Source organism: Anguilla anguilla, chromosome 3, assembly GCF_013347855.1.
Source record: "Anguilla anguilla isolate fAngAng1 chromosome 3, fAngAng1.pri, whole genome shotgun sequence".
Lineage (NCBI taxonomy): Eukaryota > Metazoa > Chordata > Actinopteri > Anguilliformes > Anguillidae > Anguilla > Anguilla anguilla.
The window spans coordinates 54,583,008-54,699,720 of NC_049203.1; the positions used below are offsets into that span (position 1 = coordinate 54,583,008).

The window sequence follows — 116,713 nt, forward strand, 5'->3', positions numbered from 1 at the left end:
GTCTGGAAGCACTTAGTTCCATTAGAACCTTAGGTCTGCTGGAGCCTGGTCATTTGGTTTTTTAGGAGCAAAATGAGAGCAGCTTCTCTACATATAGACCACATACTGGACTAATGTTATCCCTACATAATAGTGTTCCTGGAATCTCTGAACAATTTTGTTAGAGGACAAATGTTAGAGGACAGTAAAGCTTATGGCTGTAGAGCTGTACCCAGATAAAGTGCACCTTGTTCAGCATTAACACTCAAGTGTAAATAGGCTTGGATATACACGCACACACGCACACACAGACACATAATGCAATCTAGATTTTTTGGGAAAAGTGTTCTCTTTTAGTGTCTGCAAGCCATTCAGTCATCCATTACATTTCAGCATTTAGCATAATCTATCTTTCCCGAGTCACTTGCAAACATTACATTAAAAATATTTATGATCCATTTATACAGCAGTTTATTTACTGAAGCAATTCTGGCTAACTTCCTCCCTCAATGGTTCACTGGCAGCATCACAGCTGGGAACAAAGCCCACAACCTTTTGGCTACAACCCCAGTTTCCCTGACCATTATACTACATTGCCACCACTACAATGTCCATCATCTCTGACTGGGGCACTTCTTGTACCACTGTTAAGGGTATTTATTATGTTAATTTGTTGATAATTAATTGGTATGCATTTGCAGATCAGATTCTGAATATTTACAAGGAGAAACTATTTGCCATGTGAGATATTTTATTGTGTATCCTCAGGATAGAGTGTGCGGTTGAGTTATGTGAAGCACGTCGTTCGGAAGAGCAGAGGTGTTTTAAAGCTGTCAGTCAGGCCAGCCCTGCCATCTGAGGAGTGCCACGGCTTTCTCTCTTTCTCACCCGTCTAACGGCAGCGAAGCCGCGTGGCGGGTGAGAATAAACCCGTGTTTCTGGCTGCGTGGTCAGCACTACAAAGGAGATGCAGTGCGTGGGTACATCTGCACTTAGGCATCAGCTCAATATCACCAGCTCAGCTAACAGTTTCACAGAGCAGAGATGGTTTCTACCATTTAGAAACTAATGTTTCAGGTCAGTTTATTTTACACAGATTATTGCTCGCAGTGGTGCAATTTTATGGCAGCAACTGGCTAGAATTTCACTTTTATATGAGTGTGCTTAGCTGCAGCTGTATGGAATTGGACATGTCAAAACAATGGCATGAACATCTGTCTTTGTGGCTGTGAAATTCATCATTGAAATGCATTCGCTGGACCTATGCCTTGCTATCACTTTCTGGAATATATATATAAGGCAGAAATGGCATCACAGGTATTTTTGATAAGTCAGAGAGAGCTTTATAGCATTTTTGATTGCCTTTGGAGTCTGTTATTGGCATTTGTCAACATGAGGACCAGAGCTGTGCCAATGAGCATCAAGGAAGCCATTATGAGGCTGACCCATAAGAAAAACTATCGGAGACAACAGCCCAAAAATACTTGCCATTTTCCTAAAATAAATACCTACTGCTCTGATTAGCAACAGGCTAGATAGTATCTAACGCCGTATCAAGCCTGGTCCTCAGAGTTTCTGCCTCTACTGCATGATCTGGTAGGCTATTCCAAACATTGATTGCTCTCTGCGTGAAAAAATGCTTCCTAATGTCTGTGCGGAATTTAACTTTTCATAATTTCCATTTATGGCCCCTTGTTCTACTAACAGAACTCAACCTGAACAATCTCTTGTTAATCACTTTGCTTGAAGAGAAAGTGATTTTTTTTTTTTTTCTCATAGCTTTTATCTTTCATATCAGGAATCAATATGGTTGTCTATCTTTGAACCTTTTCCAGATCTTTCTTGCACTACACACAATGCTCCAAGTGTGGTTTAACAAATGTATTGTATAAGATAAATACAACTTCCTTGGATTTATACTCAATACTTTTGGCTTTATATCCCAGCATCCTGTTGGAATTTTTTATTGCTACAGCACAGTTCCTATAACCTGAAAGGTTTTAGTCAACCATTGTTCCCTAGTCTTTTTCAAATTGAGAACATTCCAATTTTGTTTCTCCCATAAAGTAATCCTTCCTTATGTTTTTATTTCCTATGTGTTTTGTAAATGGGTTATTGCAAATATTGTTTATGTTCCAACAAGAAACATTGACAAGTATCTATGTATGTTGCAAAAAGTAACCAATTGCCCATGAAACTTGTGAAATACTTGTCAGACCTATTGAGACTTGTCAGACTTGTCAGCAAATCTTTGACTTAAATTACTGGGTGGGTGTGGAATCATCCTTAGAGAAATCAGGCAGATTTGGGAGTTTCTGGAGCCTGGCAATTTATCTCAAAATAGATACTGAGGAGTGTAGATAATGGTTTGTGCTGAGAAATAATTTTTGTTGTGCTTGCGACTCCCAACAGGATTCTGAGGAAGCCAGCCGAGGTGTCTGACAGCCAATATCAGGGTCCTCTACACATCCCTTAAATGAGTCAGGTGACAGGGATAGGAAAGGGCTATGGCCTCTGTTGGTCCAACAGTGGGGAGACAATAGTCATGGGTTCCTGTATATAAAGTGCGCCTATACCACAGTCCTTTACTGTAGGTGCTTCCTGGGCCAAATTCCACTGTTCGCTTGAATCCTCTTCAGATGGATTTTATTAAATCCAAAGAAGCATGGAAATTCCGACAAGATTGCACACAAGAAAGAAAGAGAGAAAGAAACACATTATTACAAGGCCCACTCAGTCAAAATAGTATCCTTTGATATTAAAAATTTGAACACAATGAAAACTGTATACATTCTCTGTGTGGAAAACCCAGTTATTTAGTTCCTTAAAATCATCACCAGATGTATGAATAACATTTACAACTCTCATAGTTAAAATAAACATATTATAACATTTTATGTTTTTGATGAAGTTCTCACAGCAAACATTGTGGCACATAAAAATGGACAATAATTGTTCCATAATTGTCGAGAAATATGTATCTGGTGTTATCGCATATGCAACTTTTCTAGGTCAAGCACACAGGATATGAGTTGGGAGCTGGGAACTGGGAGCTTTTTTATCTTTGCTGAGCACATGTCCTACAGATGTTCACTAGCATTAAAGTCACTGCGCATTTCAGTGCGCAGACAACCTCTGTAACACACATAGCCACCCATTCAGGCCATCATGTGACTTTTTATGGTGTCATGGCCAACACTAAATATGCCTCACACAACCATGTCACATGACAATACTAACCTATCATCATAATGAGCTAACCTAGCTCAGCCATGACTTTAGATTTTTTCATATTTAGACAGAACCATAACAAGTTTTATATTTGAAAAGGTTTCATCAGGGTTGTACCTTTTTCAAGATTAAATTTATTTTATGAAAACATAATGGACAGTATACTTTTTTCAAATTGTATGCTTCATTTCTTTGTGTTAATTTTTAAAGGAGTAATGGCTTACAAAATACCATTCTTCTACTGGAATGAGTTTTCAATCTATGTATTTTAAAGTAATAACAAGTAAGCAAAACAGTGTGCCATTTTTTACAAAACTGTCAACTACATTCGTAAAAAAAAAAAAACTGTTGCACCCTTAAGAGCAGTACTTAACCTAAATTACTTCATTACTTAAAATATTCAGGTCCTTTAATTCAGAAAAATGCACAAAAATAGCAAATGATTCTTCATAAGACCATTTGCTTAACACAAAGGAATGCATTTCTCGTTTTTCTGGGCTAAATCACAAGAAATTCTAAAAACAAGGCAAAATTCAAATATTGTTGACACCGGGGGAAATTTACATGGGGAGCACAATTTACATTGCACGGATTTTAGAGAAAGGTTGAGTGACCTTGTTTGCCCACTTGTTTTGTATATTTAGTCGACAATATGGCCAGAAACGCTTGAGCACAAACACATTCCCTGAATTACAACCTTAACAGTTTACAGAGTACCAGTAAGCTCTGGAATGTAATTTCTATGTAGAACAACAGGTGAAGTTGAGACTTGTACAATTATGACAATAAAGAGTCACAACATGAAAAGGAAAAACAGGAATGTTTTATCTCTGAAGGGAATGATGTGATTCTAGAAAAATGTGGTCTCTGGAGAGTCTCTGCATCTGTGGCGAGTGCTTCAACATGCAGGGGCAAGGAGAGAAGGGACTGAATGTAGTTCATTCAAAATAATAAGCAGCATACTGAAAGCACAGAGAGGCCAGAGTCATGCTTATTAAGCATTCAGTTTTCATGGTGCCATTCATAGTGATCAGGAAAATTGCATATTATTATTATTATTATTATTATTATTATTATTTTATTATTATTATGTTTATTATTATTATTGCACTTAATTAACTTTTTAATTAATAATTCCTCAACTGAATTGTTTGGGAAAAAGGACAATATAAGGCAATTAAAGCTGTCAAAAGTCACTTGACAGACCATTCACCATTCATTCAAGTTTTAACCGTGGAGTGGGTCAGGTCATAGATAAAGATTGTGGGGTCATACCACCTTAGACTCGGACTAATGTCCATAAAGCTATGCTGTATGTTCAATAATCAATTCATTTGAGGTCTCTCACCACCATTTTGTCCTGAAAAAGTATGAAATAATTTGGTCTACAAACATTTTGCCTCAAATATCATGGTGCTGTTGCATTTTTGAAAGAACCAGGAAAATATTATAAATCAGCAAGCTATCCTTTCACTGCCGCTATAACGTGTGAAATGACCAAATCCAAATGCTGCATTTGTAACAGAAAAGTATTCTTTTAAATATGAATATTTTATAAGTACAAAGATAAGAAGTACTGGGTGATGTCATAGAGGCCCTGTTTCTCTGTCTCTTCTCTCTCCTGTTTCCATATTGTATTTATTGTAATATCTGTAAGGAAGACGACTATCTGTTATTCATCCAGTCTATTCACATTTCCTCAGCTGGAGTGGAATTGGAAAATTATGGTGGAAAAGTAAATATGCAGTCAGGGGGCTAAACCATCATAGACAGGCAATGACTGAATGCTGTACTGAAGGGTCAGATTTACAGTGTTTGCGATCCTATTGGCATAACAGTTAGACTCATGTTATTATGCATGAATAAATAAATTATAATGGATAAAACTGGTATAGAAATATACATGTTTAAAGAATTGATGTTCTTTCAGTCCTGAACCTTGTGACAGAATTTGCTTCTGTGTGTAATATTAACCCAATTTAACACAAGCACCATTGGGTTTAAGTTAATCTTTTTAAAGCGCTGCAGTAGGGGGTCAATGGTAAGCTGCTTAAATACAATTATAAGTAAATATATTTTTAAGTAGAAGTGATTCAGTTTTACCACCTTGAGTCCATTGCATTCTGTATGGTTTCTGCACTGGCTTTAATGTATTTTGTAACATTTAATTTAACTGTTAATTTAGGTAATTAAATAGATCTGCCCCCTTCATCCAATCTGATCTGCTCACTCAAGGCCACAAAAGTTTCTTTTTTATTATTGCTTAAACTTTATATATCCTCTACACGCCTTGGCCAAAACTACGGTTCTGGAACATGTTGCTACTGCAAAACATTTTGTTAGGAGTATTTCAAATGATAACAGATTGGGCACCACAGTATGCGCATGAGATGATGTGGCCATGTCCCAAAGTAATCCTGAACCATTAAAGCATTTTGGATTGCATAGAAATCAATCACAGAGCAGCAGCATCACACAAAAAAGCAGGGCCTCCATTGATCACAATGGGACATCATATGGTTCAGTGAACTTTCCCTGCCTGCGTAATCGATCTGGGTGAAGACAAAGATGTATGCCCTCTCGTTTGATCAATAGCATGAATATGTCATTAATGGGATTATACAGGGTACCTTAACTCTGCCAATGAAAAAAAACATCCGTGCTCACTGTTGCTTACATAAATCGACATTGATCAACATCAAAATTTTGTTAAATCAAGCTGAGTTCCCCAGTGCAAAGGAGACGGAATCGAAGAATCAGGATTAAACGGCTTAGAATGAGTCTTGACTTGATCAGAGAAAAGGTATGTCTTATGTCTGGTCAAGTGACTGTAATTGAACAAGATAATAAAGTGCCATAACAGCATGCAAATAAACATGTTTTAGTATGAGTCGCTGGTACGAAGGAACTAGGGCTACGCTCAGATTACAGGCTGAAGTGGGTCTGTGGTCATGCGTACTGTCAGATCTGAATTCATGTGGTTTCTTTCAATTTCACTGCGCAGGTTCCAGTCACTATTGTCATCACTCCTTTGACCTTCCTCTGCTTTCTTGCCCTTATCCTCAACAGGACCATGTGTGGAACAGCTTACTTGCCTACTATTGAGCATACAAGTTCTATGCAAGTTGTATGCTCAATAGTAAGCACATAAGCTGTTTCGGACATGGCCCAACTGATGAAACGTCATCCAACCTCCACAGAAAATAATCTTGATAAATCCTTGAACCACTATTTGTTTGGTTCCATGATGAACTGTCTCACAAATATTACGATTTTTGTGCATGCATGAAAGTTGTTTCAGGGAATAGATCTGTTCACACATACATCCGATTTAGGTCACTCACCAACATGAATGTAAATGAAAAAGATTGGATTCAAGCAAAAAATCTGAACTGAGTGTAATGTGAACTTATCCCAAGTTTAATTTGGTATTGTTGAATAATTTTTGACTTGATTACGTGTCATACTAACTGACTAGGTACACTGTAAGGTACTTCAGGTGGTTGGATGCAGAAAAGCAGATAAAGCATGCATTATACATGCATGTTCTCTCATGTTCTGTAGGCTCCCATTGTTTCACCTTATCCTCAGATGAAGCATTGTGTGAGAGATGTTTACTGTGCACGAGGTACCTATTGTACATGCATTATGAGATGTTTAATTTATGTCCCACATTGTCTCACTTTTGATACTTGCAACAGGGCATACCAATTTCCATCCTTTCCTTTTTTTCTCCTCTTCTGTCTCTCTCTCTCTCCCACCATTTCCCAAATAGGCTCATAGTGTGGTGAAATCATCAGAGCTGTAAAACAACATGCTCTAATGGAATTCACAGTGAACTGGCGCAACATCGGGTGAGCTGCACTAACCCACCACTCATGTAACTGAAAGCTATTATAGCCGCGCCCTATTTTCCAAGATCGACCTCCTGAGGAAGGGGCCTGTTTTGTCTACTGCCCAAAACATTTATCTCTAAGGGCTACACAAGTCACCCTGGATTATGAGCATCTGCTAAACAAATAAGAAATGCAATGGGTTTTTCAGCCTGCCCCTCTCTCTTCCCACTAAAAATAAAAGCATCGATGAAAAGATAACTCTATAGCTATTTGTTTATATTCTGTCAATTTATCTGTAATAAAAGTTGTTTTTTGCCATTTTGAAATTAGATGTCAAATGAAAGTCAGCAAAACCGACAGAAACTACATTCATGTGAGTGATTACAATTCTTACAAGTTTAAAACGGTCATGTTTGATGTGGGGCCATAATGCTGTTGCATCTAGAGCAGGTTTAAACAGCATCCTCAGAGGGAGGTCAAAGGCCAAAGGTCAGCTCTTGTCTGACTGCAGTAGCAGCATGAACATAGCAAATAGGCATAGCGAGATGCATGTCACATGGCAACATGACTACACATGACAACATTGTCTTGAGAAACACAGACGTGTTATTTATTTCTTTGCATTTTAAAAAGTAGCCCGCCCTCAAATGCCTTAGCTCAATGTACAACAGGAGTCTGTCTCTTCCTGAGATTAACAGCTGTGCCCTCATGACTAGGGAAGTCCCTTAGGTTTTAAAATGCTGATCAAAGAGACATCTACCCAGTAGCACCAATGTGTTAGCGAATTTGGTGAATCGCTTATTGCTAGTCTGGATCACACTCCTAAATGTCTTCACAAGCTCAATTGTATGTTATTTAGACTTAAAAGCTCTGAATTAATCCTCATAATCTTACTATTAGTTCCAGTAATTTGCACAGTGATATGAGAATTAACAAGTGAAAAGAAGAGAAAGAAGAGAAAGACGTGTTAAAAAGATTTACTCATAAGAAAGGGTTGGATAATGTACGTTAAATCTAAGGTGTATATTTTAATACAGCTCCTTCTACAGTATTTGGCAGAATGCCTAATAAGTTCCTTAAATAGTAACCCTAAGTGATTCAAGAAGATGATGTGATTTTCATGCTGAATATGATCTTGAATGAAAGAAACTGTTGTTACACACAGATCCTGAAAGAATGATGACATTGAATAATTATTTTAACAAATGTTGGTCAAAGGCAGACAGCTGGGTTCTCTGTCGTGAACTTGTGATTGTGATGGGCGTGGTTGTCAGATGTTTGCAGTTGTTTTGACTTGGATTTACAAGACATTGTTTTTATGATTTTGTGGATACAACTATAGGTTTTTGAGCTCTGATACTTAAATACATATAATATTGTTTCTTTGGTTTCAGGAGGATTGAATCATGTCCTGAATCTCTGATCTATGTGCACACATCAAGCAATGACCGGTGGCTGTGGCTTTACTTATCATACATTGTTATCACAGCTATGCTCCCATGTACTAATTGTGCAACCACAAAATATGTTCACAGCTGGCTTTTGAATATCACCCACACCATTTAAAACAGCTTTTGACATTCTAATCAACAGTTACTGTGATAACTAACACCCAGTATGAAACAAAATTCACCATCCAGTCAAAACCAAATGAGATGATATAGCTGTCTCGCTGACACAGAGGGAACTGCCAGATCTTTCTGGAATTGACTGTCTAATGAATACACATTGCTGCCATTTTGCATCAGGTTTATTAGATTTGTGATTTGTGTCTTTCTGTTACACTAGGCAGTAAATGCGTACCTGCAGAAAATTCTTTTGGTTGGCTGGCGTACAGTTGTCCCAAACCCTTCCCCAAGATCAAGGCAATGAATTGGGTGATTGTAAAAAAAAAAACAGATGTAATTGTCATCTAATTTCTAGCAACACAATGTAACTTCTGCAGTCTCAATAAAATAAGTCATACTGAAGCAGCTCCGTAGACATGCTGAGCTTATATTGTGGCTAAATCTCTGACTTGAGGACATTATGAGAAATGATCCAGTTAAAACAGAGGGATATCAATGAAGGGAAGGGTAGGGTAAAAGAGAAGCCTTTATACTGAGTCCCCTCTCCTCCCTGCCTCCCTCTCCAGACCTGTTTGCTATCCCACACCTTGGAATTTCCTCCAATTTTAAGGAAGGAAATACCACGACTATTATAGCGAGCCTGTGTGTTGACAGGAGCACGTAGTGACTGCAAGAACACATTGCGTCATTGCACTCCCCCCTCCCAAAATGAAAGTTGAGGTTTGGAGTGGCTGAGCTACTGAAGAACCATTTTCACAAATAGCACATTACGCTGCCAACTAGGATTCTCTTCCTGTTCCTCATCAGCTGCTAGCAGTCAGCCTCCTTGCCTGTCCCATCCTGTCCTTACTTTTGAACCAAACAAGCCATCTTTTTAGCCATGTAATCCTAAATGTAGTATATTGCAGAAAGGCATGTGCTATCCTCCCTAGTACAACCCCCCAGGCATTGCTTCTTTTCACTCCACCAGCTGAGCTGCAAAGCCATTGTATCTGATGCCCCTCCCATAGACACACACACACACACACACCCACCCACACCCATACACATACAAACTGTAGGACGGCTAGCTGCAATGGCTACTGGTATTCCACAATCAAAATTGTATACCAGACCATGTTGTGGATCACATACAGATACCAAGAGTTTTAGCATCAGCTCATCCACTACTAGCTTGAACATATTCTTCAAAGGAAAGAAATTCTCAGGTGCTCTCTGTCCATAATGGATCCAGTGTCCAACAGATTAGTATTGGTGGGTCAGCCCCTTTCTCTCTTTTATGCCTACAGTAGTGCCCCACAGCTTTCTCTGTTGGGAGCAATGCGCAGACTCTCTCCATGAATGAAATCAAAGACTAACTTCACATTACAAAGCATCTGCACTGGTATCTTAAACCTGTATCTCTGCCCCTGACTAAAGAATGCAGTTTCTTAAAGAAACCCAAATGCTTTGTTTGCTGGAAGCAATTACCCAGCCCCAAATGACAGCACAATTAGGTGATCCTTATCTCAACGACCTACTTTCAGGTCAGCAGACATCTTTAAACCTGTCCCACGGCGTGTGTCTTCAGTACCTGAAAGATTGATGCATATTTCTTTGTCAGGTATTTGGTTGCAAGACACTATGTAACGAGGGCTAAAGAATGTAAATTAAAAAAGCAATGGAAACATATGCATTTGTTGCATTGCATCCTGAAAAAAATTGAAATTAAAAGCAAAATGCTTCAGGTAAATTCAAATATCCCTATTGTAATTCAAACAAAATCAAACAAATGAACAACACAAATGAGCAGTCTGTCAGGGACAGGGACAGAAAGCATCACTTCTTGGTATGTGGCCACCTTCCATGGCCTGCAACAATATGTGCCATAAACATATGTGGGGGAAAAAAAACATTTTATTATTAAAATTGAAATTATTAGTATTATTATTTACCAGTCATAGTTATTGTTGATGTTATTATTATTGTTCTTTTAATCATTGCTAATATTCCACCATTTATGAGTTATCATTGTCATGGTGGTCTTTTTTGCGAGACACTTAAGTGTTTTAGCAAGGCTTTACAATGTTTCCTTTTGAGAGAGAGAAAGGGGGTGTGAGACTAGCATGGGCAGTCTCTGGAGAATTCAGGAATTCTGAGGTAGTGCTCACACTGGAACATTTCTCAGTGTCCATCAAAGCCTCAGCATCGTAGGCTACTGAACGCAGCGCCTTATGAAGTTTAGTGTCTTCAAGTAACATCACGGCTGCACATTTTTCTGAGCGTTTGGACGACCGCAGTCTCAGCAGGACATTCACTTTTCCACTGTTCTCCCCCATCCTGTTATTCCCCGGCATGATGACTCAATCCACTAATTTGCTGGCAGTAACTTTTTTTTTTGTCTTATTTCTATTTGTTGAAATATTTTCACTGGTGGGACACGGCACCATCTGTTCACATCTGTGCGGTGCTCATCAGGCCCACAGACTGAAATGTGCATTTTCTCCATAACTCTTTGCCCAAGACAGCCAGGCGTTTTTCCTGGCTTCACTCGAGAGATAGGCTTGTCCTCTTCAATACATGTTTAAATCTGGCCAACATACCTTTACCTTACTGTTAACTTTCTTTCTTACCTACACAGTAATGCTTGCCTTATATCTTTTGTACTAGCATGATTCAGCTAAAAATTATGTTAGACAATTAAATGAATAGTTCACTTTCTGAATTTTTTAAAACATTATTTCAGGCTTACTGTTTCTGGCTGGCCCAAACTGTTTTTTGTGCAATGAAAAGGTTGTTTTGGATACAGTGGCATTAATGGCTGGTATAGGGGCATTCAGTGGTTCACGAAGTTCTGGGAAATCTCATAAAGTCCAAGAGAATACACTTGCTGTTGTCACAAGATTACACATATCTCTTAGGCTGGTGCGACTGACCTTGTTTGCCCTGGTTTTATACAAGCAGGAGTGAATTTTCAACCCATATATAATCATATTATAGAAAATAACCATCTCTAAAGCATGTTTATAATCTCTCAATTCCACATTTTAAATATAACAAGAGTATCATGCCGGAAAACCAAATCCAAAGAATATAAAACTCAGCTATCGTATTATCTCTCCTCTGGAACTATGTGCAAAAGCGCTGCTGTTGAAAGAGGAAGCTCTATTTCTGACTGTTTTCCCAAAAGCACACATTCCCGATGAGTCGACAGTGCGCTGTCCAATCATATTGTGGCAGTATTAGTACCTTTGTGGGGCTTTGACCAGTTAGAGTCGGGGTGGGCGGTAGTTCAACATTCCAATTTTTTAATCTTGTGTAGGCTATGCAGGAGGAGCAAGGAAAAAGCTGATGAGAAACGAGCTGTACGTTAACTGGATTTGGCAAAAGGGGGCTGAAAAAGTAAGTCGCACGTTTTCTTTATTTACACAGGAGTTAACTGGGTAGAATGCATTATTTGTACACACCATATGGTGTGAAGATGCATCGGAAATCCACAAGATCTGGCAACAGCCAACTTGAGAATTTCCCAGCTCGCGAGCACTACTAGCCAACTCTTTGTTTACTGGCGTTGCTAATTTACACATGTAGCCTACTAAACTGCGTTCATCGCCGGTCTGATTTTATGAAAGTGGTTACGGTATAAGTAATGTGAAACTTTCCAGTCTTTATTTTTTCACAAGGTTGAGAGTGTACGGACCATCATAGTTTTTATGCAAGTTAGTTAAGTGTTGCCAGTTCCCGTAACTTTTTGTGACGTGATCAACGAATTTTAAACATAGTTACACGTTCTTTTTAAAACAGGTTGGCGTACATGCTAGGTACACGTTTTAGTATGCAATCCAGCATCATTTGGCTACTGTTGAATGTAACCTAATCTACAATCAAAATACAGTTTTCTGAATGTTGTGTCACCAATTGCCTGATGCGCAGTTTCCAAGGTAAATACGAAGCACAGGGTTTACGGGTTTAAATGAGGGAGTGCCGCTGAGTTTCCACATGCACTGTCATTCTAGCGAGTCTGAAAATATTGCGCTGTCCATCCTCCGCCTCAGAGGGTATAGCTACTCAGCAACTTTGCGATCTTAGCAAAGAGGGGAAGCCCAAGACAATTTAATGCAGTGCAGCGTCATCGACACCACACAAACCTAGCTTTGTGGGTTCTGGAGAATGTAAGAAACGTTTGTGAATATTATGACCATATGTTTATGATATAGTCTGAGTTCTAATCTTGCGCTGTCATATTGCACTGCATTACAAACGTGTTCAGGACCGTAGTTTTCTCTGAGAAAAAGAGAAGGCAACGTCGGCTACATCTACATTCCTGGTGGCAACGTGCTTTTTAAGTGATGTAAATTAAATATTACTCGACATTATGCCTTATGCCAACATATTTTGATGGAGTGCTTAAAGAAACGCGAGTTAACAATAAGTCTATTTATTTTAAGCATTCCGGTCATAAAGTCATTTCTGATGACGTGTTCAATTAAATAGGAATGAATTCTATACAAGCGTTCCCTTTTAATGACTCCTCAATCGTTAGACTGACCACATGATTTATTCAATTGGATGGCTCTTTACAATTTAAAGGCCAGTGATATAATGCTGCGCTACATTTACAATTTAATATTTTGTAACATTTGTTAAGTGCACACATCAGAACTAATTTTAAAGCTGCAGTCTGTTTCATTTTGTTGTTGAATTTAGTCTAGCTAATCACTTGAAGATGTCCTGTTTGAAGCAAGTGCTCATGCCCTATCAAAAATTATACCAGATTATTCGTTAGCACGTAGGCTACTGTAGGATTTATTTTATTACCCACACACAAACATCGCATTTTACATTGCTCAACTTTTTTACTGAATGTCCGCAGGTTGCTATCAGCCATACAATATAACAGTCATCCAGACCATTATACGTAATTACGTGGTCTTAAGGTTGCCTGCTATTTCAGTGTCATTTCCCGAAGGAGCTGACGCACTGCTTGCTCAGGAAGTGGCTGGAGGAGTGGTCTCTTGTTGTTGAGAGAATTGTGGTCGCATATCACAGTCAGAGTTCAACCGTAGACATACACACTGTAAGTTATTTCTGAAAGGAGTATAGTATAGTATATACTAGTATAAGGTGTGTTTTCACTGTTATAAAGATCAAAAGAAACGTGTTTCTCAGTTGATTTAAATTACATGATTCTTAGGTGAGAAATACATGCTAAGCATGATGGGATATGATTGATTAATCTGATCATTCGGATTGGAGCCTAGGGCAATGCTAATAAATTTATCTTTAAAGTCTGCTGTCCTGAATTGGTTGAAGTGGTGAATATTGACAAGTAGTAAATGTTTAATGTTAAATTTACAAATATCACATGCAAAAATAATGGTAAAGATTGGATTAATTGAGCCCAGCTGGAACTAACACCAGGATTGATTGGATTAACTTGATTGATTGGATGTGTACCTGTGTCCTCAGTTTATTTAAACTTATTCACACTCTGCGCTTACACATTGAAAGCTCAAGTGAAAGGGTTATTATAATGCGTGCACTCGCCTAACCAGTTCATCTGGTTAAACTTCCCGCGGACCACACAACCTTACGATCGCAGATTTCCATCTCCTCTTCTCGCCCATCACCCACTCTGCAGCCCTAGCCCCCACCCTCCTTTGTGTAGATGGGCTGGGTACCAGAGGGAGGGGGGGGGGGGCTTTTATATTGACCTTTGTGTACATCTGGCTAACTGATTATGGTTTTCAACTTACTGTCCTGATCAAACCGGACAACAGACATTTTCACTACCTGAAATTGAAAGTAAATGCCATATTCAGTGATTGTCTGGCTTCATTTCTGTCCTTGGTGCAGTATTGCCTTGATGAAGTTGATGAGGTCAGTATGCCCAGTTTTAGGCTGGTACAGTCATGCACAATGAATCATTTGGCACAAAGATCTGGATGGGGGGAATAACACAGACATCAGCTGCTTATGACTGCAAACCTATTAGTTTGTCATGTTTCGTCAGCTGGGACTGACTGTTGCCCTGCAGCCGTGGTTGTTTTAGCTGATTTCACCTATGTGTAAAAAAGCAAGCCATCCACATGCCTGACAGTGGTTGTGCAGAGGCATTTGCATGATTGAACGACCTCCTTCCTGCACACTGCAGTATTTATTAATCTCATTTAACCAAATATTTAAGGATTTGGTCACTGGGTCAGAGAACTGGGTGTACATACACTCCATAGAACCTTGTAATGTGCAGAAGGAGATAAGACGCACACGTGCACAATAAAGTGAGAACATACAGAGCACTGCAGCTGAGAGAAAGCATTGATTTGCCTGGTTCCACGTGTTTACATATTGTTTTGGTGCATTATGCAAAGTTCAGTGGAGTGAAAGCTGAGCATCAAAAGCACACCGTCTACTGTCTACACAGGGCTACATTCTTGTCTAAACCAGTTTACTTTTTAACGGTCACTACAGAAAAAGCTGACAACAGACCACTAGAAAATTCACCGTGGCTACCATAGAGAGATTCTAGAAGGGGCGTGTCCGCCCCGCCGCATCATGTTTTGTAAAACGATGGCCATTAGTTCCAGATAATTGCCCGACCTGACTGTTTGTTTGATGCCTGTCAGCTGGAGGAAATGAAGTGTAATGTGCTCAGCTGGTTTTTCCACAGATTTCTGAGAAAAGTGGCTGCTGTCTTAAGGAGCTCTATATGGCTACTGAAGTTTCTCTGGCCCACTGGTGGTGTACTGCATTTGGCTTAACCTTCGCTTATACAGCATGTGGGGCAGAGGCACATGTTTCCAAAAAACAGAAAGGCTTTGGGTTCTTAGCTGTGGTCAGACAGGAATGACTTAGCTGGCAGTCGTAGTCATGGTGGAAACCAAGCCATAAAAGGCATGGCGTCTCTTTGACTTTCCCTCTGACTTTACTGACTAAAACTAAGGAACGTAGGGCATGAATTCCTGGTGCGGTTTTGAAAAGTACTCCTGGGCCTGGCACTGCAACAAAACTGACAGGTGTGTAGATTCGGGCTTTTTGAGGGCGTGGCATCCCTGCTGCTCCTAACGCGGCGGTGCCTGGAAGGCTTCCCTGTTCCCTCACGCGCTGCAGCGGAACCACGCGGGCGTGGTCAGAGCCTCGCTCTCCTCCAGCCTGTCTCTGACTGCAGGGCTTTCGCAGTGATTGATGGGGAGGCTCGGGAGGGGTGGGGCGCTTCCGCTGCTGCCGGTGTCGTGCAGCGCGCATGCTAAGCACTGCACCTACTAAAGCAGCGTGCGCGTCTGGGAGTTGACCGCCAATGTTTTTCCGCCCCCGCCCGTCTCTCTGCCCTCCTTGTACACTCGCCTGTTGTGTTTGTCCCGTTGTTCTGTACGCGTAAAATGGCCTCTGACGCACATGTAGTCTGTACGCCTAGCCTTGGGGTGTGGCTACCCATGCAGGAAATGAAATTAATTACCTCTTTCGTTGAATGGGGCTTTTGAAATGCGTTTAACCATGATCAAATATAAGCAATTTCACTGTGCGCCATTTATTTTTAGACTGCGCATGCTATTAATTTTAATTTAGATTTTAGTTCATTTGAACTGAATTTTGTCCAAATTATATTTGGTGTAGAGATCATAAACAAATTGCACACAATGTGGCACTCTGCTTGTAGAACCTCTGGGTTCATTCACTTCATGGGTGGCAGGTAGTTATCAGTGAAATATCTTTGAGTGTGATAATGTCAATGATGAGGGACAGGAGCCTGTTGTCATTTCAGTGCCTGCTCTGTGGCTAGAGCCTTGTGTCTTTACTTTGTGGACCAGGGCGTTTGAGTGGCAGTGAGGGTGTAGTTGTTTCTCAGTGACCCATGGTGCTCGCACATGATTTAAAGATAACTGGGGCTGTTCCCCAGGCCAGACTAAAGCAAAGACTGAGGATGTCTCGAGTGGCAGCTCCAGATTTAAGAAGCAGAATAACTGTGAGAGTGTCTTTAGTTTGCAGTTGAAGGGCGGGTAGGAGTAAAAGTGACCACGCCCTGGGACACGTGCTTAACTGTGCATGTGCTTCCTCTGACAGGCCTGAAATGTTATCAGGTGAGTCTTGGTTTACCCTGAGAGTGAAGGCTCAGCTACCTGTGTGAGCAATATCTTTGATTTAATGATTGTTTGCTTACTTTCTTGGTACCGACAAGTACAGACATTATAATGATAGAGGACTGGACTTGCCCTGCAACAACTGTTAACTGGACATTTTATTTTTAGCCAAATTGAGCTGAAGTATCTGGATAGCTATACTTTGTTGTGGGATGAATTGGTTGGGTCTGCCAATGAGTCTATCTTAGTAACACATAGGCTAGTTCTTTTTTTGGTTATTTTGAGGTCTAATTGGTTTAGGCACATCACTTAGGCTATTGTATGTGTTTGTGTTTTTCTTTTAAAGAATAATTTGGTGTGCTAGTTAGACTAGCCCATGTTTAACCTTCAATTTTAAAACAGACGTCTAAAAACTAGCTTTTTCATGTCGTTTCATGAGATCATGAAAATAACCACAGTTCTAATATTCTAAGAATCATTGCAAGCAATACATGTTCAAAACCAGTGTTAGAACATATAAATTAAGCTTAGCCTAATTTTAAGTTATCCTAAGCTTGTTTTGCCATGAAGTCATTGTAACAGATAGTGACAAGGACGTGCTTGTAAAATGCAGTTATGCTACACTTGTTTAGATGTTCTCTACAGTGTGTGCTTTAGCTACGTATGCTGCCTGTTTTCTGCATTCGTCATTGAATCTCAGCATGTGCCACGTGTGTGTCTCCCTGTTTGGCCGGAGTATATGGTGTAGGTCTGCCTCCTTAAATTTCATGAATCTGTATGTCTCTCAGCACAGAGCTTGTGTATTGGTGAAATCTTTTTCTGTGAATGGGCAGCATGTTATTTATGTCGTGCTAAATGTCTTTTCTCACTGTTGGCTGCTCTGGGGAAGGAACGCCAGAGGTGACCACAGAACTACCCAGTACCACTTTCCTGCTGCTTGCTTCATGACTGTCTTGTTCCAGACAGAATCATCTTTCTTTCACATTACATTCTTCCCAGCAGCTTCTGTTAGCTCTCAAAAAATTACCTTCTGCTCGTGTTTGTGTTGTGCAAACCTTCCTTGCTGCATAGTAGAAGCTAACATCTATCATATTCATTAAACAAATTGCCGATTAAAAAAACTTAAAAACCTGTGCCACACCTTTGTGCTAGAGTGTGTTGTACAGATTTAAGCGACTCTGAGCTTGTGATATCGGTGTAAAACAGAACTTGTGCTTGAGCGCTGACGCGAGTTTGTTTACTGTTCTCATCTGTTACATTGTCAAATAGAGGATCGTTCATTATCAAGGCTGAGAAGGTCAAATTCCACAATGTGTTCATTAGAAAATAAATCCCCAAAACAATGTGTCCTTCGTGTGGAGAACAGACAATTTCTTACTGCATGAAGAAAGAATGAATCATCGGTTTAGTGGAATGACTTGAGCATGACTTTGTTGGGGCTACTCTCACCTATTTATAATCTCCCGTTAAAGACCATATCTAGTGAAAGGAGGACCTGAATTATATATTTTTCCTTCCAGTCACTGCAAAATGTATTTCTGTTGGAAGGGATCCTCGGGGCTCCTGTTCCCCCACTCTCAGCAGTACTGCGTGCTAACGCCGGCGGACGAGACGGCTGACAGATGCCCTCACAGCAGGGTCGGTTCTGGCGGCCTGGAACACAGCAGGCCGGTTTTGTATCTCCTGCAGATTTAAAAAGTTTAAAAAACACAAAATGAAATGACACCAAGCCAGAGAAAGGAAGCAAGGCCCAGTTTTTTTTTAGACAGTCAAGTTCTTGCTCCCTCATTTAAGTAGCTTAAGCAAGCGGTTACAGTGGAATTACATTACATTACATTTATTTAACAGACGCTTTTATCCAAAATGACATACAGAAGTGCATATCATGGTCATTGGAACAACTACAAAACACACTTGCAATTTGTGCTGTATGGATGTGCCTTATAAAAATAAAAAAATGTAGGCCTATGTTTGCAGCAGAAGTGAGACGGCTATGGCAATCAGAGCTGAAGACTGTTGAGTGCGGCCGTTGGTGTCATTGACCTGACTCTGCAGGGCTACATTACAAAAACAAGGACTCTCAGACTTGTGACTGATTATTAAATTAAGTCTGCCCCCCTCACTTTATGAAAGACACCACTGTGCCTCATGCTGAGGAGTTGGCATATTTGTGGTGGGAGGTTTTTTTGTTCAGTGAACAGAATGGAACTAGAGTTCAGTTATCAGACTTTTGCAACAGGTTTACACAAAGGTTTTCAGTTTAATGTAAAGCGAAACACCAGCACACAGAGAAACCATGGCGAATTTTGCCAGGAAGAGGAATAAAATGAGTGTATTGGGATGAGACGGTATCTCATCCCAATTTGAGAGTCAAATCACCATGCAAGCGATGCACTTCTAAATTTGAATTGCCGTAGTGCAACATGGTAGAATTTCCATTTTTTGTCTTTCTACAAAGGAATCGAAATAAAATGCAACTGAACTGTAAATGACTATGCTCTGAATTCTGCAGCCAGAAAGCCTGTGTGCTATTCCCAGCCTCAGCTTGCTGCTAGTTTTTTATGCCTCTGCGATGGCACAGCCGTGGCTGGAGGCATTATATTCTCGTGAACACGATATCTCAGGAACGCCTTGAGAGAATTTCTTTAAATTTGGCACAAACATCCACTTGGACTCAGGGATGAACTGATTAGATTTTGGTGGTCAAAGGTCAAAGGTCACAGGTCACTGTGACCTCACAAAACACATTTTTGGCCATAACTCAAGAATTCATACGCTAATTATGACAAAGTTTCACACAAATGTCTTAATAGTCTAAAATGATGAAGTGATGACTTGGTTTATGTTACATTTTCTTAATGAATCAGATACTTGTACTCAAATGTGAACCAGCTACTGACTTGCTAGCTCCAGACTCCCAGGCTTGAATTGGTAAGGAGAGCCAAAGCTTGGGTGCTCCTTATTTCACTTTTTTTGCATCTAAAATGGCCCCCTCAGATTGACAAATGCTTGTTCCTTCCATCTATTTTGACAGGAACACGAATAATATTCCTGGTGCTTTTCTTTTTATTTGGATAGTGGGATAGTGGGATCCATTATATTTCATATAATGACGGTAAGGGCCTTTGTCTCTGAATGACCGCGTTGTAGCTGTGTTTGATCAGTAAAATGAGTGCTGTTATTTGTTATACAGATAGTTCTCCGCTTGAATACTGACTGTTTACTTTTTTATTTTACTTTCTTGTTCTTGCTTGTCCTAACACTTAAATTAATATTTCATGCACATACTAAATCCCTAATTCATCAACAGTATTTTGCTAAGTTGCATTAATGGGAACAAAGAACAATAGCCATTACACTGCAGACTGCATCCCCCTAAAATTCAGTATGAACTCAGGCACAGTAATCTCTTTTTAAACAACAGGAAGCTAGTCTAAATTTAACTAAGCAGGAAATTGTTGCTGTTGGCACATTTGTATCACAGAGGGTCTGTGATATTAAAGTGTGGTTTTGGAGAAGTCGTTCTTAAGTGTACTAAAAGGGTCTTATTTTTTGTCTGTTTCTGGTTTAAGGTTTGTTGAAGTACTCAAGCTGGCTAAACTGACATAAAAAAGTTTCAAAACACACCATCTGTGAAGGCATTATGCCTTTAAACAAAATAGCATACACATAAAGTGAGTGTGGTAGATTTCGTATGACTATGCAAAACATAGGCTTGTAGAAATAACTTGTTCCATACCATAATTAGCTCCCAAGCAAACTATTGCAAAGAAGTGTGTATGGGGGAGAAAAAAAGGTCTCCCTTTCAGTTGGCTCAAAAAGGTATAATTTGCTGCAAATATCATCAAAAGCTCAAAAAGAGTGTTTAAAAAAAGCAAAGCTCTAAATTTGCATCTGAAATCCTAATCGCAGCAACAGGAACATTTTTTTTTGGATGACATCATCTTGTCTCGTGGAAGTCGGTGGTGTGGTGTGTGTGGTTGACAAGCAGGAAGGGCCAGAAAGTGCTCTCATAAGCAGAGCTGGATTATACGCCAGGCAACGTCATATCTGCCGGCGTAACCATGGAGTCAAGGCAGGGACAATGCCGCTGTATCCGGGAGAAGGAGATGTTTGTCCGGCAGCAAAGAGAGATATCTCCTCCCATCTCCCCTTGTTCGGTGCAGGATGCTCTCGTCCCAAAGCTTGAAGGGTTGGCACAAGTTGTGCATGAGCCACATGTTGGCTGCAGTAGACAGGAGAGAGCATGAGGTCTCATGAAATGTACACATGACTTTAGCTGGGTAGGGCTGGCGAGTGCACTGCTCTCTGCTTTCAGAAAAAGAAAAAAAAAACATTTGTCTAGTGCTTAAACTGACAAATTCAGAGAGACTTAAGCAAAATACTACCTTTTGGACTACTAGACAATGTAGCTAGTGCAAATAAAGACAACTAGAGGACAAACTACATTCAAAAACTGCTTGGGTGTGAAACTATGTCACCCCTTGTGTTAGCTAAACCAAGCAATTCATGTTTGTTTACCAGTAGCGCCTAGGCTAATGCACCCATGTGCTGAAAGTTGCCCATATGCTGCCCTTGTGTTTCTTAAGAATGATATTTAACCAGTGTTTTGTACTAGGCTATTCTTAGTGAACATGAATTGCGTTCTTACTCTACACACTTATCCTGTCAGTGATTTTTCTTTATTGCTGTTAAGACCTGTTTCTTGCCGTTGAATAAAGTCAAAAGTGGCTTTTGTGCATTATGTGTATCTGTGCATACTTCTGTTTCTTATAGCCTACATTTACAGGTTAGGGATTCTATTCATGGAATTGATGGATCTAATCTTGTGGACAGTATTTTTATTAAATTATTTTACTAGAAATCTAATCTTTCCCTTGTTTGTCTGGTAATCTCAGTGCGTTAGCAGTGATGTGGTGCTGTGGTTGACCTCGGCTGTAATTTGTTTAATCCCTAATGTTATTTTTTCTACGTCTGAGAACTCAAATGGCATACTCCAGAGCTCATCACGATATTTCAAGAAAATGCTTTACAGAACAGGGACAGAGCAACAGCCTCTGAGAGCACCAAAATATTTCCTTCTAATGTTGTGGCATAATACTCATAATGTGCTGTTGTACTTGCGAAGAGGGAATATGGCCGAGATCAAAAGAGTGGTGTTTTTAAAAGGCCACTGTGCTTTTCTAAAGATGTAATTGATCTCTTCAGCATTGGTCTTAATTGCAGTAAGTTAGAAATTCCATAAATGGTGTGGAAACAGAAGCCAGGTACATTTTGTCTCAAAGCACATGTGTGTAATTGCTCGGAGGGTTACAGCTGTGGTCTGCTTTTACGGGTGGAGTGAAGTTTTTGGTTAGATAAATGGAATGAATTGTGAACTACGCTGACTAAAAAATCATTTTCATTGTTCCTGTTTGAAAAAACAAATAAAAACATTCATTGAAACAGAAGACAGATTGTATAGTATGGTCTAACAGTTCAGCGCCCTCTCATTATAACGCGGTGGACAAATGTTCTTGATCGTGTATTGGTGTGGATTTAAAACTGTGACAGCCACACCTTGTTTCTGTTTGTAAAACAACTCGTACTAGGCTGTGAATTGAAGGGTTTGACCCTCTGATTGTTGATGGTATAATTATTAGTCATGGGAGAGGGGTGTTAGTCTGTTGTGTTGTCACCTGTTTGCCAGATCTGTGCTTTAGCTGTTTTTGCTACAGCAATTGAGCTGAACAAGCCTGGCCTTCATGTGGAATCTTCTGCCATTTTCCCACCAATCACTGGCCTCTGTGATGGGTGAGGTCACACTCCTTTCTGTTTCTAAGGTGGTTGGTACTAGTGACAAAAATGACATGCTGCTACTGGAAGCAGCTTCATTGTGTGTGACATAGCAACCTGTTAATCCTGAGCGTTAAATAGGTTTTGTAGCATCAGGCTAGTTCCCTGTGGTGGTATAGTTAGAGAGTAGGCCTGGGGGAAAAGAGCTGTAGACATGGCTCAGAATGTTCTGAGCGGTTTCTGTTTTGCGCAGTGCGAAAGGCATTTTTTAGGCCAGCGTGGTGGAAAATGTCCGCTGTTTTCCTTTTCATCCTGTCGTTAAATGTTCACAGTAAGGAAAAAATGATTTACTCCCGCCATTTCCAGACAGACCGTGAAGATGGCGGTATTGCAGAATCCCCCGGTGCTGCACAAACGAGCTGTGGAACGGGCGTGTCGTAGATAAGGGGGAAGGTAACGATGAAATCCCAAGTTCCACTGCCCGTGACCATTATGAAACGCACGCGAGAGCAGCAAAGCCCCAAAGTTCACACGTCTCCCGACCTCCAGAGAGAAGGAATCGGCTGCGCTCCGTTTGATCCGGGAACCGCCAACTTTATGACGGCTGGCCTTTGCAGTGACCTTAGCGTGGGCTCTGTAGGCACAGCAAGGTTGCAAATTCCACTTTCCACTTGGTGCTGCAGGGGTCAGTCAGCCCCCACCCCCCCCCCCCTTCCCCCCACCAAAAGAAAGCACAGGTTTCTAGAGCCCTCTGAATAAGATATCAAGTTAGGACAGGTTTTCTGAGCAGCTTGGTTGTGTAGTGATGTAACATGAGCTCAAAGGAATGTGGAAATCTCAAAGGCCGACTCCTTCAGAATTTTCTAGCAAGTGATGAATCGACCAGTTCTGATTGACTGTGTTTCGGAAATCATCGTGAAGAAATTGCTCTTGGAAATGTAGTTTTGCTCTAATTTATTGACTGGCTGAGTGACTGCTGTTATGTTTTACCGCTGGTGGAATTAGTGTAGCAGAATAATTCTGCCTGTACATACAACCTTTACACAAAGGGAACCTTTTCAGTGTTGACATCCTACCTCACTCCACACCCCTGTGCTTCTTTTTGGAGATTGAGACTTCTCTGTTTTGTTAACAGCTAGGGGGCACTTAAGAAGCAGAAACTGGGGGAGTCTGGGCCACTTTAAGCTCAGTTATAGTCAGGTAATGACAGCTCGCATTGGGCTCGTATTGGACAGTGCCTGCATTGAAAAGCTCAGCCTACACTCTGATGTCTTTGCAGGCTGGGCCACTCAGAGCACAACCTGTGTTTTAAGATACAGCCTGTGTGTTGCAGTGTGTGGAGTTTGCAAAAGCTGCAATTTAATCGATTTCAGCTAAAACAATTAAATAATCTGCCTCGTCCATCTGTACCAGGTGTGTCACAACTAATTTCTCAGGGGGTCACTGTGTCTGGGTTTTCGTGATTTCCTTTCAGTCAACTGCCATTCAAAGCCTTGAGCACAAGGAGTGTCAATTCTCTAGCCAATCAATGACTTAAATGAACCACTGTTGCCAAGAACAGCCCAAATCCCAGTGGTTTGACCCCTTTGATCTTTACAAAGGCAGAACCCCAGATGAATCATAGGCTGTGCTTTGTGCTGGAATGTCATTTCTTCACAGTTTGCGTGTCTGAATTTCATAAGCCATTGCTCACTTTTGTCTGTAGGCCTATGTCCACTTTGAGGTCTGTCTTACATGGGTTTGTCCCCCTCCTTTTTTACCTCATAAACGCTTCACTTGGACTGAATTGAAGGCTCTGTTTTGGGTAGAGGTTGGGCAGTATTGCTTAAATTGTAAATTGCGGTGGCTCGTGAGTTCGCTTAAACGCGTGGCTCCACATGCCACATCATGCGTTAATGCAATACTGCTTTAAATGCTTGCGAAAGCAGGACGCCCAGCTTTCAGCTCCAGATATGGCAATAGCTGGGCTGAGTCCTTCAGTTCAGTGGAGAACGAAGCAGTTTCAACACTGAAAATAACTCAGTGAACCACTGCCCCGTGTTCCTCCCTCAAACCCCAGACAGGAGCCTCCCGTTGGCGGCCAAAGCCCAGCACCAGGCCCACGCTCACGTCAGATATGCATGCCCACATCAGACCCCCACGCCCGCTGGCACATGCCCCGCAAACACAGCCTGTAAAACTGCACTCCTCCCTTCATCGAGCAGGCGGAGTTCTCCTGGCAGGGACATCTCTGTAGGGTTCTGCCCACTTTGTCCATTAATATAATTTTTAATGATTTATTTTATCCTTATTTTAAAATTCCTCATGCTTTCTCAGAGGGGACCTCCCAGGATGCGCTGGGTGGTGGTGGTGCACTTTTGGGCAGGGGGGTGGAGAGTGAAAGAGCCTTAGTTTCGTTGCAACCCGGGAGAATCGCAGGGAGGAACTGTTGGACACCTCAAATAAGACCTATGAAAAATGGTTTGGCAGGGACGATTGGTGGATTTTTGCTACACCACCGAGTCAAAGGTAGCAAATGTTTGGTTGTAGTATGTGTACAGCAAGACAAGGCAAGTTTGTTTAAATACCACATTTCATATCCAGTGACAATTCAATGTGCTCTATAAAGAACATAAAACAGATAACATTTTATTTAAAAAAGGGAAAAAATAACAAGATGCAATGAAAAAATAAGAAGATACAATAAAGATAAGGTAAAAATCAGAATAAAAAAAAGTATATTTGCCATCTTTTATAAGAAATATATAGTTTATAAGAAATAAAAGTATAAAAAAGTTAAGAGTATTTGCTAATCATACAAGCTGCTTATTGGAATCCTAGAATTGCTCTGCATCTGAATGACATTACCTCAGCATTACTGTCATTCTTGTGCATTTAAATGAAAAATAAATAGCCTGTCACGTAAAATTTTTAGAGCCAAACATGAATGTCATTTGTTTCCTGCAGAAGAAAAAGCGATTAGCCAAGGTATGCCTGAGGCTTTAATGTGGTTATATCAGCAGTAGACATTGAAAGAATGTACAAAGAAGTACGAATGCCTTCATTGTGTTTGTTTACTGTGTAAAGCCGCAGTAAAACCACTGAGTACCTGTTTAAACTGATTTCCAGACCTGTGTAAATTTGTCATCTTCCAGAGTTTATAGACAGTTTATAGATCTGCTGCAAGCAATTGTATGTTGTGGGTTTATCGTAAATACCATAGAGTATCTGCTATAGTCATTGCTGAGGACAGGGAGGGACTAAGCGTTTCTCTCTTCCTCTCTCTGTGTGTGTGTGTGTGTGTGTGTGTTAGTGTGGGCGTGCACACGCATTTTTCGCACCATGTGGGAATAGAGATGGTGAAATAAACACTCACACACATGCACACACACACACACGCACACACACAATGGAGCAGGAAGTGTTGCGACTTGCCGCCCCAAGTCTTTGTGAGCGAGGCAGGAATGCTGGAGTTCCAGATTATCTCTGAAGGGTGTTGAGAGAGCACGCTGCCTGCCGTTCTCCGTTCTCCACTCACCGCTCACCGCCCGCCGCTCACCATCGCTCAAGGAGCCTCTAAAGGTGCGGTCCGCTTCTTCAGAACCGGCACCGGCCCGCTCCGTTCGGGCCGGCTCGGACGGGGCGCCGCGAGCGCTGCGGTTTAGCGTGAGCCGCGCTGCTGCCGCATCCGGCCCGGGGTCTGCAGCTGCAGGGACGCGAGGGGCCAGGCAGGCTGGGGCGTGGGGAGGTCAACGGGGAGACCAGCGCCTCTTTCCCTCCTCCCCCTGTGCTGATGCACGCTGGCCGGCGTGGACCCAGCGCCCCTTCTGTTTCGGGACAGCCCTCCCAGGGAGCAGAGGGTCTCAGTTTTTCCGCTTCTTTGATGTGTGTTTTCGTCGGTGGACGAATTGAGGCGAAGGGGGGAAAGTTTTTTTCTCTGTTAGTTCTGTTCGTCTGGTTTGTTTTATAAAGCAGGACGGGCCTGGATTAAGGTAAAGGGGAGCATAACTCCCCCCCGAAGCATTGGCTTTCATCTTATCCTTGTGTCTCGTCCTTTGTGTTGCCGTCCTAAGTGATGGGGGTTGAGGTAAGGTAAGTGTGTGAGTTCTGTGTCTGCAGCCTGGAGTGAGCTTGTCGATCTGTGTGTGCATGTGTGGGTGTGTGTTTGTGTGCACACTGCTGTCAGAAGCTGGCAGGGTTTGGGCGTGTAGCTGAGCAGTGCGTAGGGTGAAGGGAACGTACCTGCTGAGGCAATTCATGGCCCCAGGTAAAGGCGTGGCAGCTGCCCAGTCCCCGCGGAACCCCTTTTCCATGTGTTGCTTGGGACCGGGTCTGCGTCCTGCGTGCGGAGCCGTAGCTACATGCTGTGGTGTGGCAGTCGAAGGGGTGAGACCAAAAAGTCGCACCTGACCTGACAGGAAAATAGTTTAGCATGCTGATCTTGTGGAGACTGAAGGAGTGGGAGAGGGCTTGCCTTGTTCTGCAAGCTCTCCACTGAACGCCAGACTCTGAGCTAACCTGCTGTAAAAAGAAGAGTTGCTAAAGAAGCTGACTCGAGCATTAGGCCTGGTTGAAGAGCTAAGTTAATGCAGAGTGGGATGACGAGGGTGGTTAACCTCAGTTGCTTCAGGGAATGTAAAGCTCTGTAGATGATTCATATGTAACATGCATTTGCGGTGGCCTCCATTAAGCAAATGCATTCATGTGCAGATCTGAGGGAAATCTGAAATGACGAAAGAATGGAATTCTTTCATTGATCGTTCACCGATGTTCTGTTTGCAAAAATTCAATGTCTACTGCCAAATGTTAAATGGCAAAGGCTGTGTACAGGTCTCATATCTGACACAGGTGACTGACAGAGGAAGAAAAGGTTGGGGGGGGGGGTGTGTCAGTGAGCGAATTGGGTCACCTTCATCTTCATCACTGGGCTGGACTAACTGTTACTCCCCCCGCCCTAGTTTCCTGTGACAAAACATCATCAGTCTATCTGTTCTGCAGTCAAATGTCCATAAAAACTCAGTCTGATACAGGGGGTTGCAGACCTTTCCATCGTGCCTGCCGGGACCTGTTTACTAGTGCGACAGGCTGAAGCTCGTGCAGATATGTCCTGCAGTCTTTCGTTCATTGACGGAGAAGGCAGAGCAAGGGTTGCGCAACAGAGGGGTGGCTGGGTCTGGCAGCAGGATTTCCACAGCTCCCAAAGTCTGAGAATGTAGTGCAGGCCCCATATGGGTCCCAGACCCGAGGACTATATGTACTGAACATTTCACACAAGTTGACAGTAGGCCAGCTCTGGACAGCATGACTGAGCAGCTGTTTTAGTTTATCACCAGCTAAGGAGTCTTCACTTTTGCATATTTTAGACTGCTTCATTGTTGATAGATACCGATAGAAGTTTGACACTCTTTTTTTTGACACATTGTAACTATTAAAATTAAACCATATGTCCAAAAAAGGAATTCTGAAGAATAAAAAAATACAAATTTTTATCACATTATTGTCACATGGGTTTTGTTTTTTAGGTGATAAACTATGATTCATTTACAATATATAGTGCCTGACATTTCAGTATGTGTAAAAAAAATAAAAAAATAATAATAATAAAATGAAAAAAATGGACATACAACTTTGATGGATGGGATTGGCAATATTTCGCCTAAATGTGTGTGCACATGCTCAGCTTTTTTAGTCCCTCTCACTCTGACTTTACAGTAAGGAGTGTCCACGCTTGATGGTTAAAAAATAAAAAAAGCAAAAACAATGTAAATGCTGCGGGCAGGTCAGGCAGCGGTCATTACCCATCATGCTTTGGGTCCTGACCAGCAGCGCTGATATGTCCAGAGTCCAGGAGCCTGTTTTGGTAATGGCGTCATCTGCGCCGACTCTGAAGGGGGAGTGAGTGCCCGCCTTGATGTGCGGGTTTACAAAACACTACCTTGAGTGGCTGGAATGGGCATAATTACCTGCAATTACCACAGTGTTTTTGCTTTCCGAGCCCAAATCACATGGACCGTTTCCTTGTTCGCCGTCAAGTTGAAAGCCGCAAATAGCCAATAAGGGGCTTGAGAGCTTCCCTGAAATTGCTCAAAATGGTCCTGTAGTTTAAAATAAGATTTCCAGGTTGGCTATTGTGATGAATGATGTACTACATATGTGTGAGAGGAGCTGGTGAATACGGTCACAGATACTATGGAGCTGGGTATACTTGTGGGGGAAAAAATGTCTGCATGGGTAATAAAGGATGCTTAAGTGATATTCATGCGTGATACAGGCCTACATTATTGCTATGCACTAAGTGAGGGATGAGGGATGTGCTTTAGAAATGTACATGATAGATTTGCTTTATAGATGGGTGTGATAGATGCTGTGGTGATAGATGTGGGTGATAGATGTGCTTTATAGGTGGGTGACTGATGTCCTTCATACACGTGCGTGATAGATGTGGGTGATGCATGTGGGAGCCCAGGAGTTGCTTTTGCTAGCTTGCCTCTAGCACTGAAAGAAATTTCCTTTGGTGATGTCCAGTCAGGCCTCAAGGTGGCACTCCTTTCGCAGGTGGTGGCTTTTCTGTGCATCAAGAAAGAGATTACTGTACTGAGAGAATTCGGAGTCAGACTTGCTCAGAGAGCTTTGCATGTGTTGTATATAGGATGCTGTTTTTTGCATCAGAAAGCAAATTAATTGTGAGCTTGCCAGTCTGTGGTTTTTTAAACGAGTGCAGAGAATGCGGAGCGGCAACGATTAGCCTGGCTAGTGTAGAGACGGCTGATGGAACAGGTCCCAAAATCATTCATACTGGTGAAGCTAGTGTTGAGCTCTGGGGAAGCACTATGATGGTAACATTGTCTTCCAGTGTCTTTTAGTCAGTTCTGTCTTAGTTCTGTCCTTTCTCGGTTTACTGCTCTGTTGCTATTTGCTGAGCGTGTGTAGCCCCCACACTTATCGCTGACTCCGCCCACTCCTCTCCCTCTCCGCAGGATCACTGACACTCTCGGACTAGCAGCTGCAGGTTGTCTCCAAGGAGATGGCGGGAAAGATCTCAAAAGACGAGCTGGAGGAGCTGCGTGAGGCCTTCGACAAAGTGGGTGAGTGTTTTTGCCCGTTACGAGAGGGAGGCCCATGCATCACAACCTCCCCCCCCCCCCCCAAGTTTCTAGAGCAGTTAAAAATTTATTTAAAATGACCTGTGTTCCACCAGGCTAAGCTTCCTTTGTAAGTGTCTGATGAGCTGAGAAGACTCAAATTCACCTGAGGCTAATGGTCTAATTTGAAAACAACCCAGATCTAATTTATATCTTCACCGCAAAATTTAAGGTTTTTGTTTTCCTCCTTGTGACCATGAATCAATTGAGAGCACACACTCCAGCACAATCATGCTACCTCTGAAATAGTGCTGCTTTTCAGCATGCTTTTATAGCTCTCTGTTTAATGGGTAGAAGTTTTGTGTGTCGAAAAAAGTGTCTGTTTGTTCATGGGCGTTGCTTTTGTGCTGATGCTATACTGGTATTACATGACTGTTCCAATCCAATCAGTTGTGCCCAATATAGACGAGTTGTTTGCACAGCGCCTGTGTTGCTGCCTCTTCCCTGCATCGCTGTGTTGTTCTTGATGGAAATGAGATCGCCTCAGTGGAGCCATGCTAGACCACACCCACTTGCACTGTCACTCATCCCTGAGTCAGGAGAGCTGGCAATCAGCAGCCAGACTGCCGACATCTGTCTCACAGCCGCAGGCATTCACTTCTTGTTAAATTTGGTGGGAAAAGACTGCACAAAGGAACGCCCCACATGTAAAACCCTTCAGTTGTGCTTACGGCTTTAACCACTGAGAATAAAGTGTAATAATATAGTAAATGTGGTAACTTTGCATTTTCAAGATTGAGCTAACCGGGCCTCCTCCAGACAGAATTTTGCACATAAATGGTGGACAGAGGGAAACAATCTCACTGAACGGAAATTATGTCAGAATTTTGGAGCGCTCCCAAAATCTTGTTTGAGCCTAATTATTATTCCCTTCACTTAAATAGTGTTTGTTAAATGCGGATATGGCAGTTTGTGGTTAGGGCAGATATGATTATCACTGCTCCTCACAAGGCTGGGAGCTGCCAGGTGGTCGAGGGCATAATAAGATGGCTGCACGCCTCACAGGTTCCGTAGCTTAATTAAATCTTTTTTATCAGGTGCTTTCCTTTAAGCAAACATGCGTCTCATCTGTGTGGCTTATGGCACCGAGCTGTACTTCCTGTTGATTCCCCTTGATGGGAGTGTTTTTTGAATGGCCTGTAAGCACTGCTTCCTGAAAGAGAGAATGGAAATGGCCTTCTGTTCTCCGCGGCAACCATGAGTGCACGCCACCATCGGAAACCTTGATGATAGAACCGCATTTGCATGACAAGAGGGTGTGTCCCGTGCATCTTTCATTACCTGTATTATGCTCTTAACTTTCCATCGTTTTGTGCTGTTGGTTGTTTTAATTAAGCAAGAATATTAAATCCAGTTTTTTGGAAACTGTTTGAATGGCATCTGCTCAGCATATGTCAATGATAATGATGTCCAAGAATATACTTTCCCTGAGTTTCATGGCTCCCTGGGATGCAAGGAGACAGGCCCTCAGGTTTGGTGTTTGACACTCTACCCATGATTCTCCTCCCTACTCCTCAAGCTTCTGATCACATCCTGTTTTTTTTCCTTCCCTAGACCTGAACAGCAATGGCTTCATCAGCGACTGTGAGCTCCAGGAACTGTTCAAGGAAGCCAACCTGCCCCTTCCGGGCTACCGAGTGCGTGAGATCATCCAGAACCTCATGAAGGAGGGAGATCGCGACAAAGACAACAAGATCAGCTTTGACGAGTTTGTTTCTGTGAGTTGGTCACTGTCTGTGCACACTGAGTCATGGTTTTGGAGGGGAGGCTGAGATTCTTCACACGCATGCATGCACACACAGGCACGCACATGCGCTCACTCACTCACTCTTTCTATCTCGTACAGACACAAACACACACGCATACAGACGCACACAGACGGGGACACACCTACAAGCACATGAAATCTGCATGAAGCAGTGCCGAACTGTGTTGCGTTTCATGAATAAAGGAAGAGGTGGAATTTGCATCCGGGAGAGAAATGTGATGTGGCAGTGTCTGGCAGGCGAATGAAAAACCTCATTCATGTCTGTCTTTACGCTTGGCTCAGCGTACAGTTTTTCAAGTTTACAATGGCCCTCTATGAAATACTCTTCTCTATTTTTGGCCATCACTTTTTTTTTTTTTTTGAACTCCCACTCATGTTAAAATCTTGCTTTTTTTCTTCTTTATTTTAACCACTGTTCTTTTTATTCCGTCAGCTGAGAGTAGGCCGGGTGGATTTACTGCAGTTGTTGTCTCTAAACATTGCCTTGCTGAATATGGGGCATCGTAGAACTTGCCAGCTGTCTGCGAGTACACCCCTAATAGGGCATTACATCTCACAGACTCTTAGCCTTTGAGCCAAGAGAATAATCACAGGAAGCACACGGACGCTCCGTGTAAACTGTTTACACAGACCTAATAATGTCCCACGGTGCACACCCTAACCGCGTCCCAGATTACCTCCTCTGCTGCTGTGTGAGCAGGCAGGCCGTAGTCTTTGAACTACCGGAGTTCCCGATAGTTCTGAGTATGGCTGGTCCCTGAACCGTTTTGTGCAGTGGAAAAGGCAGCAGGGCGGCAGTGTAGTATTACGGGTAAGGAACTGGTCTTGTCACCTGAAGTTCACTGGTTCGATTCCCGTGTAGGACACTGCTGTTTTACTGTTGAGCAAGATACTTAACCTGCATTGCTTCAGTATATATACCGCTTTATAAATGGGTGCAATGTAAATGCTATGTAAACGTTGTGTAAATCGCTCTATAATGTACTGTAAAAGGGGCTACAGTGAGTGTGGAGGTTGGCTCCGAGGTGTGATTTGATTCCACACTTATTGCTTTCCACCGGTGCCCTCAGATTTAAGCTGAAGACTGCAGCAATGTGGGCCAGGCCAAACAATGGGCCTATGTGCCTACAGGCTGTTAAATGTCAGTGTACAGGGATGATGTGTGTTTTTCAGGCTGACCTGTTGCTCTCATTGAATTCTTCAAAAATTGCCTGAGAACATGACTCCTGTTTTAGCTTTACAATTTTTTGTTTTAATGCATTGTTGGTTTCTTTTTTGGTTTTTTTTTTTTTTTAAATGAAATTAAGATTTTGCCTGCTCCTGCTGTTTTAATTCTCTTCCTGTAAAAAGGGTGGTGTGAATAGTGGTTTCAGCAGACACCCTTTTACACTAGTGAGATTATGCTCTCTGTGTTGCTTCCTGTTCTGATAAAGGAGTTCCTGGTCTCAGGTTATTTAAAAAAATGATGATAATGGAGTTTTAATAATGCAGGCGAGGTACTTTGGTAGAGTAAGAAAGTGGAGAGTAAGCAGTTTCATATCTTACTGATGCATTTCTGGAAGTGATGAGAGTTGTGTGTTTGAGGCCAGATGAAACACTGTTCTTCACACAAAGGTGCTTCGGATGAGCTTTCTCAGAATACCATATAGGAATGGGTGGGATTGGTTAACTTCTGAATGCCATGAAGTTGTGTACATTATTTTATATGTTACCAAGTTGTTGTGTCCTGAATATGTTGAAGATTTTGAATTTGCTGAGTAGTTGATTTTGCTTGTCGGGTTAGTTGACCGTACTAAACAGTTGAATCAGGCCCATCTCATCACATGGTCAGTAAATGACTGCTGTGTGGTGTAATGGTTTTGGGTGACTGCATTTGTTGTCACTGCTTGCCAAGGTAGCAGTAAATGTGTCAGAGGGAATTTGTATGGGTGGAGACGAGAAACACTGTTAGTGGAGATCTCTTACTAGAGTATCGCAGTGATATCAGGTGAGGTGGTGTCAAGAACTTTGCAAACATGCTGAAGTCTGTCAGTGCCTGTTGGTACCTGTGTATGTACATGACCTTGGCAAAGAGCCATTTCGTGTTATTTATTGGCTTATCACAAACAGGACGGTCAGAACATACAAATGCAGTATATATGAAGTCATTGTGCAGTTTCATTTATTCTGTTTGTCCTGCACTGTTGCTATGTGTCAAACAGTGTGGGCCGTATCAGAGGCCTTTTGTTAGCTCAAAGAGAACTTTAAAAATCAGTTTCCTCTCTGAGAGGAAGTGGAATGTTCTGGATGTTAATATCAAACTGTGTGGACTGTAGAGCTTCTGTCAATTGTGTGACTGCAATGCGAAATGGAACTGAAGGGACGCAGGTACACACACAGACACGCAGACGCACACACGCACACACACACACACACACGCACACAGTGACATCAACCTGCAGTGCCAGACAAGTGATTTTTATTTAATTGTTAGCTGATGCAGCAGAACAAATATTGTTGGTGTACAGTATTTACTGAACTAGGTGATGGTAAGTAGTGCAGCAGTAAAAAAAACAATCACACCAAAAAAAAAAACAACACTCCTATTATTTCATTTGTGGAAAAAAAGTTGTGTAAGTCGCTCTGGATAAGAGCGTCTGCTAAATGCCTGTAATGTAATGTAATGGAAAAATTTGTCACTGTCCTAATCTGATTCAAAAAACTGTAGATCCCCCTTAAGCTTTAATCATGGATGACAGAAAGGCGTTCTCAGTATACTTATCTTTACGGCTTATGCTGAGAAATTTATTTTTGACCATCATTGTTCCTGGCTCGTGGGTACAGTAGTGTCCCATAGGGGATTCTAACAACTAACCTTCCTTTTACGAGTCAGGCTCCCCTGTCACGACACCACGCACCTGGTATAATTACCCCTACAAATGTTTGCTTCAGGGTGAAATGCAGAACCTAATTCTGTATAACTTCTGCTTTTGAGCTATAATGTTCATTTTTATAAGTCAAAAAGGCTGTTTTGTCCCAGAGTCTGGTGTGTTCCTCTTTTGATTCCTTTGGCTTTCTGTGGTCTGTAGGACTGAGCAGGCATGTATGGGGAATACCCACAATCTGAGAGGGAGCTATGCAACACAGAGCCTGTTCCCCTGCCTCCCATTAAATGTGCTTTGCTGCTACACCCCGCCCTCCCAGCGCTGCCCCCTCCTGGGAGACACGCTCACTGCACTGTTTAGTCAACAGCTTTGTTTGTTTTCAGCTATGTGATGTACTGTTTTCATGTCAAGATTAGTTTGGTGTGGGCCTCAACTTAGGACTGAGAGCCTGCCATCAATCATTCTGGCGTGTCCAAGCACTGAACTGAAACAAGAATAGCAATCCCCTCTCTTGCTCACTCTCTCCATTTTCCCCTCTCCCTCTCCCTCCCTCCCTCTCTTTCTTTCGCTCTCTCTCTCCCTCTTTCTCCATCTCTCTCTCTTTCTGTCTCTCTGTCTCTCTCTCATATTAAAGACTGACGTAGTGCAGTCTGGGTGTATATGATCTTAACTTGTCTGTGACCTCTGACCCTTTTCTTCTTGCAGATCTTCCAAGAGCTGAAGAGCAGTCAAGTGGCTAAGACCTTCAGGAAGGCCATCAACAGGAAGGAGGGGATCCTGGCCATTGGGGGCACATCTGAGCTGTCCAGTGAGGGCACCCAGCACTCTTTCTCAGGTGAGACACAGGGAAACACATTCACCAAATCACCCAAAACATATTCAGGCTGTTCATAGCACATTGTTTATCCACTTTGCAAATTATTTAATGGATTGAAATCATTGGCTGGAAACAATGAAACCCATCAGGTGTGTATTCTTGAAGGCCTAAGGTGTGGGCTGAACTGAAGGCTGAGGAGAAAGGAGAGGGGTGTGTGCATTGGATCTGGAGCCTCCTGCCATCAATTTGTTTTTCTTCTTTCTTCCCCCGACTCCAGAGGAGGAGAGGTTTGCGTTTGTGAACTGGATAAACACTGCCCTGGAGCAGGATCCAGACTGTAAGCACGTGCTGCCAATGGACCCAAACACCAACGCCCTCTTCAAGGCTGTGGGAGACGGCATCGTGCTCTGGTGAGACCCATTCTATCCCTCGGGCTGACTACACTGCTCTGGGTGCCAGTGTGGCGCAGCGGTTTCATTGGCTGTATACAGAATCATCTTGGCTCAATTAGGGAATTAGCTCTATACACCAATGCTGGTAACAGTTAATAGGTTTCATTCATTGGGTTATCAATTAATTTAGCTGAACGCCTGGCCATGTATATGGGTGAGCTAATTCAATAATTAAGAGAAGATGAAATCCAGAAACAAATATAGCCCTCCTTGCCCTCTCGTAGTCTGCATGCTATGAAATTAATCTGCAGTATGTAGCATAGTGTACTCACATAGTTGACAGTTACTTCTAATGATGAGCATTCATGCAGTGTTTTTTCCCCTTAACACACTCCAGTAAAATGATCAACCTGTCGGTGCCCGATACGATTGATGAGAGGACCATAAACAAGAAGAAGCTGACGCCGTTCACCACTCAGGTGGGTCCTGGCGGGCTGGGTGTCGGCCGAAGGCGTGAAGCTGGAAGCCCATAGGGTTACCATGGTGAGTCGCGCAGTTTAACCGCGCTAACGGAGCCCTGTTTCTCCCTTCCCCCGCAGGAGAATCTGAACCTGGCCCTCAACTCGGCCTCTGCCATCGGCTGCCACGTGGTCAACATTGGGGCGATGGACCTGAGGGAAGGGAAGCCCCACCTGGTGCTGGGGCTGCTGTGGCAGATCATCAAGATCGGCCTGTTCGCCGACATCGAGCTGAGCCGGAACGAAGGTACGCCGCCGTGGCCACCCATATACCATCAGCTTCAAAGCCCATTGGTTTATGTGCAGCTCTTTGATGAGATCTAATATATGAGACATAATCCTTATCAGATGGGTACCTTAATCTCAGAACCATTATCTGGATGATGGGTAGAGCAGTTGATGGGTGCAGTGTCTGAAAATATGAAAATCTGCTGTGCCCATCGCTGTTAATGTCCCAGTGTAGAACCTCCTGTTTTGGCTCAAGTGAATGGTGACTGTTTATATTTTGATTAACTGAAGAGATAGCCAGCCTGAGTCCTTGCATTTTTGTCTAGTATTAGTGTGGAATGCTTGCTGTCACATGCCGATGAACTTTGGAGGAATTCCAGTATGTTTGGTTGAAATCTGTTTTTGTTCAGCCTCTGCTTGCTTTGGAACAGAACGGCCTCAGTAACGGTTTATGAAATCTGTGCTTAAAAATTTTATCAGTGCATCCGTAAACGGTATTTAGACCTCCTTGGCGTGGATCCGCTTTGTTAAGGCTATTAACTCATGCAGTTTCAACAGGGTTTTCTTCTTTCCTTATGTCTCCTGCGTTTCGAGCCCCCGTGTGCCGTCGTCCATTGGTCGGTAAAGGGGCAACCGTGTGCTGTTTCTCACTGCAAAAGAGGTCTCTTTTACAATAGATGCCCAAACTTAAGCAATGGGTGCAACAATTTAGAGTGTGGTGGGCGGGACTCTGTGGGACACAGAGCGGACATTGGTCGGTGGAGTGCAGAGGACGGGCGGGCTGACGGAGGTGTGACTCTGTTTCCTCAGCTCTGGCGGCCCTGCTGAGAGAGGGCGAGACCCTGGAGGACCTGATGAAGCTCTCCCCCGAGGAGCTGCTCCTGCGCTGGGCCAACTTCCACCTGGAGAACGCCGGCTGGAGCAAGATCAACAACTTGAGCTCCGACATCAAGGTGGGCCAGCCCGCAGGTCCCGACGCCGGCATGTCTTTCGAAGACCAGTCTCTCTCTTTACACCGTGTCAGGGGACTGTTTGAGCACCCAAATAGACTGCACCGTGGGCCTGTGCAGCTTGGCACTGTCCTACCCCTTTTAAAAATGAAATTGTGGAAATGCGCAGTAGAACAGTTATAAGGCCAGTGACATTTCTCAAGGCACTGGTGGCCCGTTATATATCGCCTTCTTACGTGTCCAGTACAAGGGACTCCCGCAGTACCTGGCTTCCATGCCTCAGAAATCTTCTGAAGGTCTCAGGCTATTGATTTACGCCTCCTCTTTCAGGGCTGTCTCTCGCGCATCGACCCGCTCGCGCTGTGCTATTTATAACCCCGCCCGGTCCTTCAGCCTGCTGTTTGAATCAGCTAATGGCGTAGAAGCAGTGAAAGTTTAATGAAAGTGGCTCCTGAGGAAACCTGGAGCCGTGACGAGATTACAGAGACAGTAAACAGGCTGAGGGCCTCTTTTCCTTTTACCTTTGGAGAAGACGTTTCACCCTAATGGCAGTAATAAATATTTTATTTTACCTTTTTCTTTTGGCCACAGGAACTTCACACCTTACACGTTCAGGCTTAATCCAGAAGCAGATTTCAGTGGAAAAATTCTGTATCTTATCCTTTTATTCTATGTTTCTAAATATGAAATGTAAACATTGTTGAAGGTAATGGCTGATTGGTTTTAATTTATTTTCTGGCTGGCATGCTATATGCAGATATGCCTGGTAAGACTTTTCCATGTTTAGACAGAGGACCATTGGCCTCCTCTGTAGATCCACCTTTTTAAGGTAATTGGAGCCGGTGACTAGATTTGAACTTGAATCATACATTGTTCCAGGTGTCACTCAGCTGGTGGTTGCATGGCAACACCAGAACCTTCAGAGCAGAACCACAGATCTCCCACAGCATGCAGGATGCACATCATCAAACTGTATATTCTTCCCCTTGTTTAGCTGGTATATGGTAATTATTTTATACTGGGGTTTTTGAAACAACAAGCATGATATTGTGAACTTCCCATAATAAATCTCATAAGGAATCTGTAGAATTCATTGATAGCATTTTTTGCACTTTGGTAATCAGACTGTTGGTTTTCTCTCTCTGTGATCCAGCTAACAGACTTCTCAAATTCAGTGAAGGTACTCACCACAAAGCCTTTCCAATAGACCATCTCTGTTTTGGCATGAAGGTCTCATTAAATTATTTTTATGGGTGTACTTTTTCATCAGTGTCCTTGTCAAAGTCAAACCCAATTCCCGCTTCCATTATTTTCCTTCTTTGTGCCAAAGACAGAGCATGCCTTCCCAGCCTGCATTGCGCTTGTCCCCATGTGATGATGTCATCCCCCACATGACCATTATTCTGTCTCACACGATGTGTTTTAAAATTGGATGGAGCAGCGGTAGAGTGAAAGGTCTTGTTTCTGCCCCCCCTAGGACTCCAGGGCGTACTTCCACCTGCTGAACCAGATCTCCCCCAAAGGGACCAAAGAGGGCGAGGATCGCATCGACATCGACATGTCGGGCTTTGGGGTATGTATCTGCTCCCACAGCACGTCTAGCTCAGTGTGGGGTGGGGGCGCTACCAAACTATTTATTTAGCAAATTATTTATTTAATTAGCAGTTGCCCTTATGCAAAGCCATGTGTTTCACTGTGTATACAGCTTGGTGTTACTGAAGCAACTGGGAAAAGGACCATGTTCAAACAGTGATACATTGGTACAGTGATAGTGCCCCAATGGTGATTTAAACCTGCAGCCTCTAAATTACAAGTTCCTATACTGCCGGGCCTCTTCCTAGCACAGGGACATACGCATGGTTAAAAAGATCCAGTCCAGTTGGAAAGACACTAAGTTTCCATCCAGATGTTTGGCGAATGCCAAAAAATCACACTTGGCTAACTGTGTGCCATGATCAGATCGTTCATTGGGCTTTCTGGAGCAGAAGCATGTGACTTAGTCATGTCATCATTTATTCAAAAACTTTGTTTTCATCCCCCATTATTGCATCTTCTCTTTATCGATAAGCCAACTTTTCCACCTCAGCCACGTGTAAAAACATTTTAATGATATTTTTTATTTTATTTTTTGAATTTCAGGATTTTCCACTCAGGTTTACTTATGTGCACATTCAAAATTTGCACAAAAGCTGTTGGATGGAAACCCACTATCAGAGGTTTCCTGCTTCTCTTTGAAGCCCTTGTTCTGGCATGCGACTGCCTTTTTCTGTAAGGTTTTCACTGGCATATTGCGCACATCTGTGTGCGTTAAAAAACTTCCAGTAAAATGAATTTCTGTCCAACGGCACAGCTGCACCAGCTCCACGCCGTGGAGGAACGGCTGTGTGGTACTGACCGAGGAAGCTTTCTAGACTCGCGTCTCCCGGGCTCCCTGAGCTTACCCGCAGACCGAGAGTACGTCTCCTCGAGGCTGCTGGCTGCCGTGCCTCGCGAATGCACGCTGTGCATCTGTATTCAGCCAGCCAATCAGAATGCAGCCGGAGATGAGTCAGAGGAGGGGAGAGGCTGCGTGTGTTCCCTGAGAAGGCTTGGCTCAGGGAGGCGGCTCGCTGAGCGTTGAGGGGGAGCGCTGGGCTCTCTGCGGCAGATGCGACACGAGCACGCGTGTCAGCCCCTGCGCCGGAACTGGAGCGGCGAGAAGATTTACTGCGTCGCGCCTGCCTCGTTCAAGATCAAGGACAGGGGCGGGGGGCACAATTTAGTGCATTGCTCCTGCTCTGGTAGGGATCAGGGAAGTGGGGACGATTTAGTGCCTTGTGCCCGCTTTAATTAGGATCATGTAGAACTGGGATGATTTAGCATGTGGAGCCCACCATGGTGGCCCGGTTTAGCCTTTCCAGATTACTCACTCTCCCTTTCCCCCCATAAGCCTCTCAGCCTCTACCAGTTCAAAACCATTCCTGAATCGAGAGAGAGAGTTAAAAGGAACACCATGCAGTGTTCTGAAAAATGATTTTCTGCTTCACAGATTTTCAGCTTGAATCTCTTTGGGACCTGAGCAGGAACACTGCCAGGCTACAACTTTCAGAGTTTACCATCCTTTAATTGAATTAAAGAATAGAAAAAAAGACTTCTCAAATAAGCTTAATTCATAATAAAAATTACAAACAATTTGCATTGACATTAAATGCTGGATGCTTAATACAGCATTGGAAGCAAGGTCCTATGCTTTCATGCTCAAAGGCAGTGGAAAAAAATTAATGTTTTAAGTTTGGCTGCTCTTAGACGACGTGTAAGCCAAATTGGTCTGCCTGAGACAGATGTTTGTTTGAAACATATTGTTTGTTTTGGCTATTGCCTTTTAGCGTGTCCGTCTATTTACAAGGTCACATAAAGGTACTCCAGGCCTCATGTTATTTCCAAAGAATAGCGTTGTGTATTATCACTGAAGAGATAATGGTATGAGTATGTGACTTGAGGCTCAGTATATTACAAGTGTGCTTTACAATTATCTGGCATAATTTCATTCCCCAGGGCCCTTGGAGGGGCTGAAATTATTGCAAAAATGTAGTGATCAGTCAATTTTCTGATGTCTCCAATGGTGCTCTCCTGACTCATGAATACAAAACTCAGGGTTAAATAAGGAGACCATACCCTTCTGCTTTGTGGCCACTGAAAGCAGTCTCCTGTCTGCTTTTGTTCTGTGGGAGTGGAAACTCATCTGGTCTTAATAGTTTGTACTTTAAATTAAAGGGGAACAGTGGGTTAAGAACATGGCTTGCAGAGGCTGTGGGTTGAAATCCCAGGAGGGGCATTGTACCAATTAAACGAGTTGTTTTTAATAAACCTGTAATTGGATCATGTAAAATGCACAGTGAGCTCCTTTGAGTCACCTTGGTTTAATTTGTTGTCCAAGTGAATAAGTAAGTAGAAGGTACATCTCAACAGTCCAGTGTATTTATGAAATGAATGGCCTAAGATTTGTCATATTTCATAATGGCTTCTGTGTGAGTAGAGTATTGTACTTTCAGCTTTGAATAATCAGATTTCAGTGTCTTAACTGTCAAAACTCTGTGCAAGACAGAGTTGCACCTCCACCCTCCTTCCCCCCGGGTTTCCTCTGCTAAAGTAATGTGGAATCAACACTGCTGTGCGTTTCAGCTTCCTGGGGTTACAAATCAGTCAATGCTGTGATTTATGCGGGAGAATGGTGCGATTGAGTGGGGAGACAATGGCATCCGGCCTTGTTTACTCTGAGGTTTACTCAGGGGTCAGCGTTTGCTGGTGACCAGCAAAATCAGCTATTTATTGAGGGAGGAAACATAGGTGGTAGAGAGGGAGAAAGGAGGGAGATGGATAGAGGAAGTTACGTATTTGATGCCGTGGATGAAGGGCCCATTGATGGGGGAACCCTACTTCTGTGTGTGTGTGTGTTACTTTGCGGGTCACTGAGCAGTCACCCCACTTAGCGGCACACACTCACATTTACTGGGTAAATTCCTGCTTCCCTGAATTCCTCAATCCCCAAGTAGGCTGGGCTGTGTAGTAAGCCAGAGTTAAACTGTAACCATCTCCAAGCCCTTCTGATAATTACTCACCCAGCACTTTTAATGGAGCAGTCACACATACATGTTCACCCCAGAGCTTTTATTGGAGCAGCCACACTTAGATTTCAACTAGAAACATTCACACCACTTTACGGTGTGAATACTTTATGGTCCTGTTTACCTATCGTAGACAAAATAATGTTTTTCCATGGTTATGTAATGCTGTGAAGGCACAGTCTCAGAATTTCCAATGAGGTATAATTCAGCTTTAGAATTTAAAAGGCTACTGATTGCGGCATAAGTGAATGAGTGAATGTGCTATTCCAGAATCCCATTGTTGCTGTGACTACTGACTGAGGAAGTTGCATCACAAAGTGCAGCTTTGCCTTTGGGGAAGAGCAGTCCTATGTCATGTGACCTTGCGTTCTGACCCGGTACCGTGTGCTTGTGCCGTTCAGGAGAAGGATGACCTGAAGAGGGCCGAGTACATGCTCCAGCAGGCAGATGCCCTCGGCTGCCGGCAGTTTGTCACGCCCGCTGATGTTGTGAGCGGCAACCCAAAACTTAACCTGGCCTTCGTGGCCAACCTCTTCAACAAGTACCCATCCCTGACTAAGCCAGAGAACCAGGACATCGACTGGGGCCGGCTGGAAGGTGGGCGTGACCCTTATGGGGGTAACGTTTAACAGGGTACATGGGTGTTGAGGGAGTTCCTTTACAAATGGTACATGATGATCTACTCATTGCTATGATAACGATTATAGTTAATCAAATGTTCAAAGGGAAATGTAGATATGTTAAAAGGGTTGTAAATCTCAGCCATGGCTGAAGGTTACTGTAAATGTGCCCCCCTTGAACAGGTTGTGTAAACATTGAAACTGAGTTTTCTGGCCATCATGGAAACCTTTGTCATACTGCGTAGAGAAAGCTACATGGTGCTCAGATCATTAAGTCCTTAAGTAATCTGAAGGCCATCTCTGGTCAGTTGTGTTCATTGTGATCTGATTCTGCAGCAGTCTAGAATGTATTTTTCTTGGCAAAAGTAAAATAAAGAAGTTAGTGGACAAACCAAGTGTGATAATGCCTTGGGATGTGGTTCAGTATTGTTCTGTAAGCCCGTAAAAGGGTCCTCACTGTCACACATGGGTGTAGTCTCCTCACTGAAATGCAGTTTACTCAGATTCGCGTCCCTGTCTGAATCTCTGTGGAAAATATTAATGAAGAGCTGGGCCATTTTTAAAAAGGAAACGTCAGCCTCTTCATGTACATTGTATAGCGTTGTAGCTCCCCCTGGTGGATGTGCTGTATATAACTGCAATCACCGAATGAGCCGTGGAGGATTGCGAGACATGTGGTAGATTATCTATAGACTATTGCCAGATGGCTTAATTTGAGCAGTGAATGAGTAAAGATGTGCTGAATGTTCTAGTTGTTGCACTGCATTACTGTGTTCCTCTTTTACTGGAGACATAGTCCTCAGAAAATGAGCAGTACACTTACACTTAGATCCTTAATCCAGGATAAGACTGGATAACAACTGAATAACAGCTTTGTCAGTGGATGGGTTGCTGACGCCTGTTTCTCTCTCCTCAGGTGAAACGCGAGAAGAGAGGACCTTCCGTAACTGGATGAACTCCTTGGGGGTCAACCCCCATGTCAACCACCTATATGGGTAAGGTGCCCATTCACCTGGTGACCCGTGTAGCGTGTGTGTGTGTTTGTGCGTGTGTCTGTGAGTATGGTGTGCATGTGTTTGTTTGTGTGTGTTTGGGTTTTTGTATGTGTTTGTTTCTGTGTATCATTTTTCTGGGGTTTTTTCTGTAGTGACCTGCAAGATGCACTTGTCATCCTACAACTGTATGAGAAGATCAAGGTTCCAGTCGACTGGACCAACAAAGTCAACAGACCACCCTACCCAAAACTTGGGGCTAATATGAAAAAGGTAAATATCAAAGGGCCACCTCACAGCTCATATACACTGACTGAAATTTATTTTCTAACACTCTTTTTTGTACAAAATGTTCAGATCAAGTAAATTGCATACTTTTTAAGCTTAACATAAAGTGTAGATCAGAATAACTTGTACCTACATATTGCAGTTATTTTATTTTTTTGCTCATACAGTTTATTGTTTATTGTAATACCGGACAAATAAACAGCATTACTCAAACTACTATGAACTTGCACATATTGTACTGTAGCTAGCAAGTAGCAACTGCCACTTATTGAAATTTCTTTAGCTGTAATGACTGACAGGTAAAATAATAGACGTGGCCCAATCCTGCCTTAGCAGCACCCTGAGGTGAGGTGGCAGAGTCATACTCTTTGTGAAATTGACCTCACGTCTGCCTCAGCTGCGCAGCTACTTCAGACCCATCCCCTCTGTCTGCGCAGCTGGAGAACTGTAACTATGCCGTGGAGCTGGGGAAGCACGAGGCCAAGTTTTCCCTTGTCGGCATTGGAGGGCAGGACCTGAACGACGGCAATGCCACCCTGACGCTGGCACTGGTGTGGCAGCTCATGAGGAGGTAAGAGGATGAGGCGCGCGTGGCGCATCGCGGCTGGCATCATTTATGCACAAGTGGGACCGATGAATGATGTCATTAGCAGCTGCTGAGAGCCTGACTGTGAATTTAGAGTGAGAGTAACTATGAGGGGGCGGAGGGTTGAAACATGTAGTGATAAAATGGAGGGTGTGATTATCTGTATCTGGATGAAAGATGTGTCTGACTTGTGCCTGGTTTCATAAATCAAACGTGCGACAGTAAAACCATGGCTGTGTTTTCTTTTGGTGACTGACCTGGATTTTACCTTTTTCCCAGGTACACCCTGAATGTACTAGAGGACCTCGGAGATGGATCGAAAGCCAATGATGACATCATTGTCAATTGGGTCAATAAGGTTTTGGCTGAGGCAGGAAAGCAATCCAAAATATCAAGCTTCAAGGTCAGCGGACATTTCTCAACTGACCATTTTTTCCCACTGCATGTTTTACTTTACCTGCTGTATGTCTTACCTTAAAGATTGACCTCATTATAGACAGATAAAAGCTGACAATGTTTAAGGCTTCTTTGCTTTCAATTCTGTGTATCAAGGCATGCAGTTAAGTGCATGCACACCTGATTCATGCTTGATGAAGATACAAAAGAACATTTTTAAGTGACCTTGATCTTGATGCAACCAATTATTGGGCCAGACCTGCAAAGCTTGTTCACTCATTCACTCTTCAGTGAGGAAAAGAAAACTCGTGAAATCTTTTCAGTTTGTTTTTGGATGTACACGACATTTATAAACCAGTCTCTGAGACAGATTTACAAGGTTGTGGCATGGCCTGTCCAGCTTAACTTTTTTTGAGAATCGTTTGCAAGCAGCTGTGAACTTTTTCAAAAAAAAGTTGCAATGAATTTTGAGACGTGTTCTGGTGTATGTGTGGTAAAGAACACAGACACGGGCATCTTCTGACTGCGTTTTCTGTTGGGTCTGCAGGACAAAGGGATCAGCTCCAGCATTGCGGTACTGGACCTGATCGATGCCATCCAGCCGGGCTGCATCAACTATGAGCTGGTGAAGACGGGCGACCTGTCTGATGAGGACAAGCTGGACAACGCTAAGTAAGTGCGCTCATGAATGCCGTACCCCAACGGCACAGTCTCCCTGAATCACCATCCCAGAGCTGCTCTCTTCAGGTCCTCTGGCTTTAACACAGCACAGCAGATGTATTGTCCAAAGGAGTGTAGCTGTAAAACCACAGAAAGCTGACCCTGCCTCCAATTCTACCCCGCCCCTCCCTCTACAGGTACGCTGTGTCCATGGCCCGAAAGATTGGCGCCAGAGTCTACGCCCTTCCTGACGACCTGGTGGAGGTGAAACCCAAAATGGTGATGACGGTCTTCGCCTGTCTGATGGGACGAGGGATGAAGAAGGCGTAAAGGGACCATGCCGTGCCATGCCATGCCATGCCGGGCCAGCACACAGACCAACATCTCCCCCATAAGCCGTTTGCTGGTTGAAAGGCTTCTGGTTAAAGGAATTACTACAGCCATTGCTTAAAAGAAAAAAAATGTAAATCAACAGACATTAAAACTAAAGAATCTTGTGTTGCTTTGGCAGGACTTAGGTCTTAATAAGGTCTTAATGGGGTGGGGTGGGGTGATGGGAAGGAGCTGGCATTGTTTGGTTACAGAAAGGCTGTTCTCCCCGTCCCCCTGCTCCTCACAAATATGACAGGTTGATCTGCGAAGGTACACATTGCTGAAATGCATTCATATCTTAAACCTCCAAGGTGACTCTGCACCCACACACACACGCATACAGACAGACAGACAGACAGACAGACAAGCATGCACACACAGACAGACACATGCACACACACACACACACACACCGTCAGTTGGCTGAAGCTGTTACGAGACTCCTTGTACATTTTATTTTTGCCTGTTTCTTTTTGGTTTCTGGGGTGATATGTAGATGGAAAGGGTATAGTTAGCTGTATGGATCTTTTTGAGACTTTGGCTTATTTCAATTAACTGTACATCTCAATTTGAACGGCTTTGGAAGTGAGAAAGTGGCTCACCACACACAGTATTGCTGTAATGCAGTGCTTTCCTTTTGTGGCTTTTTGTACCATTAAGATGGAGGCTTATTTTCTTATTTTTATACCTTATATACAGTGTACCAAAAAAAGATGAGACAATACAAGATAACATCCTTTCCAGGTAGAAGCTTTAAAACATTCCATTGTTATGAACGCATTTTAGTATGTGTCTTACGTAAGTATATACCCAAAAATGTTGCTTTTTACATAAAGAAAAAGCGAGGAACTATGCATGAATATCTTATAGTTTTAATGTAAATCTGTACACACCCTGGTGGCTGAAAAGTACAGCTTTTATCCTGACAGGAGCGGTTTCATGCTGTATTCCCTTGGGTTGGGAAATGGGGCTGGGATGGAGATGGCAACACAGGGAACAGAAACCCTCTGTCAAAGATGGAAGGTGTCGCAAAAGAGAGGAGAAGACAGACTGGTCACCGTTTGGTTCAAAGAACCCAATGCTGTGGAGAAAACTGGAAAATGTTTAGCCATGCAAAGTTCAGGAATCTACAGCCAAAAACTGCTCAATAAGAACGGGCTAACAATACCTGTATCTGGGTGACAACTGGTAAAACTGAAATAAAACCATTCCAAACATTTTCTTGGTGCATGTCTCTTGATTTGATGGACATCGCACTTGCAGCAGGAGAGACATGGAGAGATTCCGGTGTCTGTGCTGCTGAAAACCAGTTAGTTATATCAGTCCTGGAGATGTAAAAATAGCACAGAAACATCTGAGACCACTGCGGAATCAAGATGAAAGACCAGCTGTGTCATTTAGCTGATCAAAGAGGACCTCTATTTGTGTGTATTTATTACTGTGTGTGTGTGTGTGTGTGTGTGTGTGTGTGAGCTCTGGAAAGATGAGGCAACAGAGAGGGAATTAAATGTCAACACAGGATATGTAATGAAGTTCATGGTGTATTTTATTGGCCAACTCAGTCTTATTCTGTTCCAGCCTTAAATATCTAACTATTTCTGTTTTCTCCAAAAACATGAAGTTATATTATTGTGCAAGCAAACCTTTTGACAGTCTGAACAAATCAGTGGATTTTTTTTATTTTTTGGTAAGAGTAGTAGTGTCTCAGTGTCATTCCAGGCTAAAACACAAGACAAAACATATCACTACTCACGTTACTAGCATTGAGCTGTAACTTCAGACCTACATAGATGCCATAACAAGTGACTAGCAAAGCTATCCTGATTGAAAAACAACACACAAGTTAATTAAATTCAAACCACACAAATTCTTAAACAAAAAGTATCTACAAGAGCATGCAATTGTAAGACTACATGGCTTGCAAGCAACGTAGCACAAGCTATCATAGCAGTCATACGTTTTGATTGTACAACAAAGACAGAAAAGTAAATCCATTCCTAAGAACACACTTCTCATCCTCTTCTGTTCTTATTTGCCCTCAAGTTTTTTAATAATTAGTCCACACCTTTCATCTCTTCTCCATTATTTATTAATTTTCTCCCTCATTCCCACAGTGGAAGCCCTAAAAATACCTCTGCACTGTGCAGTGGATTGTAGACTGTCTTGTTCTGTTGATGGTGTGAGACTTTTAAATGGAACACTGTTGTATGGGTGCCATTTATCTCTCTCTGAGTGTCTGTTGCAGACCAGTCTTGCTATTTTCAAAGCAGAATTTGACTGTCTGTGGCATCTTGCCAAAAGGCTCTGTGAGGACCAGCTGCAATGGGGTTCAGTGCATTTTTTCTGTGATTGGTATTGTGGAGATCACCAGCGAGAAGAGGTGTGAGGATGATGGGTTGGGGGAGGGGGGGGGGGGGTGGTTGAAGGGTGCACACCCACATACAAAATCAATTGCATTAGTATTGAAATCAAAGATGCAGAAACAAGTGGTGGCCACCGATTCTTCCATAATTAATTAAGAGCCCCCCCCTCATCTTTCAGATGATGAAAGATGCCGCCTTTTTCCTGCCGCAATCAGCCCTCTTCAAAGGGACAAGGGCCTTCCTGAATAATGATGGGCTCCGTGCCACAAAGGAGAGAGCCAGGGAGCTGTGTCTCTCTCAGGTTTTCGAGGAGGATGCTGGATGGCCTCGCCCCTTTGGCCTCTTTCAGGACTTCCTCTGTGGGCAGGGGTGCATGACTGGAGCGAGGGAGCTGATCAGAGTCATGCTCGTTTTCCTTTAGAGCTGAGAAAGAGACGACAAGAGGCGCACGCAATCTAGCGTGCTCTGTGCAACCGAGTGCACTCAACAGCCTTGCCCCCTCCGTGTTGTCATTCCTCTTCCCTTCTTTTCCTGCTCGTCCCTCCATCATTGGAATCTCAGAATGTCCAGGTGACCATCAGAGAAGGGTAGACCTTGGATCAGCTGATGCTGATCTGGATACAGTGGACTGGCAGAGATTTGAAGAGAGGCACAGGTTCTGGGGAGAAGAACACCGATCTGGGGTGGGTGAAGCAACAAAGCTTTGAACAGGCATAAGTGCTGGAGATAAGTGGACTCGCAGGAAACAGACCTGAGGAGAAGGAAGACCTGTGTCCTTGGAGATGCTTTTTCAGAAGGAGCAGAGGTCAAGCTCAGAGCTCTGGGATATAGTAGCAGTAGCTGGGAACTCATTTCTAGATTGGTGAAGTTTCTTCTCAGTCACATCGCCAGAGAACAGTGGAACAAGCTGGTGAGTACTCTTAAAGGCAGGCCTATTAATATGACGATCTGACATGCACACATTGCACCATGCAAAATATATAGCAATAACAATGCTAGCCTGGCCATTCAGACTGAAAACAGCAGATTGAATACTCTTCACATTCATATACTATGCATGATGCCTCTACATCATGAAACCTATGCACTTGTTGTACGTCGCTCTGGATAAGAGCGTCTGCTAAATGCCTATAATGTAATGTAATGTAATGATTGTTTGAGGTTGTAATAATGATCAGCCATTGCAGGGAATGAATTCTGCTCTTTTCACTTTGTGTTTATATGGGTAAGTTGCGGCAGGTAGATTGTAAACCTCTTTGTAATTCTTGTTCTTTAAAGAAGAACTGAGGTTTGACTGGATTGATGTTGGGCCCTTGTTGAAAGGCAGGATCAGATTGACAGTACATGCTGCCAAGCAAATGACAAACCAATTCATTAAGAGCATGTCCGTTCCTTGCTGCCCTCCTACAATCTTCACAAATTGCTCATCTCCTTTACTTCCTGTCCTCTGGCAGCCTGGAGAATGAAAAATTAAGCTTGTTTACTTAGTGCGTCCTTAGCACATTGGCACTCAGAGGCAGTGGCGATGTTTCATTTGAGCTTGGTCAAAGGTCTGCTCATGGTTCACGGTACATTAGTGGCCCAGTGTGAATACAACATCTTCTTCTCTTTGTCTTTTTATTTTCTGTCTCGCTCATTCCCTTTCTCCCCTCTTGAAAGGGGATGGTGGGGACATTCATCGCTACCATACCTGTTGTTGCTATGGATGCCAAGGTTGTTTCCATGGTTACAATGTGCTTTTCTGTGGCAATTGATGCAGACCGGATGTGCTGTTTTCTGGTCCTTGCTGCACCTGCTATCATTTACTCCTCCTTGAATTCAGAATTGCTGAAGTGTTGACCCCAATTTGGATTTTATGTCATAGAACACCAGAAGAATCCTCATGCTCCTTTGGTGACTTAACTGCTCAGACACTGAACAATGGTGACAGCATAAACACAGAATCCTATGGATGGAGAATATACTTGTAATGATCCATTTTTGGATCTATCACTTCAAATGAGATGGATCTCATTACACCTAAGCCATTTTATTTGTGATACTATGCTAATGATTGAATATCTTTCTGTTAATACAGTCACTTATAGTGAGGTGGCTCTTGTCATGCTTATTGCCTTCTCGGTGTGGATAAGGCATGATGTAAATGTTTTGGTAGATAAAATGCTTTAACTCTCCCCAGTAAATGTGCTAGTCCTTATAATTCTACCCCTACATGGCTGGCTTGCCCTCCACATGCCCAGAGCAGCATGTTACTTCTTCCACAATTTAATTGTATTGATTATGTCTCTCTCTTCTTTGTTAATGTATTGCTGTGTAACTAAAATGACTGGGTTGAATCAGTACATTTAAAGGCTCTCGCTCTTTCTCTCTTTCTCTCCTTCACTGTCTCACAAACTCCTCTGTTTCCCATTTCTCACTTGTAAGTGAATATTATCATCTTTCTGTTTAACTCAAAACTCAAGAAGTGTTTGCTGGCATAACCCACTGAAAATTTCAGACAGTGGTATGGTGGAACAGTGAAGATACTGGACTAGTAACTGTAAGTTGCGTGTTTGCATTTCTCATGCACAGTTGGTAATGTAACTGTTTAACCTGAATTCCTTCAGCAGCCATGTAAATGGATAAAATGTTGGATGTAAACTATTTTCTTCACCTTGGGCGAGGATGTCTGTTAAGCACCTAAATGTAATTTAATAATGTGTACTGCATTCTAATTTTCAGGTTGGAGGGTATGCTACAAATATTTTGTGTTGTTGCAGTGACAGAATGACAGGCCAGGTGGCAGTAGAGAGCTCAGACCTGTCCACGCACAGGCTATCAGTGAAAACTTCAATGGAGGATGAATCTGACCGGGCAGACAGCACCTTCAGCCGGTAAAAGGGGGTCTGCATCAGTTTGATTTGGATAATGCTGTGCCTTATTGGCCTGTGTTTGTTGAAACCCTGGTGTCTATGCCCTTCTCTGTAGTGTGCCATCTGTGTGTGATGACACCTGCTCAGAACTGCAGAGGGTGGCAACAATCGAACCCCGAGGACTCAACTCCCCAAATTCCTTCAGGGGAAGAGGGGCCATGTCTCGGTGAGTGCTTGTGCCTTTTTGTGTATATTTGTTTAAAAAAATATATAATAATAATAAAAAATAAAAAGCTTCCAGAATTAAGTTTTATACAGTAGTTTGCACTGTGACTTTCAATTTGAGTCAGTGAGTGTATTCTCACTCTCACTATTGAATTCTTGGTGTATCCAGTGATCATTTCCTCCAGATTACCACAGGGAAAGACTTGTATTCGCTATAAAAATTTAGCATTACACACACATTCCTATTTGCATAAACAGGCAAAAACAATATTCTCTTTTCACTCCCTCTGAAATGTTGATGATGTTGATGAAATCCAGAGCATTGAGGTCTCTCTCTCTCTCTCACTATCTCTCTCCCTCTCCCTCCCTCTCTCTCTCTTCCTCTCCCTCCCTCTCTCTTTTCTCTATGTCTCTCCCTCCGTATTTCTTTGTTTCACTCTCTCTCTTAGGTTGGTGAGTATGGTGATCACTCTGCGTGAGTGGGCCCATAAGAGCCTGTTGGAGGAGGAAGAGCGGCCCGACTCGTTCTTGGAGAGGTTCCGTGGGCCTGAGCTCCAGGTTGCCCCCAGCCGCATGAGCACCAACCAAGGCGACGCCACAGGCTCCAACAGCAACAAGCAGGCCAAGTGCGTTTGAGTCCGTGTACATTCGATATGTCCGTGCCCTTTAACTGCAGAACCGAGTCTGTGGTATCTTTTGAAAAGATGAACTTAGTGATACGAAGTGATATAACTATTAGGTTACATCTCTTATGTGTCACTGCCATAGTTTTGTTTGAATCAGCATCCACAGACTGAATCATAGTTTATAAAGGGGTCACAGTTTAGCCGTTTTGACACCATTATAAGGATCACTGCACATCTGTCATTTAAGGAAGCAAAAGCCTGCAATGAATTGTTTTTTTTTGTGAATTTTTTTAAAACTTTTTTTAAAAACGTTTTTTACAAATAATTACAAATATTATGTCTTCTTATTCACACTTAAAAGACAAAAGTGAAACATAATTTGAAAATGATTTGGTCCATTTTTAACAAGTTTTGATTATGGGCAGCAAACAAAACTAGCCCAACGTGGGTGACTGGTGCATTCGACCTCATAGGATTGCACTCGGTGCAACCTAAAGTCCAGTGAGTGAATAAGTGATCGGAGTCTGGAATCCACACTTACATCCTGTCTTCTTCGGCCCACAGAAAGAAGCCAGATGTGTTTGTCATGGCACCAGCTGATGACATGTATTATCGCTGGTTGTTCATAATTGCTGCTGCCGTTCTTTATAACTGGTGCCTCCTAGTGGTCAGGTATAGTAATCCCTGTTTCTGAAAGTGCACTGAAATGTTGCTATATGCTGTGTATTATATACATGCATGTGTGTGTGTGTGTGTGTGTGTGTATTCAGTTACTAATATATTTGGCTACGTAAGCAAATATGAGTCTAATACAAGTGACTGCCATTTTTAAACACAGAAGCAGGGTGCGTGTTGCGCAATACGAGCCTCTACTAAGACAGTGAAGAGAAGCTTCTGGAACAGCAGCTGCCTCATTAAATTCGAACTATATAATAAGGGCACTGATTACTAATCACTCAGATGGTAAGGGCACAGACCTCTCTGACTGTGTCTGAATACTTTAAAAAAAATCCTCCATCACTGTCCCCTTGTCATCAGTCCCCCAGAATAATGGAACTAACTGGCTACCCTGTCAGTAAATGTCCAAATTTTTGAATATATAAAGGAAGGAAACATGGTACGTCCTCGTTTGCTTCCTTTGACGAGTGATATAAGTACTTATCCTTAGTGGAACGTACTTGAGCTATAAATGGTTGCAAATGACAGACTTTCTTTTTTAAAGCAAGCTAGTAATCAAAAAGTTTGGGGAAGCACTGGTGCATATGTGAAAGGAAGGACTGAAGAAAGGATACATTTTGTAAACGACATGCATCACAATTAAGGTTTATTTGTTATTTCTCATTTTTTACAATGGTCACCGCACACTGTTTTACAGATGTCTGAATTCTCACAAGTACATTTGCACTGGTCTTGTTTCCTTATCTCCTCTACTCCTTCTGAAGTTTTTAGAAGGAAGCAGGAAAAGGAAGCACGGTAGGAAAATTTAGAAAGCATTTGAGCACAGCTACTGTTTTAGATTGCTTCTCCTTTTGCAGTGATGGTGCATGTAAATACATTGATGGTGCACTGTGCCATTTTAGTACAGTAGTTGCATTTTCTCTGCATTCAGGGCCTGCTTTGATGAGCTGCAGACCAATAACACCATCCTCTGGCTGGTGCTGGACTACCTGTCCGATGCTGTGTACATCCTGGACTCCTGTGTCCGGCTGCGCACAGGTAAGTTGTCTTTGCCAGACCCGTATAGAGAGACTCTCAGTCAATATAGTTTGGCTTATTATTCCCACCTCTTACACTTGTTTCTGCTGCAGGCTTCCTGGAGCAGGGTCTGCTGGTGAAAGACTTGTCCAAGCTGAGGGACCACTATGTCCGAACGCTGCAGTTCAAACTGGACGTGCTGTCCATCTTGCCCACGGACCTGGCCTATGTGGCCACCGGCATTCACACGCCCCAGCTGCGGTTTAACCGCCTGCTCCGCTTTTCCCGCATGTTTGAGTTCTTTGACCGCACAGAGACACGCACCAACTACCCAAACATGTTCCGCATCTGCAACCTGGTGCTCTACATCCTGGTCATCATCCACTGGAACGCCTGCATCTACTTCGCCATCTCCAAGTCCTTGGGCTTTGGCTCTGACACCTGGGTCTACCCAAACATCTCAGACCCGGAGTTTGGTTCGCTGGCCCGAGGCTACATCTACTGCCTCTACTGGTCCACCCTCACACTCACCACGATCGGGGAGATGCCCGCACCTGTTCGGGACGAGGAGTACCTCTTTGTGGTCTTTGACTTCCTGGTGGGTGTGCTGATTTTCGCCACCATCGTGGGTAATGTGGGAGCCATGATCTCCAACATGAATGCCACGCGGGCAGAGTTCCAGGGCCGCATCGATGCCATCAAGCATTACATGCAGTTCCGCAAGGTGAGCAAGGAACTGGAGGCACGCGTCATCAAGTGGTTCGACTACCTGTGGACCAACAAGAAGGCCATAGACGAGCAGGAGGTCCTGAAGAACTTACCGAACAAGCTGCGGGCCGAGATCGCCATCAACGTGCACCTGGATACCCTGAAGAAGGTGCGGATCTTCCAGGACTGCGAGGCGGGTCTGCTGGTGGAGCTGGTGCTCAAGCTCCGCCCCCAGGTCTTCAGCCCCGGTGACTACGTCTGCCGCAAAGGCGACATTGGCAAGGAGATGTACATCATCAAGGAGGGCCGGCTGGCGGTGGTGGCGGATGACGGCGTCACGCAGTACGCCCTGCTGACCGCCGGCAGCTGCTTCGGCGAGATCAGCATCCTCAACATCCAGGGCAGCAAGATGGGCAACCGCCGCACCGCCAACATCCGCAGCATCGGCTACTCCGACCTCTTCTGCCTGTCCAAAGACGACCTGATGGAGGCCGTGATGGAGTTCCCGGACGCTAAGAAGGTGCTGGAGGAGCGAGGGAGGGAGATCCTGCAGAAGGAGGGCCTGCTGGACGACAGGGCGGGCGGTGGTCTGGGCGGGGAGGAGATGGAGGAGAAGGTGGAGCGGTTGGAGGCCTCCCTGGACACCCTGCAGACGCGCTTCGCCCGGCTGCTCAGCGAGTACACGGCCACGCAGCAGAGACTCAAGCAGCGGCTCACCGCGCTCGAGCGCCAGCTCCGGCAAAATGGCAGCGGCTTCCTGTCCGATGTGGACGGCAACGAGAGCTCCAACGATGCCGATGGAACCCACAGCGAGGCGTATATCTTACTCTGAGCACTGTTGTGCGCCAGACACCTAGACTGTTTACACCCTCATTGCACACATACATGTTCCATATAGTTCTCTCTTCATGCATGCACATGCAAGAAAATGGCTTAATTTTACTCACAACTTCAGTAGGGACTTCTTTATTGTTCTTTGAGAATATTTTTTACTATCTTTTTGTACTCCTTTTATATGCTTGGCTTGTGTTGTGCTTGTGTTTGGTAGTACAATGCATAAATACAAAGAAAAAACATACCCAGAGCATAATATTCATCTGTCCCTGACCATGTTCAGTCTCCCAGTGACATCAGTGGCTGGTGCTCCCTTAAGACCTCTGTGGTTTCCATGGTGATGCAGAACTGGACTCACACCAGGGCAGCAATGCTGCAGCATGCTTCAGAGTCCTCACCGTGACCTTGAGCAGCACAGCAAGCGTCCTCTGCACTCCTCAGTGACACAGCTGCCATGTCACGTCTCTCAAAACAAAAGCAGACATTTATTTATTTATTCATTTATTTATCCGGAACTGAACCTAAGCCTCGGATAAAGCTGTCTTGTCCACAAACTGCCTGGGTCAACATCACATCGTCCATTATCACCAATGCTATTCAGACCAGCCACGTTTCCAAAGCAGGCAGAAAGCCACACTCAGGCAAATTTTGATTAGTCAAAAATCAAAACTGTCTGATCCTTGTCTCAGAATGAGGCACGTATGGGCCTCAGCTGTGACTGATGAGCAAGGTGGAGAGGTTCTGTGAGTGGACTCAAAGACAGCTTGACAGGACAGGCTCACAGGAAGAAAAAAAAGACTTTGTCCCAAAAATTTGAGCTCACTGTACCTGTCAAATCCTAAGTGACACTGTCACACGCCATGTGTGACACCCCTGGGAATGGAGATGTGGCAGTACCGGGCAACACCGTTGTCCATCGCATGGAGAGAGAGAGCACACCCACACAAACATGAAATAAAATGAACGGACACCTTCACCCTTCCCCCTCACGAGTTCCGGGCAAAAACAATAAACTGAAACAACAAGCTAAAATAACAAAGACAAAAGAAAGTAAACCTTTTCAGTTCCATGCTTTGTCGTTGACCCGCCTTCATGGCAAGGTCCAGCTCCTCCAGCATCCCAGCTGAGGATTGCTTTCTTTTTCTTTTGTGCTCAAACTAAAGCGAAAAGAAAATCATAACTGCGCTCTCAGTGTTTGCTCCCGGTCTTGGCCCCAAACTGTGCAGAGCAGCACGCCTTTAAGCACCTGGGCTGATTAGTTAACGCAACCCAGGTGCGTGTGCTCTCTCCACCAGCCGGCGCAGCCGAGACCAATCCGCCTCTTCGGTGGACCGAATGCTACAGACACTTATCATTGATCAAGACTGATGTAATGTGCATTCAATGTCCATTCTGTTGTTATTCCAAGGATAATTGTTTTGCAGGTGAATAATATATTTTTATTTGCTATAAGGTTTTGTCCAGTCCAGTATATGCATGTGTATATCGAGACTAACTTTATATAGTGAATGCAAGTCTGCCCCTTTGGTTATTTTCTTACAACCACTGATAGATGTATATGATGTCATTGTCTCCAGGAAAAAGAGTAAGTGGCTTTCATTTAAATTGAACATCAAACACCATAGAGTAGCATATTAAGTCTATGTCATTCTGGGTCACCACAAATATCATCACAAACAGAAATGATCTCTCCTCATAGACTGTACCTATCCAAGCTTACCTGAAAAAAATATTAAATATTCTCTTTTTGAAGGGTGAATACACACCCTGAACATATAAATAACAATTTGTGTCAATAAAATAATGGTAATCACTTTTGACGTTGTGCATTATTTAGTGTCCCTGCAATTTTATTATCCCAATATGGCCTCATAATCATTATGAATTTGCTGATATTTTCATTTTTTAAAAATTTGTCGTAAATTTCAGTGTGGACACATTCATCGCCACCCTGCTTATGACTGCGTGCAACCTTCATTGGAACTTTTGGGAGGGAACAGAAATACATGGCACCCAAATAAGCCCTCATGTCCCAAAGCTTTCAGCACCAAATAAAACAAGCCATTTCTACAGTAGTGGTGTTTATTTTATTTATTTATGAAGAATATTTTCAACAGGCTTGCAAGATGTCCAAAATCCCACCAGCAATATCATCTGTTAGCTGATTGAGCAGAACCATGACAGTTGAATGACCAATAAAAATCCCAAAATGAAAATGAGCATAATGCTGTTTTTAGAACAAGTCTCTATTCATGAAGAAAAACATATATATTACCTCAGTCCAGCATGTCAGTTTAATTCAAAATACAGCTTGTTGAAGTTAATACAACTTCATGAAAAAACAAAAAAAATAAAAAAAATAAAATGGCAACTTGACCTCATTTGCATAACTTCATGTTAAAGTTCACCGTGTTTCACCTTTGTGAATCCAGGACCGAGGCAGGCGTGGTCCAACAGCTGAGACTTCATAGGATGGAACCAATTTTACAATTCTGGCCTTAATTAAGAAAATAACAGCAACAAAAACAGAAATTGAAAGCCCCCCAGTATGAAACTTTATGAGCAGGGCAATCACTCAAGCGGAAGTCAATATGACCATATGTGCACCAGTGTGAGGCTCCTCCTTGGTCACCAGCTCATAACCTCAGTCATTTCACAACACATCAATCTCCCTCCCTTTTACTGCCATATAATATACTGGTAAGTCGGCTAAAAACCGCACATCTTATGCCCAGCAGCTCGGTTCACATGATCTGCATGGGATCATGAGAAAGGGCGTTGGGCCAAAATAATGGGAACTGTGGCTCCATTTGGACTCATGACTTTACTCGTCTGAAGGTCAACTCCTTAAGAAAATGAAGCAGCAGGAATGAAACGCAGTGAAAAGTGCTATTTCATGTTGAATATCAACATACCGCAAAGCTCTGTACCTGCATGTAAGAGGAAAATGAGAAAACAAATGAGATATCACAGCATTCTGCTTTTGAAATCAGTGCATTATACATGTGTACATACAGTATACATTCAGAAGCATAAAATGGAAGATATTTATATGCTCTGGATAAACAGCACACATAAAAAAGTTGCATATATAACAGTTTAATACAATGTGACATAAGTGTAACGTCACATCATATATTTCATAAACTGCTAAGTAAAAATAATTGTGGGGAACTAACATTAAACAGAAAACATACCGATTTGCCAATGGCAATTTGACAAATGTGATGTATGAAATAAATAAATGAGCCTAAATGAGCCTTGCTCTTCTGAAGGACAAAAAGCCCAAGAACAGAACAGGCTGCATCAAAGATTTTTCTATTTTCCTCAGTATGCCTTGAGATGTAAATGTAAGTTTGCCCACATATAGACAGTCAGGGTTACGGGTGATGAATTCATGCTGTTTGAGGTAAACCTGACCCAGGAACTGACACCATGTATAGGTTCAGAATTAGACTGGTGCAGGCTACTGACCTTACAAACTTTGTAGAGGAGAAACCTCAAATCACTACTATTTTGCAAAGTGGACTGTATATTCATGATGATGACAGCAATACTGTAGTGACCGTGCTGATGGCAGACTGTTGAAATATCAGTAGAATGCACACTATCTTTAGCAACACAAAGGTGAGAGCCCTCCGGGAATGAGTGAGGATCATTTCAGATGATTTCACCACCACTCAACAAATTATTTTGTCTACCACAAGACTGGATTCTCAGATTAAGATTAAAGCCTAGACTCCAGAATAGCTCCCATCTTACCTAAATGAGCCAAAAATGGCCAAAGTGAGGCTGAGTGAGTAAGCCTGTTCTTACACCATACGTGTGTGTAACATTTTAGAATGTAGTGATGATCGCGTTAGCATTGGTTAGCATTATTGACCGAATGACTTCCATGCTGCTTCTAGTCCGTGCCTAAGGCAGGTGTGATCTTGGACCTTGTGTGGTGAGGACAGGAAGATCAGCTTCAGTTCAAGTATCTGGTCTTGACAGTGGTTGGTTCCCCTGGCTGAAGCAGGTATGGAAGTGTCCCTCCATGGCACCCCCCCTCCCAGCCTCCCTACTTCTTCACACAGTTGGGCCAGCTGAGTCCTCCACAGGCAGCTGAAGTGACGATGTAGAGCACCACCTGGGGAGACCCACATACACCTGTTAAGTGACACAGCACCTACTCCAAAAAAGAACTCCAGCTGTGTCCGAAAAGACAAGGCCAGCACTCACAATGGATACACTGACGAGGATGATGGTCAGCTTCAGGTTCTTCATGCACATGGCACGTGCCAGGTTACGGCTGCTGGTTTTAAAGGTGACAGACTGGCACCAGAAAATGACACAAAGAGAACAAGAGACAGCATCAGTGCTACAAGTTAATGGCCTGAACAGAAACCACAAAAAATCTGGAGAACGTGAATACTACCCACAGAGTCCACAAGGTTCTCGGTCTTGTCAATCAGCAGCTCAATCTTCTCTCCTCTCTGAGCCACCAGGTCTATGTGGAGACAGTAGTAAGGGAGATCAATTCAGAAAGCAAAACATGATAATCTTCACCTATAGGAGTATAAACACTACATTTCCTCAGCCATGTGAAAAAAATCTGAAATAACAATGTTATTGTTATTGTTATGTTATTGTAATAGTTCTATTCATTCACTTCTGCTTACCGATATTGCGGACCATGATTCCCTTTAAGTCATCCACCTGTGCCTGCGTGTCTGTCGCGCGATCTGCAGCCTGTGGATCCGAGTGGTGCTTCTGTTGAGGGTAGGGGGTTAGAGAGAGTAGATTTCACATCATTTGAGACCCTGAGACAACCTTTACTTTAAATCACCGGGTCTGGCTCACAATACAAACCACAACTGCATTCACTAACCCCAGTGCAAATGACCCAACCTGCCACAGAAAACTCTCAAAAAATTTCTCAGAAGTAAAAATAAGTAATTATTTTACCTCAGTATTAACTTGAAGGGGAAAAAACACACAGAAAATCTGGCCCAGTGGCAGCTTTTTGGGTTGACACCACGTACAGAGATCTGCTGTGAGTTAGATATTTCCCAGAGTGCATTTCCCCCCGAGGCAATGACTGGTGTCATGCTTGAATCACGGGACAGTGTTATAAAATACTCCATCATGAAACCAAAGACCTTGGCCTCCTTTTAGTTTGGGGAATAATACACCAAGCTAATCCCCCCACCCCAGATTGAACCATTCCCTCATTTAAAGCTGTGTTCAGGCTTGACATCTCAAGGCAGTGAAAAAAACACACACTCACAGGCCCTCTGTAGAGCTTAACCAGTTCTAGTCCCTTGCACTGCCTTACTACAGAAAATTTTGGCTTGCATTAATAACTTCTTGTAGTGACAAACAGGTACACAATCTGTGGCAACTACAGGTGAGCTTTAACATTTGTATAAATCAGCTCTGAAACAATTACGTACAAGAATATTAAGTACGAATGACTATAACGAATCATAGCGCTATGATAAATTTATTGTAGTAAATTTTCAACTTCTATGGACATTTATTTCTCCTAGCAAATTGTCAAATGCAAGCCTTATTAATATTGATCACAGGGAATTTCAGGTATGGTCAGGTGGGCCCATGATGACCAGTGGGTGGGTGTGCATGTTTCTGAGCCACTCACCATCTGTGCAGCCAGTGCACTGGAGAATTCGCTGTTCATGGCATAGGGTAGGGCCGTCTGGGCCCGAGAGCCATAGGTCGTCTGAAAACGCTTCTTCACCTCGCTCAGGAAGTTGAATGCCCGTGACCTCTCAAAGTCCTGCAGTGGAAAGCAGGCTTAGCGCAGGAGCTGTGCCAGCTGGCCTCATTTACATGCATTCTCCATATTCATTAAGACAACCAAACATGAAAGATAGTCAGTCCAGGCAAATAACCTGGCTAGCCAAAGCCTTTCATTCGGTGTTCCCTATTCATGACTGATAGCATTAATAGTCCTTAGATCGGTCTCAGTGCTAAAGGGAAATATGCACAAGCTCATTGGTATTCATGTGCAATTCTGCCATGAAAAGGCACAACTCCGTATTTCCAATGGAGAACTGGGTGTCATATCTAGTACTTGCAGTCATTTCAACTTGCTATTTATAAAAGGTCAATAAACATTCCTCGCAAAGCACAGCCCTGCATGAAAAACTGGAACTGCAAGGGGAAGACTGAAAGTGACCACGAAGCCTGGCTGATACTCACATCGTCTGTGATACACAAGTAGATAATTCTGTCATGACAGATGTAGTGGAACAGATAGCTACAGATAGGGAGGAGAGTAAAGCTATGCATTAGTGCCAGTCAAAACACTACACACAACATATCGCAATCGTATATAAAAATATAAAACAAACACAAAAGCCAGGTTCGCTTCAAGCTTATGATCACCCACTGGACAAAAAAGAGAGAGCAATGGATGAAGCCTACTGCTCTTGTATGTCAATCTGGAGGATTTACTTACCTAAAACCATTTTATTAATGTAGTGAGAGTGAAGTTTCAAGAACCTGACAACAGGTGAAGCTAGAACATGCTGTCAATCATTGCCTAGTTTGAGCCAATCAAAACACCTTGCTTTCACACAGCAGAACAAAATGACTGGTAGAAATCACATACATTTTTTTGTGAATCAACGAAAATGGATTTCTGTTCTGCTAGAACTACATTTTTAAAGTCAAGCTATACAACTGAGAATGAAAATACTGCTGTATATACAGGTTTGAACTGGGACCAAATCATACATCACAATGAAGGTGTGAGGGTTGCAAATTCTAAATTTAGCAGCCAGTCCTGCATGTAGGAAAAAGTAACTTCTGGCCCAGCAGAAAAGACACTCACTTGCCATGGGAGTAGGTCAATTTGTTGTTCTCTGATGGTATTTTAGCCAAGATTTGCTCCGTGACCTCCAGGAAGTTACCACCACACCATGCATGTTTGGCCAGGACGGTGGTACCTCGGGACACCACCGCAAATAGGATTGCCATGGCAACAGGTAATTCCAGCACTGGTCATCGAAGGAATGTGGGCAATGGCGTGAAGGGGTTGGTCAGAGCATAACTCAGAGGCTGAAATTGGTTTTTAAATTGCTAGAACATAAAAAAGAGAAGATATTCTTAAAATTGTTAAAAACTGACAGGCATGAGTATAACTAGTTAGTTGGTAGTTACCTTCACATATTTTATCGCAATAGACTAAGATTACTAAGAGGTTAGCGTTAAAATAAAAACTCGTTACACAAAAAATATATTTAGCTAGCTCTATCGTTAGACAGACAAACTGCTGCTAGCTACTGTGAAACTGAACATCCATTATGGAACAGCCAATGTGTAGTCAAATAAATAACATTAGTTAATAGTTGCGTATGGTATTAGATTGCTAGTTAGCAAGTGTCTCGATCAAGGCAAGAACAAATTATGTATATAACTCAATTTGCCATACGTCGACGTAGGATAACGTTAAAGTTATAACGACAAAGAGCTAACTAAGCTCTAGATATCCTTGCCAAGCTAATGAAATGCTAGATAGCAAGCCGGCCCTTCCTTGTGTCATGTGAGGTGATTTACTGAAAGTTCACGTTAATCACACACGAATGTATCGATAGACAATCTAGGAAACAATTTACCACGGTGCACATGGACTAAGCCATGTTGCTCTGTTGTTGTTGGGGCCACACGGTTTGTAACCCAACGTTTAGCTATGTGGTAGCTAGCTATTAGCCTTCTGGAATGTCACATGTTCGCTGTCATAACGCTATCTGCTTTCGGAATCACAGCTACGTGTCAACAAGCCAGGTATCACAAGTACTACTGGACTAGTATAGCTAAAAATTATTAGACTAGTTAGACTAGCTACACTATCGAACAGCACTTAACAGAAACCAGAGTTGACGCGTTGACGTCAACCACCACACATCAGATACTGACAATAAACTTTGAAATATTCTGTAAAGATCTGCCTACCTTCGGTTTAAATCCAAATCGCCAGTTTTAGCGTGTGGCAACCTCAAATGTTTGCTGCCCAGGCACCTTCTGTTAGTGTTTACCACCAGTCTCTGGCAGCCGCATCTACACTGCGTGAGTACTTTCACTCGCTACGAGTGTGGGATATGTAGTTCAGAACTGTGGAGACTACAATAGGTTATTGATGCTTTCTCCTCAAAGTTTTGACCATGGTTTTAACCTCTGTATTCCTACTGTTAATGTTTTAAGGCAGAAAATAGCATGTTTATGTAAATTATAATGTAAATAAAACATAGCCATTTTGAAATCCGGTACCAGTTTCAGAGAGAGGGAAAGGGAGAGAGAGAGAGATAATTGTATGAGATTATGCATGATTTCCCTAACGGTATTGTGCCATTTTGGCTCGTGTTTTCTCCATTTGAAATAACAATAAAGTATAACAATATAGTCCATTCAATGTTACATAATGTTTGCTTTCTGCTCGTTTAAATTCAATGAGAGACAGAAACCTATTTCAGAGTCCTATGAATACAGATACACATTACTTTACAGGCATTTAGCAGACGCTCTTATCCAGAGCGACTTACACAACTTTTACATAGTATTTTACATTGTATCCATTTATACAGCTGGATATATGAAGCAATTCCGGTTAAGTGCCTTGCCCAAGGGTACAACGGCAGTGTGCTACCCAGGAATCGAACCTATGACCCCCCCCCCCCAAAAAAAAAAAAAAAACACTTAATTTTACAAAATACAACCTGAAAGTCCAAAACCCAGATAGGTGAAAAAATGTTAAACTATCCAATAGTTTTGAGAACAAAAAAAAAACGTAGCTAAGTTTAAACCTCTAAAACTACAGAAATTGATAAAACTGGAGCAAACGTTCACAACAGTGGAAGAGGAACACGCTGTTCCAGTTGTTTTGCAGTTCTGTGGTCTAGACTGGTCTAAACCTGGTTTCAAACCTCCAGCTAAGCACATCTCAATTGATCTTTTGTGTTCAAAAAGAATAAAGTGGTGGATTGTAATACGTCTTTACAAAATAATAATAGCCTAAAATGTCCAAATAGAAGGGCAGCTCACATCGGCTGCTCATCGTTCCGTTCAAATTAACGTTAAAGCGAGCATGCGCTATGTGACGTCATTATTCGTCTGCTGTTGGAAGCATGGCAGGGGTAGAAGATAAGAAAGCAGTGTTGGAAATGGTAAGAGTGGAGTAAAACTGTTAACCAAATTAAACCCGAATGGGATGTTGATTTAAGAAATATAACTAGCTTTGCGTACTCACGTTGGTTATATCCCATAAACACCAAGCGTGGTGTGCCTAGAGCTTATTTCATGTTACTGAGCTGGGAAGGTCTAACGTGTGTCACTTTGCATTGATAGCGTTTTGCGAGTAATTAACGATCTAGCTAGCTGGATAACACGTGTTTAACGATTCTTTCTGGTTGTGTCGCGCGCCGGACTTGTACGCTTTCAGCAATTGCAATTACCTACGCAAGCTAACTTAGTGGCTCAGCCTCTCTTCGTAAAGTCAATTCAGTTGACTCCATGAACCGAACTTCTTGCCGCTTGAGGGTAGTGAAGTACCGATTATGTTGGTAGCTAGCTAGCTCTGGAAGAATGTCCTGTCATCTCGAATAATCATAGCTCATTGATATAGCTACAGATGCCGAAATGATTCCTTTCGAAGAATGCTTGCAAAAAGAGAATAATTTCCAAATTGTCGCAGAAGTGTCATGCTGCACTACGTATGTTTACTCACATTTTAAAACGGTAGAATTTTTTGTAAGCGCGTGAACTTATTTAGCTCCCTCATAGAGTACGTATTGCACCAAACAGTCTCTCAGTTCTGCTGATTAGTGCTATTAAAAAAAGTTTTTCCTTATATTATGGCGGATATTACATTGCGCACAGAGGTATTTTGGCCGTCGTGTTAAAAAAGAAACTGTTTCGGACTGACAGGACTAGCCTGGTTCCTAGTCTTATCCTGTTTCTGTATATTTACAAACCCAGGGGGGTTTCTCCATAATTACACTTTTGTGCCAGGGCATAAAGTTTACCGTGCAGTGACATAACTATTATAACAGTAATACATTTTCTCTGTGTTCCAGGTGCAGGCGGATGGTGCAGATGAAGGTTGTGTGACCTTTGTGCTGCATGAGGAAGACCACACCCTGGGGAATGCGCTGAGATATGTAGTTATGAAGAAGTAAGACCATGTGAACTGCCTTGAGTGACTGCCATTCCAATGTCTACACCATCAACAGTCTTTGTCTTTGTCTTTGACTGATATGTCATCTTATAACTGTGAAAGCGGTTTCCAATTACCATCATAACAACATATCCAAATGATAATGACCACAATAAACTGATGAACAGCATTTAAAAAAGGTAAATACTACTAACCTCATGACCACAGTGACTAATGACAACCATACAAATTCTCTGCTAATTAGAGATTACCTCTAATGAATGCAGCAGCCTTGTTTTCTTATGATCACAACAGATGATGCTAATAAGCTGCAATCATATTTTTAAATGACTTTCCACCACCACTCCTGAGATCTGTGTTTGTTGTATGCCTATTTTGCTGTCCCCCACTCTTGTGTGGTTTTAAGAAATTAAATGTTCATGATGCACAAGGTTTGATTTGATCTGATATGTAGTATCAACATGTGGTATCATGTAGCCAATGTACTACAGTGTTCTCACTAGATAATGTCTGTGCAAGCGTAAGTCTCATTAGTTGGGTGATTTGTAAGCCTTTGGGGTAATTCTTCATTAGCATTTGCCTGTGGTAATGTTAGTAAGTGGTGAAACAGGAAATTGACTAGTGGAAGGATCTTTAGAAGAGGAAAGAACAATTTGATGTTTTGGTTTATTTGATATGGATAGATTCAATCTGATACAGTATATGATACAATTTTGTAAATGTTGTAGGCTTCTAACAAAAATAACCTTGCAAGGGCCACTTAGAATTAGAGAAAAAGAGAGGACAAACCTCAGACTACAGTCTCTGTAATGCAGTTTGTACAGTTTTTTTTATTTAATTTTTGTTTTGACTCTGAAGAGTGTGTGAATGACAACGGTGCTCTTTTCCTGTGTCCTCAGCCCAAATGTGGAATTCTGTGGCTACAGTATCACTCACCCCTCGGAGAGCAAGATCAACTTCCGCATACAGACTCGAGGTGACGCTTACTTTGCTTGCGCCACACCTCATCCCGCTGCGTGTGCATGTGCATGTGCACATGTGCGTGTGCGACGGTAGGCCTTAGAGCAAATGGATTTCTACTGGGAAGAAAAGTGGGCAGTGCGTCTAAGGGCTTCTCCTCTGCACATGCGAACACACACACACCCCTCACAAATTCCGCTGAGGGTTTGGCAGATTTTTGCTTGCCATCTGTGCTTTTTTGTGTGTTTTTTTTTTCAGGCGTACCCAGATCAGTTAATTTAGTTTCAGAGCACACTCAAACCCAGTGCTGCTGTTCACATGACCAGGGGCTGCTGCCAGAGAGAATCTGTCCAGTTGAAAACATTTGCTTTCCCCGCTGAAAGAAAAGCTCTGCTGTCTCTTTGGTCCCATGTGCCCTTTAGGGGTAAAGAATGTTTTTTTTTCTTCTCTCTTCTTTCCTGTGCAGCATTCTTGCAAAGAAAGGAATCAATTTTCTTAAATGAGAATATTGGATGAACCACTGTTGCAGTGTGTCAAAATGTAGGGCAGGGTGCCCAACCCTCTGGCCCCTAATTGAATTGGTTGGGGGTGAAGATTGGGGGGGGAGGTATAATAGACATTTGTTGACATCACCAGTCCCCCCCCTCGTTTTATCTCCCTCTGTTCCAGACAGACATCTATGCATTTAACCCAATCTTTGAAAGACATGAAATGGAGATTTTGAGACGGGCATTAAACCTTAATGCACAAATGGGTTAAGCTTGGAAGGGGAAAAAAAGATTATTCATGGCCAGTCTCCACTGTAATTAGAGGCCCCGCCAGCACTGTCTGTGGACTGAATGTAATTAGCAGAGGAGGGTAATTGGCGCAGATGTGAATGTAACAGTGTCTGGGTGAAGACCATGGCCGTTCCCTCACCATCGACTCTGAAAACAGGCTGGCTCTTAAGCAGCTGATGCAGCAGCACCACAGTCAGTTTGTGTCTCTTGAGCATCTGTGTTCCAAATTCTTATAACCTCAATACCTTCTCTCGTGGCTGAGGACCCATTAATAAAACACACAATGTTTGATCATTGTAATTTCATTAGGCAAATTACAGTGATCACAGTATTAATAAGGATGTGTAAGCCAGATGAGATTTATACATGTATGTGACAGCCCTGTATGTCATTCATTAAATATGAAAATGTGGAGGGGGAAATGTTCTTGGAGGAAAGTAGCCTATTTCTTTCCCCATTCAATGTGGAACCCTTGGACTTGGACTTAAGACTGCCTAAAGACTGGCTAAGGAGGGGTTTCTCAAATGCATGCTGTTGTGTCCCATTAGGCTGAAAGCCAACCGCCAAATATGTTTGTCAAAAGGTCAGTCCTCTGGAGGGTAACAGGAAGTTGAAAAGTGTGTTGTACACAATGACCGTGATTGTATACTTTCATTACTTAAATTGAATTAGTTTTTCCATTTATACCACTTAACAATTTAGGTTAAGGGCCTTGTTCAATGATAAAAGATTTAAAAAAACCATCCACTTAGAACAGTCATCGGTTTGAAGTTTATGGAGTGGTTTTCCTAAATTCAAGGAACATTGTCCGTCATACAGTTTTACACCAAAGGCCCACATAAAAATCAGCTGTTCCTTGTCATTAATCTTACATTTTTATGTGTTTGGTTGAATATGCAAGCCACAATGTAGTTTTACTGACTCTAAGATTAGGGGAAACATGGTAGTCATGATTTTACTGTGGAATGCCCTTAAAGAATGTAATCAGTGTATTTGGAAAGGTTATTTAGACAGGAATAAATTTAGACAGGAAGTTGATGGTTCTTTCTGACGTTTATTGTACAACCACGTCAGAAGTACGTGTATTCCATAGACATTTCTTTTCCAGATAACTGACGTATTGCTGAACTTTTGATGCGGAAGTGGTTCATCATCTCACTTTCAGCAGCCTGTTATTGCTTAATATGAGAAATTTCTCATGTTCACAACTAAAGAAGTGGTGAGATTCCAAGTGAGGCCAAAAATAGAATGAAAATGATTTCAAAACAACTCGTGTTTGTGTTTAAGTGAAGCTCCCTGGAGCCCCGTGGCCCTTTCCCTTGATGAGCACCTCATGGTGTATTGAACCGAAGAGCAATTCAGTCCTGAACAGTATCTACCATCCACACAAATTGAAAGAGTTGTCCTTGGCTTAACTCATGCCAGTGCCGTGTAGTGTAGTGCAGTGTTGGTGTTGTGTCCTATTCCTGGGAAACATCTGTGCGATTTCTGCTTTTCTCTGTGAGTGGGCCAGTACATTTCAAAATTAAAAAAAGTATAGTGTCAAAAAGTGATGCAAATATGGGCCCTGTATCCCATTAGTATTAAGAAGATTCTATGTGTTGCAGCTCAGGCATTTTTATTGATGGGTATGTTATTCTGTTTTTATTACCAAGCTATTACAACTATACCAATGTAATGTAGGTTAATTATTAGCTTAATTATTAATTGAGTGAATTATTAATTATTACATGAGTGATTTGTTGTTTTGTTTCCCTGTATGAAAAACAAGACTGAAGCATTTTATTATGTTCACGGCTGTGTGAGTTTCTGTGTGCAGAGAGTGACTCGTTTTTCCCTCTGTCCGTCTCCAGGTGGGTTGCCTGCAGTGGAGCCTCTTAGGAAGGGTTTGAACGACCTGACCGAGGTGTGTCAGTATGTCCTCAACATATTTGAGGTGAGCTTACCCCCTGTACTTTAGGACCCCATTCTTGTTTATTTCCTGTTTGTTTTGGACAGCAACAGCAGAGCTTTGCCAGAAGTTCATATAGTATCTGCCTCACCCGTCCATCTCTGTAGCTTGCATGTATGTTCTAGTGAATGCTGCCAGATTGGACTGGAGCTACTAAAAGCCCTATTGCCCCTGGAGAGGGGCATCAGTGCAATCTCCCCCCCTCCTCCCTAAACTGAAAAGATAAGCTAGCTGCCAAGTTCCATCTCTGGCACCACTTTAAATGCAACTGCTGATGATTCATCTGTTTTTGAATTCTGTTTTTCCTTCTTCACTCACCTACCTGCCTGTCTGTCATTGTTCAAAACTAGAACAATGTGATCGTCACCATCAGAGCAGAGAGCTTTGTCAATAAACTGTATCTATGAGTACAGATTAACTAAAAGGAAATCATTGTATTAAATGTTATTGATTGTTTACAGTTAATTCAACCCCACAGTTGTGTGGATTCACAGGTGTATTAGGGCCAACATTGTACAGACCTAAGGTAATGGTAATGGGTTGCTACAGTGTACCTGCTTCTCAGAATATTTTCTTTTTATGCTGTGGGTGGTAAGTGGTGTCCTTCAGATTGAGTGCTATTTCAGTGGAACTGATCTAATTGGGAGGGGGGGGTGTTTTTGTGTGCATACATGTGTATGTACATGTCTGTGTGTGGGGGTGGGGTTTACAGAAAGTGTCAGGGAACCCACTGTTATGAAACGTGTGTCAGTCTCAATTTTGTATGATCGCTCGCCCATACAAAGGTGCATTTCTTTTGCCCGAACAAAGGATACTTTGTTCCACAAGCATACTCATCTTTTTTTTCTTCCAGAAACATCACAACTGTATGTATTTTTCACTGGCATTTTTCTCGTAAATTTAATTCAATTACAGATCAAACCACTTTGGTCTCATGATTGAGGTCTTCTTAGCTGTGCATGTAGATGAAGAATTATCCTGTCTCTTTGAAAATATATTTTTTTGATCACTCATTTAACTTATTCACCATAGACTCGAGTAAAGGAGTTCAGGGAGACACAGGAAGAGGTCATGGACTGAAGCCATGGATTCTGGGAACAAAATTACTCAGGGTACCTGGAAGAGCAGTTCTGGAATGAGTATCTGAGCTTTCAAGCCAACACAAGACTGGCATGGACTTTACAACGTACTAATTTGCACAACAGTCTGCAGATTTGTTGCAAAATTAATTTTGATGTTGGTCATGAATAGCAAATTAAAGGGGATGAATCAATGAATGGAAATGTTTGTCCTAACTTTTCAGTGACAGATTTAAGTAAAATGTTAATATTTTGCTGAAAAAGACCTCCGTTATTTTTATTTTACCCTCAAGCAGAAACCTCAAGCTGTCTTTGGGGATTTCCTGTTTTGGCTTGCACCACAGTCTTTTTCCCGGATCTCTTAGTCCTCTATCGGTCAGTGGAAGACCTTTTAGCAGTTTTTTTTCATATTCTGTTTCTAGAATATGCTGCATTAGTATTATATATATATATATATATATTTTATATGAAACCTTATGCTTTCATTTTTCGTAAAGAATGTTACCTTATGTGGTATTGTATTGGTCCTTGAAGGAATGCTTAACAATAAAACAACATCATGTAAAATCTTGTGTAAATCTCCAAGTCAACTGTATTTTTCATGTTATGAGCAGATATTGATTCCAAAGAACTGAACTGCACCATGAGCGAGAAATATAGGTGTAAACATCTGAATCTAATGCGTTTCCTGTTGTGCTTCACAAATGGAAAAACGTCCTTTATCAATCTGGATTTTGAGAATCACAAAGTTTTCCCCAATTTTGGATTTGATAAATTTTGCATAAACAGAGACCATTGCTTTCCGTGAAAATATTTTACCGGTTATATATTTATAAAATAAGCTTTAAAAGGGGATATATATTGCAGTCATCATCCATATCTTGACTCGGGATTAGAATGGTTTTATTAATTTTAAGGAATTGTACCTTCTAGTATGGATCTGCTTTACAAAACTGCCAGGAGTTGTATTTGTCCACAAAAGTGTGACCATAACTTGTGTAAATGAATGGATTTAATGTAAAGTGACCAGCACCAGTGTGCACTCAATAAGCAGTGTGTCTCCTGCATGCTCCCAGTAAGGGTCGAGTTAGTAGTATCTCCAAAAAGCTGTACAGGAAGAAACCTAATAATCCTAGTTAATAGTTCAACTGTACAGTTACTTTTGTAATTTTAACTGCATTACACTTGCATTTGATTGAGTTGTTTACTGTATACTGTTAACCATTTCATAAAAAAGTTCTTGGAAGTCTTTAATGTTACACATTGAAATTAAAAATGAATGTTGTGACTGCAGGAAGTGAATTTCATCACCACACACATCACAGACTCAGACCGGTATCCCCTGGGCTCTCATCTGTCCTCACGGCAGGGATCCAACTCGTCAGGTCTGAGCGGTGATTGCAGTGGTGCTGATGGATTCGAAAGGCCGAGTTGTGGAAGGCTTTTAAACTCACTCTGCACATTGATTCCCATCAGCACTTAGGATGAAACATGCCTGTGATATGTATGTTTGGCTTGAACTGAGCTCTTGTGACATAGTGAGGAAAGAATGCATGGCAAGTTCACGAAAGGTGATGTGTGTACGAATACGTGTGTGCGAGCATGTGAATTAGTAAGTCCTCTGAAGTACCTGCATTGTTAAGTTTTAATTAAGTTCATTACGGCATCATCAGTTTTTTTGTCATTTACTAGTTAGAATTGAGGCAAAACTAGTGCTTGTGTGCATTTAAAAAAGAATGTCACTATTATTGTATGGTGTCACACTCACTGTCTATTGTGACATTTAGTGCCGTCATTTTACAGACTCAAGTCAGTAGTGGATTTTCTGCACAATGACAGCTCCTCGTTTGTGCCTATGTTAATGTTATTTGAGCACCGTCCCCATGCAGGCTTCAGTTAGTGTTGAAACGTGGATGAAAAGGGCACTGTTGCTGGTGCGAGAGTGAAATTGGTTGTAGCACGGGCACAAGGAACGAAAAAGAAAGTCTAAGACCAAAATGTGATAAAATAGTATTTATTTGCTGCATATTGACCAACTAGATATTGTATAAAAAAGCCTTGCAAATATGAAAAGACAATGACTTTTGGAGAATAGAAACTTGGTACATGTATTTCTGGCAATGCAATGCTTTTAAATTGACATATAGCCTACATATGCATACCCTCTCACCCCACAGAGGCAAATTTGACTCAGAATCAAATATATATAAAATGGGGACCAAAAGTCCAAGCATACTACCAATTCCTGGTTGTTTTCATTATTTATCAAGGAATTATGCAATTATGATACTCCGATTACACTTTATTCAATACATTATTGAGAAGAAGGGGAGCTTGTTAGGATGGCATTCCTCCCACAGTCGGCAGTCCTGAACCCAAAAGAACATCCATGGGAGCAGTTGAAGAGGGAAAAGGCCAAACACCAATCAACATCAAGAGATCATCTATGGGAAGAGCTGGGATGAAATGGAAGGTGAGCTTTTGCATAAGCTGGTAGAATCAAAGCCAAGCAGAGTGAAGGCTGTAATCAAGGTGAAAGGCAGACACAACAAGTACTAACAATAAATGCCTACACACTTTCTGATCTTATTAAACAAGACCAGGTCAAAATCTTGTATATGGCTGGACCAAACCGACCGGCCGACCAATGGTGTAACTTCATCACTCAGTGACTCAGTCACAGACATTCGCGTTTATAGGGCTGGCCCCGCTGTTGCGGTCCAGCCAAAAATAATGTATTCTTGAATAAGAAGTATAAACAGATTATCATAATTACATTTGCCCTTGATAAATCTCATTGTCATGTTCTTTTATATTTATTTACAGTATAAGACTTATAAGATACTAAGATAACATACACAAAAAAAGCACATAAAGCAATTTTGTACCATTACAAGGGTTATGGAAGAATCTGCAGAAAAAAAGCAGTGTGTGTCTGTTGGAACCTTCAAATCTAGTTTCATTAAGCGGAGATATTTTGAAGGTGTGCTCCATGAAACGACCACTGCTGCTGCTATTCCCTCCTTGCTAAATGGTACCTGACACAAAATTTCCATTGTTTCACTCTGAAGTGTGATCCATGACCTCCCAGGGTAGACTGTCCATACTACAGGAAGCAGATAAACGAAACTGTTCATCCCATGCTGATGATGTCACAGTTGAAGGGCTGATTTTAGAAGATTTATATAGACTCGGGCTGAGCTTGATACAAGTATGTGAGCAACACATTGTTTTATGTATGCGAGTGTAAGCGCGAGGAGGTGGACGGGTCAGCATGCAAATAAGTTATCATTTTCCATAAGTGTGTTTATCATTGTCACAGTTTTCATAAGCACTTAATGGGCAAGGGAAAATAAAAAAACACTGTCAAAGTCATATTTTCCCACTGGAGTACTAGTATAAGCCTTGCCTTGGGGGAGTAAATACATTTATACAGTTTTAAATGGTGGCTCCTCTTCATATGCCTTCCTTCCCACGGTGAGTCCAGTCCAGGATGGCGGTAATCCATCTGGCTTAACGGGAGCCCCCTCTTCACTGAGGGAGTCACAGTGAGTGAGGGCTGAGCCCCAAAAGGTGGCCGGAGTTGGCCTGGCTGTGTGTCCGTCCAGCCACCAGGAGCGCTGGGCCCTTAAGAGGAGCTGAACTTCTGGCTCGACCGGGAACTGGTCCAGTCCAGGCCATTCTCACGGCAGTACCCCTTCCAGCGAACCCCGGAGCCCCTCTCATCTATCGGGGAGAGATCCCTCGATTTCCTCTGGCACCAGCAGCACAGACAAGACTAGAGAAGAGAGGCCAAAGTTATAGTGTAAATCCATGGAATTCTTGTCCTAATTGACTTGTTGGATCTTTCCACGGATTTTTTCAATAGACACAGATGATAAATACAAAGATACTTCTGGTAATTTCACTTAATCAAATTGGGACTTTTCTCTCTGAACATAGCATTACTGGTAACAGTTCACAACACAAATCCTGCCAATTCTCTAAAAATGTGAAAATATTAAAAACTTACAATGAAAGACATTCTCCTTATGGGATGCTAGTTTAATGGCAGTGGAATAAAAATCCTGAAATTTTATATTAGTTTAATAAATTTCAAATATTTTTAAGGACTCACTTGACCTCTCTGATAATATCCAATTTCAAAAACCAGCCATAACATGTTGAGTTTTCCCTAGAAGAATGTGCTGTTTGTATATTACTTAAGAAGTATCTATTACAACCTCATGCTGGATACTGTGCTTTAATGACTGAATTAATGTCATACAAAAGGCTATAAAAAGTCTCTTCCCCCTTGTCTTACCTTGAAGCAGTTCTTAAACTTCTGACTGACAAAATAGAGTGCCACAGGGTTGATGCAGGAGTTAAGGGATGCCATGTTGATGCCAATGTAATCTATCACCAGTAGGAAACTTTGGAGAACAGAGAGAAGGGTTAGTAAGGTGTAGATGGATACTTATTCCCAGGCCCTGTACTCCAAATTCCACTGGGGTTTCTGGAGAAAAATGCATTGACAGCAATGCTATTCCACACATATCTGAATAACTTTCCCCAAATCCAGCCTGCTTTACATCAAGTCTGATATAGTATTTTTTTATGGAAAACACATCTGTATTTAAAACTATTCAGCACAAAACAAGAACAATTATTTTATTACTGCCCTTGAAAATAATTAGTGTTGCAGATACAGCATACATCCAAGTTATATGTAAATCCAATACTGGCCAAACAAATGCTTTCCCTGAACCAAGCAAAGGTGCCTTCTAAGAAAGCTTGGATAGATCCAGAGTTTGCATACTTACCTGAGGAGTTCACATCGGTTAGGGTCATTCTGGTCGTAGATGGTCTTTTTCAAAATACGGCTGAGGTGGAGGGGTAGCCAACAGAGAGCGAAGATCACCACCAGGCAGAAGACTGTTTTGGCCACTTCTCTACGCTGGTGAAAGGTACAATGGGACACGATGGTCAGTAAAAAGGTGAATGAGCTGAACTGCCCCAACCAGTCCACAAGTCAAAACTTCATGGCATGCCCTCTGGAACGTTCTTTCCTTATCCTGATCTGGATATTGAGATTTTAGTATCTTAAAGACCCACTTTCATTAAAATATTTTGTTAATAAGATTTGATGATGTATGGATTCAACATACTGTAACACATGTTTAAACAAGCGCAAGCAGCAGCAGCAAGTGGCTGCATCACAGAGCACATGAACTAACCAGTCCCTGCTACAGCAAATCTACAAGATTAAGATAATATAAACAACCCTCTTGAAAAAAAGTATCACTGTCTGAGTATTATATTTCAAGAATTTGGAGAGCTATTTGGAAATTTGGACATGGAACCTTTTCAATGACCAAAGAATGCCTTCCAGCCCCAAAGACCCAGTTGTGTCATAAAGGTAAATCCATAGTAAATTTTCGCCCTGACTGAGGCCACATTTCATTAGTCTGTTTATATTAAACTTACTAGATATGTGTTAAGGGGCTTCCTTATTTGCTTATGGGGATTGCAGTACCAGAGCTGTGAGCTGATTTATCTGTTTCACCATTATCAGCTCAAAAAGAAAGCTCCCAGGGAACAAATACATTTGAAGTTCTCGGCCTTTCAAAGAAGTCTTTTTGTGTGTGAACGTGTGTGTGTATGTATGTGTGTGAGCGCGTGTGTGCGTGTGTGCGCGCTCATCATGTGCATCCATCATAACCAAACCATTGTGAAATGAGGAACTGACTGGAAGCCAAAACCCTGAGCTCTCCAGTGCGGCTGGAAGGGGATGAAAAGACGTGCAGTTGATTAAGGCAATAATGTCTTGTAAATACTGGACAAAGAAAGAGACCTTTGCAGTAGTTGGGGCCCAAGTCAAACAGATAAAGGGAAATTCTATATCCAGGATGTGGCTTCTTATGATAGAAAAATATCCTAAATACTGTGAGGGTTTATCATGGGTACAATGGCTTATTTTTAAAAAGAAATTTAAAAAGTCCCAGAAGACTTCTAAGCTGGGAGTAGGCCCTATTTATCACTGTAATTTTGACAGTTTCCACTCTTGCAAGCCAGGGTCCTGTTTCTGTAAACTCCTATGACCTCTATCCTGATTCATCAAAAATGCTACACATTTACAGTACACGAAAAAGTGTTGCACTTCCTCACGCCATACGTTCCTTTTAACCCTTTGATGCACAACATGGGTCAAAAGTGACCCAGCTGAGTTTTTATTTTCTATATCTTTGCAAAAAAACAATTTCATCATTCAGTATTCCAGGTATTCCTCAATTAACTTGTTTTTGATCATCACAAATCCTTATTTAAAATTTTCCTTTCTTACTTTTTGAATAAAAATCATTTTTGTATCACTACCCTTCTAATGCACAACATGGGTCAAAAATGACCCGTATTCATTTCCTAACAAAAATAAACAAAAATCAACAAAATAAAATTCGAAATATAACAGTATATTGATGTGCATTTGAAAACATTCTTGTGCTTTTGATTTTCTTTATCCAGTGTGTTAGTATGGCTGGTCCCAGTCATTCCAGATTTACCAGATTTACTGCTAAAATGGTCATAGAGATGCTGCATGAAGAACAGGATGAGGAAGATGAGGAAGCAATTATTGGTCCTGATTCTGAGTCTGAAATCTCTGATGATGACCTAGACTTTGTGCCACAGGGTCAAGCTGGAGTTATGGGTGTGTCTTGGAATCCATCTCTCCTAAATGAAGAAGACTCCTTTGATGACATAGAAGACTCGTCTGATGAGTCCTCTGAAGAGGAAACTCAGACCCAGTCTAATAGATTGAGTAAAAAGGTCTTACTGGAATGAGCATCCCCCACTCAGGGCAGAACAAGAAGCCATAACATCCTGAGGAGCTGCCCAGGACCTGCACCCGGTTCAACAGCTGTTTCACCGAAAGATGCCTGGGATATGTCCATCAGTGACATAGCTCAGAATTTGGATTCAGTGGCAACATGACCATGGTGAGCTATGTGCCGAAGAAGGGAAAGGCTGTTGTCCTCCTGAGCACCATGCATGATGACAAAACAGTGGATGACAACAGTATGAAGAAGAAACCAGAAGTGATCCAGTACTATAACAAAGCAAAAGGAGGAGTGGACACAATGGATCAGATGGTTTGCACCTACTCATGTAAGCGGAGAACACGGAGGTGGCCCATGGTGCTCTGGCACAATGTGCTGGATGTTGCCACCCTCAATGCCTACACCAACTTCACTGCACAACACCCTGATTACATGGGTGGTGTGACGAATGCATGGCGGCTATTCATCAAGGAGCTGGGCAAAGAGCTTGTCATGCCACATATGAAGAGGGGCATTGAGGTCACACCCCTCCTCCAAAAGCATATCACAGAGGCAATGGTAAGATGTGGGATAAAAAACCGAAACGCAGCCACCACCCAGCCACAGGAGGACATCAGACAGGAGGACCAAGTGAAGAGGAAGAGGTGCAAGATCTGCCCAGCTGCCAAAGACAGAAAAGTCAGCAGCTGGTGTTTCCAGTGCACCAGGCCTGTGTGCAAGGAGCACAAACATGTAGTTGTCATTTGTGACATTTGTGACATTCACTACAGTACCACAACAGATACACTACAGTTCAATATCAGTGTTACCGGTTATCAGTGATATATGCATGTTATGTGTGACAAAGTGACAAATAAACATATTTGAAATATTAAATGTATTATTGTTTGGTCTAAGTCACTGCTAAAATAATTATTTTAACAAAATTATTATTATAGTATGTCTTTATATTTTTAAAATCACACTTGTATACATGGATCATTTTTGGTCCATGTGCGTAAACTTGATGTAGTAATACAAAAACTATTTTTTGTTCATAAAGTAAGAAAGGAAAAATAAAAATAATGATTTGTGGTAATCAAAAACATGATATTTAATGAATACTTGGAATATTAAATGATGAAATAAATTGATTTCAAAAGATATAGCAAAGAAACACTCAGCCATGCATGAAATAACATAGGAAATGAATACGGGTCATTTTTGACCCATGTTGTGCATTAGAAGGGGTTTGCATAGCTTGTGCATCAAAGGGTTAATTGGATTGGCCCAAGGGCCCTGTGCGTTTTGAACAAGAGAGAACGGGTGTATACCTGCTTCATGTGGTCATTGAGGGCAATGCGCATCCCTTTCTTGCGGCTCAGCATCTCGCAGGACATCAGGGTGTAGAAGACGCCTGTGCACGCCAACGGCAGGCAGAAGTAGAAGCCGAACAGCCACCAGTCCTTAGCGTCCTGATAAAACTGCAAAGTGAAACAAAGCTGCCACCCATGTACATAACTGCAGGACTTTCTAAACGTAGAACGTCTCAGAGTTCTGATGTAAAAAATACACTATCCTTTAATCTGCTGGGTGCACACTGAAGCAAGGTTATCCAGCTTGAAGAAAGATACAAAAACAGTACAGCAGTAGTAGTGGACATTCGAATCTATAGACCACTCCTTTGGCCCCTGCATCACACTGCTACTCTACATATTACACAACTTAATGTGTGACATCAAGGGTAGGTTTCAGAGAGAGAGAGAGAGAAAGAGAGACCATATGGCATGAGGCCAGTACCAGCTGCACATGAAGGGCACTCCTGTGGCAGCTGGTATGATGTGTTCCACAGGAGAGGAGGTACGTGTGTCTGGGCTTTCCCTGATCGTTGATGGTCACCAATGTCGATCCGACTGTGGTTCTCCAGGTTCATGGAGTTGTATCATTTGCTCATTTTCCAAGTGAAGCAATGTTGGCAAGAATTTTACTTCTTTCCTCTGACACACAACCAACTTAGTGAAACAAAAAGTAAACGTGAGCATGAATGTGTTTGCACATGTGTGAGTGCATGAGTATGTGTGTATGTGAGAGTCTGTGTCTGCATGTGTGTGTAACTGCATTTGGGTGGTTCCAGGCCCTACCTTCATGAAGGGCGTGTTCTGTTGAGGGTGCAGTAAGCATATGCGTAACTTGCTCCCACGGTATGACATCTCCATCATATCAAATGCCAGAACCTCAGGCACGGCCAGCACCACGGCAACCAGCCAGATCAGGATCACCTCTACAGTCTTCCACAGTGGAATGCCCATGCCCTTCACCCGGCTCCATGATGTCACCGCATGATACCTGCAATCAGGAAAGGGCAGGTCAGCATGCTGCTGCACCTAACCACTGTGCCCTACCCAGCATTTTACAGTATGGAAACATTTGCAATAAATGGCCATAAGGATATATAGCCTATAGTGTAGGACTCATATCAATGGAATCAAATTTTAATTGACTTCATCCATCCATCCATCCATCCATCCATCCATTCATCCTTTATGTAACATGCTTATTCCTGGTCAGGGTTGCAGGGGTTATATCCTATCCCAGCATGCACTGGGCAAAAGGCAGGGATACACCCTCTACATTGTTGCCAATCCAGCACAGGAGACACACACCATTCACTCACACACTCATTTCTACGGGCTATTTAGTGCTACAATATTATATATCAGAGAACTGGACTGTTGTCTTCCTATGTCTTCATAGTATGCAATCTTTGGTTGTTCTGAATGCTTAAAATTCCTTCGGAATTCCTCCAAAACTATATATATTTTGGTGGTTTGTGCTTTCTGTTTCAGTATATTCCTTTAAACCCTGAATCTGTTTGCCGGATCTGATGCTATCCACTTGTTAAATGCATCTCTCATATTTGGAGTTGTAATCTATCAATGATGTCTCAGTTCCAGGCGTGATGATGACGATGGTTTGAGAATTTTCTTACCGGTCGATACTTAAGGCACACAGGCTCAGCACAGTGATGCCTACTGAAGCTTTCTGGATGAAGGGCACCAGCTTACAAACATGGACCCCGAACGGCCAGTCCTCTGCCAGTAGCTAGGGGCAGGAGAGAGGTGACATCAAGACAATGCCAAAAAGCTAATGGATCAAGAGGTGTGGACCTAAGCTCTTAATCAATTAATTGGTTCTAAGGCTAATATCATGTGCACAACGGTAACTCTCCAAGAATATGATAGCAAACACATAGGTAATGTGCAGACAAATAATCAGTTTTCCCCTAGAAAAGCACACGACAGATGGTCAGTTTGTCTTGGAAGCCTAAAGCCAAGTAGAGTCTAAGCCAAATCCATCCAGAGGATAACATAATAGATTTATTTTGAAATGTAGTTGTGAATTTTCACTCAGCGACTAGAAAATCAGAGTGTCTGTCAAACAAGCAAATAAATGTCTAAATAAACAAGTAGATATTTAAGTAATTAACGTAAGCCCACAGTATACACCACTCCAGCTCAGCAGGGTTCCACTTTTATGTGTTCAGCATGGAAGAAACATCTGGTTATTTTGTCAAAGACATGGTTTGTTTCCTGTTGTATTTTTTCTCCTTGTGACTCTCAATTTACGTGCAAGTGCCTGCCAGGCAGAATGTGCTCATATAAAACTGAATTCAGATGCTTGTGGTCATCACATTGGGACCTGCCCTGCTGGTCGAACTGTGTGTCTGCCCTGGGGAGGGGGGGGGGGGGGTGTTGTTCAGACAGTGGGACAGAGGGACAATGCGCAGCAGGATGTGGGGGGGGGATTCCCCACAGCAGCATGACACAGACACTGGACAGACACTCTTTCATTAAAATAATCACTTAAAAGACTAGTTTTGTTGTTGCAGTGCTTCAGTGCATATGAGCGATGCTGTCCAGTAGCTTGCCTGTTCGTTAGAATGAAACCTCTTATGACTATTTTTCCTGAGATTATGCATGCCAGCTCATAGGACATCAGTCTGATATAGGGCTATCGGTCTGACTGCCCTGTAACTGGAGGCAGCAGCAGTATATAGACAGTCCTATCACAGCTCCTAGCACTAGAGAGGAGGTGAAGGCAGATTGGCTCTACCCATTCTGTTTCTCAGCAAGAGACCCTATTTGACTGAGCTGCAGGGAACAGAGGCTGGGGATCAGGCATCCACTCAATCAAATGGCCAGCAGGTCCACCATCCAGACAGCAGCCAGAGTTCGGAGCTCTGCCTCTGGAACTTTCCCAGGCCAATATGCATCTAATATCCAACACACAGGAGCAGCACAGAACTCATCAAAACTTTTCTGGAACTTACCAAAGCAGCTTCTGCCTGCTGTACCGTATTAAGGCCTTTGCCACACTGAAATCCATTTAACCCTTTGAAGAGTAGACTTTTGGAATATTCTTTTCAAAATTCTAAGTCAGTGTTATAGAACTCCATTGCTTTCAGTAACCATTAGTGATTCTTACATCAGCATTAGAATATTCACTTAAGAATATTATAATCACATATTTGTGATCTTACACCTCAAAAGGTTTAAAAGACAACAGAATAGTCGTGATCATGATGAGGAGAGACTGACAGGTTTCAGGCTGTGACCCTTCCCTCTGCCCCAGCTCTGCCAGACATATGGGCTCACCTTGAAGACATTGATGGGTATGGCAATGAGGATGTACAGCAGATCCCCCAGGGCCAGGCTGGCTATGAGCACGTTGGGACCATTCCTCATGCACTTGTTCTTGTAGATAATGCGCAGCAGGGTGGAGTTCCCGATGATGCCCACCACGAATATCAGGCAGGACACTACCGTGTTGATGTACTTGAAGGCTTCCTTGATCTCGATGGGCTTGACGCACATGGGTGGGAAGGGGCCCCGGGGTGGGGCCAGCCTGGTTGGGAGGTTCTCGGGGGCGGAGCTGTTCCCTGCTGGGGCGACTCCTCCGATGGGAGCCTCCAGGGTGCTCCTCTGGGTGCTGTCCCGAGTGAAGCGTGTGGCCCCTGCACAGGTAGCGAAGAGCAGGACCAGCAGCACCTGAGACTTCATTCTGCTCAGCCAAGGAGGGGAAGACCTACCCACAGTCACTTCTTACTGATCTGTAGACAAAGCAAAACAGTAACGTGGTCTTACTGAACAATTTATACAGCTGATGCAATTACTTACTGGCATGGCACATTTACTTTTAATGATCTATCCATTTATTACGTATTTCACTCAGACCAACTTACAGTCAAGCATAAGTGCATTACTGATACTAAAATATTAATACAACCTCACAGTAAAAGAGCTCATTTAATTACAAAAAAATGCCAGGAAGGAGGTGGTTGAAGATCAGTGAATCTAGCAGAGGAGAGAGAAGTGAGTCTGGTTTGATGGGCCCAAGATGCAGTTTGAAAAGGTGGGACTTAAGTCAATGTCAACACATGTGTGACTCTCCTCTTCAATCTGTCCATCACCAATTAAAGTAGCATCTTTTTACATAGAGAACCTGGCCCATTTGACACCGTCAAATGACAAGCTGTACACCCCAACTTATACCCTCTCCTGACCACTGAGTTTGTTGCCACCAATGGACAGACCTATCATCATATAGCCTACCCTTATCCTGCCCTGCCAACCCCTTTTATGAATCTCTCTTGCAGTGCTGTCCTAAGTGGAATCTGGTGCACCTGAAAGTCACACCAGTACTTTTTCTGGAGTGCTGATAGTGCTTTTATGGAGCTGTAGCTCCAGAACATTCCACATTGAAATAACTGGTCATCTAGTTTATCATCTAATGCTCATTGCTCTGATAAGCAGATTTATTAACATTAGTAAATAAATGTGTTTTTACTACACATTTTTACAAGTTAAGCTGTACTAACTAGGAGAACTCAAAGTAATTTAGGTGAATTATTTCTAAACTAAATCAAACTTCACTGCAGTCTTTTCAGTATTGGCTTAATATAGGACTCCACTTAGCCATACTTACAGCGACACAAATGCAAATTATACAGTATAACTTCACTGCAGAAATATGTGGAATTACTTTCAGAGAGAATCAATGTGTCCTGTCTTTAAGCTTTAACAGACAGTAAATAGTATTCTCACGTGCTGTTAGTTTGAAGAGAGTTAGATTTTCCGTATAATCACTCCTTTTCTCTTCCATGTCGGATACATGCTAGTCTGCCTGTAGGGACTGGGTGTGTTAATGGATTGCTCTCATGATGATGGTCATGAGATACACATTGTTTGTCTGAAGTTCCCGAGGCTCTCTTTGGAGGGTTATCAGCGGTCACATGCTTGCTCTTTGCTTTGAATTCAATAGCTTGCTCTTTGCTTTGAATTGAATAGCTGGCCACTGATCTGATCACTGACATATTCTCCGCAGCAGAAACACAAACTCTGCTGGGCATCTAGAAATATAATGCTTAGGATAAGGATTTTTTTTTTTTGCTGTGGAAAGCAGGGAGGCACACTATGATACAGGAAGATCTCACCGTTTCATATCATTAAAAAGCACCACAGGCTATATCCTGCTTATCAAAGACCAACAGAACTGGTCCCCTGGTAAATTTGTTCTGTGTCTTGTCCATTCTATCAAAAAAGTGTGTGAAAACAATACTATCAGCAGCCACCTGGCTGCCAGACCCACTGCACTCAGGCTCTGTCTTTCAGTCAGGGGTGTTTCCAGCTCCAGAAAAGCTGATTCTACACAATTTCCTCCTTCTCCACCCTCACACCAAAGGGACTGATGGAGCCCCTAGCTTCCTGCTATGGTACCTCTCTGATACCTGAGCAAACTTCCACCAAATGAAACTACTCACCCCTCAAAACATAAAACTGTTGAAGAAACATTGTGTATGTAACAAGTATGTTGCTTTCCAAAATGTTTGAGGCGTTCAACAGTCATTTCCTATTGTTGTCTTTATAAATGTTTTTAATATGTTATTTATTTTTCTTCATTTTTCTGTTTAAGACTACATTACCAACATATTGTACATAAATTGCCTATAAATCTTCTTTCCATAAGCTGTGCAAAGGCTGTATAATTGGAGAGCTAGATTGATAAATCGATAAGTAATTGGTTTCCTTGTACACATTTTTAACAACAAAAAAAAAGATTATTTCAGACCGCAGACCCTAACTGAAATGTTAACCATCTTCATCGGGCTATTTCCATCAGTTATGCACAGTTGAAATCCAGAAAGTCTGCAATGCCAGCAGTCTTCTGTTGGAAGTGGAAAAAAGTCCATTTGGACATGCTGCAGTCTTTCCCTTCACAGTACTGTCTGAATTTGTAGTTTCATCATGAAACTGGAAACGTTCAAAGCAAGCATGTGAGTAATGATAATTCATATAAGGGATCATTATTGGATTGCTTGGTAGGCTATGGTGATTTTTTAAATATCGATAAAGATTTTTTGCTTGGAATTTTTTAATCCAAAAGAAATGTTCTTTATAGAAAATATAAATACATACCCCCTCCCCAGCAATCCTACAATACACAGAGTTTTGTCTGGATAGGGTAAAATATCACAATATGCTTACAGTGTAACAAGTGATGGGTGTTGAGTTCTGGCAATTATGTTGAGGGGAGGGGGGTGTGATTTGCACAGGCTTGAGTAAGAGAGGAGAAGAAGAATTTTAAGACAGCAATGGCAGATGGACATTCAGGTTTCTATAAACTGAAATTATGAAACAGAGCAAAAGCCTCATATGAATTACATTTACTAGGCAATTTTTAAAAGAAAAAATGACAAACCACATTTAAATTGATCTGCGGCATTGCTCGTTCTCCAATAATCTCCTCAGTTTAACTTTATAATCAGTTCTGTTGTGTCGGCCGAATACCTATATAACATTGTTTTTCTCAATTCAGGCAATCACAAGTCAGTGTTGCATTTGAATAGTTCTTGCGTAATGCTCTCAGTGCAAACGATGCAAAATGAACATCAAACATTTGTTTCACATAAGGCTAATTTGTTCCTGTTCTTTTTACGACAAATGAATGGACAATAGGGGTCAGAGTCGGGGACACATGCCAGGAAAGCGGTTAATTTGTCACGCTGACCTCGGTCTCTGGCCTAACGCTGTGGAGGTCAGTGCCCAACTAGAGTGTAATAACTGGGACAGGGGCAGGACACAGACATCCTGTGTGCTGGAGTCCACTGCACCATGGGAAACAACAGCAGCCCTGCAGGGCCTGGGCAGGTGTGACATCATTTATCGATTCATCAAGTAGTCCTCACATAGCCTCAGGAAAATGTTCCCCTTCAATTTTACTATTGTTCGAGTAGTCTGAATATCATTGGCTGGAGACAAGTTCAGCAGGGGGTGAAGATGTCCTAAAATTGAACCAATCATCTTCAAAGCAAAGTGATCCAGGGGAGACAAATTATTTGAAACAATCAGTCTATGCTCTCGTTCAAATGCATAGTGCAGGGGAGTTCTTAAGTCATGCGATACAAACAAATAGCTCTCTGTCCTGGGTCTTCAAGTTAATGTGTCATAACGAAATGACCATTTTAAAGCATCCAGTCCGATATCAACGCAAACGGAATGTCGTGAATTTTATTTTGTTGGATGAATTTATAGCACGTTTAATTATGCTGAATATAATACGCTAAAGTATAGAGTGCTTATCAATTTGTGACGGATATAAAGTTTTATGAATTTAAAAATTCATTTTTTTTTAAGTTTAATGTGTTTCACGGAATTCCAGTTTACAGTGCACCCAGCATAATCTTGTGATAAGTTTCCACATGTATATGTGTGCATTGCTCTTTCATCGCTGAGGCAAACAGGGGAAGGTCAAAATCGCTATCTGACAAACATGAAGCTAAAATTTGATTGGTTCACCTGCGGTTAGAGGGGCAGCTGACCTGTTGGCAGGACCTTTCCTTTGGGTATAGATTAATGTGTAAACGCTTGCAAACCCTTTCGTCACATGAAAAAAATGCTTTTTCCAGCCTCACCACATTACTGGAGCTGCCTTTCATGGAGTGTTGCTTTCTGGGACAGTGGTGGTGTGAGGAGGGAAACCAATCCCAATGGGGCGGATGGGGGTAAAAACCGCTAACGTTATTTCACAGCGGTTTGAACATGCTCTGGCTATGGTATGGACTATATAATCCTCTATATACCACAGAGTTTTAGTTGCCTCCCCATTTAGTGTATAGCCATGAAAAACTGCAGGAGTCTACAGTAGTCTGAATGAGGATAAATGAACACTGCTTGCAATCAACAGAGCAATTACTGTGTAACAGCAAGGCTGTAGGAGGAAGCTCTGTTCTGCGTAAAATGTTATGAACTTTAATTCAGTCCGACATCATTAAACCACTGCACAGTTTTGTCCCACTCATCATGTAGCAAAACCACAATCTGATTCATCATTTAGTTTTCTCAGACACTACTGTGACATGTTTCATTCCCTTTTTTCTTTTCTTGAAATAAGGCAACTGGAAAGTCTTCATTTCATGGTTTTGCACTGCTTGGGTTAACAAGCTGTAACTAATATAACTGACTTTCTTCTAACACAGTCTTGAAGCTTTCCACATTCCAACCCATCACCTAATTTACACATTAACAGTCTGATTAATAATGGCTGCCTCTGGCTCTTTTCTGGGGGGTAGGGAAGGGGAACTGAAATATTCTTTAATGTTACTTCTATCACCATTTGCGCCTGGAGATGTTCAGACCCATCACAAACAACTGATGCTGCATGGTAATAGAAGGAGTAGTGTCACGTTGAAAAGACCCTGCCAAATTATCTATAAAGCTATGGACGGCTTATTTGCAACCTGGCTTATTTAAAATAATAAAAACTCTCAAACTGTCAAGATTAAAGAACTGTAAAACTTCATTTTATTATTTTTCAAAACTATGCTGTTATGTGTAAATCTGTAATACACCAGACGCCAAAGGCATGTTCTAAAGACAAGTCGATCTACCAGACTTTAAAAATGCTCTTCTTTGTTTCACATCTGCTAAATCTAAATGGCTCTGTGAAAACTCTTGAAGCTCTGACATGCAGATACAAATCTTCAGTGACTGTGAAATGACTTTGACTATGGTGTCTGATTATGCTTGGGTCATAAGCCACAATACTCAGACAAAAAATGTAGTAGTTCAGACTGTGACTTTATAATCATTGTAATGAGCAAAAATCTAATGAAATTCAAAATCCAAGAGTTGAATCCTTGCATCCTGTGATATAGCAGCCCAATAATATGCATCAATAGAAGAAATGTTCCTATTTATTAAACCTGGGTTCAAAACCAGACCACACTAAAAGTCAGAGCAAATATAAAATGGCAGTATCATTTCTGTGTTCTTTGGGTCAAGTAGTTTTAATAGATGTACCCAACTGTTAATATTTAAAATGAAAAGACTCAGAAGATTTTGTTGTGATCTTACTAGCTCACATTGTTTAATATTTTACATTGTTATCTTACACCACCAGTGTACTCAAGTAGATCTTAGTAACGGATTAAATTTTGTTCTTTTTTTTTTTTAGTATGGGTGGATATGTGTCATTCAATGGCAGGAAATTAACTGCATATATGTTGGCAGAGAATCTTGGTAAGTTTTTTTTTTCTTCTTCTTCTTAATTTAATCTTAATTCAAATAAAGGTTTGTTCTCTACCTCCCCCGTAAGTGATCTTAGCCATAAACATCACAAACTTTTTTATGATAGGCCTATTCTATTGCCATAGACCATATAACTAAACAACAACAACAACAACAACAATAATAATAATAATAATAGTAACAATAATATTTTTTTCAGCAATTCTGAGAATGCGCTGAATGCTGAATGTAAGACAAATTCTAGACATCTTAGTAATGTGATTATCTGAATGTTAATATGCAGCGCTGTGCCATTAACACAGTTTAAAACTTACAATTTCAATAGTAAGAGGTATTGATAGATTCTGTGATATGCTGTAATTTGGAATTACAGCATATGCAATTTGGCAGTACAAATTACATTACATTACATTAGAGGCATTCAGCAGACGCTCTTATCCAGAACGATTTACACAACTTTTTTTATTAAAAAAAAAAAAATGCCGGTTTATAGTAAAAAGTCAACTTTTTCAACTTTGTATAGTCCCCAGCTAGGTTACTACATCGACTCGTTAATTAATAAAAAATATTTATATTGTAAATATGTATAGCCTACTTGGTCAAAACGAGTTCAAAAATCAGAAGAAATCCTGACAAATACAAATCTCTATAATTATAAATAATTTCATATATTAAGAGGTCTGCATAATTTATCTTAAGATGATGCATTTTGTGTCTTCTGTATCACGAGATCAACTGTAAATTACGGTAGTTTATTGAATATTGCATGCCCCGTAGTGCAGTAGCTCCACCGCATTTTCATTTTTCTTATATACTTTTAAATGACATTTAAAAACATGCCAATTTTTTTAAAGTTTATTTTGAGCCTCACTTATCTTTTGTTTTCAAATTACGAGACTTTTGGGTTCGCTTAAAAATCAGTCTCTTACCTTCAGTGCTCTTTATTTCGCTGTTGATCTTTTCTTCGTTTATCCCCTGAATAACGGTAGGCTATGTATTCCTGTGGTTCAGCGAATCCCTTACTTTCTCAGCCTCAAGTAGTTTGACCGCTTCACTCACAAATTTATATTGCGGTCATTTGTTTATGTTCGGGTTTCTCTTAAGCTCCACCACGCGCACTGAAGCTCGGTCTGATGGAGAGCATTTCGCTCCGTTGCGCTCTGATCCGCTGAGGGGACAGTGTCGAGCTTTATAGTGAGGCTGTCGGTGCCTTCGCTATCCCGCGAGGTCCCTGTTGAGACGACCAATAAGCGCCACAGGCGAATTGTTAGATCTGAGGCGCATGTTCAGAGAACTGTACACAAAGCGGGAGAACTAGGAGGATTTAGTATCCACAAAACCTTGGGGTGAAAAGGACAACCAGAATTTAAAAAATGTGTGACGCACTGAATGCCCATTTAAACTCTTTTCTTCTCATAAACATATTTGCAGAATTGCATATAATTTAGCATGGCATTCCTACAGCATTTATAAATAAAGTGCATATGCAGTACATTTATCTGAAGCCTACAATGATCGCACTATGCTTTCGAATTGGTTACCTTGACAAGAATCAAATAATGATTACAATCCTGGTGGAAAGCTGGACAGATGGTGTATTAATTAGTTTTATTTTGATAAACTATTCTTTGCTGCAGAGCAAATTTTCTGTTTTGGTGTTAAGACTTGCTATACAGCACCACATAAGAGACATAAAGCCTTAATGAGTGCTGAATATCACCTTAGGTATTCCATTGATGACTAAATTCTATCAGTCTTAAGACCCTTGGGGTGTTCTTGAAATTGAGCAACGTATTCCCAATTTATGTTTTTGCATGATATTCTTAGCCGATTATGAACGCACACAATGAAATGCTCATCTAGGCTACGTGTGAAAAACTGGCCAAGCTGGGGTCATTGCTCGTCGGGCTCAATCAACTTTTATCTTGCGTCTTTTCCCTTCATTCTGTTTATCTCTGTGGTAAAACTGTAGCTCTTATCACAAACGTCTGGGTTGCGTCTGTCTGTCTCTAAGCTAACCTTGTTTAAACTGAGTTCCTGGTTTTGCACACAGGCAAAAACAATATTCTCTTTTCACTCCCTCTGAAATATTTATCCCAGGATGTAAGAATTGTAAAGAGTTGTTATTTGTTTTTGTGCATTGTGTTGCTCCAGAGTATTGAGGCTGTTCTTTATAAATTAGCTAATGTTATGAGTGTGTGAGGATGTATTTTAGAAGGCCTACTGATGCCGTGAGTGGCTAAATTAAAGAAATATCAAAGGTCTCTCTCTCTCTCTCTCTCTCTCTCTCTCTCTCTCTTTCAGGCTAGTAAGTTGTCTGCACCCTGTTTGTAACGTTTAAAGTTTCTAGAAAGTGTTCCTCTGCAAGCACTTGTACTTGTGTCCCCTCACTAGCCAGGCCTACAGCACAGCACACTGGCTGTGTATGCTGCTGCAGCTACAGTGTCCTTGCATCTTAGAGACATACATGTTTGGCCTGCTGAACATGTTCCTTTCTGGCTTCCTGCAGCAGTGACTAGGACAGGACGTGCAAAAACTCAATCCCACTATTTGCTTCCTACTGTTGGAAACCATTTATAGCTGATCCTTTGTCATAAACAACACGCTATTGTCACTTTCCATAGCATTTTTGGGTCCAGGTAATATAAACATCTGTCGTTAGAAATAAAAAAGTACATAAATTAGCAATAATTTATCTCTGGTGGATTATGACAGATAGTGATTGTTTATAGTAATCTTTTTTCACAGACAAATTTATGAATATTTCTATTTTTTGGTTTGAAACAGGATTTGAACTAGCATTTGCCCGACTACACAGCTGGGCTGATTCTCCAGACCTGAAACAGCTCATCATTGGATAAGGGCCAATAGAATGCCGGACTTCATCAGCATTGCCCAAACAGACGTCAGTGATGAAAGACATGTGCACGCACGCACGCCCCAGCCAGAAGACTCAGAACGGCCAAGACGCAGGATATGAAACTCTCAGTGGCGCAGATGATTACATCATACATACAGACCAACAGACAATGTAGGCCTTGCCTGCTGCTATGACTAATTTGCTATTATTTATCTTGATAGTGACTACTACTACAACTACATTATTATTATTATTATTATTATTATTATTATTATTATTATCAGGGAGTCCTAATCTTTCTGTTGAGGCTGAGGGTTTGACTTTCTGTTCTGTGTGGAATAAATGACCAGGATTCCAATGGTACCAGAAGAAAACAAAGCATTGCACATGTTCAAGAACTTGGCAAACTAAAACAACAAATATTTTCTCTTAACATAATTCCTTAAAGGGTCATGTTGAAGAATCTGGTAATGATGTGTTAATTAATTGGTTGAGCAGGTATTCCTCAGTTGAGGGGGAAGAACTTTGAATAAATTGAGCAAGGAGATGCAGGAGCTGACATAGAAAGGATAAAACTAAATCAAGAGCAGTTCATTTTAGAGAGAAGAACAAGACTGAGCGAAGAGTGAACAGTGATCACTAACTTGCTGATTAACAAATACAAAGCCACACTGTCATAAAATAGACACATGATAAACTATTTCAGTAATGAGGGTTAAACTGCTTATTGAGGCAGGCCAAGATTTTACAAATAAATTTTTCATGTCTTGTAGAAAACTGAAACAAATCCTCTCATATGTCGATGTCAGATCAAATCAGGCCATTTCTTTAGCGAAAGCAATGACTTCAGGCGGTCTATTAAGATACTGTAATACACTGGCTTGCAACTCTTTTCTAAAAAGAAATCATAATCGCTCTTGAAGCAGAAATAGCGTAAATATTATGAATCAAAGGCACAGTTCCAGAATAAATGTTTGAAGATACAGTATGTCCAGACCATCATTAAGCATCAGCTGTGGATGGACTATAATGAATTAGTGAGTAGTGAGTTCCAATGGATAGGATGTTATTGGGATATCTCATCTTTACTGGCGTTATATGAACATTTTTCCATAATAATAGAAGGTTTTGCACACCTTCATCCTATGGTGCTTCCCACTGTAGGAGAAAGTCTATATAAGAAGCCCATTACATGCTTTAATTCTGTAACCAGCTGACAACAGTCAGGGATTTGGAAAGTGTGGGAGGGGAGGACTGTGGTTCGAGATTTCATCAGTGCAAACGCAGAGAGGGAGAGGGACAGCACAACTGACAGGGAGGTTGTTGCGGCTGAACAGCTGTTCAGACTTGCTCTCAGGATCGATGTTTGTTGATGTTTGCTGGGACCCTGAAACACCTTTGCTCATGCTGCCAGGAGACAGGAAAGTTTAGCACACACTGCCAGCTCTGCAGACAAATGACTGGATATGTGAAAGTGTGTGTGTGTGGGTGCATGCGTGTGTGCGTGTCTGTGTGCATGTGTGCGTGTGCGTGTCTGTGTGCTTGCGTACATGTGTGTGTGTGTGTGTGTGTGTGTTTGTGGGCTTGTATATGTTTTATGTACATGTAAATGCTTTTTTATATTGTAGGAATAAGGCAGATATCTTATTTCCATCTTTGAACCCATAGCCCACTGGCTCACAGCCTGAAGCTCCAGGACACAATTATGCAGGACTCCCACTCTGCAAACTCTGTCCTCCTTTCCCACTTGGCAATTACTCTCACTCGTAATTAATAATAGAATTGCAACATAGCGTGAAAAAAACCATAGAGAATAAGCAAATGATTGTTAATACAAGTGATATTCTCGGTAATAACCTATGCTTCATGACAGCCTTAAGCCCAAACAAGCAGCCCAGTTCCCCTTGCCAAAGCTGTCCCTCTATGTCTGCCTGTAGAAGCAATTGGAATTCCTCAACAAAATGTAAAATGCTCATCATTTCATCATGAGGTAGGGTACATGCACACTAATGGCACAGTCTTTTTATACATTCATTGATTTTCATTATCAGTCACATGTTACAGGAATTTAACCATGCAAATTGCAACCAAATAAAGAGACAAACATGCTTCTGATTATTTAAAGAAAGAGTGTCAAACTGAATCCGAAGGGGCCTGCAATGTCTGTGGGTTTTTGTGGTTTCCTTTCAATCAGCTGCTAATTAAGGCCTTCAGAACAAGATGTGTGGATTCCTCAGCCAGTCAATGACTTAAATGAACCACTGGTGCTGAGAACATCCCGAAAACCAGCAGACACTGCAGACTGGAGTTTGACATCCGTGATTCAAAGTGTCATTGCCCGCACATTGCCGTCTGTCTCTATAAAAAACCCTCTTGACAAGAACTGACCACCTTAGAGTTAAACACAGATAAATGCATGCTGTCATGAGAACAATCTCTGTCTGTCTTTCTCTCTCTCTCTAATGCTCTTAGTGTGTGTGAGTGTGTGTGTGCGTAAAGTAATGGAGATCAGTTTAAGCAGGAACACTGACATCCATTCTGCATGTGTGTCTTCATAAATGCACCTTGGATGAAAAGCATTGTTTTGAGAATGCATTACAAATTTATGGCACATTGACCGGCGATTGTGTAACACTCACTTTTCTCACATTAAGTGTAATTCACGTGCAACCCCCTGTCTTGTCCTGCCTGCACCCATCCCAGTTCCCATGGTTCCATCCATGTGTGAAATAATGAGAGCAATGTGAACATTGTCAAGAATCAGCATGGCTGCCAGTGTTTCAGTTTACAAAACACACTTATAAATAAAGATGAAAAAAGAAAGGGGCAGAGGTGCGGACTGGTTGCCTTTGAGAAAAGAGAAAAGTGCAAAACTATTTCCACGTGTAAAGTTATATTTAAGCAATTCAGTAAGGTTATCACTCTTGAAATTTCTTTGGGGGTTGGGGTGGAGTGTGTATGCTTTGCAAAATCTTTTTCTTTTTTTTTTTTGGATGGAAAACAGGATGGATTTGGCTATGCTGAGACAGCTATGAACAGAAGTACATGTCGCTTCTTTGGATTTATTGACAGTCGTTGTAATTCAGACGACCCCCATTTGCAGCATTGTTAGTGCAAGTTGCTGAGCTGATTGGTGCGTTACTCCAGGATCAGGTTCCTAGCTTGATGTTTGTTTTGCTGCCTTCCTGATTTGGCCTCAGTGGTTATTATGGTGGCGATTGCTTTAAAACAGAAAATTTAACAAAACGTTTCTTCTGCATATACCCCCAACCTCAAATCAAACAACCTGTTTCCACAGTTTCAGAAATAAAAAATACAGGTTCATTTAATGAAAGTTTCAAGGTTAAAGACACAGCTCACAATATCCATATTGACAGAAGTATTTTTGAAGGCCCAGAACCTGTTAGGGATGATATAAGTCAAATTCTAGATCCAAGTAAGGTTCTTCATGCTCAGGTCATTTGGGACATTCAATATTTAGTGCTGAACAATGTGTTCCTCCTTACTGGTCATTTTTTTCCTGCCAAATAAAAGTGCTTCCAAAAGAAAGAGATCACAGAGGATGACATGGATGAATATAGCATAAGGTTAATGCTAAGTGAACAAGTACAAATAAACTTGTAATACAAGTTTGAGACAGCCTAGTCTTTTTTCTGCAAATGAAGTGTGATTCTTACAAGTTATGATTTTTGGAAAAGTTGGTCACCAGGGAAAATATGGGTAATATATATATATATATATATACATATATATATATATATATATATATATATATATATATATATATAGTCAGGTGCATTCAATGGCTCACTTAGTGCAAGTACTGAATAAGAGACTGGTCCAGTCATACACTTGAATCATCTCAATCCGTTTGAACATATGCTGAAGAGAAAACTTAAGGCAACGAGTCCCTGAAACAAGCAGGAGCAGAAGATGGCTGCAGCAGAGCATCAACAGAGAAGATACTCAGCACTGGGTGATTTTTATGGGTCACAGATATCAAGCAGTCGTTACATACGAAGGCTATGTAACAAAGTACTAAACATGACTACTTTCATTTACATGACATTAATAAGTTTGTAACATTACAGCACCCTGTGGGGCTATGTATAAAAGTGCTTTCACATGGTGAAACCAAAATGTTTAAAAATGTTATTTAATTAAGGCTGAGAATCTGCACTTACAAATAAAAAATTGTGGATCATAAATTTAGGAAAAAAATGTTTCACTTCCATTTATTTGTAAGTGCATGTACACGTATAAAGAAAAACATTTGATGTGTGTAGATCAAATAATATAATATTTGGTATGTTAGTTACAATTTAGATTTCACAATTATGTCATTTGGCAGATACTTTAAACCACAAAGACAAAAATGCATTTCACACAGTAGCCAAGCAACACTAGATAATGTTATGCTCATTTAAGTGTCACAGTCAAAGTGCACTTAACGTTTCTGAGTATGTGTGTCTTGGGGTTTTGATGCTTGTCTCTTGCTGTAGTTAATGCATAATTTTCTTTTATCTGGAGAGCCAGGTTTTCAGAGTGGGGGGATTCTGCTTTTTCATTTGCCTTAGGGCCTTGCAGTTCTCCGGTAGCCTCATAGGTGAATTGGGAAATTGGAATATGTAAATCAATGTTTGGCTAGTGCATGTGAAACCTGCAGGAGTATGCCTGTCACACCCTTCGTTGTCCTCGTTGATGCTGCTCACGTGACATACTGTAGGATGGCTTGCTCTGGACCTCTCTCAGGAAATGTTTCCAGGGGCCAGGTCATGTGGACGTGGTTCGGTGCACTCTGGGAAACCGGACACCAAGTTTGTGCTGACGTCAAGCAGGGGATCTGCTGCTATATACATCCCCTCGCTTGTTTGTTTATGAGTGCTTGGAAGGGGCACGCTGCTACCGGGACCGGGCCGAAAGAAAAAAAGCCTTTTGTTTTCATTTTAGTGATAATATGGGGGAGAAATGAAAGAGGGGCCAGGATAGGCGGCCACGTCCTGCCTCTCCCACCGTCTGCAATGAGGATATGAGATATGTCCCAAACAAGGGGGAAAAGGAGGGCAGAGGTAAAAGACAGGCAAATAACAGAGAAGCAAAAAGAAATTTATAAACAAGAAGAGTTGTTCATACAAATTAGGAGCACGTGGTCAGTACAGAATTATCTCTGGCAGAGTCAAGTGATCCATCCATCTGCACATTCATGCTGTCTGCTGTCACATTGGATTGCAAAGGCTGAATTACTTAATATTACTTTTTTCTTAATTTTTTGGGGAGGCTGCTTTTTTTTCAAGATGCAGATGGCATCAACCAGACCAAAAATGTGTGAAGCTTTCTGAAAGATTTACCCATGAGCTGAATAAAATGCTCCTATGTTCCCTGCTGATTCCTTGTTGGTACTTCAAAAATTCCCTGGACTTCAAAGACCAGGGAGAAAGCTCGTTTCATCATACGAGGTAGGTTTTATTATATTTATGTTGAGTGTAAATTTATGTAACTTCAGAATATAATTTTATAATTTCCAGCCAGCCTCACGAAGTGGGGAGGGAGACTGAAATATCACACACACACACACACACACATGCATACATGCGCACACACACATACACATACACACACACAAACAAATATTTAACATCACAAGTATAAAGCCTTGCACATTAGAAGATCTGGTATTGCCAGTTCCTATTTTCCTTCCTTTCCTTTTTACTGAAAGACAGTGCCTTACAGCAATACATCGGACAGTTAAACAATTCATTGGATTTTCATATCATGTTGCTCATGCAATATAAGCTCACAGTGAAAATGTTGTGCATTTATGAAAACATGCTCTGAAAACAGGTCTGGCTGATAAAGACCTGGCTGGCCGGGGTGAATGGAGAATAGAGGGGCCTACAGTCCTCTGAAGGGGAGGATGCTTGCTGTGGAAACAAACTTGGGCCGGTTTGTACAAAGGAATTGACTTTAAATTATGTGTTAGTGGAGAGAGCAAAACTCCACATGGACTTTGGCCACTGTAGTGCGCACATCCTCGCTGACTGAACTAGCCGAAACGTACGCAGACTGATATAAATGCAGGCATTGCTTGCAATTGGTCTAAAATATCACATGGATGGTAGCGTTGGCTTCTCATACCATCTTCTCTTTGTTCTTTTCTTTTTTGGTATAATTTATTATTATTGTAGTGCTTACATTCAATACCCTGTATGACAAGATTCATCAATAGAGAAGAAAAAAACACATACAAACATATATGCATACTTATACGCACACATGCACATCATACACACACACACACATCCTTGAATGGATTGTTTTTATTCCCTTTAGTGGCAATACCCCTGAATTCAGCCCAATAAGAAATTATTTTCTATTTCATTCTTAACATCAAATAAAGTTTTCCACACTTTCCCCCAAATATATTCAAATTGCTCAATTTTATTGTTTTTAATGTAAGTACTTCTTTCAGTGTTTAAATCATATACCGTATAATATTTCCATAATTGTAGCCCCAGACATTTGGCTGCTTTCCAATTTAAAAGTAATATTTTTTTCACTACCAAGCATGAGAACATACAGTATAATCCACCCATGGGGATATCTTATAGTATTATCATATGTTATGTCCTGTAATAAGCATAATGGTGGACTTAATCTAATACTGCACTTCAAAACTTCAACTAACCAGCTCTTCAAATTGTTCCATAGAGCTCTTACTTTTATGCATTTACATAATGCATCTATCACTGAATCCATTTGTGTCTTGCCTTTATAGCAGCTATCAGTTGATTTTAACTTTTCATTTTTTGCAGGCTTAACTGACGTCCATCTGTTGAAGTTTCTGCTCCTTTAACGCAGCTTTGCTCAGAGTTTGGTTGGATGGATCTGCAGGCCTTTCTTTATTGCAGCCTCACACAGAGACAAGTATTAGAAGCAACTGCAGTGCTCGGTTAGCCCTCAACTCCAGACTGCGAGATTTTTAAAAAATGCCAGTTTTTCCAGGAGCAAGTTTTCGCCTAATTCATGTCAGCTATATTTAACATTTCCTGCTGAACCTGTCAAGACTCTTGAGTTTTTAATCATGAAACAGTACATCAGAACAGAGGGACGTGATGGAAAGTTAGATGATTTATTTAATCTGTGAGTCCAAATTGTTCCTCGGTGATTTTGTCTGCATCCAGAGTCATTCTGTGTTTATGTTCATTTTATCCAGCTACTATCTCTCTGGATTTTGGAGACTGTCTGTGCGAAAACTCCGCCTTAATATTCGCCTATACGGAATATTTATGTGTAAACTGAATCTGCCAGGTCCAGGACTGTGGATGTTATATGTTACTGTCTATATTTTTTGTGTGGACATTTTTAGTTGTGAGTGCTTGTTTGTGTTTGTGTCTGTGTGCGTGACATGTAAATGTGTGTGTTAATGTGCTTGAACATGTTTAATCAAACTTCAGCCCTTCACTGGATGTGCAGGTGACCCTATGTGGTCAGATATTTGAAGTGCAGTACTAGCTGTCTCCTCATTTATTTCATTAGTGACAAGTAGACACTAATTTGTGTCACAGCACACATGCCCTCGTGCATACTGCATCTCAGAGATTTTGAATATAATGTCAGTCATCCTACCAATGATAAATTTGTTTCTTTGCTTCTCTCAGGCATGCCTTTCTGTAAGCAAACCAGTTTAACCTTAAAACATATTAACAAACTACATATTGGCTTGTAACACAAAAAATGAGCTAGCTGACCTGCTATTATAATCTCAAATAGATGCATTACTTTAACATGGCAAGTGTACACTTCTGTTCTGAGACCAGTAATGAAGCTAGCTAGCTAACTTAAAGCTAAAGATAATGGTAGCTACCAATTTAATTAGCTAATGTGCGCCCCTAACATTTAAAATGAGTAAAGTTTGCTAACCAGTTGCCGGTGTCCACAGGAGCTGTTAATTTATCCAACCTATGCTAAACAAATTAACTTTAGGTTATTTCCACAAATTTTTTCATCTTTTTTTGGTATGTTTGATCAAGTGAGTTGACTTCATGAATACATTTATTGGATTATATCAATGACAGTCCTCGTTTTTGAAACTGCCAGCCAAATTGAAGTCAACTCAAATAACTTTTATTATTATTATTATTATTATTATTATTATTATTATTATTATTATTATTTTAAGTTGCCTAGCCCAGTTTAACCCCTGAGTTGTAACTGTGCTTTCAGAGGTCAACGCTTACATGATAACAACTGAATGTTGATCTTATTCCCTGTAGGAGGATTTCGACACTTGTGGATCACCCTCTCCTGGTCTGAAAGATCAAACCACCATCTTAGTGTTTGGTCTGCAAATGGAGCATTCTTCACAGCTTGAGAATAACAAATAATTCTCACATCATATCATTTTGGACATCTTTCAACAAAGAGATCTTTTACAGACGCTGACCACAGGGAATTATATTCCCCATTAATTTTTTTTCAGGCAAATGGCAACATAAGAACCCTGCCCAGGCATGCTGCGAATGTTCCTCCCATGGTAAACCTCAGCCTTTCCCAAGAAGCATATCACTGTGGCTTTCCTGTAGCAGTGAGCCGGGACTGTAAATCAAGACAGAGGTTTTTGGAAGAAGCAAAACTCAAGGCAACTCCTTGGCTCATAGGAAGAAATACTGGAAATAAAGCCTAGAACACACAATGTGATCTTCTGAAAACCATAGAAGAATATGCTGCAGTATTACAATTTGGCTGCTGTGCAATTGTTACATTATGGAAAAAAGAGCAGGGTCTTAAGCACAGTCTTAATGTGTCAGAATTTCAGGCAGCAGCTACATTATTGCAGTGAATGTCTGCCAAGCTATAAGACAAACACATCTCAAACACACTATTACATGTAGACAGGGCCCTTCCTGATTTCCTATATTACTGCATATTTGTCACACTGAATAGTCTCCGATCTTTAAACAAAATGCAATTAGACAACAGTGCGTGAACACAAAACACATTTTAATATTATCTTTTCAATCAAAATTTTTATTAAATACCCCTATCACCCATGAGCAAAAGCAATTGCCATCCAAAGAACAGCAGGCTTCTCTAGCCAAAGCTAAGGTCAGAGTTCATGACTCCACAATAAGAATGAGACTGGGCGAAAAAGGGGATTCATGGGAGAGTAGCAAGGTAAAAACAAATGTTAACCAAGAGAAACATCAATGCTCGTCTCTGATTTGCAAAAAAATAAAAGAAGCAAAATAAAAATAAAGTTATCCCCAAGCCTTTTGGGATAATGTTCTATGGACAAGTCAAAAGTGGAACATTTTGGATGACACTGGTGCCATTATGTCTGGTGTAAACAAAATACAGAATTTTATAGTGAGAACATCATACCAACAGTCAAGCATGGTGGTGATAGTGTGATGGGTGTGAGGATGCTTTGCTGCCTTAGGATGTGGACGACTTGGTATTATTTAAGGAACCATGAAATTCTGCTCTGTACCAGAAAATTCTTAAGGAGGATGTCCGGTCATCTACCCATGAGCTGAAGCTGAAGCGTAATTGAGTTAAGCAGCAACACAATGATGCAAAACACAAGCGCAAATCTCACATCTGAATGGCAGAAAAGAAACAAAATTAAAATTTTGGAGTGGCCTAGTCAAAGTCCAGACTTGAACCTAACAGAGATGTTCTGGTAGGACCTGACAAGAGCAGATCATGCTCAAAAACCTACCTATTTGTAGGTTTGAATTAAACCTGGTCTGCAAAAATTCCTCAACAGCGATGTGAAAGACTCATACTGTATCAAATTAAAGGAAGCGTTAGGTTGCAGTTATTACTAAAGGTGGTGCAACCGGTTATTATGTTTAAGGGGACAATGACTTTTTCATAGGAGTGATATGGGTGTTTGATCATTTTTTTTATTAAATAAATAAATGAAATAATAGTTTTTAACATGTGTTGTGTGTGTGTGTGAGAGAGAGAGAGAGAGGGAGAGAGAGAGAGCGAGAGAGAGAGAGAAATTTGGAAGGTTGTCCACAAGCTGTCCTTGCATTGGTTGGGTGCACTTCACCTGGAATAGGCAGACTGCAGGCACTTGATCAACCAGAGGAGCTGGTCTTGCATAGTGAGACTGAGATAGTTCATGTTACCCTTTCCTCTCAGTATTGTGATACAACCAATTATGCCAATTATTTACCATTTACCATTTTTGAATCAACAATACTGCTGTTATCATCAGCTATCCTGACAAATCAATTTAACTCTATTGTTACTGAACATCTACTTCAACTATATATTGAACTTTTTCTCTCTTCATCTCACCTCATTGGTCCTGCTCTATAGAAGGCAGATAATGGAATGGCTCCAGCATACCTCCAATCACCCCGGCCAGATCGCTCCACTCCGCAACCTTGGGGCAAATTCCTACTTATCCCTGCATCCGGGGTTGCTCCTCCCAGTCATATACCGGTCCCCTAATGGTGCAATGAACTTCCCAGGGTTCCCAGGACAGCAGTATCATTGTCCATCTTGAGACTCAAGCTGAAGACCCAGCTTTACAGATTGCATTTTGGTTTCCCACTTACCTCCACCCCCTAACACGCATACCTTTTGTACTAGTTTCGGTTATGGTATTTTTATAGTTTTTGTTGTCATGGGAGCAATCTGTATGCATCAGGATTTGCATAGCCAGGCCTGACATGCTGAATACACTTACGTTCTCCCGCATTGTCAGTGCATTGTAAGTCAAAATTTGGATCACTATGGTCCTTAGCTTTTCTGAATTCCAGAAACTTGTAATTTATTGGGATTAATTTCTTCTGGGAGGACATGTGTATGGAGAATGTAACACATGTTTATTGCAGACTGAAAGAGCTCTAGACTTAGTTCAGGTGCACCAGTCCCCCAAAATACAGACAGAATCCCCATATACAAAAGTTTATTTAGTGCAGATGTTTCTTTAGCTGCTGCTTCATTATGGTTTGCTCAAGTGGTGTCTCAGAAGGATTAAATGGTCATAAATCCAGTTAGAGTAGTAGAGCGGTTTTTTGACTCGCCTGAAATGTTTTGTCTAATGATGTCTGTTGTTCTGTGATGGTAAATACGGAATACAAGAGTATTCCTTTGCTTGTGACAGAAGTCTCGTCATAGCTTTCAAGACCTCACAGGCAGGTCATTAATAGTTCCAGCCATTCTGAAAGCAGTCTGAAGAAATGAGAAAGACCTTTGCTTTCACATCTGCAATTTTGATTTAGCCTACCTCAGTCCAACCCATCAACGTCTTTGTTGACAGATGTGGATTGCGTAATGGAAATTATGACAATATATTGAATTTGATTTGCATAATTCAAAATGTGCCACATTTTTTTGATGATTCAAAGGCATTTGTTCTTACACATCATTACAACAGAAACACAGCACTTGCACAAATCAACCATGAGAAACAAGCACCCATCCAAGCCTATGCAATCATCCAATGAGAATGTCAAGAGAATGTACAATTTGACATTGAAGCTTAACTAGTGTCATCCATGAATTTTTCTGATTGATAAAATTTGACAGCTTGTTGATGTACTGAACAAGCAGACTAGGAACATAACGTGTAGACTGTTGCCTTCCATTTGGTTTGTCTCAAAATTTTCAAACGAAGAAGCAACACTCCCTCCCCTGCCCTAGAAATTTTGTTAGATTATAACTTGTGCATCATTCAATATGACACGGTCACACATTTGCCATAACTCATATTTCCCAACTGTACATCTGGTCCAAATTTCCTTCTTCTTGTCTCTCTGTTTCCAGGGATTTGAAGTCACTGGATTCATAGCCATGCTGTTAAAATACACAGATGGGCTTGTCCACAGATTGGAAAGAATACCATACACACATATGCAGGATTGCCAACTTTTGTCAGCTGGCTGGATTGAGAGTTTGCAGACCAATGAAGGGGGGGGGGGGGGGGGGGCACAACATTGCAATTGTTGAGGACTGACGAGGAGACGCAAGTCTTCATTTCTGTATTCTAATTATTAAATGCTGTGCAATACATGGATGACAGAAAACATCAAAATAGCAATTTGTTTAAGGCTGCAGCAGAGTTCAGTCGAGCCACAGAACAAAGTAAACACAGATGGAAGAGCCTGAAAGCAATTATTAATCACAGTAGGCTACAATTGTTAAAGACAGGATTGTGTATGGGGAATCTGGAAATAGGTCTGCATTTTGGGGACCACCATAGCCTAAATAAAATAATGTGATTAATTGCATTCTCAATGTTTAACATGCTAGGAACAGGGAACAGGACCCAACAACAAACATGTATGTTGGGTGGAACATTTAGATACCATTTGAGAGCTGCAGCTCTCTGACAATTTTTGAACAAAAAATTTCACTGATATTCAGACCTTAATTTTTCTTTCATATCTGCATGTCATGGCTCCTGGAGGCCAATCCCAGCCCTGCCGTTGTTTCTCCGGCTTAGCTTCCCTTTGTTATCATATGCCTGCCACCCTTGTTAGTTTTGCTATTATTGTCTCACCTGTGTGTCATTAGTCATTAGTCTCACCTGATTGTTCTCTGTATTTCAGTTTGCTGTGTTTGTTCAGTCTTTTTTCCGTTTTCGTTGCATTCTTGCAAATCATCATCCTTGTTTCCTGCTCCTGGATTTTCATAGTTTCTGGGTTATTTTCTCCCGTGTTTGTTTTCCTCTTTGTTCTCGATGTTGTTTGTTTTGTTTCCCAGTGAAAGTATCTCATGTTCCTTCCAGTTTGTTAGTTCGTTTTCTTTTTCTTTATTGAAGTTTACTGATTGCTTATTCCCCGTTTTCCATGAGGTTCCAAACTGAATTCACATGTTACGTGTATGCCCATGTAACATGCACAAAATGGGATAGTCATAGCTGCACCTAATCTTGCACTTTTTCAAAACTTAGTTTCACAAATAGAATCATTGTGCATCCTATTATGAAACTGCCCAGCAAAATAATTACTGTATTGTTAATTTGTTTGTTTTTCTGGAATTTTTTTTTTTTTTTTCCGGCAGGGTTTCAAGAACCATGTTTACATGCACACCATATTCCATATAGTAATCCTTATTCTGGTTATGGTCATAATCCTGTCATGCCCTGGGAACCAGCAATTCCATCTGTAGTGGTCCCATTCCATGAGCCAAACTTTCCACGTAATTAATAAAACAAAAATGTGACAATGTTGCCCCTCAAAAAAATGGTTGAACTCTTGTTCAAAATGACTAATTATTCATTATTGTTCAGTGTATGTATTGTTTCGTGTAGAACTATAATTGGGGAAGGAGGTAAATGTACTTTGATGGAGGATGATTAATATTAAGACTAATGTGATGATAACATTAAAGTCAATCATCATGACAGCCACTGATTTAACAGTTAAAGGTTTAGCTTTTAAAAGAGTGCTTCTAGTGGAATGGTGAGTTTGGGATTAGGTGGCCATATTAAGTGCTTTTATGCTACCTTTTGTTATTTTCATTATCAACTGCAGGAGTCATGATAAGTGTTTTACGGCCTAATTACCAGTTTTTATAAAATCCACGAAGACCACAATGCATTTCAATGTCAACCCAGGAACAAGAAACATTGATCCTCACTATTGTCCCGAAAGACAACGCGATTCGACTCATCCATCACCCAGGGCATGGGAAAAGTGTGAAGGGGGCACCACATCAGGAGACTATCACCACCCATTCTGCACGATTCTCTCCTCCATTGCACAGTTCTCAGCTGGTCTTCTATACATCACATCATCTCAATGGTGCAGGCTCTGTGTTGGACATCTTCCGACCCCAAGGGTGAACATCACTGATGCCAGCCCCCCACCCCCGCCCCCCCCCGCCTCAAAAAAGATTAGATGCCAGCTTGAGTTGGAGGTCTGCTGGGTCTGCAGCTATTCTCAAGACTTCAGTAGAAACATTGAGGCTGGGAACTTTAATCCACACAAAGGCATTCATTCTTAAGCGCGTGTTTTGTAGTTAAAGTTATTCGTCGTATACAGTAGTGTGAAAAACTAATATTTTATTACTCACTGCCCCAGCTGTGAAAAAAGACACAGGGCAACCATTAAAAATCTATTGACAGTTATAAGAAAGTGACCTTATGATTTTATATGTCTCTAGGATACTTTTCTATGGAGGCCAAAGGTGGTGGTCTTTCTATAATCCAAACACTTATGTAGGCAATACATACCTGGGATAAATCTCCCTATACCAACTTATAACAGCTCAGTGTGCTCGTCTGCACATACAGTATCCCCTGCATTACAAATGATATTTTTCACAGTTCACCACATCTATCACACTATTCCCAGTAACTTACATGCACATACATATAACGTTTTCAACAGTCCATAACTTGGGTAATGGTCAACCAGGTTCCTGTCTAACCCAACAGTGCCTGTGAGTGCTTTTATGACATGTAAACAGACACCATCCTGGTATCCTTTATCTGGGTTCCTACAGGCCACAAGTGTTGGTGGGGTAAAAAGGTCGCAAGATTGTCTAAGGTAACAAAATGGTGCTGTAAAATTTGCACTGGTGCTACACCAGGGGGTCTAGTTAATGATTAAGGTTTTCTAAACACATTGTGAATGTGTTTATGGCCCCTTTAAGTAATGGCTCCATTCCACTCTTTTTTCTACTTGGCTGTGTGCACCTCAGGCATCTATTGCAGCTTTTGCTTGTCATTCTGGAAGAGAAACCTCTATGCAGGGTTGTTGTCTGCATAGTTTTGGTCCTGTAATGGTTAAGTAATTATAGTCAAGTCTTGATCAAATACAAAATAAATCATACACTCTCTTAGGAATGGAGTTCTCTGATCTTTGATAAAGTTATTCAATAGGACAGACAGAGAATGGGGGGAGACAGTAAGAAGAATGGAGTGGGGAAAAATGTAAGCAGGAAAAATACAGACCAGTGTACCAGTCCTTTGCCAGAAAATGATTCCATTTTAGCTTTTAATGCCAAGGAATAAGCATGAGGTGAACTTAAAGAAGACATTTATTTATTTATTTATTTATTTAATTTGAGCTGTTTTTTCATTAGGAAGACTTCTCCCAATAGTGTAAATTAATTTGGGAACCTTTTTAGATAGTAGTTCATTTTATGGCATTGGCTGGTTTATCAATGGCCTGACAAATATTCTAATATTTGTATTTTGTTTTAGTGAAAAATCCTACACAAATACACCGTTAGATTCATGTAACATGCCACAGTTAATTTAATTAATTGACACCCAAGTAAGTATGTTAGTGAGTCCCAACAGATCGTAAAAGATGTGTCTAGGATTGCAATGTATTGTTTTATAGCGTACATTTGGACCCTCTGATTTCACGGTTGTGTTGCTGAGATACAATGTTAAACACAAAGGAAAACCATATTGTGAAGGGTTGCAGTTCCCCAAAATTGTAAAATTGCAGTTCCCCAAAAATGTATTCTTAATTTCTTGAAAGCAAATTTTCAAATAAAAATACATTTTGACTTGTTACAGGCCTATGCCTATTTTATTTTTATTTGGCCTCTAAGCTCACGTTTATTATGTTTTAATTAGGAAATTTCCTGTCCTATTTATAATTGGTTATTGTCTGTTTCATTGACAATAGACCAACATTTATTTTGTAGTCATTATAGGTTATATAGTTATATATTTTTATTTTGCACACTTAATTCAAATGTTTTGTAAAATATAGCTTATTTATTAAATTAATTATGAAGCTCTCTTATTCCCTGTCACCGATTTAAATCCTTACAGTTTGGTGTCTGGACCAATATGATCGGCAGGACAACAACTTTAAACCCTTACACTGATTATCAGAGTACCTCATCAAGCGTCGCCCTGGAGGCATAGCTGTTCCGGAGTATAGACGCTTTCATCAGACGCACGCGCGTTGCCAAGGTTATTCGCTTGGCCCTAAATTAGCTTCCGGTCTGTGTTTGTTTATTATTGGGTTTGTGTTTACTGGCTAATATGCCAGATTACCGATTACAAATGGAGTGAAAGTTAAACTGATGAGCAGACTGACGTTTGGCTCAGGTTGTTGTGCTGTGGGGTGCAACTTGGAACAAATGCCATTTCGAAAATTTGTAAAAATACATTATTTAACTTTGTAACCCCACTAGGGAATTGTGAAACGAATTGCTTGAATCCCTGCGATTATTATAGCTGGTGCTTGCCCATTGTTACTTTGTAATTTAGAGTTTATGTTGTTACCGTTGAAAGCGTCTATACACTGAAAAAGGCTGAAGTTACCAAAAGCTATGCATTGCGGCCGGAATGGTGAGGAGCACATGGGTGGAGCGTATGGAGGACTCCCTCGAGTAAAGTTTATTACGGACATGTAGCTGTGTGGGGCTGCACTGCCAAACCTACAGATCACATGTGTGCTGCCTTGTGACCCATTAAAAACAGGAGACTATTTTTGAAGACATACAGAAGTCACAGTGTGTGAGACCTCATCTGCTTCAGAGTGCATTTTAGCTCAAGCCTCACATTTCCCACCCGTGAGATATTACTTAATATTATACAATTTCTCAGCACAGGCCTTTTTTCATAACAATTTATGCACCCATATTTTAATTACCATTTAAACAGCTGAATATTTTTACCGAAGCAAGTTGACTCTTTCAAGGGTACAGTGGCAGTGACCACCGGGGATTTATACCTGCAATCACCAATGTTGTTTAAGCTCTGCTCACATAAACAGTGGTGACAGTTCGGATATCCCTTGGGAATGTCATAATGACAACACACATATTCGTATTACAGGAAAAATACAACTTTCTGGCGCAATCAGCTAATTAGTTGCCCCCAAAACAACTGAACACACTTTGCTCTAGCAGTCATTACTCCTATCCTTCCACACTGAAATTACAGTGAATCTCCCATCTCTTGTTTTTCAAATTCTTGCTACAGTGACTGAGGACGACAGCGCTGCAGGGTGACTGCTTGCACTGGAAAGCCGTCTTTCCCCACCCTTGTCCAAACAGCCTGCTGGATCGGGGCTCTGTTTACAATAACACCTACTAACCTCGCTTCAGTGCTCCTGCAACATGACCCCCGTGGCTTTCTCACTTGTTTGAATTGCTTGCCTGCTCTTGTTCAAACGGTGATGTAACTCACGAGAGCGGTGGTCCACCATAATGTCAGAGGCAACCGACACCTGGAAATGCGCACACAGCATCTCCCTCCCTTCAGAGGCCTGGAGCATAGAAATATGAGGCCCATGAGTCAGGAGGCACATGCCACCAGTTTTTAAACAAGAAAAAGAAGGTCTGCTCTTTTTAACAATGTAGCTGTTATTGACACCTTTTACATGTCATTGGAAAGGCCCTCAGCCTTGTGAGGGTCTATCATAAGGTAGAGGAAAGGATTAAAAAGACATTAAGGGCAGTCTGAAAAGGCAGGATTCCAGACATTTTGTGAAAAACAGCCAGTGAATCTCCTTTCCTGATCAAGCAGGGACATATTGGCTGGTCAGACAACTATTGCCGCAATACAGCAATCCAGATTATAAATTAGATGGCCTTGGACCAGTAGTAGCCTCTTGTGTGAGGAGAGGATGGATTTTCCTCATGTGGTGTCATGTGGTGAAGGGAGAATCTGGAGGTCTGGGTGATTGCCACAATGCATCCTGAGAAGCCCAACTGGTCATCTAGGGTCACATCACGCTTCTTAGTAGACCGAGGTGGAGACATTGCACATCCATTGACAGTGATTGATGCATTAATTAATAGTCAACCCCTCGCCAGCTCTACCCCACATTGAGCTTCAGGAGGTGGGTGGAAATCCAAGCATGAAGAGATACATTCCTACATGTCCAGAGTTGAGCAGATTTTATGAAGAATGATCTGTCTCATAGACTCCATGGGTTAATCAATGTCTTTTGTGTAGAAACAACTTCAATAGTTGCAGCTACTTTTGAGTACCATTCAATATACATTTCAGTTGCAATTGTATTAAGCGATCCTTCATTTATCTTGCTATCCTTGTTCTGTGAGATACTTTTGGCAACATCATTGTGAGAGCAAGAAAAATGCGGTCAGATACTTGTTTTTATTGACCATTTTAATTAGCTAAATGGTCAATAAGAACAATTAATTTGTGGCCAGAAGCGTGGTATAACTTTACAATCACCAGGATCGATCAAATGACATGTGTTGTAAATCAACCTGACATGATTTCCATTCCTTCATCCCCTAATGAATAAAACCAAATAAAAAAAATATTTTTGGTTTAAGGGACGTCATAACAATACAGCAGTTACTATTATGTGTATAATAATTGTTTTTTGGAAGGAGTTTTATTATGAGGAAAAACAATGTGAAGACTGATTAATCTGAAAACAGCACATTATCTCACAAGGCCGAGAAATATGGGCAGATAAAATGGTGTGAAATACAACATGACAGTTGTATAAAGTAATATGGACTTAATTTTAAAATGTCAGTTTACACCAAATGCTCTAGCATCTGGGGGAGGGGGTGTATTTGACAACTGCTGAAGAAAAAATTACAACATTTGGCAAACGCTCACACACTGCTTTTTAACTTTTTTAAACATCAGTACATCCCATAATACACTGTTGCTTGAACAACAGGTGGCCTCCAGGACTTTATATATCCTGGATACATCATTGTCAATGGTGAGGTTGATATTGATTCTGGACCGAGGGACACACCACACTGATAGCGCTACCACTGTACTCCCTTCACAAACTGTGAACTAGATGAAATGACTTGAAATAAAGCTACAATATTGTACATTGGATCTTGTGTAGAGCTAAATGTAATCTTTGTTTGGAGGGGAAAGGGACTTGATCTGTAGACTCCAATAAGATAAATTAGGTGGGGTACAGGAGTAATAAGATTATAGGGTGCTGTCCTGGCAGTTGAAAGTAACTTGTTCCCAATTTGGCCCGATGGCCCCTGCACCCCCAGGATGCCCTCCAGAAACTCTCCTTCAAGGAGAAGTGGGATAAGATTTTTGCTGCAACATAGTGCTAAAAGCTGTTACTCTTATTTGAGTGATCCCTCTTTCACAATTAATTTTTTCTTCCACACAGAGCAGATATTTTGGTTTAATTAAATACATGCACGCAATCAGAAAACACATTGAAATTTCCCTTTCTCAGTAGACGTTTCAAATATTACTATGTCTAGCTGTAGGCCACAGCTACTTTTCATCCTCTATCAGTCTATGCGATAAAAATTAATTATGTTATGGCATTGCTGATTTTTAAAGAGCTGTTCCTGGAGCAAGAGTCTATTTATGAAGTAGAGAAGGCTTCTTTTGTTCTCACAAGCAAAAACATTGGGTTCATCAGGCTATTTCTGGATATATCAGGATATTTTACCGATATGACTTGCAGTATTTCTTCTTGACAAACTAATCTTGTTCTCTTCATTACAATTTAAGTGCTAATAAGCACACTATAAACAGGTCTTGGTATTAATAAGCCTAGATAAATTGCATTATTAATTATATTATACATATAATAATAATAATAATAATAATAATAATAATAATAATAATTAAATAAATATTTATTTCAGAGGTCCTCCCCCATTCACACAATGTGGCACTTTCTCAGGTATATTCTCAGGAACAAGGAATTCACCATTTTGAGAGGATTGAGAAGGGTAATGTATCTCCATGTTCACTGACCATGAGCAGCCTTACCCACAAATTACATTTGATTTTATCTTACAGTCCAAACAACATAGTATGTCATCCTTACTTTATTCAATTTAATTACTCACATTTTTCTAATCTTGTCTGTCCTCATGACTTTTAAGATCAGATAAATTAACAAATACAGTGTCACCACAATTAGAGCAAACACAGATCGAAACAAGAGAATATTTCATGTGAAAGCATAGACTGGGTAAAACAACAACGGGGAGGCCAAAGGGAACAACTGTTTGATTTCTTCAGCTTGTTGCAGTTCCCCTCAATGACATCATTCATTTTGTGATGTCACTAAAATGCCAATGCATGTACCCTGGTTCCCAACACAGACCAGGAGACAAAGAAAAGTGTGTTAAAATGTATATGCCATTCTCCATTGTGACTGACCCACGCAATGGGTGAAGGGGCCTGATCTGGCCTGATTGGAGGAAACTATCATTAGAAGGGCACCCCCTGTCACACAGCTGTCACACACACGTGCAAACATACACTCACACAAAAACACACTCACACTCACACACACGCACACATACATACACACACACTCACACACACACACGTGCACACGTACACACACAGACACAAACACACACACACAAAGCCTCTTACGCAAATTATGATTTGTTTAAAAATAGTGAGAGACCAAATGTGATTTGCAGAGCAATTAACACAGGATAGCATCTTCACATGGGAGGGTCAGAAGACTGTGGGTCCTTTCTCTCTTCGACTGATCTGCGTCACTGCAGATTTTTCAAAGAGCCAAAAATACACACAGATAAAACAAAACCGAATGAAGACACAGAAGACGTACAAGGGTGCAAGCTGGGTAATTGGTCATGAGTTACCCCCAACCCCACCCACTGTCTGTACTTTCTGTTTGTGCGTGTGTGTGCGCACATACGCGTGTGAGTCCGTGTGGCAGAACCATTCATACGCTTAAAGTAGAGACCCTTTGGCGTCCTCTGCTGTAGGTTTGAGAAAATGCCCAGTAAAATTACAGTCACAAAATTCTCACACACAACTTGTTGAGCAGTGATATTTTGTGTGCAGTCATACTGGTCCTGAATTGTATTGTCAATCATAGCATGGATGGTTCGCTGAAGCGCCTAAAACTCCTTCCCGTTTCCTTGTTACAACACTCCTACCCGCAACCTCTAGGTCATCTTTCTTTGGAAGCTGCCCCCTACATGACGTCTGACTCGCACTAAACATACCATGGGCCAAAGAACGCACTCTGAGAATTAAACAAACAGTTCATGTAGGAGGAAAAAAAAAGGAAAAATTGTACCATTATTGCACCATTTGATGTTTTTATACTTTTCATGCCATGAATGATGACAAGATCTCTTTTGAATCATGAAAGGAGCTACTAAAATGGTGGCCAGGCTGTTTGTCAGACATGACAGCTTCTGTTGAACTCTGAGAATGATAGATGGGATGAGGATTTAAGACCAGCCCCCTCCCCTGATAGGACACCCCCCCCAATGACTGATTACCGGGCCTCAGACTCCATGGGATGAGAACGTGTTGACTTTCGCGGATTTTGACGCTATGGACAGACAGTAGCCTGAACCTCAGCGCAAATTCAGAGCTTGTATTTGTAGATAATCAATACTATTGTGACCTATTCAAATTGAATTACTTAAAATCACATACACATATACCTAAAAATACCTGAAATTATTTCATTTTAATACTATAGGCTACACAGAAAATTATTTTAAAAACATCAGCATAAACCTAGACTAATGAATGCTGGGTGACGTAGTTTATTTCAGTAGCCTAGTAGTCAATGGGCTCCCTAACTCGTCAACCGAAGACGCCCAAGTCTATCCAAAGCATCGAATAGTGACAAGAAGAGCCCTTGCCCAAGCTGCAACATTTGACGAGTTGGGATGAGAACGTGTTGCGGACAAAATCCTCCAGACATTTTGTTCTGTCTCCCCAGAGAGCTAGGGCTGTGTTCAAGATGCTTCACAAGCAGGACTTAGAGAACAGACCATATGAATCAAGCAGGAATAATATGGAAAAGTTGCTGTTGGGGCAGACCGGGCCAATTCCTGAGATTAATTTCCAGGATGATAAAAGTAAATGGCAAAAGGCAGGCCTTTTTATCATGACAGTAAAAGGCTGAGAGGCACATGTGTGTCTATCCAGCAGTCTGTCTCACCAGAATGCCTGAAGTCTATGTTTCCAGGCACATCCTCTCTTCTCCAGCACAGTGAATAGCGTGCATTGTTAAAGCTGTCCTCTTTTCTTTTGGAAGGATACAGACCTTTGTATCTCTTTCAGACCCCCCCGGGGGATGCGCTAGGCTTATGCCAGAGCATCGATGTTGATTAGATGCTTGCCCTCAGCGGACCCATTTGTTCTTCCCATTGATGGAAGGACTGTCAGGCATTTGTCACATTCACCGCAGGGCCTCTGGGTAGAATGGGAGGGGTCAGTTCTCTCGCCCCTGCATTCCTGTTCTAACATACAGTGTGCAACGAGCCCAGATCACATGCTGCACATGACAAAGCATTTGCTCTGGGACTGAAACGACCCAGCCAGCAAGTATTGGTTCTCAGAACAGTTTCAGAAAGCTATTGGGCGATTGTTCCCAAAATGCACGTTTGTATATGTTCATTCAGCACGGAAACATGAAAAATGTTATTTACACATCTTCCATTATTTATTTATTGGCTTATTTGTAAATTGTTTTGTTTTATAAATAATTGACAAGCATTAGACAATGTTATCAGTCAGTGTGTGGACCATGACTGGAACATTGTTCTGTGAAGTTGACAGAACTTTTCCTTGTTTGATATTTGCAAGAATAAGTTCTAAAGTGGCTTGGGGGAATTTTCTAGTCATAATGATATCTAATACCAAATGCAAATCTAACCATCATTTTGAAACAGTTCATGTTAGGAATAGTATATATGGAATAGCATATATTTTATATTTAAATGTAGCTTTAAATGTAGCTCTCTTTCAAATTTCTATCTCAATATCCACTATAAAATATAAAATAGTTAAGTTGGTCTCAGTAATTTCAAAATATTATGTCTTTAAAAGTTACTATTGAGCAACTAATTTGTCTTGCTAATAAATTCAGAATTGTGTACTGGAACACAGTAATCCCTTTGAGATTATATCAGAGAAAACTGTGCTGTATGCAAGCTGAGATCACAATGCTTGATAAAAACTTTTGAAGCAGATTTGGAGAACATCTGGAGTACTGATTTGTATTGGTATCATATGCAGCTTATCAATACATCCTAAGATCCTTTTATTCACATACTATTAATCACTCATTCACCCGGCTAACCTCACAGAAAATAATTAAATGTTCAGAATGTTTAATTACTTTCATTCATCATTTGCCTGATTTTGAATCCAAAGAAAGCATTTTATGAATTCTGCGACTATCAGAAAGGTATGTATTTATGAAAATAGAACTAACAGGACTAACCAGGCACACGCATGGAGAATTAACTTCAGTTAATTGATATAAAGTTAACAAAATTTTTGAACAAAATACCACTGTCTTAACAAATCCAGAAATTGAAGTATGTGGAAAAATATTGGTCTGCCATTGGAGTGGCCAATCCTTGTAGTTATTTATTGGAACAATGCCTACATTGTTTACAGTGTTATATTTTGAACAGTGGCCCAAAGCCACATGCTGAGAAACCAGCTCAGCCTAATGTTTCCCATTCTCCCCAATCCTTCCTCCTCAGAAAAGCAACCATACACAGCTCTTTGTTGTAATGCAGAAAAATACATTCTCAATCAGACACTGCATGGCACCAAACCCAGAACTATTTAATTTCTACTATATTATTCAATAAAGCAATAAACATTTTCAAGAAAAGCCTGTTGAAGAAAACTGAGAAGGGTTTCTGTTTGAACTGTAAACTATTTTATGTAGTTCTTTCATTCTTTTCATCAACAATAAACACAGCAACTATGAAAACAGTGCCTTCAGAAAATATTCACCCCTTAAACCTTTTCACATTTTGTCCTGTTAAAATGTTGATGCATTTACAAGCTATGTTTCCTCTACACTAACACATTAAATTCAACACATTCATGATGCAAGAAACAAACTTTTATTGCACTATTTTCACTATTTGTTATGGACTCATTTTTGTTTGTCTGCTTCACCATGGTGCTAATGTGGGACACATTTAATAGTGCTGTTTTATACATTTCTGGATATGTTGAAGTATATGAAAATATGAGTAGGTACTGGGGGGGATACATAAAACACCAGGCATGTGTGTTTTATGTAGTGAGGATAAGTATGAAAACACTGGAAGGTTGCAGTAAGAGAAACACTTCATAATATCTATGTCTGTACCACAGCATGTGGTTCAGTCCACCTCTGAACAAAGAGTGAGGGAACACACTGGAATTCATGCTGGGATAAACAGCGCCAAGAGTCTGCTCAACCAGGCCGATGAACCCCAGGACGTCCAGTCTCTTCTCTGATACTGGCCCTGAACCAGACCCTACAATTAGCCATGAGGCCCTGTGGTGTGTGAGGTACAGGGGGTTCCTGGGAGCCCCTCATCCTCCTTCTCACTGTCACAGGGCACTGATTAAACAAAGCTAAACAAACACTCTGTACGCTCTTCATCTTTCTCCAAAGACATTCCAGATCGCGTGCTTTGAGATATGAGAGAGGGCACTCAACTCAGTAGCCTCTGTAAATTGTCCCCGGTGCTAAAGCCTGTCCTTGACACCCTTGCACTCCTTCACTGCATTACTTTCCTACTCCCCTGGAGCTGAAAACTGGCTGGACCTCAGTTAGAGTAATTGTAATGTACCCCTGTGAGAGAAAGGAGATTAAGTCTGATCATGGGGGGCTCCTGCTCTTAATCAGCTAGTGATACTGCCCAAATGTCTGGGTTTTGCAGTCTGACTGCACTTGGAGCATGTGTCCAAGTCATTGAGGGAACCGACATACCTCCCCTTGACCCAATACTGTCAGTGGTGCTACAGCAGACCTGACAGGCCAACAACAAACTATCACTTCACTCATCTAAACTACTCTACCCCTACATTCAGCTCCCTCTTAATGCTTACTGTTGAAATATGAACTATAGTCTAATAAAAAAAAGTCTTAGCAGTGGTAACAGATGTACGCATACATACAGTACATCTGAGAGCCAGGGCTGGGGGGGAGGGGCTGTTCACTTGGTGGTGAGACACAAAGAGCGAAGTGAAGAATGTTGAGTAGAGAAAAGGCGGCAGAGCATGCTGGTATGTGGGAGAAGTTGAGAGGGGAGTGATGGGAGTACTAGGGAGGAAGGCACATGGAAGGAGACAAGGAACACTGATTAAAATAGATGGAAACAGTGGGAGTTGACACGTGAGAGGGGGAGAACGACACAAAATCAGAAACATGCTTGAAGGGTCAACGTGAGTGTAGGCACGGTGCAGTTCCTCATGTACAGCAGGTCAGTCCAATGCAATGACTGCATCAGAGCGGGACTAAAAGTGTGAAGAGCTCCCCCTTTGGAAGTGAAGTCATTCTGTGTGCGTTTAAAAAAAACTTTGAGTGCCATCCTCAGAAAAGGCATTGAGGAGGAAGTCGTGTTCTCTGAGGAAGGCACAGAGTGGACTGGATTTGATGTGCCATAAGTGACAGAGCTGTTCAGTCTATTCAGTTCCAATTGTGCCAATTAACTCATGAAACTCAAAAGTGAGGCTAGATGAACAGGATGGAGTCTCCACCCCAAAGAAATGGTCAAACTCAATGAGAGAAGGTATATTATGAGGACAGGATAGTTGGGAGTTGACTTGTCTCTATTAAGGGTATATAATTACAAGGTGTAGAGGGAGATTAAAACTAAAATAACATCTGCTTGTCTCCTAACAGATTGTCAGCCCCAGAAGCCACCAGTATCTGTACGATTATGGGCAGGTACATATAACCTGGTCGGTCCCTTTGGTGCTTGCAATTGAGGTCTGTAAGGTTTTAAAAGTTCTCAATATCTTGCTCTGATAAAAAAATGATACTTCATATCCAAAGAAACCATGTTTTCTCTGCCACCTCCCAGAACAAGTGCAGAGCAAGCAAGAACTTTCATCCAGGTGACCTTTAACCTGGAACTATGCCAGAGTTCTGCAGGGTTCAGATCATCCAGTGCCGATCCAGTGGTTTGTTTAGAAGAGAACGGTCCTGGGAAGAATTTCAGCTGAGGCCACGACATACCCCCTGAACCCCAGCAGGCCATTAGCCCCAATAAAGTGTGCCAATCATAATTATAACTGGTGTGATCTTCATGGGAAAAAATACAAATTAAAATAAATTGCCCATCACAGTTCAGTACGGACAGCTTGAAAATAAAGCTCACTCACGGAAACCAAGCTTGACGACTTCAATGTTACAAACTCCCACCACCACACACACCATAGAAATTGATTAGTCCAGCCCCAGTACACAATTTTATGCAGTGAGTGACAATGATCTCAAAGTAATATAACGGCATAAGCTCATTCGCTGCATTCGAATACAATGAACAATCTCCACCATCGGCTATCATTTCTTAGAATCAGAGGCAAAAACAGATATTCAGTAACAGATGCCAAAGTAATCAGCTATGGTTTTTCCTTCATCAAAGGAGTTTCCCTGTTCCACCAAGAACGCATAATTAAATTATCAGTATCAATGCAATGAATGTTATTGAAGAAAGCTACAAAGTAGACCAGTGAGGAGTTATCTGTTTGGTATTGGAGCCAGACTCCTGCCCTTAAATCCCTTGGGAAACACGGTCAGGCAGATCAGCAGAAAAATATATTGCCTCAGCCTAACCTTACCACATTTTTATTTTCTCGTTTGCAGATTTATTTTGCAATCCAAGATCAACTACAGCATGCGCTAGTAACATTTGCACTAGCTGGAGGAACCAT

At 41.5% G+C, this 116,713-nt stretch overlaps 5 protein-coding genes across 10 annotated transcripts; 3 read left to right on the forward strand and 2 right to left on the reverse strand.

The window, feature by feature from the left end:
* Nucleotides 1–11,854: 11,854 nt before the first annotated feature.
* LOC118223654 (plastin-3-like) lies at nt 11,855–46,840 on the forward strand. 3 transcript variants are annotated; one of them, XM_035410480.1, is made up of 17 exons: nt 11,855–11,995; nt 29,403–29,510; nt 31,122–31,285; nt 34,905–35,034; nt 35,294–35,426; nt 35,806–35,887; nt 36,008–36,173; nt 36,965–37,107; nt 38,258–38,284; nt 38,582–38,677; nt 42,110–42,305; nt 43,245–43,323; nt 43,476–43,593; nt 44,046–44,179; nt 44,474–44,597; nt 45,138–45,262; nt 45,448–46,840. In XM_035410480.1, the coding sequence occupies exons 2-17, from the start codon at nt 29,450–29,452 to the stop codon at nt 45,578–45,580; spliced, it is 1,911 nt and encodes a 636-aa protein (XP_035266371.1). In that variant the 5' UTR covers nt 11,855–11,995; nt 29,403–29,449; the 3' UTR covers nt 45,581–46,840. The 3 variants fall into 3 exon arrangements, with proteins under 3 accessions (XP_035266371.1, XP_035266373.1, XP_035266372.1); XM_035410481.1 differs by lacking the exon at nt 11,855–11,995 and adding an exon at nt 25,859–26,007; XM_035410482.1 differs by lacking the exon at nt 38,258–38,284.
* Nucleotides 46,841–48,213: 1,373 nt separating this feature from the next.
* Nucleotides 48,214–56,738, forward strand: LOC118223881 (cyclic nucleotide-gated cation channel-like). Of its 2 annotated transcripts, none has more exons than XM_035410902.1 (7): nt 48,214–48,895; nt 50,745–50,858; nt 50,953–51,063; nt 51,512–51,688; nt 52,253–52,360; nt 53,298–53,404; nt 53,497–56,738. In XM_035410902.1, exons 2-7 carry the CDS (start codon nt 50,752–50,754, stop codon nt 54,921–54,923), a joined length of 2,037 nt encoding a protein of 678 aa, XP_035266793.1. In that variant the 5' UTR covers nt 48,214–48,895; nt 50,745–50,751; the 3' UTR covers nt 54,924–56,738. The 2 variants fall into 2 exon arrangements, with proteins under 2 accessions (XP_035266793.1, XP_035266794.1); XM_035410903.1 differs by lacking the exon at nt 48,214–48,895 and adding an exon at nt 49,150–50,524.
* Nucleotides 56,739–56,989: 251 nt separating this feature from the next.
* On the reverse strand, nt 56,990–63,036 carry LOC118223882 (vesicle-associated membrane protein 7-like). Of its 3 annotated transcripts, XR_004764516.1 has the most exons (9): nt 62,885–63,036; nt 61,764–62,011; nt 61,130–61,187; nt 60,567–60,704; nt 59,587–59,677; nt 59,347–59,414; nt 59,147–59,239; nt 58,864–59,054; nt 56,990–57,855 (listed from the first exon to the last, which is right to left on the reverse strand). XR_004764516.1 is itself a non-coding variant. In XM_035410904.1 (8 exons), the coding sequence occupies exons 2-8, from the start codon at nt 61,907–61,909 to the stop codon at nt 58,986–58,988; spliced, it is 663 nt and encodes a 220-aa protein (XP_035266795.1). In that variant the 5' UTR covers nt 61,910–62,011; nt 62,885–63,036; the 3' UTR covers nt 56,990–58,985. The 3 variants fall into 3 exon arrangements, 2 of the variants coding, with proteins under 2 accessions (XP_035266795.1, XP_035266796.1); XM_035410904.1 differs by having other exon boundaries at nt 56,990–59,054; XM_035410905.1 differs by lacking the exon at nt 62,885–63,036 and adding an exon at nt 62,548–62,659 and having other exon boundaries at nt 56,990–59,054.
* A 925-nt stretch (nt 63,037–63,961) lies between these two features.
* polr1d (RNA polymerase I and III subunit D) lies at nt 63,962–70,443 on the forward strand. Its single transcript, XM_035408070.1, has 5 exons — nt 63,962–64,092; nt 65,002–65,099; nt 66,002–66,078; nt 68,695–68,777; nt 69,825–70,443. Exons 1-5 carry the CDS (start codon nt 64,054–64,056, stop codon nt 69,870–69,872), a joined length of 345 nt encoding a protein of 114 aa, XP_035263961.1. The 5' UTR covers nt 63,962–64,053; the 3' UTR covers nt 69,873–70,443.
* Nucleotides 70,444–71,869: 1,426 nt separating this feature from the next.
* LOC118223900 (endothelin receptor type B-like) lies at nt 71,870–88,438 on the reverse strand. Its single transcript, XM_035410959.1, has 8 exons — nt 88,181–88,438; nt 81,321–81,775; nt 79,655–79,767; nt 78,807–79,011; nt 78,000–78,149; nt 74,674–74,807; nt 74,175–74,283; nt 71,870–73,649 (listed from the first exon to the last, which is right to left on the reverse strand). Exons 2-8 carry the CDS (start codon nt 81,723–81,725, stop codon nt 73,500–73,502), a joined length of 1,266 nt encoding a protein of 421 aa, XP_035266850.1. The 5' UTR covers nt 81,726–81,775; nt 88,181–88,438; the 3' UTR covers nt 71,870–73,499.
* Nucleotides 88,439–116,713: the final 28,275 nt, after the last annotated feature.

What these genes read in the sequence shown, in the direction of transcription:
- LOC118223654 (XM_035410480.1), top strand. Translation starts at nt 29,450, where the DNA reads ATGGCGGGAAAGATCTCAAAAGACGAGCTGGAGGAGCTGCGTGAGGCC. An exon ending in TGACGCCGTTCACCACTCAG is followed by an intron (nt 35,888 to 36,007) that starts GTGGGTCCTGGC and finishes CTTCCCCCGCAG; the next exon opens with GAGAATCTGAACCTGGCCCT. An exon ending in CATGTCAACCACCTATATGG is followed by an intron (nt 43,324 to 43,475) that starts GTAAGGTGCCCA and finishes TTTTTTCTGTAG; the next exon opens with TGACCTGCAAGATGCACTTG.
- LOC118223881 (XM_035410902.1), top strand. Translation starts at nt 50,752, where the DNA reads ATGACAGGCCAGGTGGCAGTAGAGAGCTCAGACCTGTCCACGCACAGG. An exon ending in AACAGCAACAAGCAGGCCAA is followed by an intron (nt 51,689 to 52,252) that starts GTGCGTTTGAGT and finishes TTCGGCCCACAG; the next exon opens with AAAGAAGCCAGATGTGTTTG. An exon ending in TGGTGCCTCCTAGTGGTCAG is followed by an intron (nt 52,361 to 53,297) that starts GTATAGTAATCC and finishes CTCTGCATTCAG; the next exon opens with GGCCTGCTTTGATGAGCTGC.
- polr1d (XM_035408070.1), top strand. Translation starts at nt 64,054, where the DNA reads ATGGCAGGGGTAGAAGATAAGAAAGCAGTGTTGGAAATG. An exon ending in CTTCCGCATACAGACTCGAG is followed by an intron (nt 66,079 to 68,694) that starts GTGACGCTTACT and finishes GTCCGTCTCCAG; the next exon opens with GTGGGTTGCCTGCAGTGGAG. An exon ending in ATGTCCTCAACATATTTGAG is followed by an intron (nt 68,778 to 69,824) that starts GTGAGCTTACCC and finishes TATTCACCATAG; the next exon opens with ACTCGAGTAAAGGAGTTCAG.
- LOC118223900 (XM_035410959.1), bottom strand. Translation starts at nt 81,725, where the DNA reads ATGAAGTCTCAGGTGCTGCTGGTCCTGCTCTTCGCTACCTGTGCAGGG. An exon ending in TGTGCCTTAAGTATCGACCG is followed by an intron (nt 79,012 to 79,654) that starts GTAAGAAAATTC and finishes TCCTGATTGCAG; the next exon opens with GTATCATGCGGTGACATCAT. An exon ending in AGAACACGCCCTTCATGAAG is followed by an intron (nt 78,150 to 78,806) that starts GTAGGGCCTGGA and finishes TTCACTTTGCAG; the next exon opens with TTTTATCAGGACGCTAAGGA.
- LOC118223882 (XM_035410904.1), bottom strand. Translation starts at nt 61,909, where the DNA reads ATGGCAATCCTATTTGCGGTGGTGTCCCGAGGTACCACCGTCCTGGCC. An exon ending in ACTTGTGTATCACAGACGAT is followed by an intron (nt 60,705 to 61,129) that starts GTGAGTATCAGC and finishes TTTCCACTGCAG; the next exon opens with GACTTTGAGAGGTCACGGGC. An exon ending in GTGCACTGGCTGCACAGATG is followed by an intron (nt 59,678 to 60,566) that starts GTGAGTGGCTCA and finishes TACCCTCAACAG; the next exon opens with AAGCACCACTCGGATCCACA.